This window comes from Trichosurus vulpecula, chromosome 9 (assembly GCF_011100635.1).
Source record: "Trichosurus vulpecula isolate mTriVul1 chromosome 9, mTriVul1.pri, whole genome shotgun sequence".
NCBI classification, from domain to species: Eukaryota; Metazoa; Chordata; class Mammalia; order Diprotodontia; family Phalangeridae; genus Trichosurus; species Trichosurus vulpecula.
The window spans coordinates 170,191,877-170,336,055 of NC_050581.1; the positions used below are offsets into that span (position 1 = coordinate 170,191,877).

The 144,179-nt window shown below is 38.1% G+C and overlaps 1 protein-coding gene across 2 annotated transcripts; it reads left to right on the top strand.

Annotated features, from left to right (window-relative positions):
• The first annotated feature begins 34,414 nt into the window (after nucleotides 1–34,414).
• On the top strand, nucleotides 34,415–113,261 carry EIF4E3 (eukaryotic translation initiation factor 4E family member 3). 2 transcript variants are annotated; one of them, XM_036737428.1, is made up of 7 exons: nucleotides 34,415–34,781; nucleotides 59,780–59,852; nucleotides 68,727–68,821; nucleotides 70,601–70,661; nucleotides 77,036–77,102; nucleotides 81,197–81,352; nucleotides 86,061–87,693. In XM_036737428.1, the coding sequence occupies exons 1-7, from the start codon at nucleotides 34,597–34,599 to the stop codon at nucleotides 86,105–86,107; spliced, it is 684 nt and encodes a 227-aa protein (XP_036593323.1). In that variant the 5' UTR covers nucleotides 34,415–34,596; the 3' UTR covers nucleotides 86,108–87,693. The 2 variants fall into 2 exon arrangements, with proteins under 2 accessions (XP_036593323.1, XP_036593324.1); XM_036737429.1 differs by lacking the exon at nucleotides 86,061–87,693 and adding an exon at nucleotides 113,063–113,261 and having other exon boundaries at nucleotides 34,475–34,781.
• The last annotated feature ends 30,918 nt before the right edge of the window (nucleotides 113,262–144,179 follow it).

Here is a 144,179-nt window from a genome sequence, read left to right on the forward strand (position 1 = left end):
ATGAGTGAACTGGCTCTCGAACCCAAGTCTCTGGATTCCTCATCATATTCTCTCTCCTGTCCACTTATTCCTTTCATAAATAATAACTTTCATGCCACAGGGGTAGCTGAAACCAAGTTCACATATTATAGCAGCATGGTATAATAGAGTTCTAGACTATTACTCAGGAAGACCTTTGTTCACCTCTCCCCTCAGATGCTTCCTAATTGTATGAACCTGGGCAAGTTACTTTATCTCTTTCAGCTTCTATTTTCTCATCTGTAAAATGGAAATAATACTAGCACTTCCCTCATAGTGTTGTCATGAGGATCAGATGAAATGTTTGTGAAGCTTTTTCATATAACCTCTTAAATATGACTTCTAGGACTAATCATTAACACAGCTCCTTTCTCCAAAAGTAATAAAGTTGCTTAACTACTTTATCATTTCCCCCATGGTGACATAATACTTCCCTAGGGCTATACAGGAAGAGGCTGTTGTTGCCAGCCTCCATTAGCTGTGGGGTCCAAAGTGTGCACAAGAAAGAGTAATAAGAGAGAAGCATCTAGGACAGACCATGCATGAGTAGTGGCTAAACAAATCAGGGTTCAGGAATGGGTCATGAGGGTAGTCCCTGTGTCAGATATTACACCATTGAAAGGAAGAATGCCCAGTGACTACTCCTGGCCTTCTTGGAACAAATGACCACAAACAAGAGGATGAGCCCAAGCCCTTTCTTGCTTAAGACATATACCATGAGGAGGCCAATGCTGGGTCAAAGTGAAATTCCTAAAATGCCTAACGAGTAATTCCATAAAATGCTTTGTATTTAGATAGAAGAGGTTGTAACAGTAGTTAGCACCACCACTTATTTGGTATAAGTCTTAGTGTCAATGTGGGAGTCTTTTGTGATTTTAGCATTCCTTTTGTACATTGGAAATATGTAATTGTCTCATACTTGATTTACACTGTACACTGAGGACTTTTTGCTCCTATCCTTTTGGGGACACCAGACATGATCAAACTGTCAGTAAACATATATTAAGTGCCTACTATGTGCCAAGCACTATGCTGAGCACTGGGGGTACAAAAAGGGGCAAAAGACAGTCCCTTCCCTCAATTTACAATCTAATGGGGAAGACAACAGATATACAAATATATGCAATACAACCCGTATAGATGATTAATAGGAAATAATTAAGAGGGAAAGCAGTAGTATTAAGGGTGGTTAGGAAAGGCTTTCTGGAAAAAATGGGATTTTAATTGGGACTTAAAGAAAGTCAGGGAAGTCAGTAGGCAGAGTTAAGGATGAAGAGCATTCCAAGCAGAAGAGACAGCCAGAGTAATGCTGGGAGCTGAGAGATGGAGTATCTTGATTTTGGAATAGCCAGGAGGCCAGCAGCACTGGATCAAAGGGTAGATGAAGGGGAATAAGTTGTAAGAAGACTGGAAAGGTAGGAAGAAACTAGGTTATGGAGAGCTTTGAATGCCAAATATCATTTTGTATTTGATCCTGGAGGAACAGGGAACTGCTAGAGTTTGTTGAGTAGGGGAGCAACATGGTAGGACCTAATCATGAGCCAGAATCTTATTATAGTAAAATTTCCTTGGACTTAATGGGGAGTGGACTTAATGACCCAAAGAATGTGAGAAAAGAGAGAATAATCCCTCTCATTAGAGAACAGGTTCCCCTGGGTCTGAACCTGATCCAGAGCAAAGGCATGGGTCAAGAGCTGTGAAGAATGTCTGAGAGTGGGAGCAGGCACAGTGTTCGTTGTTAATGTTGTTTCTGTGCTTCTCTGGAACAGACTTGAGGCTTAAGGTGGTAATGAAAAGGAGGGGCACTCACTTCCATCTCTGGTCCCCACCATTGGAGTGTGAGCAGGTCAGAGATTTCTCAGCTACTCCATTTGCTCCTCTCACCAGATGTTTCCTATTCCTTCATCACGGCTCTCAATTCCTACAGTGAGATGCTTTTGTTGATGGGTGAAGAAGAGGGAACAGGGTGAATGAGGAAACACTGCCCAGCCTTATCTCAGACAGAAAATTGGCAATTTGACTTATATTAGTGTGAGATTAAAAAAATTCTAGCTTCCAGTTTAGTTCTGCCCTTTCAGAAGTTCATAAAAAATGACAGCCAAATTTGTAAGATGTTCTCTCATTTTTAGGCTGGAGCTTCCAACTAGGATAACTAAAAACCCTAGTATTTTAGAAAGAGAAATTAATTGGTTCTCTGTCTGTCTGCACACACACACACACACACACACACACACACACACACACACACACACACACACAAACATGCTTGTGTGTGTGCATGTGTGTGTGTGTGTTTATGCGACAATAACAGCACTGATTCTCTTCTGTGGGACTTAGATTCAGGAAATCCTGAGTTTAAACCCTGATTGAGACACTTCCTAACTGTGTGGTAAATTATTTAACCTCTTTCAGCCTCAGTTCACCTATTTTTAAAACAGGAATAATAGTACTTTTCAAGGTTATTGTGAGGATCAAATAAGACAACATATGTTAAGTGGCTTTGTAAAGTTTAAAGTTACATAAATCATCATCATCATCACAGTTTCTCTTGTAGTCTGATTGTCATTATTAGGCGTTTATATGTGAATCCAAAATGGTGAAGATCAATCTTACTTTTATCTAGAAAAAAATAAAAAGCTGGTTTGAGTGCTAATAAAAGCAGAAGATATAAGCATAGCTTTAAAGGACAGGGGAAAAAAACTTTGGAGTAAATGGTCTCAGGAAACAAGAAAGGGAAATGGGAAAAGCCATTTGCCCGTCTGGTACCAATTTTCCCAAATGGAAAATTAGCCCTTAGTGGCTTTTCATACAGCCTGGCTGATGAAAGTGGATCTGCCAGCACCCAGCTGTGTCAGCACCCAGAGTTCAGGCAACAACCCTCACAGGCAGCCAGGGCACTTCTGGGCTCATCTTCCCTACTCTCTAGTCTCCTCCAGTCTCCCCTCCACTTCTTAACTCTCTCTGAATGCAAACCACCACTGTTCCTTTGCTGCTGACTCCCCATCTTTTTCTACCACCAGACCATGAGACTTTCCTACTTTGGGGAAAAACCTATCAGTTTGAAAACCACATCTCCTAGAAAACCATTATACAGGTTCCAAAAACTTATTCCTGCCTATCAGGATCAATCTCAAAATCTAGATATTACTAGACCATAAGAAATTATGAACAGGAAGAATTCAGAGAAGCATGGAAAGATTTACATATATAGATACATAATGAAGTAAGCAGAAACAGAAAATATTCAAATACAAAATGTAAACAGAGTGAGCCAAAAAAAAAAGCCTAACAACCAATTGTTGCTGTAATCATAACAATCAACCCAGTTACTTTGTACATGCTTCTTTGAAAATTTTATTCATTATTCCTAGTTCTTCCTCTGCAGTAAATCAGAACAATCCTAGTACACCCTCTACTATGAAACAACCCTCTGGATAAATCTGTTAAAGTTGTAAAGTTTTCCTGATTTTACCTCTAAGGAATGTGGTAGGCAACTCAATCAACTGAGTCTTTCATGAGGTAATAATGGAAATGATAATGGAAAATCCTTGCTTGGTGGCAAGTTAGACTATGTAATTTTCCTATTTGTCCAGTGTCAAGATCAGAGGATCATGGGTCTGGAGCTGGAAGAGACTTCAGAGGTCAGTGAATCCAGCTCCTTCATTTTACAAGTAAGGAACTTGAGATACTTAAGTGAATTGCCCAAGGTCACCTTGTAAGGAAAGGTCAGACGCAAGATAATAATTTTTGAATTATTACCACAACTCATTTTGACTGGGCCTAGCCAATATGTGTATTCTTCAGGCTAATAGGTGGAAAATTTAGAGATTGTACCCATGACACATGTACCTGTTTTTTAAAAAGTTTAACTGATGACTAATATTATCATAAAAATTTTAGCCTATCAAAATGGAATTTAAAAACACTAATTACCCTTAAGAAGATAAATGGAAGCACAAAATAAACCAGTAAATTGAGAACAAAAAACAAAGTGACTGATTTGTCTATTATTAAAATGCTGAAGTCATGACATATGCTTATATATGTGAAGGATTAGGGTCTTCCCTTCCTCTTCCCCTTCCTCTTGGGCTGATACTTACTTTAAGGAAGGTTATAGACTCAGTTCCTACCTAGAGCGGAGTTAACTATTACTAAAGATGGTTGTCAGGCTTGAGTGATTTAAATAATCTCATCCAAAGGTTTAAACAGAAGAAGCTATGCACATTAGTTAAAAATGTTTTGTTTTCCTTTTTTCCCTAGTGGGAGAAGAAGGAAAGTGGTAAGGAAAGAAAATAAATGCTTGTTAATTGAAAAATTAATTAAAAAAAATAAAAGAAATCACTAAATAAATGTGAAAGAAAAAAAAAAGAAAAATGAGGAACATTTGTGATGTTTTACTGATTTTTAAACAAGTGCAGAAATAAGGAGGTAGTAGTCCCACTGTACTCTGTCCTAGTTAAACCACATATGGAGTGTTTAGTTCTAAAGATGATGCATAGATAGGTAGGTAGGTAGGTAGGTAGATAGGTAGATAGATAGATAGATAGAGATAGAGACAGAGATAGATAGAAAGATAAAGCTAAAGAGCATCCAAAGGAGGGTGACTGGGATGGTAAAGTCCAGGCCAAATGAGGATTATCTGAAGGACTTGGGCATGTTTAGCTTGGAAGAGAAAAGATCCAGGAGGCCCATTAGAGTTGTCATCCAATATTTGAAAAACTCTCTTGGAGAAAAACTCTCTTGGAGAAAAGGGACTACAGCTGTTCTGCTGGATTCCTCCAGAACTAGAAGCAATAGGGGTAAAAGTTAAAGAGGCACATTTAATCTTGGTATAACACAGTTCATAGAGATGTACCCCTTTATCTAGCCAGATATGAATCTGACCACAATTCACTTGCAGGTCTCCTCAGCCTGCCACTCATTCATTGCTATATATTTAATTTGATCATTGTGAGCTCTATAGCAACCTCAGCTTTAATGAAATAGTTTCTTTATAATTAATAAACTTTCCATCTCTTTCTTTTAGTTAATTAATTAGCTCAATCCCCCACCCTAGTTCATTAAATATTACTTATTTAATAACGAGATAAACCTCCATTCCCAATAGTAATTACTATTATTTCTTTGTAATTAAATAGGCATATTTCATTAACAAATGAAACCAATAGCAAAGACATATCTATTTGTAACATTTTGGCTATGAGTCATTCTGATCTTGAGTCACTTTAACTCCTTGATATGAGAGTAAATTGAAAACAAAAAACATGACTAATTTCCTTATTAATAAAATGCTGAAGTCATGATGTATGTGTTTATGTATGTTAGGTATTAGGGTCTTCCCTTTCTCTTCCCTTTTCTCTTGGGCTGATACTTACTTTACAGAAGGTCAAAGACACAGTTCCTACCTACAGTGGAGTTAATTATTATTATAGATGGTTGCTAGCCTTGAGTGATTTTCTTATCTAGAAACACAGTATCACTATATTCAGTTCCCTCCAGTGACTAAAATTTTTGTGCTTCTCCTCTGCATAGAGTTAACTTCATTCTCTTAGGAAACAAACTAGATTAATCTTTCCAAAGTGCACTGTATTTGCAAGTTCTCCAACTTTTCACACAATTATCTTCATAAAGTTTCTTTATAATAGTTATAATAGTTGTAATGAAGACAAAGTCTCTGTGTCTATCTCTGTGTCTGTCTGTCTCTCTCCCCTTGCTACAGATTTCTCTGATACTCTCAGAGATCACAAATAAAATGCTAAAGGAACTTGTCAGGGCAGAATGCAAGTAAATTATTGATGGTGAGCTCCTCTAGATGTTGTTTGTGGATGGCATTTTGTGACTGCTTCGAGCTCTGAAATATTGCAAAGCTTTTTAAATAAAATCCGTAACTCAGAGGAGTTTGACTTAGCTATCCACACTGAAAAAACAATTGGATGAAGAATGCCTGTTGTCAATGTCATATTGATATAGTTTTATATAGATAACCTATAAAGCTCTTCATTAGTATGTATGTAAAGGCCCCCTGGCAAAGCTTGTGTTGGCTACAAAGACTCTGGGATTTATGTTTCTTCCCAGCCTGGAAATACAGGAAGCAATTGGGAAACAAGGCTGAATGGCAGAGATTTCCCCCCATTAGCAGGAGTCTTTAAGCATCTCTCTTGAGAAACAGGAGAGAAGACAAGGAGAGGAGAAGAGGGAGGTGGCAGTCTCTTCTCTCAACACATGGGGCAACACAGCCACCATAGGAGGACCAATAACTCCAGCATAACCCTGGGCAAGAGAGTCCTTTAAACTCCCTAGGCCTCAGGTCTTTATCTATAAAACAAAGGAGTTATACTAGATAACCTCCATGATCACTTCCACCTCCACATTTATGATCATATAACCCCAGGATAATTTTAAAAGACAATGTAATTGCACAATGGGAAGAATACAGCCTTGATTAAGCTGAGTGCAGCTTCTGTGCTCATGTTGGCCATACTGTTGGTCTGCTGACCAGAGGTCTGAAGGACTGTATTCTCTCCCTTTATACTAAGGACAACAGGAAGCTCTATGAAAGGCCCAATATTTAGTCCTCTGAGCCAATTAGAGCTTCAGGATGGTTTCAATACCTTTTATAGCAACAACAACAATAACAACAAACCTAGTCTAACCTGATGGGACAAGGCTTTGGGATTTTGCTCTTTCTTGAAATGGAGGAATCTACATAGGTTCCCCTCATCAGAAGCTACATAGGTTCATAGCTATAGAGCTGGAAGATACATCTAAGATAGGTCATTTAGTTCTGTCTCCTCATTTTACATTTATCTTATCTGGGTATTTTAAAACACGATGTCTTAAAAAATATATAAGGGGATATTGGATGAGGAAAAGAAATGGGGTCTTTGAAAATCTGAGAAACTATCATATAAATTACATGAGACACAAGGAAGGAGGAAGCTAATGGAGAGATAGTGGCAAGAAAGATCAAGCAAACCCAGCATCAGTGGAAGCCACATTATAATAGCCAGAGAATGAACCCAGAGTGCACTAAGAGTCAAGGTAATTGATATGCAAGAGCAGTAGGATGGTTACCAAGACAACAGAGCTGGGTCTCAGAAGAGCATGTGCAAGGTGATGCAAATGACAGTCAACTACAACTGGAGGGAGGATAGAAAGATATTTGAGTAGTAATAGGAAAAAGGAGTGATACCTGGGAATATCATAGACATGAGAAGATTTGGGGATGTGACTTAATGAATAGAATGTCAGTGTACCAAAGTGTACCAGAACTATGCATACCCAGCAGGCTTATTCCCCATGTTTTAGTTGGACCTATTTAGGTTTCATTAAACATATAAAGATTTTTTTTTCTAATTTACTCCAGGATCTCAAAAGACCATTGATGGGGGGCCAGGCGTGGGGGGGGGGGAGTAGGGCAAGGAGGAGGCCGAGAGAGATTGGAAACAACAGTAGTATTAATAGCTAATATTTATCACTGCTGTATTTTAAGATTTGTGAAACATTTTACATACTCAGTTTCTATGGTTAACCCAAAGTTCCAGTTTTTTATAATATGTTATCTGAAAAAAAGTTACTCTTGCCTCAAAAAGCCAGACCTAAGACTTGTGAGATCCCTATACATTTGAAGCCACAAAATAATCAGATTTTAGTAGTTTAGAGCAGGATAAAACCTTAGAAACCATCTAGTCCAATCCCATCACTTTATAGAACAGGAACTAATCTCTCCTAAAGAGATTAAGTAAACTAAGTCTTCCCATCTCTGATGCACAAGTGATTAATGCCCTTATTTATATGTCATCTGTTTAATGGATCGAATTACTTTAAAGTTGAAGTAAACATTGTAAATTAAAGCAATTGGTCAATTCAGTTAGCTCAGGTGTTCATCTTATTTGGCTGGGCAATTTCAGTAAAAGTGGTGGATTGATAACCAGGATTTTATCAAAAACAGAGAATGGAAAAGTTAATTATGATGCACTTTGGTAAGGTTATTAAATGAGACTACTGGCACTTTTTTGCACTTTATATTATCTTGATAATCTAAGCAAAACCCCACCAATACCACTACGTAAATTAAAACTAGTCTTCCAAGTAAAGTCCAAAGATTAGCTAACAAATCATTTGTAGACCCATCAGGTCTTTCATTTAGATTTGCCATCTATTCATTCAATAAACATTTATTAAACACCTATTAGGCCCTGAGAATACAAATATTAAACTGTTCTTGCCTTCATGGAGTTATAGATTTATTGAGGAAGATACATGTGGGTACTGGCCTAAAGCAGTGAATTGAACAAGCTCAATTTACTTTTTGAATGGTAACAGTAATCAGTGAAGATGAGGGAGAAATTACTGTGGTAGATAATGTACTACGCTACTTTGGAACACAGAAGAGTGATCCAAGGCTTTATTTGGGGGAGGAAATTGATATTTCATCTGACATTGCATTGCAGTTCTGTGAATTAACATATAGCCAACAATGGCGGCAGTATTTACTACTAAGTGGTACAACCAGAAAGTTCTCAAGTAGTCCAAGGACTGGATCTTTCTATAAGACATTTTTTCATATCAATGATTATAAATAATCCTCTCTGTAGTTTGAAAAGTTCTGTATTACATCATATTATATTATATTATATTATATTATATTATATTATATTATATTATATTATATTATATTATCTGATTTCCTTCTGTCTCTGTAGTATGTGTCAATAGATTACATAATATTCATTTTGATTCTGCTGTCTTTTCATTTGCACATCAGTTCTATCTCAAGTAATTTTAATTCTGTTTCCCCCCCAGAGGGCATTAAAATCCTAAGTGAAAATAAAGGAAACAATTGTTTCTAATGCAAATTCAAAATAAGTGTAATGGATTTCAACTATGACAATTGCTCCCCCATTTAGAAAATGAACACCTAGTTAGATAAAGAACATCACTACTCCTATCATTGGAATGCATCCTGTTACCATGGCAACTCATGTTCCCAGCTTGCCTAGTATAAAAAGTGTTGGAAATCTCTTTTTTTTAATATAAGATTTGCTCAAAAATCATACTCTCAACATTCCAATTTGAGGATCTTAATTTCTTCTTTAATTATGGGCTTCTTTTTTAAAAGCTAGCAGCTAAAGAGGTTATTTAGGATAAATTCACTATTGAAATAAAATGATTGGAAATCACAGGCAGAATGCAAATGAGCATGGGAAATAAAAATATTTTGTTGGAAGCAATCATTTTCTGATGTCTTCCGGTTGAATTAAATCACTGGAGATGATGTAACTACTTATCAAGATATTATTTGATTTGACATAGAATGATCCAGTTATTTATTTCCATCTGGACATTATAATCACTAGGCTCATGTTCCTTCATTGTTAATTTAGAAGTGGCTAATGTTCCCTCTTAATGCTCTTTTCAGTTTCTGTTAAGGAGTAGAGTTTTATTATGGATTTTGTTTTTTGAAATGAGAGCTGTGGAATTATTTGGGTCATTAAAATGTTTTTTTTTTCATGGAATATGATGGGAACAGCACCGTATCTTTATTGATAAGCTTCTGTTTTGCTTTTGTGAAATGTTTTATTCCATTAGGGTATGAAAACATGAATCAAGAAATTTTAGAAATAGCAATGGGAAGGAATCCTCAGAAAGATTGAACTGTCCCTCTTCTAGTAGAATTATAGGTACCTTTCATTTTGTTAGTGGAACCTTTTATTCCTATACCATCTGATAACCACAGTCCAATCTATCTCTGTTCCCTGAACTTACCACAAAATTTGTGCTCTTCGGCTTCAAGAACAAAGAAGTGAGGTGGAAGAAATGAAATCATTCATGATTGTTTTTAAAACTATTTTTATTTATTTCATTAAATATTTCCCAATTACATGTAAATATTGTGTAACAATTATTTTTTAAATTTTTGAGTTCCAAATTCTCCCCCTCACTCTCACCCCTCCCCACTCCTTGAGAAGGCAAGCAATTTGATTTTGATTATATGAGTAAGTTCATGCAAAACATATTTCTATATTAGCCACATTGCAAAAGAAAACAAACAAAAATGATTTAAAATAAAGGTTTTTTTTTATAAAATGTATGCTTCAATCTGCAATCAGAGTTCATCATTTCTCTCTCTAGAGGTTGGTATCATTTTTCATCATGTGTCCTTTCATCATGGGTGAAATTGTCTTGGATCACTATCTTGATCAGAGTAACTAAATCTTTAACAATTGATCATCCTTATTATTATTATTATTATTATTGCTTATCCTTATTATTATTGCTGTTATGGTATACAATGTTCTCCTGTTCTGCTCACTGCTCTTTGCATAAGTTCACATAAGTCTTCCCATTTTTTCCTGAAACTATCTTGCTTGTCATATCTTATAGCACAATAGCATCCAATCACAATCATATAACACAACTTGTTTAGCCATTTCCTAATTGATAAACATCCCTTTAATTTCAAATTCTTTGCCACCGCAAAAAGAGCTGCTATAAATATCTTTGTACAAATAGGTACTTTTTCCTTTTTCCTTGATCTTTTTAGGATACAGACCTAAGCTACCTGTCACCCAATTCTTACCTGTAGCTCTAAGTAGTTGTAGCATGCTTAGTGGCCACACTCTGGTAAACTGTTTTGACAGTTTGTTCCAACAGCCATGAAGGCAGCTGAAACAGGAGCCATGGAACACTGAGTTTTGTTAGACATCAAAGACACCAAGGCCATTCACTGTATTCTGGGCTATCATCAGTCATCTTGACTTTTGTCCTTACACTGGACTTTGATGACTCGAGAAGAGAGAGTGAGACTGACAACTCTGTGCACCTCTGCCTCAAATAAATCCAATTCACTGGTAAATCAGGACATCACCCTTGATGTCACTGGTCCTCTTCAAAAACGAAGGATGAACAACAGACAGTGGCATTGCTGAGTCAAAGGGTATGCACAATTTTATAGCCCTTTGGGCATTCTTCCACAACCTCTTCAGCATTTGTCATTTTCCTTTTCCATCATGTTAGCCAATCTGAAAGTTTGAGGTGATATCTCAGAGTTATTTTAATTTTCAAATAAGTAGTGATTTAGAGCATTTTTATGTGACTATTGATAGCTTTGATTTCTTCTAAAAATTGCCTATGCATGTCCTTTGACCATTTATCAACAGGGGAATGGCTCTTATTTTTATAAACTTGGCTCAGTTACCTATATATTTGAGAAATGAGGCCTTTATCAGAGGAAATTCTTGCAAATTTTTTCCCAGTTTCCTACTTTTCTTCTAATTTTAGCTGCACTAGTTTTGATGTGCAAGTCTTTTAATTTCATATAATCAAAATTATCTCTAATTTCCCATAATCTCCTCCACCTCTTACTTAGTCATAAATTCTTCCCTTATTTATACATCTGACAGGTACATTTTCCATGCTTCTCTAATTTATTTATGACATCATCCTTTCCGTCTAAATGTTTTATCAATTTTGACCTTATCTTGGTATATCGTATGAGATGCTGGTCTCTGCCTAGCTTCTGCCAAACTGCTTTCCAGTTTTCCCAGAAATTTTAAAATTTTATTTAAATTTTATTTTTTCACTTAATAGTATTTTATTTTTCCAATTACATAGTTTTTAATATTCATTTTGTAAGATTTTGAGTTCCTATGCCCAAAGGGCTATAAAAATACGCATACCCTTTGACCCAGCAATACCACTTCTAGGGTTGTATCCCAAAGAGATCACACAAGTGGAAAAGGACCCATATGTACAAAAATATTTATAGTGGCTCTTTATGTAGTAGCTAAGAATTGGACATCAAAGGGATGCCCATCAATTGGGGAATGGCTGAACAAGTTGTGGTATATGAAGGTAATGGAATACTATTGTGCTATGAGAAATGGGGATGATACAGACTTCATAACAACCTGAAAAAACCTACACAACATAATGCTGAGTGAGAGGAGCAGAACTAGGAGAACATTATACACAACCACAGACATATGGATTCTGTGATGACTAACCCTGATAGACTTTGCTCTTCTTAGCAACACAAGGTGCAAGGACAACTCCAAAGGACTCACGATGGAGAATGTTATCTACATCCAGAGAAAGAACTATGTAGTCTGAATACAGATTAAGGCACACTTTATGCTCACCTTTTTCCCCTTTCTTTCTCTTTTGTTTTTGTTTTTGGGAGTTTTTTGGTTCTGTTTCTTCTTTCTCATGATTCATTCCATTGGTCATATTTCTACTTCAAAACTTGACTAGTGTGTAAATAAGTTCAATGGGAAGTTATACATAGAAGGTATATCGGATTCAATGACGTCTTGGGGGGGTGTGGGAGAAGAAAATATGGAACTCAAAATTATGTAGAACTAAGTGTTGTAAACTAAAAATTAAAAAAAAAGCTCAAAATAAGATTTTGAGTTCCAAATTTTTCTCCTTCCCTCCATTTCTTCCCCTCTCCCCAAGAGAGCAAGCAATCTGATATAGGTTACACACTACAATGATATTAAACATATTTCCACATTAGTCATGTTGTGAAAGAAGAATCAAAAGAAAAGGGAAAAACCACAAGAAAGAAAAACCAAAAAAAATTAAAAATAGTATGCTTCGATCTGCATTCAGACTCCATGGTTCTTTCTCTGGATGTGGAAAGCATTTTCCATCATGAGTCTTTTTGAATTGTCTTGGATCATTGTATTGCTGAGAAGAGCTAATTAGGTTTATTACAGCTGATCATTGCATGATTGTCTTGGATCATTGTTTTACAATACCCCTACTAGATCTTATGTCTCAGAGATTAAAAAAAAAGGAAAAAGATCTATATGTACAAAAATATTTGTGGCAGCTCTTTTTATGTGGCAAAGAATTGGAAATTGAAGAGATGCCCATCAATTAGGGAATGGATGTGTATATGATTGTGATATACTATTGCGGTATAAGAAATAATGAATAAGATGCTTTCAGAAAAACCTGGAAAGACTTACTTGAACTGATGCAAAGTGAAGTGAGCAGAACATGACAACATTATACACAATAACACCGACATTGTGTGATAATCAACTGTGAATGACTTAGCTATTCTTAGCAATACAATGATCCAAAACAATTTTGATGGGCTCATGATGGAAAATGTTTGCCACCTCCAGAGAAACAACTGATGGAGTCTGAATACAGATCAAAATTTACTTTTTAAAACTTTATTTTGCTTTTCTTTTGGTCTATGCTTTCCCCCTGTTTCTACAATCTGGCTAGCAGCTGTTGTGGGGGTGAAATACCAACACAAGCCCAACAACAAGCATGCTACCAGTACACTGCAAAAGCCCAGGTTCTTTTGATCTGCTTTACTAAGGAAAGCAATGTTAAAGGGACAAATACCATTCACTTAGTGCGGGGGAAAAAGCCAGTACCCTGAACTTCAGAGCAAAATACAAACAAATTACGAACATCGACAGACAGACCAAATACAATTCATAGTTACCAACATCTAAGTTCAGCCTGGGAGCTCATAACAAGGGCTGGCCCAGAGTCACGCATGCCACCACGGCTGTGGGTGAGTCACACACGCGACTCACCCACGTGACCTGAAATCGTCTCAAAGAGGCAACTTAAACCCATGTGGTCTAAAAGCCTCTGATGTCCCAAACATGCCACTCAAACCTATGTAATCTAGGCCCTCCCCTGAGGCAAGGAGGTCACCAAGGACTCCCAATCTAATGAAGGAAACAAAGGCCAAATTCTTCAAGGGCACTTGGTCCAACTGAGTGCTAAGAGCCCATTTTGATTGCCAACACATCCCCCTACAATATAACTAATATCAAAATAGGTTTTGCATCAGTTCACATATATAATCTATATCAAATTGGTTGCCTTCAAAATGAGTAGGGAGAGGAAAGTGGAAAGAGAGAATGTCAAACTCAATGTTTAAAAAAAATGACCAAATTGTTTTTATATATTATTGGAAAACTAAAATATTTGGGGGAAAAAAAGGTTACATTGATTGCTCTTTGGTTTTTTTTTTTAATAGGAATGGGTGATGGATTTTGTCAATGGCTTTTTCTGCATTTATTGACATAATCATATGATTTTTGTTGTTATTGTTAATGATATGATCCATTATGCTGATATTTTCCCAGTATTGAACCAGCCATGAACTCCTGGTATAAATGCCACCTGGTCATATTGTATGATTTTTGTGACATATTACTATAATCTCCTTGCTAATGTTTCATTTAGAATTTTTTGCATTAATATTCATTAATGAAATTGGTCTATAGTTTTCTTTCTCTGATATTTCTCTCCCTGGTTTGGGTATCAAAACCATATTTAAGTCATAAAAGGAATTTGGTAGGACTCCTTCTTTACCCATTTTTTTCCAAATAGCTTATATGGTATTGGGATTAATTGTTCCTTGACTATTTGGTAGAATTCACTGGTAAGTTCTTCTGGTCCTGGGGATTTTTCCTTAGGGAGGTCTTTTATAGCTTGTTCAATTTCTTTTTCTAAAATAGAGTTATTCAAGTATTCTCTTTTCTCTTTAGTTTTTATTTTTGTAATATTCATCTATTTCACTTAAATTATCAGTTTTACTGGCATGTAATTGGACAAAATAAATACTAATAATTGCTCTAATTTAATCTTCATCAGTGGTGCATTCACCCTCCTTTTTGAAACTAGTAATTTGGTTTTCTTTCCTTTTTTCAATTAAATTAACCAACATGTTATTTTACTGGGTTTTTCATAAAACCAGCTCCTACTTTTCTTTAATAATTCAATAATTTTCTTACTGTCAACTTTATTAATCTCTCCTTTGATTTTCAGGATTTCCATTTTGGTATTTAATTGGGGATTTTAAATTTTTTTCCAGTATTTTAGTGGCATGTCCAATTCATTCATCTGCTCTTTCTCTTTTTAACTGAGGTACACATTTAGAAATATAGTTTCCTTTAAGTAGTGTTTTGGATGCATCCCACAAATTTTGGAATATTGTCTCATTATTGTCATTCTCTTCAATGAAATTATTAATTGTTCCTATAATTTGTCCTTTGACCCACTCATTCTTTAGAATTAGATTAGTTTCCAATTACCTTTTACTTCTATACTTCCAAGACCTTTATTGAATGTAATTTTTTTTGTATTGTGTTTTGAAAAGGGTGCATTTAATATTTGTGCTTATCTGCATTTGATTGTGAGGTTTTTATGCCCTAATACATGCTCAAATTTTGTAAAGGTAGCAAGTCCAGCTGAGAAAAAGGTATATTCCTTTCTGTTCCCATTCACTGTTCTCCAGATGCCTATCATATCTAACTTTTCTAAGATTCTATTTGTCTCCTTGACTTCTTTCTTCTTTATTTTATGGCAAGATTTTATCCAGAGGGGAAAGTTGAAGTCCCTGTCTAATATAGATTTCCTATGTCCTCCTATATATCATTTAATTTTTGCTTTAAGAATTTGGATGCTATGCCATTTGGTGCGTATATGTTTTAATGCTGATATTATTTCATTGTGTGTGGTGCCTTTTAGCAAGGTGTAATTTCCCTGCTTAACCCTTTTAATTAGATCTACTTCTGCTTTTGCTTTGTCTGAGATCATGATTGCTGTCTCTGCCTTTTTTAAATCAGCAGAAGCATAAGAGAGTCTCTTCCAGACCCTTATTTTAACTCTTTTTGTGTCTTTCTGTTTCAAGTGTCTTTCTTGTAAACATATTGTTGGATTCTGGTTTCTAATCCATTCTGCTATCCACTTCAATTTTATGGGTATGTTCATCCCATTCAAATTCACAGTTATAATTACTATGGATTTCTCTCCATCCTATTTTCTTCTGTTTATCCTTCTTTCTGACTTTTTATCCTGTCCCTCCTCTAAAGTCTGTTTTGCTTCTGACCATTGCCTTCTTTCATCTATCTCCTTTTTATTGTGCTCCCTTCTTCTTATCTCCTTTCCCTACTTCCATTTTAGATAAGATAGATTAATAATGTCAATTAAATAAATATATAGATACAGATATAGATGTTTTTCCTTATTGAACCAATTTAAGTGTGAGGTTCAAGATTTTCCCACATACACACACACTATTTTCTCCTCCACTATAAAAATTTTTCTTTTGTGTGTTTCTCCCTTGCCCCTTCTCCCATGGCATCCTTCTTTTCCACTTATCTATTTTTTCACATCATCGCTACCTAATCTATTCACTCCTACATGCTCTTTCTATGTAGAATGCTTCTAACTGCCCTAATAATGATAAAGCTTTTAGAAGACACATTGTCCCATATAGAAAGGTACACAGTTTAACCATACTGAGTCCCCTTTGATTTCTCTTTCCTGTTCACTTTTTTATGCTTCTCTTGAGTCTTGTATTTGAAAGTCAACTTTTCCATTTAGTTTTAATCTTTTCATTAGGAATGCTTGAAAATCCTCTATATCATTAAATATCCATTTTTCCCTTGAAGGTTTGTACTCAGTTTTGCTGGCTAGGTTATTCTTGATTGTAATCCCAGCTCTTTCACCTTCCAGAATATCATATTTCAATCCCTCTGTTCCCTTAATGTGTTAGCTATGGAGGCAGAGCCAAGATGGTGGCCAGAAAGCAGGGACTCACTTAAGCTCTCCCCCAAATCCCTCCAAACACCTGTAATAAATGGCTCTGAACAAATTCTAGAGCTGGAAGTGTTTTGCATAATGATACATGTGTGGCTTATGTTGAATTGCTTGCCTTCTCAGGTAGGGTGGGTGGGAAGGGAAGAGGGGAGAGAATTTGGAACTCAAAGTTTTAAAACCAGACGCTCAAAAAAAAAAAAGATGTTTTTGCCTGCAACTGGAAAATAAGATATACAGACAATGGGGCATAGAAATCTATCTTGTCCTACAGGAAAGTAAGAGGAAAGGGGATGTGGTAGGGGGAGTGAGGTGACAGAAAGGAGGGCTGAATGAGGAACAGGGCAATCAGAATATATGCCATCTTGGATTGGGGGGGAGGGTAGAAATGGGGAGAAAATTTGTAACTCAAAATCTTATGGCAATCAATGTTGAAAACTAAAATATTAAATAATAAAATATGAAAAATTAATTTGTTAGCTGCTAAATCTTGTGTGAGCCTGATGATGGCTCCAAGGTATTTGAATGATTTCTTTTTTGCTCCTTGAAGTATTTTCTCTTTGACCTGAGTGCTCTGGCATTTGGCTATAATATTCTTTAGAGTTCTCATTTTGGATCTCTTTCAGGTGGTGATCAGTGGATTCTTTCATTTCCTATTTTAAATTCTGGCTCTAGGTTTTGGGCAGTTTTCTTTGACAATTTCTTTTTTTTGTAGGAAACATTTTTCTCCCTCCCCCCCCCATAGTATTTTTTTCCAATTACATGTAAAGATAGTTTACAACATTTGCTTTTATAAGATTTTGAGTTCCAAATTTTTTTATCCCTCCCTCCCCACCCCTTACCCTCAGATGGCAAGCAATCTGATATAGGTTTATAAATGTATTAATGTAAAATATTAAACATATTTTGTAGAAAACTTTTTCAAGCAAGTCTATTGTTTTAAATTCTTGCTACATTTCAAACCCACCTCCCTTCTCTAGTTATATGTGTCCTTGATAATGCCTTTATTATCACTTCTGTAGACAAGTCATCCTTGGTAATATGTCATGATCTACTTATGCTTACCATTTATCTTTTCAACCATTGAGACAAAACACAGTTTGGATTTCCTATGAGAACGTGGAGCTTTTCCACATTGTTCTAAGCTTTACGTCTTCCTTGGACTCCTTGATATTACATCAATTCTATTCACTCCACAGTCTCTAGGATTTCTCCCATTTGTGCATCTATGGGTTTATAAACATCCCACCTCTCTCCTCAGAGCACAAAGACTGATGTGGAGAGTAAGGATCTTCATGACATTCTGTGGACTGGCTTTTGTCTATCTCTCCAAGGTTTCTAGGCAGCTATTTAATTTTTCTTTTCTACATTGCCATCAGCAGAATGTCAATGGTGGTCACTCTTACACTATTCTTGCCTGTTTGGTATCTCATTCACATCTCTTCTCCTTAGTGCTATATTGAGACTCTGGATTTACTCTCCCAGCCTATGCATGCACTAGTATGATAGGTCTCCAAAATACAGCTGACCACATCTCCCCCTCTGGGTTCTAATGACCCTGAGGAGCCCTGGAGTTTTTCTAATGTTATAGGATCTGGTCTCCATTCTCAATGTCAATCAACAATTATTATGGCCCAATATCATTTACTAACCCAAGTAAGAATCTCCCTAGCATGATTCATCCAGTTAATATCTCCTCAATTTCATCCATAAGCAATTAACTTCAATCAACCTTTACAAAAGAATATTTACTAAGATACTCTTCACTCTGAGTTTACACTCTTTCTTGTTTCTCCTCTTACCTGTCTGACTGGTCCTTCCAAGTCTCTTTTGCTGGATCTTCATCCAAGTCACAACTCCAAGGGCTCTATCTGGTGCCCTCTTCTCTTTCCCCTCTATAGTACTTCACCTGGTAATCTCATCAGCTTCCATGGATCCAATTATCATCTCTATGCCTATGATTCTCAAATCTCCTTATTCAACCCTAACCTCTCTGCTGGATTCCAGTCTCTAATTGCTTATTGTACATCTCAATCTCCTATGGACATGTTAAATTCACCACATCCCAAACTGAACTCATTATTCATTACATCCCCATCTCACCCCTCTTCCTAACATACCTATTACTGTAGAAGGTACCACCATCTTCCCAGGCTCACAGGCTCACAGCTTAGGCACCATCCTTGACTCCTCACTCTCTTACTGCACATATCCAATCTATTGCCAAAGCCGGTCCATGTTTGCTTTCACAATATCTCTCATATATGCCCCTCTCTTGTCTTTGACACTGCCATCACCCTGGTGCAGGCCCTCATCACTTCACACCTGGACTGTTGCAAGAGCTTGCTGGTTAGTCTTCTTACTACAAGTCTCTTCCTACATCCAGTCCATTCTCTACTCAGCTGACAAAGTATCTTTTTACTCAGTAAACTCCAGTGGCTCCCTATCACCTCTAGGATCAAATATAAAATCCTGTTTGGTATTCAGGGTGCTTTGTAACCTGGCTACCTCCTACCTTTCCAGTTTTCTTATATCCTATTTCTTCATTTTTCTTGGAGGGAGGAAGGCAGGGCAATTGGGGTTAAATGACTTGCACAAGGTCACACAGCTAGTAAGTATGTCAAGTGTCTGAGGCCAAATTTGAACTGGGGTCCTCCTGACACCAGGGCTGGAGCTCTACTCACTGCACCACCCAGCTGCCCCTTATATCCTCCTCCTTGCCTCCTTCACATATACTTTGATCTAGTAACACTGGATTCCTTGTGGTTACTTAAACAAGAAACTCCATCTTCCTACTCTGGGCATTTTGTGTGGTGTGTGTGTGTGTGTGTGTATAAATTATTTTTTTTGTTAATTTTTTATTTATTTTTAGTTTTCAGCATTGATTTTCACAAGAGTTTGAATTACAAATTTTGTCCCCATTTCTACCCGCCCCCCTACTCCAAGATGGTGTATGTTCTGATTGCCCCATTCCCCTGTCATCCCTCCCTTCTGTCAGCCCACTCCCCGCCCCATCCCCTTTTCCCTTACTTTCTTGTAGGGCAAGATAGATTTCTATGCTCCATTGCCTGTATATCTTATTTCCTAGTTGCACGCGAAAACTTTTTTTTGAACATCTGCTTTTAAAACTTTGAGTTCCAAATTCTCTCCCCTCTTCCCTCCCCACCCACCCTCCCTAAGAAGGCAAGTAATTCAACAAAGGCCACATGTGTATTTTATGTAAAACCTTTCCACAATACTCACGTTGCGAAAGACTATATCTTTTATTACAAATAATTTTTATTGCATCGTGATCTGAAAAGTATGCTCTGACTACTTCTGCCTTTCTGCACTGGATTGTGAGGGTTTTATGCCCTAGTACATGATCAATTTTTGAGTATGTGCCATGTACCACTGAGAAAAAAAGTATATTCCTTTTTATTCCCATTCACTTTTCTCCAGAGGTCTATCATATCTGCCTTTTCTAAAATTCTGTTAACCTCCTTAACATCTTTTTTATTTATTTTGAGGTTAGATTTATCAAGTTCAGAGAGGGGGAGGTTGAGGTCTCCCATTATTATAGTTTTGCTATCTATTTCTTCCTGTAGCTCCTTTAACCTCTCCTCTAAGAATCTGCATGCCATACCACTTGGTGCATACATGTTAAACAATGATATTGCTTCATTGTTTATGGTGCCTTTTAGCAGGATGTAGTGTCCCTTCCTTAACTCTTTTAATTAAATCTATCTTTACTTTTGCTTTGTCTGAGATTAGGATTGCTACACCTGCTTTTTTAACTTAAGCTGAAGCACAATATAGTTTACTTCAGCCTTTTACCTTTACCCTGTGTGTATCCCCCTGTTTCAAATGTGTTTCTTGTAAACAGCATATTGTAGGATTATGGTTTTTAATCCATTCTGCTATCTGCTTCTGTTTTATGGGAGAGTTCATCCCATTCACATTCACAGTTATGATTTCTACCAGTGTCTTTTTCTCCATCCTATTTCCCCCCATTTATGCTTTTATTTCTCCCTTTCTCCTTCCACTCTTCAACAAAGTTTTGTGTTGACCGCCACCTTCCTCAGTTTACCCTCCCTTTTGATTCACCTCCCTTATCTTACCTTTTTCCTCTTGCTACTTCTTCCCTCCCTTCTGACCACCCCCCTCCCTTTTTTCCCCCTTTCCCTTCCTACTGTCTGTAGGACAAGTTAGATTTCTATACTTATCAGGGTGTGTTACTCCCTTCTTGAACCAGATCTGATGACAGTAAAACTCAAACACTGCTCTTCTCCCTCCCTTCCTTCCCTCTACTATAATGTGTTTTTGTGCCTCTTCATTTGATGTAATTTACCCTTTTCTACTACCTCCTTACCTCTTCTCCCATAACCTTCACATTACATCTCTTAATCATGATTTTTATCCTTATATCAGTTATTTTATACAGACATTCACAGTCTATGTGTATCCCTTTCAATTGCCATAATACCTGTACTATTCTCAAGATTGACATATATATATATATAAAACATACATAGATGATATAATCCTATATAAAGGTGTCACTAATTTGCCCTTATTGATTAATAAGGTTTGTGGGGGTTTTTTCCTCCCTGTTTACCTTTTTATGTCTCTCTTGAGTTTTGTATTTGAAGATCAAATTTTCCATTGAGTTCTGGCCTTTTCATCAGGAAGGTCTGGAATTCCCTTATTTCGTTGAATGTCCACCTCCTTGCCTGAAAAATTATGCTTAATTTTGCTGGGTAGTTGATCCTTGGTTGTAGTCCCTGCTCCTTTGCCCTTCAGAACATCATATTCCAATTTCTCCTGTCATTTAATGTAGAAGCTGAGAGATCCTGTGTGATCCTGACTGTAGTTCCACGATATTTGAATTGTTTCTTTTTGCTGCTTGCAGTATTTTCTCCTTGACTTTGTAATTCTGAAATTGGCTATAATATTTCTTGGCATTTTCAATTTGGGATCTCTTTCAGGGGGTGATCAGTGGATTCTTTCAATGACTATTTTACCTCTGGTTCTAGGACCTCTGGGCAGTTATCTTTGATAATTTCTTTGAAGATACTGTCAAGGCTCTTTTTTTCATCATGGATTTCTGGTAGACCAATAATTCTTAAATTGTCTCTCCTGGATCTATTTTCCAGGTCTGTTGTTTTTCCAATCAGATATTTCATGTTTTTTTCTCTATTTTTTCATTCTTTACATTTTGTTTGACTACTTCTTGCTGCCTCATAGAGTCATTAGCTTCCACTTGCTCAATTCTAATTTTTAATGAGTTGCTGTCTTCATTTTGCTTTTCAGTCTCCTTTTCCAGTTGGTTGATTTTACCTCTCAGGGTGTCATTTTCTCTATTTAGATTCTGAATCTCCATAGCCATTTCACCCATTTTATCTTTTAAGGACCTGATTTCATCAGTGCTTTTTTTTCCATTTTTTCTTTTACCTCCCTAATTTGGTTTTTAAAATCCTCCTTAGCTCTTCCAGTAATGCTTTTTTGGACTTGAGACTAGTTCACATTCCCTTTTGAGGTATCAGATGTTGGTATAGTGTCATTGCTAACCTCTTCCAAATTGGTATTTTGATCATGCCTGTCTCCATTTAAAGAATCAATGATCCTCAGTTTTGTTTGTGTGTGTGTGTGTGTGTGTGTGTGTGTGTGTTCTTCTTCATGTTGGTTAGCCTTTTCCTGGCTTTACAGTGAATATCTGCTTTGGGGGCCCAGGGCTCTCGATCCCAGGTTTCTTATTCTGGGGATTGTGAGTCTAGTTACTGGCTTTGTGAAAACCTTCAGTTTCCTGAGGTGTGGGGGAGGGGTCTGGCTGCCTGAAGTCTCCTCTTCCCCTGGGGTTGCTCTCCAGCACTGTTGCTCTTCAGCAATGGTCTCAGCTGTTTGTTGTTTGTGCTGGTGTCTGGCACTTTCCCTGGGGGTGCAAGGGTATATCCGGTGCCTGGTGTTGACCCCTGCTGGCTCTGCCCCTCTGGGACTCAAGAACTCCCACTGCTCAGCCACCGAAGCCCCACTTCTGTCTTCTCTATTCCAGCATTTTTTTTCTGAGGAATTCTCTGGGTTGGGGTGGGGGGGGGCAGGGATTAGAGCCATTATGTCTCCCGGAAGTTCAAGAAGATGTTTTTCATACCTTTGGGCTGCAAACCCCACGAGTTGATGTCTCACGGCTGGTGGTGCTGTGCTGCTGCTTCTCCTCACTTCCACAGACTGCTGTCAGATCTAAATAAATGGAAAATATCAGTTGCTCATGGTTAGGCTGAGCTAATATAATAAAAATGACAATTTTATGTAAATTAATCTATCTATTCAGTGCCATACCAATTGAACTACCAAAAAATTATTTTACAGAGCTGGATAAAATAATAACAAAATTCATCTGGAAGAACAAGAGGTCTAGAATATCTAGGGTGTTAATGAAAAGAAATTCTAGGGAAGGTGGCCTAGCCAAACCAGATATTAAACTGTACTATAAAGCAGCAGTCATCAAAACCACTTGGTACTGGCTAAGAAACAGAGTCGAGGATCAGGGGAATAGGATAGGTATACAAGATGGAGAAGTCAGCGACTATAGCAATCTACTCTTTGATAAACCCAAAGAATCTAGCTTCTGGGCTAAGAATTCACTATTTCTCAAAAACTGCTGGGAAAATTAGAAAATGGTAGGGCAGAAACTGGGTATAGACCAATATCTTACACCATATACCAAAATAAAGTCAAAATGGGTTCACGACTTAGGAATAAAGGCTGATACTATAAGCAATTAGGGAGAGCAAGGAATAATTTACCTATCAGATTTATGGAAAAGAAAAGAATTCATGACACAACAAGAGATAGAGAGCATTACAAAATGCGCAGTGGACAACTTTGATTATGTTAAATTGAAATATTTTTGTATAAAAAAAAGCCAATACAACAAAGATTAGGAGGGAAGCAGAAAACTGGGAGAAAATCTTTACAACCAGTGTCTCTGATAAAGGCATCATCTCTAAAAAATACAGGGAACTAAGCCAACTATATAGGAATACAAGTCATTCCCCAATTGAGAAATAGTCAAAGGATATGGGTTCTGCAGTTCTAGAATTTGTTCAGAGCCATTTTTTATGGGTGTTTGGCGGGTCCTGGGGGAGAGCCCTAGGCACTTCCCTGCTTTCCAGCCGCCATCTTCTTCTTTAATAATTTCTTGAAATATAGTGTCTATTTTTTTATCATTGATTTCCGGTAGTCCAATAATTCTTAAATTATCTCTCCTTGATATATTTTCCAGATCATTTATTTAAAGCTGGGCTTTGTTCCTGTCATGCAAGGAGAGGGAGGGGCTCTGTCTCAAGCTTCAGGCTTTTTCATACTGCTGTTTTCAGAGGTAGTTCTGAGGGTTTGGAAGTTTTCAGTGCTCCCAAGATGGTATGATCTAGGGGAGGTGTGGTCACAACTCTCTTTGTCTGCATTCTGGTCCTTACCCAGGAAATGTCCCTGTTCCCTTGGGATTCCAATCCATACTGCTTCTCAGGGCATCTCCTCCCTTGGGACCAGAAAAGATACTATTCCTTTATCGATTGGGATTGGAAGTGATACTGGCCATCAGGGGGTCCACTCCCTCTTGATCTAAAGTGCTCCTTTTTGCCTTTGAACTGTGACCCAAAAGTGAATATATACAATGGAGTTGCCAAACAGTGTCTTGTCCTGCATCCAGTGCTAGCATGTAATTTCTGACCAGTTGTCAGGTCCCCTTAACATTTCTGACTTGGGAGCCCCCCAAGCTCTTGCTGCTTCTTTCTCCAAAACCTAGTCCCACCATTAGTCCTTTATTCACGTGGACTCTGTGCCACCTTCCTCCCTCATGTCACAAATCTTTCTTTCTGACCTCCTATGTTATCTTTTGCTGGAAGACTGTCTCACTCTGACCTTTTGTTGGCTCTGCCACTGCAGAATTCAGTTTGAGGTATTATTTTAAAGTTGTTTTGAAGGGAATGTTGGGAGTGCTTCTCTACTCCACCATCTTGACTCTGCCCTTAGACATGTCCATAGTTCTGAATATCCCATTGAACCATCAGGTCAGCTAACCAGAATAATCTTGTTACCTGCTGTGTTGCTGAAACTCTACTTTTACCACCTGTACCATTACTCCTTGTAACTACCAGAACTGCAGAACACATGTTCAATCCTGGAACACTCGGCCTGAGGCTAATCCTGGTTTGGGGACTCAGTGAGTAAAAAATTATGAAGCTCCCTATATTTAGATAGCCTCCTATATCTAGAAGGCCATCCAGTCATGGAGCAGAGCTGTCTTGCCACCTGCCCCTCTACTGTGGGTATACCCTCTCTCTCTCCCTTCTACTTCTTTCTTATGCCACAGTAATTAAATCAATACTGCTTTTCTTCTAGTAAGAACATGCCAGGCAACTGCACTAGGAATCAATTCACCATTCCTGTAATTTTCCCTGACCAGAATGCACTTTGTCCACTACTACTCTATCTATATTGTTGCTCCTTATATCATTGAACCATAAGAAATAATAAAGTGGACAGCTTCAGGGAAAACTTAGAAAAGCAATATAAATTGATGCAAATCTAGAATAATTATTTACATAATAATAACAATATAAAGGAAAAAGACTGAAAGACTTTGAAAAAGTCTTTTCTTTTTAAGAACTTTGATCAGTGCAGTGACAAACACAAACCCTAAAGAAGACTAAAGATGAAGCAAGCTATCCACTTCCTGAAAGAGAAGTAATAGACTAAAAATACAGAGTGAGACAAACATTTTTGGACATGGCCAATAGGGGGAATTTGCTTTGCTTTAACTATGCACATTTATTTCAAAGTTTTTCTTTCTTATTTTTTTTTTGGTTGTTGTTCAATTGGAGTGAAGGAAGAGCAAACAAATGCTTAATTGAAAAATAATAAAATTAAATTTTAAAAAGAATGTAAACTCCTTGAAGGCACTTTTTGTATTTGTATACCCAGAAGGGAGGAACATCTGACATATAGGGAAAGCTTAATAAATGCTTTTTCATTCAAATAGTTATGGGTTGATGCACTGAATTTTATTCATTGAAAAGTACTATTGTCAAGATTATTATTAGCATTAATAAATACTTATAGCTTAAAATATTTTAATATGAAATTATTTACAATGTTAAGTTCTATCCATAACCATCATTATTGAACAAATTTCACTAATAAGCTTTAAGCATAAATGTACTTCCAAGAAGTGGAGGGGTGGTGAGGGAAGGGGGAGAAAGACCATTGTTTACCTTTTAATAGACTCCAAGAATCCTTTTTAGTGGTATAGCATCTTGAGTTAAAGTCACGTAAGCATATGCATGTAACAAATGAAACAAAAATAGGAACAGAAAAAATATTATTTGTGTCACTATATTGGGAAGAACACAATTCCTAACAGGGTAAAAGAAACAAATTACGTAACTGATCACACACACACACACACACACACACACACAGGCTTCCTTCCTCTTTCTCTTCCTCCCCCTTCCCTCCCTTCCTTCTTCCCTCCTTCCTTTCCTTCCTTCCTTCTTTCCTTCCTCCCTTCTTCTCTTTTCTCCTATTTAGCACTATGTACTAGGTACTTTACTTAATATTAGGAATACAAAGGTCAAAAGTGAAACAGTGCATGACCTCAAGGAGCTTACTTTCTAATAGGAGAAGTAGCAGATATATACACAATATAGAGTAGATGGAAAGTAACTTAAGAAGAGAAGGCACTAGCACAGTCCCCCAGAGTAGGTTACAAGTCCTCCTTCCCTTCCTATGTGACCCTCCTCCATATCTTCCTGTAAATCCTCTACAGGGGTTCGAACCAACTGCTTGGATTCCTCCAGACCCCTTGGCTTTGAATGAATATGAACATAGTATGTAAGTCGTCCATCTCTCACTATGACTAGCCAGCCTCCCTTTCTGGTCTTAGATCTCCTTGCTATCTCTGTCCACTCCCCAAAGCCATCAAGGCCTTGCTTTTTTTTATTCATAATTTTGGAAATGGGGCAGAAGAAACATGATGAAACAGAGAGAGAGGATTAGGTTCAATCATGCTCTGCCATGTTCTATTTGTGTGATCTTGGATAGATCAATTAACCTAAGCCTTGATTCTTAATCTTTAAAATTTGGGCGTTAGATCCAATGATATTTCACGTCCCTTCAAGCTTTAAATATAGCACCACAAAAACTGACCTTTGGAGATAAAGAAGCTGGAAGGTTTAGCTTGGACATCTACATCATGGCATTTGCCTCCTTCTAAGATTTCCATAAAGGCTTTAGGTCTGCCATCTAGTGGCCACTGATTTACTAATGTGAGTTTCTAAAATTAGTAAGCAAAACTAGAATTCTCAAGATATTAAAAATAACACTCTACATTAATAACAATGCATGATGTAACAGGAAATACTTGAAGCCTTTACTAAATAGATAGAATCTAACAATATAAAATGCATTTAAGTATGGTTTTCTTTTACTATTTTTCATCACAGGTCACACTGTTGGAACCTCCACTCAACATTTCAAACTTATTTTCAGTTAAAAAAAAATCAACCTTTTCCCAACACTTGCCTAAGAGAATTTTAACAGAGACAGAGAAAGGAGACTCTTGAGGGCTGGACAAATAGAGTGAGTAGAGTACAGCGAGAGAGTAGAGTGAGACATTAGGGAATAGTTGTGTGGGAATGGATGGAGAAGGGGACGAAGGGCATCCTTGTTTTCAGATGATGTTAGTTCTACTCATGTGCCTTTGGTGTTGTTACTGTAGAGATATGGGAAAAAGTATTAGGTAGTTAAATATTTATTCTAATTAAATGCGTGTAATAAAGACTGGCACATGTTCAAAGTACATCAGCATGCTTGGCGGATGCAGAACTGCCGTGTGGAAGAGACTAGGAAGCCTGCTTCCAGGGGAATTGTGATGGTATATAATGGAAAGGCCTTGAAAAAACTTAAGCATGCATAAACATTCTGTAACCTGTTCCAGTCTGCTAACCACATGGTTAGGAGAAGCCTTTTTCAATTGGCTATATAGTTATAACTGGAACATCTTCAAAATGGTCTGAGTCAGCCACAGACCTATTTGGCCATTTTCTCTTTAGCAGAGTACTTGGTAGATATTTTGGATTCCATTGATAGTATTTGGTAAGATACAATATAATAATGGGAGAGACTTTGGACTATCCTGCCAAATCTACCACACAATCCTATGAGTCCAGACCTGGGTTCTTTTCTTGCTTTGGATTTTGATATTTCCTTTTAGGTGAAGGGAGAACAAAATCCCAGTGTCCCAGCACCCAGAGTTTTGCAGACAGTTCACCACTAGTACCCAGGTGGGCACCAAAGAAAGGTCCTTTGTCATAGCCTTCTGGACCCAACCCAGTGGCAGCTGGAATGAGGATTCATTCAGGAGTAATGTCATTTCTAGATATTAACTTATTGAAACTAATCCTATGGAGGAATTGAGCTCAGTTTGAATCCACTCTCCCTAGAGACCAAGATGGGACATGAGAATATGTGTCTCTAAGTTGCTGGGGAAAATGTTTGTAGCCTGTTCTTGCTTATCTTTTTGAAGCAAATATCTCTTTGTAAAAGCTAATTGATGTTAAATGGCTACATGAAACTAGGGTGTCATAGGGACTTAACAGTGGCAACTTGAACAAATGGTAATAGAGAAGAGACATCCAGAAATCCTTCAGGGTATCCATGGCCCACTGAGAAAGGGATATTACAGGCCTTGCTCTGGGAGACTGAGGCCAGATCATACTTTCTACATATTAAAACCTCAGGTCTTTCTTTGTTTTCTTATACCTCCTATGTTCAAGGCACCATGCTAGACTTTGAGAAAACAAAACCAAAACAGTCATTGTGTCCAGGGATTATATGGGGAGCTACGATGGGAGATGGGGGTTAAGTGGGTTGTTACGTTCTCTTTCCACCAGCTACAAACAGTTATGGTGTAGCTAAAATATTTTGTTTCATAATGCTGGACTCAGTCCAGTTCTGCCAAAGGAACAAACAATGGTTCTGACAAACATTGATTAAGGTTGGTAATTTTTACAGTCAAGTCAAGTCAAATCAAGTCAACAAGGATTTATTAGGCACCTAATGTGTAGCTAAGCTCCTGAGGATACAAAGAAAGCAAACAACTATCCCCGTTTTCAAGGAGCTCATAGTATATGAGCTTTGTATAGGGACATCATGGGTATTTCAGCAGGGGAGTGACTAAATAGGAATATATATGAAATATACTGCTACTGACAGACTGTCATCTTAAACAATTCAATTCAGTTAGATAAATCCTGATTAAACACCTACAATGTATTAGGTGCTACTGATACAAAGACAAAACCAAAAAAATATTGTCTGTCCCCAGGGAGCAAACATTTCATTGGGGAAACATAACAGGTAAACAGTCATGTCAATACAAGTTAATTTAAAAATCAAGAGAGCATGAATAGCTAGAGACAATCAAGAAGAGACTTCCTAGATGGTGCAGCTCAAGCTGAATTTTGAAGGAAGCTAAGGATTCCTAGGGACAAAGGGAATGAGGAGGGGAAAATTCCTAAGAATTACAGCAATCCAAAAGTGAAATAGGCTGCTTTGAAACATTTCGGGTCCCAGGGCAGGTAGGTGGTACAGTGGATAGAGCACTGGCCCTGGAGTCAGAAGGACCTGAGTTCAAATCTGGCCTTAGCCACTTGACACTTAATAGTTGCGTGACCTTGAGCAAGTCACTTAACCCCAATTGCCTTGCTAATAATAATAATTATGGTTTCCCTCTCATAGCAGGCCCAGAAGCTTCTTCAGAGGCTATTACACATATTATAGATATATTATAGTGGAAATCAATTCTCAACACAGATTGGACTAGATGGGTGACAGAGTCCCTTCCAGCTTCCAAAGATTCTGAATATATTCCAGGCATGGGAGATAAACTGGACAATGTCATAGAGGTGGGAACATCATGTTGGATTCATAGGGATAATAAGTATGTGAAAAGTTGTAATGTAAGATAAATACTATGGGTACCATGTTACAAACACCAGACTAAAAAGTATGAACCTTACGAGGTAGCCAACGGGGAGCTGTCGAAGGGTTTTAAGCAGAACAGTGACATGACAATATTCATTCTTAAGGAAGATGTCTGGCAATGGGCTAAGAAGTGGATTGGAAAGGAGGCAGAGTAGATGGGGTAGAAAAGTTAAGATGTTGCAATAATCAGAAATCAGGAAGAGAATGAGAAATCAGTTAAGGGGTTGGTTGGAAGATAAGTAAAGGACTTTGCTCAGAAGCCAAAGGAGAGGCGAGTATGCATAAAAAGGAAGTGGTCAACAGTTTCATCCTCTCAAACAACCTATGGCTCCCCCTCTTCCCCACCTTCTCAGCTGACAACTTTGCTTCATATTTCACTGACATAACTGAGGCCATTCACCCAGAGGACCCATTTCTCCCTTCATCTCATATCACTCAGACACCTTCTGTTACTACCTTCTCCTTCACCCCTGTCTCATGTGAAGGGATGGCCCTTCTCCTTGCCAAGCCAAACCCCTCTACATGGACAAATCATCCCATTCCATCTCATCTTCTTCAGCAGATTGCCCCCTTTGTCATCTCTACTATCTCACTTACCTTCAGTCTCTTCCTATCTATGGCAGCTTTCTAAAGCATACAAATACAACAATGTCTCATCCATCCTCAGAAAGCCCTTACTCAATTAGCTATCATCCCATCTATCCTCCCATTTTTAGCTAAATTCCTTAATGTGCCATGTACAATTGGTGCCTCTACTTCCTTTCCTCTCATTCTCTTCTTAACTCTCTGTAGTCTGGCTTCCAATCTCATCATTCAACCCAAACTGCTCTCTCCAAAATTACCAATGATCTCTTACGTGACCAACCTAAAGGCTTTTCTTCATTCCTTATCCTTCTTGGCCCTTCTGTAGCCTTTGACATTGTCAGTTACCCTGTTCTCTTTCACAGTTTCTTCCTGGTTCCCCTCCTACCTATCTGATCACTTCCTTCAGTATCCTCTCCTAGATTTTCATCCAGGTAATGCCCACTAACTGTGACCTGTTCCCTCTTTTCTCCTTCTATACTTGGCAATTTCATTAGCTATCCAATTTGTCCCTAATTGATTCACATTGACTCCATGGATTCAATTGTCATCTCTATGTTGATTAGTCTCAAATCTATTTTATTGAGCTCTAATCTCTCTCATGACCACCAGCTTCACATCTCCAACTGACTATTAGACATTTCAAATTGAATGTCCCATAGTCATCTTAAACTCAACATGTTCAAAATGGAACTCATTCATTATCTTTTGCCCCAAACCCTCCCCTCTTTGTACCTTCCCTATCATCATTAAGGGTTCCGTCATCCTCCCAGTCACTGAGGTTTATAACCCAAGTATCATCCTCAATTCCTCACTCTCTCTTACACCCCATGTCCAGTCTGTTGCCAAATTCTGTCTATTTAACCTTCCTAAAACATCTTATAAATGTTCCAGTCTAACTTCTGACGCTGCTACCACCCTAACATGAGTCCTTATTGCTTCACACCCAGATTACTGAAATAGCCTTCTAGTGGTTTCCTTGTCTCAAGTCTCTCCACATTCCAGTCTATACTCCACTTAGCTGTCCTCTATCTTCCTAGAGTACAGGTATAATGATATTCCCTCAACCCATTCAATAAATTCCAGTGGCTCCTTGTCACTTCCTTTCCCCACCTCCCTCTCTTTCTCTTCCTCTCTCTTTCTCAATATGTGTGTGTATCCACACCTTGTTTGTACCTAGTTGTTGGCATGTTATCTCTCCCACTACAATATGATGTCCTTGAGAGCAAGGACTATGTTATGCCTTTCTTTGTACCTTTAGCACTTAGCACAATGCTTGGCTCAGAGTATATGCTTAATAAATGTTTATTGATCATGTCAAGTAAGGTAGAGAGTTCAAGGAGGATGAAGACTGGAGAAAAACCACTGGAATTGGGCAATTAGGAGTTTACTGGTGAACTCTTGATCTCTATGTGACTAGAGCCAACCAGCCCCATAGAGCCCCAAAAGCACATGCTCTGAAACATGTAATATAACCAAACAGTGGACCTTCTACTGAGGGAATTCCTGGGCAGTGCCAGCCTCAGGATTGCTTCTCTAGCATCCCCAAATTTGAGCATTCCAGGACCCAATCTTCTAGACAGAGATTATGAATATGTGTGGATGCTTTTCCGATCAACTGGAAAAAGAAAGTCTCTGGTCTCTGGCTTGTGCTCAGAAAGGGGGAAAAGGCAAAGTGGGGTAGAGGGAAGGGTCCGGTCAAGGAAGAAGCTTCCCCCTCACAGACTAGCTCTAGCACAAAGAAGGGGTATAGCCAACAGCAGCCTGAGCCATCTGAAGAAACCGCTATGGATTCCATTGAGTCCAAATAGGTGAAATGGGTATGTCTACATCTTTTAAAAGGGAGATGCTCTCAAATGCTTAAAGGCTCACCTACTTGTAAACTAATCAAGCTGATCCAAGAAATCTTCTGATTGATACTCAGTTTCATTAATAAAGGTGATGATGGGACATAAAGGTGCCATTTTTCACAGCTTACAAATTATAGCCACTATATAACTCCTGAATAACAAAGCTGATTCGTTACTTAGGTCTAACATCTAGAACAGTGGGGAGAAGTGTGGTTAAGTGAAGTGGGTACTGAATCTATAATCAGGGGATCTGGTTTCAAATCCTAATGCTGCTGCTTACTAGCTGTGTAATGTTTCAGTACATCATTCAACCTATCTTTGTTTTCTTATCTATACAAAATGAAGAGGTTGGAGTAGATGTCTTCTAAGGTCCCTTCCAACGCTAAATATATGAGCCCATGATCCTAACATGCAGGTCTCAAACTGCTGAAAAGAGGGGCTTTGACACTGACAAAACACCACTCTTTGACATTTTGCCATTAAGCACTTTCTCAATCAATGGATATTAACAGTAAAGCTGTTATTATGTGGGTATCTTTGGGATGTTTTGATGTTAAAAGTGTCCTTGCACTTGAAGAAACTAGGAACTGTTGGTCCAGATACTAAACTAGAACATTTATTTACCTGTCTCATCTAAATCACTGGCATCTGCCCATTCACGTACCTTCTTCTCTTCCCTTCTCTTCCCCCAGTCTCCTGTCCCCTGCCCCCTCCCACCCTGACAGCCTGGATTCTTTCTTAGGAAAAAAAAAAGTGAGTGATGCTTAGAGAAGGCATCACTATCATGCTTCCCTTGCCCTTTGCACAAAGACTCAGAGGAAAGTACTAAGTCTTCAGAACTCAAAAATGTAAACATCTGTCCAGTTTGACAGTTTTCCAAAAGGAATCAGAGCATAAGCTAGCTCCTGTGTAATATAAGTGTCAAACGATTAAACTGAAGACATTGAAGACATTTCCTTCTTGGAAGCAGCAGGAGCAGCAGCAAAAGTCAGCTTGCAACAGTGTTGGAAAGACTTCCTAAGGTTTCCTGGCATTCACAACCATTTCTGGCACTAAATCCAACTTGAGCTATCAGAAGCATATGGGAGTTGGAAGATTATGGTGGTGGTGAAATGTAAGACCATTTTCTAAAGCTCAAGACCTAAGAAAAGGAATAGACTACATCCCTGTTCTCTTGGGCTATAGAGACTTATAAGTGTCATCACTCTGACACTGCCGCCTCTAAGCAAAGGGCTTAAAGAGGTAGGAGGGGGAGAGGGGAGTTAATGGGGAAGCCACGGGATGAAGTGGATTGGAGGGCCTATCTCTGGGCCTGAATTCCTTACCTGTAAAACGAAGTGTTTGGACTAGATATCTCCTCAGGTTCCCTCCTGCTCTAAATCTATGATTCTAAACTCAGAACCCCGATGAGAGGCTATTTTAAGAGTTTTTGAACCCATATTAGCAGCAAGCATTGTTATTTTGTCAGCATATATGGATACTGAATATAACTGATATCGAGTGGGTGGCTGCAAAATCTTTTGATATTCAAAAAAGTATTCTCTTACTTAAGATACCAAATTAGAACATTACTGAGTTACAATCTTGTCACTGTTCAAAACCAGCTATGTCAAAGTATTGGACAGTTTGGTCTTTGTTTGCAGCCTCCCCTAACATTGCTAACATTTCGTTAGCTGCAAAGTTACCTGATTTAACAGTGGGCTGTAAGAACAGGGAAAGAAGAAAACACGAGTGTTTGGAAAGCTAGATGTTCAGAGGCAACCAGACAACGTCATTCTACTTCAGCGTGTTCTCTGCGAGATGGGAGTGGGACACCCCATTTGGAGGTGCTGGGTGTACTGCTCAATGGTCAGATGTTATGGGGATAATCACATGTAGTTTGCAATGGAGCAGAGCCGGCACCAAGTGTGGGCTTCCCCTCCCGCTAAAACAGGGAGTTCCCCAGACTTGCTGTCCCTCTTGGCAGAGCTCTTTGGTCAGCTGTGTGTACACAGAAGCCTGCTTCTACACATTTGCTATCCCGCTGCCTCTGTCCAGCGGCCGAACTGCGCACCTGTGTGCCCTGGGACGGTGGGAGCGCTCAGCGCATCTTGCGCTCGGGCCTGCCTATCTGCGCGCCCCGTTCCCAGTCTGGCTCTCGCTGACCGTGCGCGCGCCAATCCCCTTCCTCCGTACCCCCTCCCCGCCGCTCTTTGTGCCCGCCTCGGCCCTGGGCCAGCTCAAGGCGCTAGCTGCGGCCAGAGTTGGGCCGGCCTTGACCTCTGAGCCGGCGAGCAGCCGGGGGCGGCGCTGACACCACCGCAGGCCGGGCCCCGGGGCCCCCTGTGTGGGGCGGGGCCGAGGGCGCCCACGGGCAGGAGAGGGCGGGGAGGAGACAGAGGGCGGGCGCGAGCGGGCGGGGGGTGACTCAGCCTCCGCAGCCGCGGCCTCCCCTGCTGCTGCTTGCTGCTGCTGTCTCCGCCGCTGCCGGCTCCTCCGCCCTCTCCGGCTTTCTTGGTGCTCGCCTCGGCTCGCTCCGCTGGCCGGGCGAGGGGAGAAAATGGCGCTACCCCCGGCCGCCGAGGCTGCGGCACTGAGCCCTCCGGAGCCCCCAGCCGCGGGCGCCCGCGAGCCGCCCAGGCCGCCGGACGCCGAGGAGCCGCTGGCCATGCAACGCCTGGCGGAGTTGAGGCCGGAGCCCGGCGGGGTACCCCTGCACTCCCCCTGGACCTTCTGGCTCGACAGGTGAGGCCAGGCCTGGGGCCGGAGGCCGGGCCGGGCGCGCTGCACAGCCCCGGGGCCTGGGGTCAGTTCCCGCCGGCCCCTAGCGGCCCAAGCGGGGTGGGGGTAGGGGGAGCTTGAGCCGCCGGCCCCGCCCTCGACGGGGCGGCCCAGCCCATCACAGCCCGGCCCACCGTGGCCGGGAGCTGCTGCTGCCCGGGCCGGCTTTGTCTTCCTAGCTGGTTGGTCCGCCCCTCTCCCCTCCCGAGCTTGCTCTGTGATCTCTTCTTTCAGCCCAGACTCTCCTTCACCACCCGCCTGGACTCTCTACCCCAAACTCCATCTCCCCTCCAAGTCTCTGCACGCTACCTGCTCCTCCTCTGCCGGGCCGCTAGCCCGCGGGTCCAAGTCTCACACCCCAGCCTCGCCTCCCTTCGGGTCCCCGGCCTCTGTCTTTCTTTCCTTTCCTGCTCTGGGCCCGGAGTCATCCCCTCCCCAGCTCGTGACCCAGTCACCCTGGCTCTCTGCAGCCCCCAGATTGACTAGATTTCTTCCACTCGCTCCCAGTCCTCTTTTCTCCCTAAAACTAACCCTACACCCAGAACTTCTTCCATCCCAAGCCCACCTTCTTCTATACGGTGCTCCTTATACTTGCTGTTTTAAAAAGGTAAGGCTTCTGAGCTCAAGCAGCGGCATACTACCGGGGAGCAGCCTCCTAGCCTAACAAAACAGAGCCTTGAATGACTGACTCACCTCTCCAACCCCATCCCTCTGCCCTCCTGTGCCCGATTCTGTCCTAGCAAAGCCCGGTAGTAACTTGAAACCTTTGGAAACTTATGTGGGCGCAAGTTGGTCTGCTCAATTACTACATAGGCCTTGGCTGGCTGGGTAGGGGTGGGTGGGAGGATTAGAGAGCTCAATTAGTAAAAGTTTCTACAGTCTCGGGTCCCTTTAAATAGCAGCAAATGCAAAGAGCACCAGACCAAAATTGAGGTAACTGACACCAGTTAAGTTATGGCTGCTTCATCTTTGGCATATGTAAAATCAATCCTACCTACCATCCAGGAAGACTGTGAGGAAAAAAGTAGGATAGTAGATGCAAAAGCTCTTGGACAAGTTAAAAGCATTATGCAAACAGAAGATGACCTTTTATTACCTTTGCAGCAGGGTTGGTGTGTCAGGTCTTGAGTGTGTAAAGCATGTTTCATCCCAGGGCCCTTCAGTAACTTGGTACTCACAAACATTATAGAAGAGTAAAATGATGTCCTCCCTAAAGGCTATTCAAAACACATTTATGGAAATTTAGTTTAGAGAATCTATTATGACTAATGACTAGGAGAAAATCTTATGTGAAAGTGCTTTTGTAAAACTCTCTTAGGGTAGGCAAGTCTTTAATTTCAAAGGCATTATCTAAAATACTTTCTTGAGAATCAACAAAGGTTATTACCTTCCACACTGGAAGGGATGAACTGTCCTCACTGAATTAATATTCTGTTATAGTTTCTTCAGAATGGATACTTAGTCCCACATGCCATTCTCTTTTCCAGAGTCATAGGTTAATGGGGGGTAGGGGGTGGAAATGGACCCATTCTCCTGTTTTCCAAAGCATTTCAATTTCATTGCTTTTGTATAAGATACAGAATCCTAATAGGACATTTAGCTGTCATTACAGCCCTTACTTAAGCTAATTTTCCCAAAAGTTAATTGATTGAGATCATTGTTTTCAAAAGTGTAGACACAAATTGAAACAAAAGCAATCATAACTCTTTATTAACTATCTACCTCTTCTTGTTGGGTTTCTTTTTTTAAATATAACCTAGTATTTAAGGGAGGCAAGTGTTATAGTCAGTTCTGAAATTTTTTGGAATTTTGTTGCCTAAAAGAATACTCATGCTGATTTGTGGTTATGGGTATGGAGAAAGTTCCCCCACACACACACCAAAGCTCAATTATTAAAAACTTATTTTGGAATAATAGATTTAAGCTGGAAGATGCCTTGTCTGGGATAACCTCTTCCTTTTACATGAGCAAATTGAGTCCCTGAGAGGTAAAGCCAGCATTTTTTGCACTGTACCATCATTGTTGTTATTTGTCCTTCATTCTCAAAGAGGACCAGTGGCATCAGGAGGATGATATCTTCACTTGCAAGGGAGGCAAGGCAATGCAAAGTCATCAGCCTCACTCTCTCCTCCAGGGTCATCTCAGTCCAGTGGCAAAACATAGGTCAGGATGACTGGACATCATCTCAGATGCAATGGGAGATCTTGGGCTTTTTTTAAGATAAGGTCTTTACCAGGTTTCAGTTGGTCTGAGCCAACACCCATTCAATGATTTAAGTCTTGATAAGAAATGGGGTAAAAAGATGGCCTAGTTTGCCTACTCAAAAAATAAAATAAAATAAAACCCTCAAGGTTTCTGGCCAGAACAGAAACAATTGCAATTTATACTCCATCCAAGCCATCAAAATCCAAACCCTGACCAAGTGAGGCTTTGGCTGGGAAGCTTATCTACTTGACCAGGCCTTAACTGTACCATAGGGCCTCAAGAAATAACAATAATTTTCTTTGATTTCTACAGGTAGGTAGAAGACAGACAAAAATGATGTGCTGTTTCAGTGTTTTCTAATGTTTTCTTGAAACAATATACATGGCATATTTTATGATAAGCAGAAAAGGAAAAGCTCAATAAATAATATCCTTCCACTTAAGAGTTTGGGATTTTTTTCATTTTAGTAACTCAATAATTAATTTGAATATATTTTCTGCACAGTGCAGAAATCATTAATATTGATGGTTACATTCATTTATTAAACATAATTAGTTCAAACATGCCAAATAGTAGCAATATATTTTGCTCAGATTGATTTTTAAAATGGCTTTTATTGAACAGTTCCTCCCACCCCACCAACCTAGCATCAGTAATAATTGTATACACAGTTCCCAATTTATGAACAAGTTGAGTTTCAAGAGTTTGTTTGGAGTTCAGAACATATCTTCTCAAAGAGACAATTTTACAGTGCTAATCTGAGTTCTGTGGTCTTGAATTAGAGTTCAGATATAGTGGAAAGAATGATACATTTGTAGTCAAGAAGACCTCAGTTCAGATCTCAGGTACTGAGTTCTCTCATCTGTCAAATTAGAGGCTGAGATTGGATGACTTTGATGGTCAAATTCAGTACCATAACTGTGAGAGTGTCTTCCCCCTTTTCTAGGTCATAGGCAAAATTTTCCAATGGTCAGAATTGTCTTTGGTATCCTCCACACTTTTTCTGGGCTCCTGTCCCCTGCTCACATGCTTCTCTAAGTTTCCTAGTGAGGTACACATCCTGGTAAAGTTCTCCTCCCTCTCCTTCCTTGCAATCCAAATTTGCGTTCCTTCAATGTGTATTTCAGTAGCAAAATGATTAATGTATGAATGATTCAAAGTGCCTCATCACTTAGGGAAGAGTCCATATTTTTCAAAAGAGCAGATGCTTCTTAACCCATATAAATCTCTACTTGATAGAATTTTAGGCAGAGAGAAAAGGAAAGGGAACAAACATATTAAGTGCCTACTATGTGCCAGATATTGTGCTAAGCAATCTCACAACTGATTTTGAGTCTTGGCTAAATTGATCTTTACAGCAATCATAAGTGGGGGCAGTAGGGGGTGGACCTGGGAGTAAAGCAGGGATTTGTTTGGGCAGGAGGCAGGCCGTTTCTAATCTACTTCTGCTGGTCCCAGTTTCTTTCCTTTCATATCTTTGAACCCCCCCAGATTTGGCTAAATGCCAAGTATTTGTACTCTGTCCCTTGAGAATGAAACAGGGATCTGGAGATGGAGATGAGGGTGAACAGTAACAGGTTGATCTATGTCTATTTGTGAGGGTAGCTTATAAGTCGAGACAATTTTAAATTGTAAAAAGAGTCTAATAGATTATGAATGTATGTTGTATTATTTTTTAAAAATGATAATCCTTTGTTGATTCTCCATAGGTACAATATTTCTAAATTTATATTTATGTACTCCCTTTTTTATTTATAAATTTTCATGTTATAATTTAGGATTATTGAAACATATCATCATCATCATCATCTTAATAGCTAGCAGTGATAAAACACTTTCTTGTTGTCTCAGCCCTTTACAAAGATCCTCACAACAACCCTGGGATATAGTCACAATTATTATCCCCATTTTACAGATGAGAAAACTGAGGCAGATATAGGTTAAGTGACTTGCCTAGGGTCACACATCTAAGTGTCTGAGGCTGGATTTGAACTCACATATTTGCTCCAGGTCCAGCACTCCATCTACTGTGTCATCTAGTATTTACATGTTATATCTACCCACTTTTACATAAAAGGAAACTGAGTCTAAGAGAGGAAGGAAAGAAACAAGCATTTATTATAAAGAAGTTAAATTGATTCTGTATCATTTTGTTGATTCTATTTGTAATTGATCCTATTTGGCATTACTGCCCATTTTGTATGATTGCTCAAGCCACATTTCTTTGTCTCTCTGCCTATGAGCTAAGTTTAGCAGTCCAGTTCTACTGTTAATCACCATTCTATTCTTGCCTCAAGGAAATCTGCTATCCTTGAGGGATGCAGGTAGACAGCAGGGAGTCTAGTCTAGTATCTTTATATCACCAAGCTGTCCTTCAGGGATGTCTGGTTTGTTATTGAAAGAAGTCTGGTCTACTTTCTCTAATTTTGCAAGTGGATTCAAACAATGAACATTTCTTAGTTGCAGGAGTGAAGGAGAGAGTAACTGTTAGCACTTCCTTTCCAAATTCAATCAGTCGTGTTGTCCTCCCTCCTCCCCATAGTGCTGCCAGCCCTGTAATCAATTACATTATTTTTCTCACTTACTCAGTTCTGTTCTTTATTCTGTGTTTATAAAAAGGAGCTGTGCCTCCTTCTCTGGATCACTGGCCTAATGAGATTGCCATTTGACCCACTTTATTAACAGGTTTGTACTCTACTAATAAACTGAAAAAGCTTGGGATTCTGTGCCTCTGTTTCCCATTATTGAATTCTATTGAGATAATTAAGCACTTATTTTTTGCCAGGCACTAAGCGCTTTACAAATATAATCTCATTTGATTCTCACAACAGCCTCGGGAGGTAGATACTATTATTATTCTTGTTTTCTGCTTGAGGAGACTGAGATGAAGAGTGACTTGGCCAATGTCAGATAGCCAGTAGGTATCTGAGGCAGAATTCAAATTCAGGTCTTGACTCTAAGTCCAGCACTTTACCCATTCACTGTACCACCTAACTAAGAACTAACTCTGGGACCAAGAGACCTGAATTCAAATTCTGTACCTCACACATTTACCTTGACAATCTTTGACAAGTTACTTAACCTCTCTGAGTCTCAACTTTCTCAACTACAAAATGAGGGGGTTGGACTACGTGGTCTCTAAAGTCTAGAACAATGATCCTGTGAAAGAAAGAAAATTACTAAATGATTTGCTGATGTTTTTTAAAATAGATTTTTTTCCTTATAAACAGCACTCTACAAATACTCAAAACGCACTTCAGTGCTTCATGAACCTATGATTTCTGCTACTCTGGGTTCTCTCCACCAATGAAGCTCCCAGCCTTTCTTGGATTTCAGTGGATAAAGTTGTTGTGATTTAAAAATTGAGCACCATGCATGCAAGATGGTGGGGAACCCCTTTGAATTTAACTAGATTGGCTACCCAAAGCCCAGGCAGTTCTCTGTTGGCAGGTAGGCCCTATCCTAGTATATTCTCTGCTGAAGAGTGGAGGTTCAAACAGCACAAATAAAAGCATGATGTGAAGGCAGTTTCCAAGTAAAACCATAGAATCAAAAGTATTTACATTTTGATTTTAAAATAATAATACAGCTGATCATACATATATATATATATATACATATATATGCACACACACACACACACACACACACACACACATATATATATATATGTGTGTGTGTGTGTGTGTGTGTATTTTAAATGACAAAAAACAAGCATGTGTAAAAAAAGCCAACAAAAGAATGGTTATAGCTATTATTTCACTTATATTGTTAACCTATCTCCTACAGCAGATGGTCCTAATAATAATCCCTCTCTTCTAACTTGCAGTCTTTCCCTGTCTAGTGGCTCTTTTCCTGCTGCCTACGGACATGCCCAAGGGTTTCATTACTACAAAATACCATCTTCACCTAAACCTACCAATCCCTTCAAGCTATCATCCTATATCCTTCGTCCCTGTCATAGCCAAACCTTTAGAAAAAGCTTCCTTCACCTATTGCTTCAATCTCCTCTTTTCTCATTTACTTCTCAGCCCTTTGCAAACTTGCTTCCAACCTCATTGCCACACTGAAGCTCTAAAATTACCAAGGATCTCTTAACTGCCTTCTTCAATAGCCTTTTCTCAGCTCTCCTCTTTCTTGGCCCCTCTGCATAATTTGATGCTGTTGATCGCCTCCTCCGGGATAGTCTTGCACTCATCTCAACAGCAACAACAATAATAAAAACTAAGGAGCACCTGCTTCCCCACAATCCCACCAGTGTTACATTTTATCATTGTAGGATAGGCAAGGGTGAAAAGAGGAAGTTTAGTAGATTCAGAATATTAAAACAGTAACTATGTAGTCTACACTATATCAATATTTGCCATAATTTCTTTGAGAGAGTTTGAGTGAGTAAGGAAGAAAAGTAGTGGTAAGAACAAAGCAAAATAAAATCAGCATTGTTATCATTTACAAGTTAATATGGAAGCAGCATAGTGCAGTAGAAAGAGCACTGAATGTTCAAGAGTCAGAGGACGTGAGTTCAAATCTTACTGCTCATACTTCCTATCTGTATAACCTTGGGAGACTCAGTTAATCTCTCTGAACCTCAGTTTCCTCATCTGTACAATGAGAAGTTTGAACCAAATGGCCTCCGAGATTGCCTCGAGCTCTAGCTCTGTATATTGTTCCTTCACGGAGATTTTACTCCATTGCCTAATTATAGTTTGAAAATAAATCAGTCTGGTTTTATGAGACTACTCCAGTAGTGTGCAAGTTCAGTTAGGACCCAACCAAGATGGAGGGTTTAGAATGTGTCTTTGACAATAGACTATTATTTGAAAACCAGTCTAGCTAAATTTGTGGAGGCTCATCACCAAGTTGAGTTGGGTTGAGTTCCAAATGAGATTTTTTTTTTTTACCTCAGCCAGTCATGAAATCATCAAAAACGTGAAAGAGGTTCAATGTACATCAATTAAGGAAGACACTACACTGATTAAGTTATCAGTCTAGGCCATGGGTTCTTTGGTGTTTCAAAGCCAAATTCATGTTATTTTCTTCCAGGAAGCCTTTCTTGATTCACCTTTTTGTTGATGTTTCTCCCCTTTAGAAGTTATTCACATAAGAATGTCCTTTTCTTAAATACTTTTACACTGTTTTAATTTATGCTTATTTGTGTGTCATTGTTTACTGGATTATAAGTTCAGTGAGGGGGAAGGATCACGATCTTATCTAATTGTTATATCTTTAGTACCTAGCACAGTATTTTCCATTTGGGGGCTAATAATAGGAAATGTATATATACTCTAAGGTTTGTAAAGCACTTCTCAGGATAAATATTACCACATTTTAGAGAAGTAATTGTTGCTTCCATAGATGGTGATGATACACAGCACTTATTTAGGGTTTGTAAAGTGCTTCATAAATATCCTCTTATCATATCCTCACAACAGCCATGAGAGGTAGGTACTTTAATTACTTCCCATCCCCATTTTACAGCTGGGAAAACCAAAGTACAATGAGGTTAAGTGACTTGTCCTGGGTCACACAGTTAGCAAGTATGTGAGACAGGTTTCAAACTCAGGTCTTCTTGACTCCAAGCCCAGCTCTTCCTCCACCGTGCCATCTAATTGCCATTAAATGTTTGTCCAGTCAGAGTACAGTAGGTGAGATATCCGTACCAGACCATTATTAGGACTCAAGGAACCAAATGGTGGTGGTCTTATTTTATTATAAGTGTGGCTGGTAAGACTGGTACTAGGCCCAGCAGCCATCATTCTTTCATTTAATATGCTTTTTAAAAAAGGAGATAGAATTGTATAGTAGGCAGTCAGAAAACCAATAAGCATTTATTAAGTGTGTGCTAGGTGCCAAACACTGTGTTAAGTGCTGGTGATACTCCCAAGAAAGTCACTGCTCTCATCTCACTGTGTTGGAGGAGACTGCCTGCCAATACTCATGTACAAACAAGCTATATGTGGGAGCAATTGGAGATAATCAGCTGAGGGAAGATGCTGGCATTCAGGGAAATCAGGGAGGGCAGCTTGGAGTAAGTGGGAGGTTAGCTGCCATGGGATTTTTTCATCTTTTTATTCTTCATTTTTCAGGTGAGAAAACTACAGAGTTAAAAATCCCTCTTTCTTTAAAATCTCATGAATTTTCAGTATCATACCCTATTATTCTAATGCAATTGCTCTCTGAAGTTATTACCAATCTCTTTATTGCTGTATCCTTTGGTCTTTTTCTTAGGAGGCAGCTAGATGGCTCTGTAGAAAGAACACTGGACCTGGAATAAGGAAGACCTGAGTTCAAATCCAGCCTCAGTCATTTGTGGTGACCCTGGGCAGATCACTTCTGTTTGTAAACCAAACTACTGGGGAAGGGAATGGCAAACCACTCCAGTATCTTTGCCAACAAAACCCCCATGGACACTATGGTCCATGGACTCATGAAGACATGACTGAATGAGAACAAGATGGTCTTTTCTTAATCTTTATTCTTCTTGACTCTACTACAACTTTTGACTACTCTCTTCTTTCTCTTCCCTTTGTTTTCATAACACTACTCTCTGATCCTCATTTTCCTTGGCTGGCTCATCATCTATGTCCCCTACTCTAACTGCTGTTGTTCTACTATATGCCCAGGCTTTGTTCTGGGCTCACCTCGTTCTTCAGACCTTCTATCTTGGCAATTTCTTAAGGTCCCATGGACTAAATTGTCACCTTTTTGTAGAATAACTCAAACCTTCATATCTAACTTTATTCTTTCTTGTGAAATATGGTATAATATTAGCCTTTGAGTACTGGGTTTTCCACTTGGATGACACTTGGGCAACTCATACTCAGAATGTCCAAAATTCCTTTTCTTCTATTTTAAACCTGTCCATCCTCCAACACCCCCTCAACCCTCCCTTATCTCATAACATAAACAAAAGAAGGAACTTGAAAGGTCATCCAAGCATAACATCTTAGATTTAGAGCTGGAAGGGTCTTTAGAGGTTATAGAGACTCACCCTCTCATTTTACAGATGAGAAACTGAGTCACAAAGCAGTTGAGGGACTTTCCTGGGATCCTAGGATAAATGTCTGAGGCAGGATTAGAACCCATATCTTCCTTACTGAGTATGGTGCTCTGTCTTTGTTTCTGTTGAGGCTAGCACCATCTTTATAATCACTTAGGGTCACAATTTCAGCATTATAATCTCTCTCTCTCTCTCTCTCTCTCATTCTGTCTCGCTTTCGATCTCTCGCGCGCTCTCTCTCTCCCTCCTCATATCTAATCAGTTGCATTCAACCTCCACCACATCTCATGTATTCACTTCCTTCTCTTTTCTGAATAACTGCAACAGTTTTTCTGTTGAATTCACTTCTTCCAAATTCTCCCTTCTCTAACATACATATAGCTCCTAAAACAATCTACTTCAAGCTCAGGTCTGACTATATCACTCCTGTACTCAATAAACTCCCTTTTGCTTCCAGGAAAAAAATACAAACTTCTGAGCTTAGCATTTAAAGCCCTGTCAGTCTGGATCCAGCTTGTCTTTACTAATTTATTTCATTTTAGTCTTACTGATTTATTTCATTTTACTACCACTCACTCATTCTATATTTTCTTCAAACTGGCCTTCTTGCAGTTTCTCCAACTCAACATCCTATCTCTCAACTCTGTACCTTTGCAAAGCTATTCCTCATGCTTGGAATGCCTTCCCTCTTCACTTTTGCCACTTAAAATCCTTAGCTACCTTCCAGAATCAATCCAGGTTCTGTCTCCTATGCAAAGCTTTTCCAGATCTCCCCAATTGATATTGTTTTCTCCCTCCTCAAATTATATACTATTTATCTCTTTAAATGTTATATTCAAGAGAGATAGTTCAGGACATGAGAAGCTTGGGTACAAGCCCTACCCCGGTACATACTGGGTAAGTCATTTAGCTTCTCAGTGTCCCAGGCAATGCCTAAGTCTGTAAAGTCACAGAACAGTTGCAGACATATATTGGTAGAGGGTATTTCTTCACTGGGAATTCCTTATGCCAATGAAATCACAGAAGTCTACTAGGTAGTAGGAGGGCACAAATACAAGAAAGGACCATTTTTATTGTTCTTTTTATTCCTAGTACCAATTAAAACAACTGGCATGGAGTAGGTACTTAATAAATACTTGTCCAATTACCTAGTGACCATTTATTTAGTTCAATACCTTTATTTTCCAGACTCAAAAACTTGGGCCTACAATTGGTGAGAGGCAGAGTTAGGAGCAAACTCATGTCTCTTACTCACTCATTGTGTCTTCTAGCCATGATGTGACTTAATTCTTTCCACTTATTCATATGAGTAAAGAGAGGGGAGAAGAACAACAAAGAGCAACAAACAGAAATGATGAGAGAAATGGACAAAATAATACGAGAGGGAGATGTAGAAAACTGAGAAAGGGAAGGAAGGGGGTCCAGGGACAAGAAAGGTAGTAGAGGAAGAGGGGATTTCCTTGTGTTTTCTATGAGCTTAATTCTGTATCTGCCTGACTTGACAGAGTGTCTTCTCTAGTATATAAGGGGACAAACATTGGCAAGCACAATGAAAGTCACCTAACTTGGTACATTCAACAGGCCAAATGCCTAGCAAAAAGATAGAGACAACTGGGCTATGATGGGAGTCAGTCACTCAACAAGCCTAAGTATGCTGGATTTGGATTTCAGAAGACCTGGGTTCAAGTAATGCCTGTCTCTTAGACTGTATAACCTTGGACAGGTCATTTACCTTCTTTCTGCCTCAATTTTCCCAGCTGTTGATAACCGCTTGTATTACCTTACTTACTAGGTTATTGTGAAAATAAAGTGTGATACTATGTCAATCATCAATAAACCTTTATTAAGTACCTCTTTTGTGTCAAGCACTATGCTAAGCACTGGAAATATGAAATGAGGTTGTATGTAAAAATGCATACATTTTTACTATAACAAGCATTGTAGTGGGAGTAAAAGCATAATGAGTTAAAGCTGTTGGGTTGTTTTTTGTATCTTTTTCATTTAAAACTAATATGCTCTGCTTTCTTTTCTATCTTTTGGGCAAAGTGTACTCTATCATCATTCATTCATTCTGTCAGTACTGAGTTTAGGCAGTTCTCTGTGTTGGATGCTAGGAATGATACAAAGATAAATGTAAAGTGTTTACCCTGCAGGAAATTGCCATCTATTGCATGTGACAAGGGCAGTTAGGTGGTGCTGTGGATAGAGCCCTGGGCCTGGAGTCAGGAAAACCTGTGTTCAAATCTGGCCATTGATACACAAAGCTAGTGCTGTATGACCATGGACAAGTTATTTAGCCTCTGTTTGCTTCAGTTCCTCACCTGTAAGATAATCGCACCTACCTTCCAGAGTTGTGAGAATCAAATGAGATAATAGTTGGAAAATGCTTAGCACTGTGCCGTACCTGGCACAGAGTAAGAGCTAGAAAAATGTTAGTTATTGTTATTAATATTACTATTGCTAATCATCATCATCATTTGAAATAACATGGAAATTGAAATATGATAAATACATAAGCAGGGCAGAGTGTTATGGGATAGATGAAGCAGGGGGATATTTCTGTCTTGGGAAGGCTTCCCAGGGGAGGCAGCATTAAGCAATACTCAATCTTTAATGTCACTAAACAGATGTGCTTGAGAGCTGGTCATTTGAGGAGTAGCAAATAACCAAGTTTTTCTTTGCATCCTATGTGTAATTTTTAATATTTCTTGCAGATGTAAATTAATTCCATGAGATTGAAGGAATCATTGAGTATCCAGTACTTAGCACAGTGCCTGGTGCATAGTAGGTGCTTAATAAATGTTTGTTAACTGGCTGCTTTCAGGACCCAAAATCTCCCAGAATTTTCATAACTCAGAAAAAAAGTCAAGAAATTGATGGTTTGACTAAAGGTACAGTTAGTCTAAAGTAACGAACAAATCCTTTTCTGTGATCTTCATATGGGAATTCTCCTTCCCAGTTAGTCCTCTCCAGTAAACACGTTGATATAAAAAAAAGATGAGGCCACTGTTTCCAAGAGTGAAAAATGTTCTGATCTAAGAACTGTACTTTTCCTTTAAGAAAAGAGAACATTGAATGATGAGACTATTTATAACTTTTTGTCAGCAAATTTCTAAGAGTGAGTTGGTGGAAAAACGTTTCCTTTAACAATTGAAACTGTTTATCATTTTTAATTGTTCCTGGCCATTGTGACTAGTGAAGTTTCACTGTTTAAGGACTCCCCCACTTTCTTTTATGACCTTGTTATGTAACTCTTCTTGGGTAAACCTCTCTATACATGAAGATTAGCAACTTCTCTTTAACTTAGCCTTGAAGTTCCCTGGAGGCACTGAGAGGTTCAAGAAGTTGCCTATCGTCATACAGCTAGAAAAGGGTCCTTGTGACTTAATGAATGACCAGTCATTTAAATGCTATTAGAAAATGCCCTTTCCTCTAACTTTAATGAAATTCATTGGTTTTTTTTTCTCTTTTTAAAATTTCATTAAATATTTCCCAATTTCATGTAAAAGAATTTTTAACAATCATTTTTTAAAATTTTGAGTTCCAAATTTTCACCTTTCCTCCTTCAAGACACTTTAGCATTAATCGGATTTTTAAGCCTATGAAATGAACAGTAATCGCCTCAGCTTTGTTAGTCAGAATAAGGTTATATTTTAACTGAATGTCCATAGAGAACTGGCCTCTGAATCAGGTTCAGATCCCACCCCTGATACATCCGTATATACATACATACACATATGTGTGTATACATATGTGTATACACACACACACACGCACGCACGCACACACATACACTGACTGTGTGACTCTGGTATGTCACTGATCTTCTCATTTATGCATTCCCTTGATGTTTATTCCACATAGTATGCACTTAATAAATGCTTTTTATTCATCTATTTCAATCCTATTTTCTTTAGTAGCCATTTAAGACTTTAAACTGTTTTAATAGTTTAGCCAGTCAGGTAGTATAGTAGTTATAGTGCTGTACTTGGAGTCAACAAGATCTGAGTTCAAATCCTGTCTCTTCCTTGCTATGTGACCCTGCCCAAGTTGCTTAACTTCTGTGTGCTTCAGTTACCTCATCTATAAATTGGGGTATAATAGCATCAGTGTTGTTGTAAGGATCAATTGAGATAATATGAGAAGCATGTTGCAAATCTCAAAGTGCTATATAAATGCTAGCTATTATTAAGACTTTCTCAGTTGAGGCAAACTTTAAGCTGTGACTTTGAATTATGTTGTATTTGTGCTAATTATAATTTAGTTAGACATTCTGAAAAATTATTTTCTTGTTAAATACTAATTTTACATTATGCAGGGCTGCATTGATAAATCCCATTGCTTAAAAAAAAGGGAGGGAGTCCTCTTTGAAGATACCTCTATTAATAGATTAAATTGCTTTACACGAAGATCTTAAAATTTGATTTGAGTTGATTATATCTGGTCCAAATGCTGCAATGTATAATGCATAGCCATTGATCCTGGTATCATTTAAAAGATCAATAGCCAGGTATAAATGTAGGTATCAATTCACTGTCAACAATTGTAAAACTTGTCATAAGTCCATTCTCACCCATACCTGGTGCTGTTCAGGAATCCATGTGCCAGGTGACCCTCAGATTATTGGAAATACTCTCCAAGTACATTTCCCAAATGTTTGATGTCTGACCAGCTTATTAGACAGTCCTGTGTCAGAATAGGACAACTCCCTACCTGGTTCTACTGTGCAACCCCTTCTTTTGGAATTGGAAACCAAGCCACCTTAGAAAATATGAAACGCTGACAATATATGGGAAACACAAGTACAGCAGAAAAGTCATTATTAGATTTTTAGAATTCTTTCAACACTGGAGTTTGAACAAATGGTCCAAGGACAGTGTTTGTTTACCTAAAACACTGCTTGTATGAGGTACAGCAAGACAAAAGGGAAAGGACAATGGATCATCCTGAGTCTGCCACTGTATAACCAGAGGCAAGGCACTTCACCTCCCTAGGCTTCAATTTTCTTTTCTGTAAGACAGTGAGATTGGACCAGATGGTGCCTGGCATCCTGTCCAGTTCTATATCTATTATCCAAATAGGTATTTTTAAATTCTGCAAATATTTGTTAAGTGCCTACTATGACCAAGGCAGGTTTGTTGGCATAATCTTAATGTGGCATTTGGTTAAAATAACATACTGTGGTTTGAAGTTAATGCAATATCACAGTTTCTTCTGTTGATTGACTTTTGAGTTTAAAAATTAGTAGTCTGTTGGTCAGATTGAGGGGGGAGAGAGAAAGAGAGAGAGAGAGAGAGATCGAGAGAGAGAGATCAAAAAGGTCCACCGGCCCACTAATTCTGTCAGTTCTTTAAGGTATTATACTTGTAAACTTAAGTAGTGATTGAAGCAAGTAGCCATAGATTTAACCATTTTGGCATTCTTTTAATTGATGGTTTGAGTTGGATTTGGTGAGAACCCTAGTGTTTGTTTCCTGAACGCATTTGGGGGGAAGGGTTCTGCAATGCCTAGCAAATAAAAGACTGAATAATCCTCTATAGAGGAAAAAAAACCCTTTTGATTGTAAATAAAAAGGAGGCAGAAAGAAGCCTATTATTAAAAAATGTTTCTCAACTTTTAAATAATTTAAGTGATAGAGAGGAACTCCTACTAAAATAAAATAATAATGTTTCATTGAGGCTTGGGATAATTTAGTAACCATAAGTCCACTCAATCCATTTTGATCAGTGCATTTAATCATCACACAGGGCACTTTTATTAGCAACACATTGATTGAATGTGGTATCATTTCCATCCCACTGTTAAAAGTAGTTATTATTATAGGCATAATATTTGACAAGAAAATGTAATAACAATAGTAATTACACACACACACACACACACACACACACACACACACACACACACACAAGCTAGGCAAATTTTAAGTAACTAGAAAATAGACCCAGAATTTCAACAGTTCATTACTTTTAACTTATCTCTGTTGGCAGTAGATATTTGCTGCAGAAATCACCCACTTTTCTGATTTCTTATTGGCATCCAAAAGGAATTGTATCAAGTTATGATGATCCTTTCAATTTAAGCATTTATAGCTCTAGAAATGGCTTCTCTCTTAACCTGTCCCCCAGCTTTTGTCTTCATACATTCCTAGTAGCTAGCATAATGACTTGCACAGAGTGGATGCTTAGTAAATATTTATTAGAATGATCTATAACATGTACAAATACCTAATAAAGAGCATTCCTTTTTATGTATTCTCATAGAATGCACGCTAAAATTATAAAATCCATTTCATAGAAGATATGTGTGTATGTGTGTGTACACACATAATTTTTGTGGACACAATTTTAATGTACACACACATAATTTTTTGGTACTAGATATCTGATTTCATTGCTATAGAGAGCTCCCTCTACCAACACAGATCAGAATATGCTATGAAATTTACACTCTTAGGGAGTGGAAGGGGAGTGAAGGTGGGGGACACTCAAAAATTAAAGACTTGCCTAGTGTCAGAGTCAGTATGTGTCAGAGAATTTTGATACCAAGTGTTCCTGAGTCTGAAGTCAACTCTCTCTTCTACCTATTGATCTAGATATAGACATATTCAGTCAATCAAATGTCTTATAATGCTATCATGCATTCTGTAAATGAATATATGATATAAGTATCAAATAGATGGTAAACAAGCATCAAATAGAATTGTATTTCCAAAGGACAGTGCCTGACACATGTGTATGCCATGTAAATGCTAGCTATTGTTATTAAGTATGCTCTTGGTTAAATATTTGCACATACTGTAGACCATTTCAAATTTTAAAAAAATATTAACCATCTAGTATGTGTGAGGTTCTAGAGACATATGAAGACAAAAATGAGAAAAGGAAATTATCTTCTATCGGGGAAAATAACAGGCAAGCCAATTGATCAATTAGAAGATAATTTGAAGAGGAAGAGAGCACTAGCTTAAAAAAAAGTCCCCATTGCCCCTCTGTGGCCCTTAGTGGAAACCTAAGGAAAGTTCAGGATCATACAAGTAGTGTTAAAAGGGACCCTGAGGACTATTCAGTCTAACCTCCTCATTGTATAGATGAGTTTCAGAGAAGATCTGTGACTTACACAAAGGTTACACAGGTAACAAGTACCTGAACTGACATTCAGACCCAGGTTCTTTGATTCAGATCCAGTGCTTTATAAACTGCCTGGTGCTGCCTTCTGCAAAGGTGTGGAGAGAATGCTTTTTAGACATGGGAAGGGAAGAGGCTGGGCAAAGACAGAGAGGTGTAAAACATTCTGCTGAGATTGCAGATATGGCTAGTAGGCCATTTTGATTGGAATTTAGTGTAAATTAAGGGGAGACACTTGAAGTAAGTTTGGAAGGATAGGCTAGAGAGAGTTGGATTTGGAAGGGCTTTAAATGCCAGGCAGGGGATTTTGTGCTTTATCTGGGAGGTGATAGATATCCACTGGAGATGTTTTGATCAGTGCAGTGACATGGTAAGACTTATGAGTTAGGAATATTGAAGTACATATTGCAGAAAAGGGATTGGAAATAGCAACATTGAAAAAATAGAAACTATTTGAAGGAGTTCTGACCAAGCTAGGTGCCTGACCAGAGGCAGGCTGCCCATACCTATCCCAGAAAAAAACCTAAACAAAGATTGAATGATGATTGAGAAATCCCATGAGGATCTATAGTAAGTGACTTTATGCAACTCAGAACTATACAATCAGCCAGAAGACTGGGCAGTAGCGTAGGGGACCCTCTAAAGCCACCACCAGCACAGTCAAACAAGAGTCAGGGTTCCCGGCATGACCAGAGATGGACCATTAACCTGTATCAAACTTGGAAAGACTCCCATGGGAAAACTCCACAATGATCAGAAACCACAATGTCAACTTTAAGCACAAATGGGAGTGAGAGCTGCAGCAACCAGTCAGGACACAGTAGGACAGAGATTGGGGCATCCCAGACCCTAGGGCTCCAAATTCCTTTGCACTCCATCCTAAAATACTGTAGAGGGCCCTGAAGATCCAATGTTCTGAACCCTGTAGATCCAGGATTGAGTTGGTGAGAGGCATGGCTTAAACCTAGCTTTGCATAGTCACACCCCAGAAGATAGGTGGCAATTGATGCAGTGACCCAGGTGGAGACTTGGTTGTAGGGCCAACCATCCCATCTAGTAGCAGAGTGGGGGTGGGGGGAATAGGCAAATGCATATTGGCCCTGTCACAATACTTCAATTCAAGAACTAAGGCTATAGAAATGAGTAAATAGAAGCATGCACTGACCACTCTGAAGAATCGTTATTAATTCAGAAATACACCAAATTCCAACCTAAAAAGAGAAAGTGATTCCATAACCAGAATAATCAGATACTCGAAGGAAAAAGTGAATTTTGAATATTTTAAAAAAATAAAGGAAGAGATAAAAAATGAAATAAAATTTCTGGAGGGAAGAGTTGGAAGGAGAATAAATAGCTTTAGAACAAAGCAGAATGCATTACACAAATAATGGACTCTCTAAAATAAGAATAGACTAAACAAATCAATTATTCCATAAGACAATTCTAAGGATGATTAGAACAAAATGAAAAGATAGAAGAAAAAAAGAGAAAAAAATGTAAAGTATCTGCAAGCAAAAACAACCGTTCTGGAACACAGGTCAGGGAGCAGTAATTTAAGCATCATTAAGTTCCCTGAAAACAAATAAAAAAAAAGCTCAGACACTACATCTCAAGAAATCATAAATTAAAACTGATTCTATTAGAACCATAAAAGTGAAAATACAATCCACTGATCACTTCCTGAAGGAAACCCCAAAATGAAAAGTCCTAGAGATATCATATCACAAATCTAGAATTTTCACATCAAGGAAGAAAATACTGTAATCAGCCAGAAAGAAAGATTTCAAGTACTAATGAACCACAGAGAGAATCATAAAAAATCTGGCCACTTCTACTCCAAATAAGGAGATCTTAAAGTATAATATTCCAAAAGGCAAAATATGCAGACTAAAAACTCAGAATAATTTAAACTACAAAGAATGTAATAGAAGACTTTAAAGCATTCTGGATGAAATGACCAGAGCTTAGTAGAGACTGAAATTTCTCTTGACAAGAGTCAAGAGAAACCTAGAAAGATAAATTTATTTGGACAATTGGATTGGACTGTTTCATGATAAAGAACTAATAGGGAGAAAACATACAATTGGCCTGTTAGAACATTAATGTCTTTAAAGGATTTTGAGGGACTTAATTAGAAAAACGGTGGGGTAATAGTGAAATGAGTCTGTTCTGAGAGTTTGAAGAGAGGAGAAAAGAAATACACTATTCTAGAAAAGGGGAAGAAGGGAGTGGAACCTACTGCATTGGAGTGCACAGGAAAAGTATATAAACACAGAGGAAAGGACCGAGGGATTGGGCATCATGTGAACCTTATCTGAAATGAACAAAGCATGGTTGAACATATAGCCAAACTGAATAGGAAAGTAAATGGGGATAGGGAAGAAATAACCAAACACAAAACAATCTTGCTGGTACTGAAGGAGGATGAAGATTAAAATGGGAGAAAAACAAAGCAAAGACTTGGAAACTAATTGGGTATCAATTGGAGAATGTCTGAACAAATTTAGCTATATGAATTTAGTGGTCTATTGTTTTGCCATTAGAAATGACAGAAGAAATCATTTCAGAAAACTCTGTGAAGTATGAACTAAAAAAAAAGGAAAGTAATCCAAACCAGAATAATTTATATATAAAACAATAGTATTTTAAAGAAAAACAACAATGAAAGATTTTAGAACTCTAATCAAAACAATGACCAATTATGACTCCAGAGGACCTAAAATGAAGCTGGTTAGTCATCTGCCCACAGAGGCAATTCATTCAAAGTGCACACAGAGACATACACTTTTGGACATGTCTGTTGTTTAAATTTGTTTTGCTTTGACTCTGCTTATTTGTTAAGAGTTTTTTTTTCTCTTTTGAATTAGGAGGGCTGGACTAAGGGAGATGAAGTATCAACAGTAATGTAAAAAAAAATGTTGGCCACTGAAACATTTAAAAATTCATAGAATAGAAGGAAGCTCAGAAGGAAGCACAAATAAGACAGTTTTGAGTGAGATGCTGAATTTAGATATTTTAAAAAATGATGTCCAATAGATATTCATGGTTTTATATATAATCCTCTTTATGTTCTACTGTTTATATGGAAAAGTTCTTTTTAAATACATACACAAAAATACTACTTTGGTAGTCTAGGCAAGAGATGAGAAGGGCCCCAACTAGGATGAGAGTTGTATTGTTAATGAGAGAAGAGGAGAGCTATCATGTTCCCCATGTATGGAATGCTCTTCCTTCTCATATGCTTCTTGTAGTCTCTTTCTTTAAGGCTCAGCTACAGTGCCACTGCCTTCCTGATTTCTCCAGTTACTTGTATCTCACCTCAATAACTTTTCAGTTATTTTTCTATGTTAATGTCTTATTAATTTAAAATTACTAAACATAATTGTTAATATATAACTATTACGTATTATTCATCTATACTCCAATTACTTATCTGTAAGCAGTATTTTAGGAATGTAGATCTAGAGTTAGAACAGACCTCAGGGACCAGTTTATAACCCCCTTCATTTTACAGATAAAGAAACTGAGGCTCAGAGGAGCTAAATTACTCATTGTGGCCCAAGTTAGTAAGTATCCAGAGGCAGTGTTCTTTCCACATTCTCTTTATTAGAATGGCTTCAAGTTCCTTGAGGTTACAGACTGTATCTTATTTTCTATTTATATCCCCTATGCTTAGCACATAGTAGGCACTCAATAAACGTGCGCTATTTGGAGATTTTCTGAAAAGAAATATCAATGGGCGGAGCCAAGATGACGGCTGGAAAGCAGGGATTAGCGTGAGCTCCCCACCGAGTCCCTCCAAGAACCTATAAAAAATGGCTCTGAACCAATTCTAGAACTGCAGAATCCACAAAACAGCAGAGGGAAGCAGGGCTCCAGCCCAGGACAGCCTGGATGGTCTCTGGGTGAGATCTATCCCACACGGTGCTGGGAGCTGGGAGCTGGGAGCTGGGAGTGGAGCAGAGCAGAGCCCAGCCTGAGCAGCTGGGACCAACCAAAGCAGGAGCTGGGTGGAGTGAGCCCTAGCGCCTTGAATCAGTGAGCTTCGGTAGTTACCAGACTTCTCAACCCACAAACACCAAAGACAGCAGAAGGTTACTGGGAAAAGCTGCAGGAGTGGAAGGAGTTCGAGGTTCAGCCACCGCCCCCCGGGGCAGTGGAGATGGGGCAGCTACAGCTGCAGTTGCTTCCAGCCCCAGGCCCACCTGGTGGGAGGAATTAAGTGGCGGATCAGAGCAGGAGTGCACAGCCTGCTGAAGATCTAAGCCCAGTCCAGGTTGGGGGTTCTTCGGGAAGGAGGAGTGGTGGTGTGGCAGAGCTGGTACATCCCCCCCAAACGTGGAACATAGAACTCTTTAGTCTACAAGCAGGCATACCCCACTGAAAAACTCAAGGGTCAAGTTAGTTTGTTGGGAATATGGCCAGGCAGCGAAAATGCACCCAGATTCAGTCTCAGACTTTGGATTCTTTCTTTAGTGACAAAGAAGACCAAAACATACAGCCTAAAGAAGTCAACAAAGTGCAAGAGCCTACACCAAAAGCCTCCAAGAAAAACATGAACTGGTCCCAGGCCATGGAAGAGCTCAAAAAGGATTTGGAAAAGCAAGTTAGAGAAGTAGAGGAAAAGTTGGGAAGAGAAATGAGAAGGATGAGAGAAAACCATGAAAAACAAGTCAATGACTGGCTAAAGGAGACCCCCCAAAATACTGAAAAATATACTGAAGAAAACAACACCTTAAAAAATAGACTAACTCAAATGGCAAAAGAGCTCCAAAAAGCCAATGAGGAGAAGAATGCCTTGAAAGGCAGAATTAGCCAAATGGAAAAGGAGGTCCAACAGACCACTGAAGAAAATACTACCTTAAAAATTAGATTGGAGCAAGTGGAAGCTAGTGACTTTATGAGAAATCAAGATATTATAAAATAGAACGAAAGGAATGAAAAAATGGAAGACAATGTGAAATATCTCATTGGAAAAACCACTGAGCTGGAAAATAGATCCAGGAGAGATAATTTAAAAATTATTGGACTACCTGAAAACCACGATCAAAAAAAGAGCCTAGATATCATCTTTCAAGAAATTATCAAGGAGAACTGCCCTGATATTCTAGAGCCACAGGGCAAAATAGAAATTGAAAGAATCCATCGATCGCCTCCTGAAATAGATCCCAAAAAGAAATCTCCTAGGAATATTGTCACCAAATTCCAGAGCTCCCAGATCAAGGAGAAAATACTACAAGCAGTCAGAAAGAAACAATTTGAGTATTGTGGAAACACAAGCAGAATAATCCAAGATCTGGCAGCTCCTACATTAAGAGATCGAAGGGCTTGAAATACGATATTCTGGAGGTCCATGGAGCTAGGATTAAAACATAGAATTACCTACCCAGCAAAACTGAGTATCATGCTCCAAGGCAAAATATGGACTTTCAATAAAATAGAGGACTTTCAAGCTTTCTCAGTGAAAAGACCAGAGCTGAATAGAAAATTTGACTTTCAAACACAAGAATCAAGAGAAGCATGAAAAGGTAAACAAGAAAGAGAAATCATACGGGACTTACTAAAGTTGAACTGTTTTGTTTACATTCCTACATAGAAAGATGATGTGTATGATTCATGAGACCTCAATATCATAGTAGCTGAAAGGAATATGCATATATATGTTTATGGATATATATATATACACACATACATGCATGGGTGTATATATATATATATATATACATATATATATATATATATATACACAGAGAGAGAGAGAGAGAGAGAGAGAGAGAGAGAGAGAGAGAGAATGGACAAAGTTGAGTTGAAGATGAAGAGAAGATATATAAAAGAAATAAAATCAAATTAAGGGATGAGAGAGGAATATATTTGCGAGAGGGAGATAGGGAGAGATAGAATGGAGTGGATTATCTCACGTAAAGGTGGCAAGAGGAAGCAGTTCTGTGGGAGGAGGGGAGAGGGCAGGTGAGGGGGGAATGAGTGAATCTTGCTTTCATCAAATTTGGCCTGAGGAGGGAATACCATACATACTCAGTTGGGTATCTTACCCCACAGGAAAGAAGAGGGAAGAAGATAAAAAAGGGGGGATGATGGAGGGGAGGGCAGATGGGGATGGAGGTAATCAAAAACAAACACTTTGGAAAGGGGACAGGGTCAAGGGAGAAAATTCAATAAAGGAGGATGGGTTGGGAAGGAGCAAAATATAGTTAGTCTTTCACAATGTGAGTTTTGTGGAAGGGTTATACATAATGATACACATGTGGCCTATGTTGAATTGCTTGACTTCTTAGGGAGGGTGGGTGGGAAGGGAAGAGGGGACAGAATTTGGAACTCAAAGTTTTAAAAAGAGATGTTCAAAAACAACAACAAAAAAAAGTTTTTGTGTGCAACTAGAAAATAAGATACACAGGGAATGGAGTGTAGAAATTTATCTTGCCCTGCAAGAAAGGAAGGGAAAAGGGGATGGGAGGGGAGTGGGGTGACAGAAGGAAGGGCTGAATGGGGAACAGGGCAACCAGAATATACGTCATCTTGGAGTGGGGGGGAGGGTAGAAATGGGGAGAAAATTTGTAATTCAAACTCTTGTGAAAATCAATGCTGAAAACTAAATATGTTAAACAAATAAATTTAAAATAAAAAGAAAAGAAATATCAATAAGACTTGGCAACTGTCTAGGTATGGATGGTAAGGGAAAAAAGGGAAGAGTCAAGAATGAGCCTGAAGTTTGATCCTTAGATGACTGAAAGGGTGTTCGTGCTTTCACCAACTGTTTAAGTGCCTACTATTTTCAGGGTGCTTCATTGGATTCAGTTGGGAGGGTTTTTACAGGTAATCCAGTGAACAAAGCTTATTGTTAGCAGAGTGACCATCCCAGTCACTTGGGATAGTCCAGGTAATTGATCTGCTTGTCACTCTTTAGTTTTCTTAGAAAAACTTCCCAAAACCCTCTTTCCACTATATGTAATCCTTATAGATTGGAGTTTTGTTAAATTACCAGTGTGAGGTGGCAGAATTATGAATGTATTTATTCTCATCTTCACCCTAATCTCTATCATTTTAGGTGTTCAGTGTTCTTAAAGCAAGCTCTGCCATAATATGGCACTAGACAAACTGCCACAATTTGAGAACCTTAATCCCCAAATATTCCTGAGGCCTGTTTTCCAGATGCCACTTTGCTCTACCTGGTCTTCTACTATTCTCACCCATCTCCAAACAAGAATGAGATCATGCAGCTTTCTAGCCCTCACTGTATTGTCCCAAAGATGAGATGCTGTAGTCTGTTGCCATCTAGTGGAAAATAAAGTGAACTAATGATGAACATTCTGACTTAGCTGATTGTAAAAAAAAAAAAAAAAAAAAAAGTAAGGTATACTTAGTTTCTCATCACCAGGAGCAGCGCATTCTAACTTAAAATATGAAATTATTTTAAAGACCTTTTGAAAATCTAGCTAAATTAAGGTTTAATCTTAATTTTAAACCTTATTCTTCAAGTAGAGAAATAGGTGATACTGTGTAAAGAGTGCTGGCACGGGATTCAGAGGACCTGAGTTCAAATCCTGGGTCCTGCTACCTATTTTTACCTGTGCGGCCTTGGGCAAGTTGCTTAACCTCCCTGGGCCTCAGTTTCCCTATCTGCAAAGTAGAAAATCTAGATGACCTCTAAGGTCCCTTCCAGTCCTAAATCTATGGTTATAGATAAAAGGTAGCCAGGTAAAAGTATGTATTTACCTTAGGGGAAAAAAAAAAACAGTAGCTAGAATCCTAGAAAGATAGAGCTTAAAGAGATCCAAGAGACCATTTGTTTCTTACCCATTTACTCTTTATATAGTGTTCTGAAGTTTGCAAAATGCCTTACAAATATTGCTTCATTTTCTCTTCATAAAAACCCTGTGAGGTGACATTATCATTTTTTGACTGAGGAAACTAAGTCAGAGAGAGGTTAGATGACTTGCCCAGGGTCACAGAGCTAGTAAGTATCTGAGGCAGGATTTATATTTAGGTCTTCCATCCTCTAGGTCTAGGACCTCACGATGCCACCTGGCTGCCTCAGACACAGTAGCAGAGCTGAGACTCATACCGAGGTCCCCTACCTCCTCCACCTTCAGCTCTCCTTCCACTCCATGGTTTCTGTTTCTATTTCTGCTACATTATAGTCATCAGAGCGGTAACCTTTCGTGTTTCTCATCTTCATCTGTAAACTGGCATAACTAGTTTATGAAGTGTAAGGTCCAATGGCAAAAGGCTATTTATAGCTTATTTATTTTACTTTATTCATCTACTTTAGACTGTAAAACTTTCCTACCTCATTTTTAGTTATTGTTAAGCTTCCAAGGAGTTTTTGGCTGTGTTTATACTTTAAAGAAATAAACATGTTACTTTAAAAAGCAAGAATAATATTTCAGCACCTTTTAAAATAAACAGCAACCCAGCAATTCCAACTCTTTAGATCAAGCTTTAGTTCAACCTTTTAAGGCTTTTAAAAAAAAGTTTTAAGCTCTATTTTATTTATGACTTGTGGGTACTTTTATACTTTAAAATGTTATAGCTTTTAATTATAATTTAATTATAATTGATAAAGTGTTTTTATTAACTTTCATTCTTTTCATTGGGGGTGGTATTTTACTTAGGTCACTCCCTGGTACCACAGCAGCTGAATGTGCATCAAACTTGAAGAAAATCTACACAGTGCAAACAGTGCAGGTAAGAAAAATAAAAGGCCAAGTAATTGTTCAATGTTAATTCAGTATATATTTACAAGGAGTAACTTTTTCTCTGAAGTCTTATAAATGAGTACAAAAGAAATGCCATACTAGGTCAGACTAGTGCAGATCTAGAACTAGAGGTAAGTGTCTGTGCAATGAGAGACACCTTTAGAACATCTTCATGTATTAAGTGCCTACTTTCTGCCAGGCCTTCTGCTAGGCACTGGGACTACAAACACAAAAAAAAGAAATTGTTCCTGTTACCAATGAACTTACCTTCTCTCTGGATAACATGTTCATAACTAAACATATGCAAAATCATGTGCAAAATCAATATAATTTTAATTTAAATGGATAGGCACTAGTAGCTAGAGAGATCATGGATGGCCTCATGGTATTGTAGGTATTTGGCGCTACATTGGAGACTAGAAACTTCTAGAGGAAGTTACATACAGTGGTCCAATTTTGAAACTCAATTTCCTTTACCTAGTTCTGGTGGTTGATTGTTTAATCTAGGATTGTTTATCTTGCGTTGTCATTAAAGTATATTTTATGGAAAGGATGCCCCCTAGGACAGAAGTAACGAATGAGCTACAAACTTAGCTAACTTCACTATATTGCTCTCATCCATGAACTTATAATACTAAGTCATTTGAGACTAAAGGAATTGAGGGAGGAAAAAAAACTTTTATTAAGTGCTTACTATGTGCCAAGCACTGGAGCATAAAGATGTTTTAAAAAGAGATAGTCCTTCCAAAGACAACATGAGGGGAGGGGAGGGAGAGGGGCAGTTTTTTTTCCTGGGGAGGGTAATATATGCCTATTTGGCAGGCAGAGGGTGAGATACCTGCTACCCATTTGATTGGGCAGGTTGTAAAGCTAAAATATGATCTGGTGTCTAGCACCAGCCCATAGATATAGTAGACTAAGTGGGTTAATTTCTACATACTCAGTCTCCAGTCCACTGGGGTGAGCACTGGGGCAGAAGCTCCAAATATGAGTGGATTAATTGCCCCACACATTTGGGAGGGAGTGGGGGTTGAATTCAGGAAGACAGAGGCAAAGAGGTTCAGGTCTCAGATTGGGTATAGAGGGTGCTAGTCTAGGGAGAAGAAGCAGATTAGCAGTACAGGCAGATATGGCCTACATGGGTGCCTGAATGGGATATGAGCCTGAAGCCCGCATTTAGGCCCAGCCAGGAGATATAGCAGGCCCAGGAGATATAGCAGGCTAGTGGGAAGGGAATAGTCATTTGTATAGAGCCTACTATGTGCCAGGCACTGTGCTAAGAGCTTTAACAACTATTATCTCATTTAATCCTCACAACCCTGAGGAGTGAATGCTGCTATTATCCCAACATTTTACAGTTGAGGAAACTGAGGCAATAAGCTGTTAAGTGACTTGCCCAGGGTCACATAGCTAGTAAGTGTCTGAGGTTGGATTCAAACTCAGGTCCTCCTTACTCCAGACTTAGTGCTCTATCCAGCTGCTTCCTAAGATATTTTGCACAGACTCAGTCATAGATCATCTGGTTTGAGCTCTAGGATAAGATCCTAGGATTTAGAGCTGGAAAGGGCCTTAGTGGTTTGGTCCAACCCTCACATTTTACCAATGAAGAGTCTGAGGCCCAGAAAGATGTTGTAACTTCTCCAGTGTCATAGTTACTGGCCGGTAGCAGAGCTGCTATGAAAAGCCAACTCCTGCTTCCAAATCCATCCCTTTCTACCTCTACCCTCCTTTTCTGAATCCTATTTCTTTCCTGTCCTATGTTAATGCTTTGTAAGGGGTAACGGAGGTGGGGAGGGCCTCTGAATCTGGGATTTCATCCTTCTAGAATATTCCTAGTGAGGAAACCCCCTCTATCATGGCAGATTGGCCACTTTTGTAAAATTGAGAGTTTTCTGGAGGCATTGAGAAGGTCTGTGGTGCACAGTATCATTTAGTCAGGCTGTATCAAAGGCAGGCCTTCCTGACTCTTAGGTCAATACTCTTATCTATCCATTATGCATGGTGCTTCTGTACTAGCTGTTACGGTAACAAATTATTTGGGTAATATGACTAGCCATTGGGCGGAGAACAGGATGGACTTCCAGAGTCTGGGGATGCTGCTGTATATGAGACCAGTGCGTAAACTGTTAAAATGGCAGGGTGGTGGATTCTGAGGTATGGATGTCCTCTTTCCCTTACTGTTACCAGTAGAGACTACGAGTGTTGCCCTACCATGTCCTACCCCAGGGAAGTGGAGAGGCAGGACTGGGGACTGAGTGGAGGAAGGAAGAGTGGTCCCAGATGTCTATCTGCTTAATGAGAAATAGGAGGAGAAAGGAAAGAAATGGCAGCTACGGTGGCATGTGTTAGAAACTGCTTACACAAGAGTTGAGAAACATTGTTAGACAGTGAAGCCAAATATTGCTACAGTATTTGCTAATTGCCAAATGAGTGATCTGGGCACTAAGTGCTAGAAAAAGCGAAACATGAGCTGGACCATTCCAGATGTTGAGAACCATAGGGAGGGTATGTCAGGAAAGGAAAAGACATAAGCAAATCATGTCTTTCCAGTTCTGTGCTTGTGTATTGTCAAGGAGGAAGCCTGGAATGTCAGAATTACAGATGCCTAGCCTTAGTTAGGACAGTTTGGGCAAGTGTAAAGATCTATATGAGCTGAGTAGACATTGTGAAGATCTTATGTCCCATTTCATGGAAACTTTGTTAATTCCTGAGTTACATTTAGTCATTTTTCTAAGTTACTGTTCTTTCCCTGTGCTGTAAATTTTGTGTGGGTGGAAAGCTATTAGGTCATATGAAGCTTTCTTTTTCTCGAAAGGTACTTGTAGGTGACTATTTTTCTGGTTGTGATTTGACAATCTATGCTAAGCTGTTTTGTCATCCAGACATGCTTATTTTACTGTGAAATATTTCATTTCATTCTACCATGACAAAAAATCAGAGACCATTACTTTTTCTTTATAATGTAAAGAGCAGAATTCTGAATAGTGAACTCTGCTATCTTCCAGAATAAGGAAAATGGATATTTCTTAGGCTTTTCCCCCCTATTGCCTTATTCTTTTACTATCGATAAAAAACACATTTATTAAGCATTTACTAGGTGCCAGGCACTGTGGATAAAAAAAGGAAGGCAAAAACACAGAGTTCCTACCCTTCAGGAGCTTACATACTAATGAAGCAAGCAACATGCAAATAAAGAGGCACATACAAGATACATTTGGAATAGAAGGAAGGTAAGGTCACAGCAGAAGCATCAAGGGGCAATGGGAACTGTGAAGGCTAAAGGTGGGGTGAGGGACAGCAAGTACAAAGGCATGGCCATGAGAGGTGTATGACAAGAAAACCACTGCCACTTTTGCTGTCTGTAGAGTACATGGAACAGAGTAAAGTATAAGAAGACCAGAAAGATAGGAAGGGGCACAGTTGTGAAGAGCCTTAAATTCCTAACAGGTGACTTTATAGTTGATGCTGGAGGTAATAGGCAACCACTAGAGCTTATTGGGTAAAAGGGTGGCAGTGTTAAGAAATTATAGGCTACTTTGGGAAGAATGGATTGAAGTAGAGAGACTTAGGCAGGAGGGCTATTATAACAATCTAAGCTTGAGTTGATGAGTGCCCAAACTAAGGAGGTTGGTTATGTGATTGGAGAAAGGGGAACAAATATGGAGGGTGTTGAGAAGATAGAAATTACAGCAGCTGATTGGCTGTCTGAGGTAGGAGTGAAGAGGCTGAGTTTGCAGATTTGTGTGACTTGCAAACTGGTGATGCTATCAGCTGTAATGCAGAAGTTCAGAAGAGGGAAAGGTTTGGGAGCAAACAATTCTGTTTTAAGCATGTAGAGATGCCTATGAGACATCTAATTCAAGATGTCCAAATGGCAGTTGGAGATGCAGTATTGTGAGAGTAGGACAGAATATATAGATTTTTGAATCATTTTTATAAAGATGATAGTTGAATCCATTAGTGCTGATATAATTGATCATCAAGGAAGATGGTATATAGTCGATTCTGCTATAACGTGTTTCCAAAATGTGCATTTCTTTCATCATAACTGAGCATTTTTGAACATAATACAAATTTCAATTTTGCTTCTATGGTCTTTATTCTGGAGACCTGGTGTTGTGGCCTGCTCGACTAGTTCACTCAGCTGGGATGCAAGCTGAAAAGCATTCTGAGGCTGGCAATATGACCACTATTTATTGCAGTATTTATGAATTTTGAAAATTATGTATAAAACTGTTATTTTTTATTAGATTCCTATCTTTTTATGTGTTACTGATGAAGTTTTTGAGTTTTGTGCTCCTAATGCTATTTTCTCCATAAGCCCTCTGGTTTTTATTGTGTGGTTTTGCATAGTACAGTGCTTTTGGGGAATGTATATGCTATGTTATAACAGAACCAACTTTACAGAACAAAGAGAATTTGGTCCATGGTGTACCTTAGGGATAAATCTGCAGTTAAAAGTCATAAAAATGGATGAAAATCCATCAAAAGAGACTTAGGAATGGTCAGATAGGTAGGAAGAGAACCAAAACAGTAGTATCATGAAAATCCAGAAATGAGAGAGATCTAGAAGGAGAAGGTAATTAGTTGTGTTAGGTGCTACAGAGAGGTCAGTTTCAATTGAAAGGTGAAGTTGGAGCTACGTTGCAAAGAGTTAAGAAGAGAGGAAGTGGAGACACTGAATATTTACAAGTTTTTCAAGGAGTTTGGCAGAAAAGAAAGGAGGAAATATAGGACTACTGATATCAAGGATGGTAGGATCAGGTTTTTATTGTTGTTGTTTTGTTTTGTTTTTGTTTTTGTAGTATGGGGAAAACATGAATAACTTTGTAGCTGACCAGTTGAAGTGATTGGCAAAGCATATGATTAAGAAGAATTCAAGACAATTTGGAGCTTTCACTATGTCTAGAACACTGAAACATAATGCAAATCATTTTGATGATATGAAAGTCTTCAAGAAAATCTGAATCATGCAAAATTAAATATATAATCTAAACCAAGTTTGGGCCTTTTTCATTTTAGGAGAATGTTGCTTAGCTTCTGGCTGCATTTACCTTTACTTCCCCTCTTGTTAAGCTTGTCTTTGAGAATATAGGAAGTTTATAGTCATGGAAAAAAAAACAGTAGATTTCAGGTCAAATCAGTTCCAAGTCTTGGCTTTGCCTCAGTTTCCTTGGCCATGCTCTGTCAATTTATAATATTATTGTGGCTATAAGAATTCTAGCCCAACCTGTAACTGACCAAGAATCTCATCTACAGTAATATTCCTGGTGAGTGGTCATCAAGCTTTGTTTGAAGACCTCAAGTGGAAGGGAATCCACTGCCTCCTAAGACTACTCATTCTAATTTTTGGCTAGCGTTTGTGAAGGCTTTTCTTACATCAAACTTATCTGTTTCTCTACAATTTCTGGAGTCAATAAGAAGAACCTCATTCTTCCTTCTATATGATAGCCCTTTAAATACTTAAATAGTTACCATATCTCCCTTTGGGTCAACCCTCTCTCATTCCTCTAGCATATCTTCATGTTAGCATGAGCTATATTCCTCTTTACCATTATGGTTATTTACTCCTGGATGTATTCCTGCTTGCCAGTGACCTTACTAAAATGTGGCTCCCAGAATTTACAGTCAACTAGCAAACATTTATTATACTTACTATGCCAACATTGTGCTATGCACCGAGCACACAAAATACTGCAGATATAAATGGACCAAGGCAGAGTACAGAGGCACAAGTACTACCTTGTTCTGGATATCATTCTTCTTGGTGCAGCTTAAAATGATAGAGTTTTCTTTTTGGTGTGTGTGCATGTGCACATGCTGTGGACTTTTATTGAGTGAAAATGCTTTTCTATTCATATTGAGATTGTTCACAAAACTCCCAGATTATTTAAATAGGAATGGTTATCTGTACTGGTAGTTGATTTTTTGAACCCCAATATAGCACTTTACATTTATCATTACATTTGATTTTACTAGATTAAGTCTTATTAGGTGTTGGTCTATAAACATCTTTTGGGGATCTGGACTGCTGTCCAAGGCATTAGCTCTTTCAACAACCTGGCCTTTGTAAATTTTATAATTATGCTATCTCTACCTTCATGTAATTCACTGGGAAAATATAGAAAAGAAAATGAGATATTGAATTTAACCACCTTGTAAATTGGAAAGTGCTTATGAAATGTCAGCTATGATTATTATTTTTTAACATTAGTAATAATAAGAAAATCCCTCAATGTGCATTGACATAAAACAGATAATAAGCCATAAGTGTAAACAAAGATACTGAATTAATTTTTTATTTTGGAAGTCAAATAGAATTATTTTAGATGTAAAAACTCTTTGAAAATCATTTTCAAGGATGTATTTATGGATTTTTGTTTTCTGAATCCTAGGTAGAAACTTTAATGTTGTAGAAAATGTGAACTATGTCTCATTAAGTTTCCAACCTTACAGTGCCTTGAGTGTGGCACTAAAATAGATTGCCAAAGAATTATGTAATATTGTTTCCTTCAGCTTTTCACTGTTTTTCAGGCTTATCAAAAATTCTAAATATTAGAGGGAGTTTATAATATATGTGGAGGAAGCTCCATTTAAGAAAGCATCTTAATAATCTTTAGTCCCCTTCAAGGCTCAGTTCAAAGTATACTTTCAAGAGTCTTTCCATCATTTTCTCCAGTTTTTAATGTCTCTTCTTCTTCCATTTCTTTGCATTTATTTTGTACATATCTTGTATTTACTTATCTGTGAACATATTTTATTCACCCCCTGAATAATGTAAACTCTTTGAGGGCAGGGATCTTCATTTCCATTTAGTTTTTGTATCACCAGTGCCTACCTAGCACATAGTAGGCACTTAATAAATGCTTATTGATTAATTGATTTATTGCAACTGTACTTTTAAATGGAGGTGTTTTTAAGTGGATTAGGTATTTTTTTCCAACACCTTTGTGCCCACACCCAAGTATTTAAATAGGTAAAATATGTTAAGTAAGAGTTAAGCCTTTAGCTCACTCTGGGCTCTAATCTCCACCTGTCACATCTGCCAAGAATAAAGAATTGGATCACTTTTTATTTGTAAGAAAAATTATGGCTAATGAGAGAAATTAAGTTGGAGGTGGTTCTGTTTCTTCAGAACCTAAAATTCATTTTATTTTATTTTTTCTAGATGTATGAAGATTCAGGTTCTAAAGCACTTATGCCATAGGAGTCTGTATAAATTATTTTGGCCGGCTTAATTTTTTTTTTCTGTTTCCCATTTTGCTGTGTGTGTAGAGGTAACATTCTTCATTTATATTCATCTTGCTCCTAAAATGTGTTGTGTTATTGAGCAAAGAGATTTAACCAAATATCAGTATATGGTCTAGTTTGGAAATAAGGTGGCAAAGAGACAAAATAATGATGCTTTGTACTTTTTAGTATGGTCTCTACTCTTTATTTTTATTGTAGTTGTCTGTATTCATGTATTATTATTAGCTAGCATTGACAACCAGAGTTCTAGGAATCAGAAAGAACTGAGTTAAAATTCTTCTGACATGTGACCATGAGTCAATCATTTAACTTCTCTGAACCTCAGTTTCCTCATTGGTAAAATGTAGATGATAATACACCTTGTACCTCATAGGATTATTGTGAGACTCAAAAGAGATAACGTGTATGTAAATTGGTTTGGAATCCTTAAAGTGCTATGTAAATGTTTGTGGTTTTTGTCACTCTCATAAGCATCCTACATAACACCCAGAAAATTGTCCATGGTAGATACTCAGTGAATATTTGTTGTAAACAGAGGGTACCTTAAGGGATTTTTCTGGCTTTAGGGAGCGCACCTGGCTGAGATGCTTACTAAGTGACTGCTCTTTGGCCGTAAAGCCTGAAATGTGGCCTGCTCAATAGGTGTAAGGGAAAGTAGAAACACTTTTTTTTTTTTAGCATAGTGATTGTTTTCACATGCCCCTATAAAGTAGAATTGTGTTTTGATGCAGTTGACCATCAGAAAGTTCATGTTCAAGTCACAGTTGCATCACTCAGTCCATGATCTTAAACACATCGCTTTAAACCAAGGGATTCTTAACCTGGAGTCAGGGAACTTTTTTTTAATAGTTTGATAACTATATTTGAGTATAATTGGTTTCTACTTGGTGTAGTAGTACACACTTGTAATCCCTTCCTAATGGGGAAGCCTTGAATGGTGGATCACTTGAGTTCTGGACTTCTCAGCTGCAGTTGGCTAAGCTGACTGACTAGATGCTTCCACTAGATCTGGCACTAATATGGTGAGCCTCCAAGACTGGGATGCCACTAGACTACCTACAAAAGGATGAAATGGCCCAGGCAGCAATTCAGATCTTCTGTACTAATCAGCAGTATACTCAGACCCAAGAGTGGCCACTAAACTTCCAGCCTGCATGAGAGAAGGAGATCCAGTCTCAAAACAACAACAATAATATTCTCTCTCTCTCTCTCTCTCTCTCTCTCTCTCTCTCTCTCTCTCTCTTCCTGGGACTCCCTTGTACTAGGGTAGAAAATTGAAACATAATTTTTAAGAAAATAATTAGAAATCATCTATGATATGAGAAAAATCATTAGATACATTCATGTTACATAAGAATATTTGCTCAGTAACCATAGAACTCTGAAGCATAGAACTTGGCATGATTTTAGAAAGTAAAATTCTCTTATCATTATAAATGTTAATGTTCCTAGTAGAAAGTTGAAAGTGATAATGAGAAAAAGTCTATTTTTAATAGCTATAACTTAATGAGAATCATATTTTACTGCATGTGTTAATTTTTATGATTTAGTAACATATAAGTTAAATGACAAAGATCTGAATTAAACTAAAATATGTTGTTTTCTTTCCAAGATATTCTGGAGTGTGTACAATAATATTCCTCCTGTGACTAACCTGCCTCTAAGATGTAGTTATCATTTAATGAGGGGAGAGAGACGACCACTCTGGTAAGTAACTCTCATGTAATTTCAGGTTAAAAGTGGGAGGGAAACCATAGTGGAACAAATAGATTTGTACTAACTTGGAATATAACCATGACTCTCTGCCACTTCAGTCTGAAAATAATTCTTTTTATGAGTTGGGAGTGAAAGAAAAACATGCCCACCTAGGTCATCTAAGGCCTTCAGACAATATGGTAGTTTTCAGCCTTTTCTCCTCAGTGTTTTGCTTCATTGTCATCAAAAACAAATGTTTGTATTATTAAGCTCTTACATTTTAGAGTCTTATAGTTCTTAACCTGGGGTGTGTGAACTTGTTATTTTAACATTCATAGCTATATTTTAATATAATTAGTTTCCTTTATAATCTTATTATTTTGTACATTTAAAAATATTATTCTGAGAATGGGAGCATAGGCCTCACCAGACTGCCAATTGTCCACAACAGAGAAAAGGCTTTCAAGAAGACTTATTTTTGACAGTTTGGGTTAAACATGGTCCCTGAACTAAAGGAACTTATGGTCTCATGGTGAGACAAGGTAGAATATGTGTTTTAAATAAAAAATAAACCTCAGATGAACTTATAAAATAATGTAAATATCTGTGGAATTAATAATATTATCTGAGAGAAGGAACAATTAGGAATCATAGATTTAGATCTGTGGGACCTCAGAGATCATCAAGTGTCCTCTCCCACCCCACCCCCCCTGCCATTTTAGAAATAAGAAAACTGGGACCTAGAAAGGTTGCCCAAGATCACACAGATAAGTGTCACCATCAGGCCTCAACCATAGATACTTAGACTCCAAAACTGACAGTTTCCAATGCGCCTACCCTCTTCTTTTTATCTATTACCAGACTCTCACACAGCCCAGTATTTTTTCTATCCATTGCCCACCTTTAGGATCATTTACCCAAACCTTCTGTCGGTTTCATTGTTCTAAATGATAGCAGGATTTTTCTCACTCTCAATTCAGGAAGTATTTATTAAGCACCTACTATATATTCCGAGCACTGTGCTAGAAGTTGGGAATCCAAAGGCAGAAAGTGAGAGTCTGTCATCCTTCCTCTTTTCTCTTCCTTCTATCCATTCCAAGGGCCATTAATGTATTTTTGTGCCTATGAATCCCTTTGCAGAATGTTTTTAAGTGCATAAAATAAAATGCATAGTATTACAACAGAAAACAATTTTACTTAAATTCAGTTGTCAAACTATTAAAAGAAAGCTTCATAGATCTGAGGTTGAGAACCCCTGAACTATTCCCATTAATTTCTCTTGCCCATGGAGAAAGTGAAATATAGATTTTAAGGGAAGAGTCTTTTATTTTGTTTTCTTTTCCAAGGCCATTAAAGTCCATTGTTGTGTTTATTTTGGTCTTTGTCCTGTCCTCTCCACTAAAGTCATACTTAATAACTACCTTATTAAGTTGAACATAGTCTTTTAAAATACAAATTTAAATAAAATAAATTTAGTGGAGTCTTTTAGAAAACAACATATATGACAAATTTGTGGTTTCATATGCTGTCTTTTTTGTGGTTTATTGAACATTGGAGTGTCTGTTTGATGACTGTAAAGTTCAAAATAAAAAAAGAAAATTTTAAAAAAGTCTTCCTTGGATGTTTTCTTTTGGTAGGGAGGGCTGTGATGGGCACGAGTGGAGGCAATGGAGAGAAATCACAGATAGTTTGATGTAATGAAGCATGTGCTCATGTGCATACACACATACATACCTTAGACATACAATTACATGCATGTACTTTTTCATCCTTTTTTTGTCTTCAACTTAGGGAAGAAGAAAGCAATGCAAAGGGTGGTGTGTGGAAAATGAAAGTCCCCAAGGAAAGCACGGTATGTCTGTACCAGAGCCTTTCTGGAACTGACTCAGCAGGGCCTTTGTTTATTGTGTTAGCAGATAGATTTGTGCGTTCCAGAGTAGCGTAGCATGGTTGACTTTGAGTAGAACATAATGATAAAAAACCCTGAGTTATTCTCTTAGTCCTTTCTCTGCCCTACTTTCCCACCTTGGGAAATCATTTCTCTTCCTCTATAAAGTAGCAGTAGCAATGCTGATTTATGAAACAGCTTGCAAAACTCAAGGCTAGGCAGGCTGACATAAAAGGGAATTATTGCTAAGAAAATTATTTTTCTCACTTTTCTCAAGTTCCCATATTTTATTCAACTGGCGATATTAAGATGGTTTTACTTCTGGGTTGGCCAAGATTATACTAAATTCCATCCTGACTATCACTGGACCCTAAAGACCCTAACCAGTTGCTTTTTAAAATGGAGGATTGCTCCAAAGATTTATAATAACTCCAAATAACACTTTGGAATACCTCCAAAGAACACTTCTTTTACATAGTGATTACATTTTCACATGTCCCTGTAAAGCAGAATTGTGTTTTGATTCAGTTGAACATCAGAAAGTTAATGTTCAGGTCTCAGCTCCATCATTCAGTCCGTGACCTTTTTAGACAGGTCACTTTAAGCCAAGGGATTCTTAACCTTGGGTCAGTGAACTTTTTTTAATAGTTTGATAACTGTATTTCAGTATAATTGTTTTCTACTTGGTTGGTGTTTTAACAATCGAGATAGCAGCTCCTGTGGGGGCGTAAGATCCCCCCAACAGCCAGCACCCAGGGGGCTGCCAGCAGGCAGGAGGCTGCCGGGAAAGCACAGGTTCTTTTTATCTGCTTAAATGAGGAAAGCACGGTAAAAGGGTTGACCAGCTTACTTTAATCCAGCATTCAGTTAGCATACAGACAACGTTCATTTAGTTCAGGGGAAAATGCCAGCATTCAGTTAGCATTCAGTTAGTTCAGGGGAGCATATAGACAAGCATCAAGAACCAGACCAAATACAGATTCATTCACTTACTTCAGGGGAAAAAGTCAGCACCCTGAGGTTCAGAACATTCATTTAGTTCGGGGGAAAATAACCAGCACCCTGAACCTCAAAACCAAAATACAAACAAATTACAAATATCAACAGACCCAATACAATTCATAGTTACCAACATCTGGGCTCAGCCTGAGGGCAAGGGCTGGCCCAGAGTCACGCTCGCCACTGCTCCTGAGCCAACCGGAAAAGGAAAGAGGGATCTTCAAGCTGTTTTCTCCCCTCTTACAGAGTTTTTGACATCATCAAGCGCCACCTGAATGACCAGGGCCGATTGGTTCTTGAGTTGGCCCCTCCCCCTAGCGTAGACTAGGTTAACACCCAATAGGGCATGGCTCTGGAGTTAACACCTCCCCTCAGCCAGCCCCATGACTCATCACACAGGAAGTTCTCTGCTTCCTGGCATGGTCTCTGGGCTTCCTGTCCCGGAAGAGGAGCAGCAGACCCAGCAAGGCCCAATGAGGTAAACTGAGCCACCCAAAGAAAACAAAGGCCACTCTGGTCACAGTTGGTTGTACATGCCTGTAATTGCTTCCTAATGGGGAAGTCTCAGATGGTGGATCACTTGAGTTCAGGACTTCTCAGCTGCAGTACGCCAAGCTGACTAGGTATCTGCACTAAGTCTGGCACTAATATGGTGAGCCTCCAAGACTGAGGAGCTTCTAGGCTGCCTACAGAGGGGTGAACTGGCCTCACCTAACGATGCTGATAGGACATAAGCCATGAAATATTGCTATTTAGGGGTTCCAGGGTGCTGCTGGGTATTGCTGCTTATGGCCAGGACCTTCCCTGTGTCAAATGAAGTAGAGGTGACCCCTAAGAGATGTGGAGTTGTCTGCTGTGATGGGAGCATTCGAAAGCACAGCCATAGGTGTCTACAATAGACTCCTTGAGAGTTAAAAAGAAGCATGTCCACATGGGCCTGTATTCATTATACTGGATGAAAATGAACATTAAAATGTTACCTTGAGACTTAAGCAAACCAAAAACAGCCCTTGATAAGGGATAAAAGAAATAAAACTACACAGTCTCACCTTTCCATTGTTTCTTTCATGTATGTATGCTCAAAAGAACTGAAAAACCTCCAGGGACCCATATGTCTGAGATGTATAGAACCAGATTTATTTGTTAAAGGTGCAAACTATTAGTCAAGATGCATTCTTCCAAGTTTTGACTGTTACTTGGCATATGTATTAAAAAGAAAAAAATGTTAGGGAAGCAAATAACAAACTACATAAGGCTTAGTAAGCAAAGAGAGAAGGGGGAGTGCGGAGAAGGGAAGGAGGGAGAGAGAGAATGGGGAGATGGAGAAATATTTATTTTTCGAGTTTCATTTTTTATTTGCTCAAACTTATTAGTAATTGAGTTTTAAAAGCAACTCTGATGTCAACCTCATTTGAAAGGAATTTCCGATTCATTCCTTATCTTTATCCTGAAATGCTAAAAAAAAATGTCAAAAGATCATATACAAAACCCTAAGTCCATTGTTTATGATTTTTTTTTAAAATGCATGCATTGACTTTAACGGTATTAACAAACATCCTGTTTGCTGCTGCTTCCCCTTTTGGCTTTTTACTTCTGTGGATTCTTTGGATTGTGTTAATGTTGTTTGTGTTGTTGTTGCTACTGTATCCCTTGCTGTTCTGATTTAGCTTTCTTCACCCTGCATCCCTTGTATATCTTCCCATATTTCCTTGTAGTCTTTATATTTGCAGTTACCTATGGTATAATAGTATTCAGTTAGGGTCATAGTTCATTTTTTCTGCCATTGCCCAATCATCATACACTCAGATTATTCACATTTATTTTTTGCTATTATATACAAAGCTGCTATGATTTTTTTGGGGGGGTGTGGTCTGGATGGCTTTCCCTCTCTCCCCTCCCAAACCCCCCCCTCATTTAATAACATTCTTGGAGTATGCATAATGACTTTTGCATACTAGATTTTGAGTTCGAAGACAACTCAGTCATCATGTTCATTTCTTTCACCCAGTTGACAGGTAGTTGAGCCCATATTTGAACTTGGTCCTCTGACTTCAGATCCACATTTATTCTTATGACCACTTACTGGCAGAATCACCATGTTCCTTCTTTTTAGAGGGCCTAGTTGGCAACAGTCACCAACGGTAATGATTTTTGTTTAATAATTATACCAATGCCTTTTCTCCAAGTAGCCAACACCTTCCACAATTCTTAATTAACAAATAGTAGCATTGCACTAAATTTCCCTTGAAGGCAAGTACAGCAAAAACTATGAAATCAAACAGATAATTAATTTTCACTGATCTTAACTTCTCCCTTCCTAATCAACAGTGCTGTATAGAGTCACTATGAAGAGACAAATTAGAAAAAGAGCAAAAGATCTTTCAAAGAAAAAAATCCTGGTAGTAAGTAAAGGAAAAAGAGAGTGGGAGAGAGCAAGGTGAAAAAAGTACATAAGGTACAGTGAGAACCTGGGGGGAACTTGAGGAGTGACATCATTCAGCAGGGATTCAGATTTGTCTGCACTTACTAGACAGATGCCAAGGCCTCAGTCTCTTCTGCCACAAGGGGCTCAATTATGATGCTACAAACACCCACGTGTCAGGAAACATAGCGAAGGGGCCTTTCTGTCTGGTGATATTTTACAAAATGGATTCCAGTTTTAAATTTGAAAGGGTACTGCCTATCAGCTCCTCAAGTGGCATGAAATCCTCTGTTTGGCATTTAAAGCCCTTTACAACCTGGCCCAATTCCACCTTTCCAGTCTTCTTAAACCTCATTCTCCTCTATGTATTCTGATGCAGCTTTCCTTGGTCTTTTGGTATTCTCCATACAAGATACTCCATTTCCAGACTCCATGCATTTGCATTGGCTGTCTCCCACGCCTAGAATATTCTCCCTCTTCGCCTCCGGCTCTTAGTTTCCCTGTCTTTTTTAAAGCCTCTTACACCATCTTCTGTAGAAGGCCTTTCTTATTTTTTCTTTTCCCTCTCCCCTGGCCCTGAGCTGATACCTTTCCTTTGAAATTACTTTCCATTTACATTGTATACATCTTATAGTTATGGTTATTTGCATGTTGACACCACCACCACCACCACCACCACCATTAGAATGTGAGCTCGAAAATAGGGACCATGATTTTTTTTTTCCTTTCTTTGTATTCTCAGTATTTAGCACACTGCCTGGAACATAGTTAAGTACTTAGTAAATGCTTTATAACTGGCTGTCTGAATGACTGAGTCTTCATTACTAAGAATTAAGCCCAACAGATTAGCTTTTCAAATCAACACAAAAAGTTTACCAGCTCACAGAGAAATTTCAGCTTCCCCCCCAACAATAGCTTATTTACTTCTGTGACATTTCACGACTGTGACAGCCTTGACAGAGATAAATAATTAAATAAAATAATTCTCTCTGTTCTTTTGGGGTCTTTTGTGGAGTATAAATATATCTAACATTTTAAAAAAATTGTCAGTGCAAGAAAATCCTTGCAGTTTTACAGACCTAAAATGTGCAAGCTAATTTCTTTCACAGCCATGTTTTGATACTTTTGAAATTAACCCAGCACTGAAATTATTTACATACATGGAAGATGTATGTTTGGGGGTTCTTTTATTTAAGAAAGAGCAGAAAAACTTCTAACACATATACATATGAAGAGGTTATTGGTACAAATGATGATTGTAGGGAACTATAGGTTTCTAGGGGTGCTCGAGACCCCAAAATACCAACATGCCGGGTCCTGCCGAAAGATTTCGACTCAAGCCTTCTCAGCCAAGGGAAAAGACAAAGTTTATTAGGGATTCACCATAATGGGCTGTCTTAAGAAATCCCACCCTTTGTGACGCCTATTTCCACAAGCGGGCCAGATTCAACCTACTGAGCAAGATTGAACCTGAGCCCCTTCATGGAGGCAAGATGGAGATTATATACATAAAGATTGTAGGAGGGATTGAGGGGTGGTCTGGGGTGGCTAGAGGAGGGGTTCAGGGAGGGTCTTGAGAAGGAGTCTGAGGAGGACCAGGTGAGGTCAGAATCCAGGAACCAAGAGAATGGGATTAAGTGTTGGAAGTAGCTGAAAGCATGCATATGTGTAGTATCAAGGGTGGGAAGTAGCTGGACAATAAAGGGCAAGGCTAGGTAGAGATTTGGGCCTAATGATAATGTGAGGCTTGTGGCCTTAGGGGAAGGCCAGATCTAGTTGGAAGATTCAAGGACAGTTCAAGGGGGCTCCCAGAGTCTGTATTCCAGATTCAAGGGGGTTTCCCAGAGACTGTGCCCTCATCACATATATGTACATGTATGTGTGTGTGTATATATGTACACACACACACATATATATTTATAAATCTATACAATTCTGGCTAATGAAAAGGGAAATTTAATCTCTCCTCATATGAATATCACTGAATTTAAAAGTTTTTTTTTTTAGTTATTCTGAACATTACCAGTGCTTTTACTAGAAATGTGTTTTCTTTTGCCTTCAAATCTCCTTGCCTCAGTTTACCACAGCTCATTATTATTTTTCCTGCTATAAAATTGCCTGTGTTATATAATAACCTCCTCCAGGCAGCTCCATACAGCTGCCAAAGTAATCTCTCTAGTGCACAGATCTAATCACATGATTCCTCTGCTCAAAAACATTCAGTATTGTTTTTCCCATTGCCTACTGAACAAAATAAAAACTCTTTAGCTTGGCATTCAAAGCTTCCACAACCTTTGTCTCCCACTACTCCTTCTTGAACTTAAATCAAAATGTCAATCAAAAAACATATATAAAACACCTACTATGTACCAGGTACTGTGCTAGTCAATGGGTTTATAAAGTCAAAAATGAAATAGCCTCTGCTTCGGATAGCTTAACATACTCATTTTTATCAGATCTTTTCTTGCTCTCTCCCACCTTTATGTCTTTGCACATGTCGTCTATAATTTCTGGAATTAACCCTTCCCTACATCTCTGCCTGTTGAAATACTGCCCTTTTTTGAAGAGTCGGCTCAGATACCATCCTGTTCAACTCTTCCTGCACATTTAAACCCAAACTTACCTTGTAGTTGTGTCTCCCTCTTACTGTGTCATCCCAATTGTTGGCTCCCAAGGGTAGGAAGAGTATCTTACTTCATCTCTCTAACCCTAGTGCCCTTGCCCAGCATTGGAAGGGACTTACTACACATTTGTTGAGTTGTTAAATTATTAGAGGTTTTTGCCCATCTGATTTGGCGATGTCTGAATTTTCCAAGTGAGCTTGAAAAACTAATGTTTCCTTATAGAAGAGCAACTTGATTGGGATCCTGAAATTCACTCTCTGAAAATGTGTGTATGTATTTCTCTTTCATGTTAGCCCACAGTTTGGAAAGAGTTGTTGTTAGCAACTATCGGGGAACAGTTTACAGATTGTTCTACAGCAGGTAAAAACAAAAAATCATGGCTCAAACTGCATGTGTATGTACCTAGTGCTTGGCTTTTGTGTTTGTTCCTTGGCAGAAGTTATATTTTTTTGTGGTTTTTTAATATGATATTGTTTAGAAGCTGTTTATTTTGTTACTATATAGTTGGCTTAGATTTTTTTTTGCATGTAACCAGCGGTTTTATTGTACTATATTTTTTTTTTTTTTAGTCTTCTGAAAGGTCAGAAGTACGAGAGAATTTTTTTTTAGTCTTTTAACTCTTATGCGTCCAAATTCTAGAGCTCCCCATAGAAATTCTATTGCTTTCCATGGGCTGTCTGCCTGCCTCAGCAGTTGAACAGATAAGTAAGATTTTAATCAAATTAGTGGTTAGCTATCCAAGTTTTCCATAAAATGTAATGAATATCTTTCATACTGCCTAATTAGGAAATAACAAGAAACTTAAGCAATAAACATATATGAAAAAATTGTCAAATTTCAAACTATAAAAAACCTGATAGGTAAAACATATATATACATATATATGTGTGTTTGTGTGTGTATGCCTGTATATATGTATATGTGTGTGTGTGTATATAATCAGTGTCTGTCATAGAATATAAAACATAGCACTTGATGATTTACTTCATTTTATTTATTTCCTTTGGTTTTTTTTTTAATTAGCCATGGTGATTTGTCTACAATCAATAGGAAACAGAAAGAAAAGTTAAAATCCACTGAGCTATTAACCTGAACAAAATTGTTTTCATTTTCCTTGTCTCAATTTTTTTTCAACAGGAAAGTGAAAAATAAGAGCCAGTGGTATCTCCTAAAGTGTTTGGGAAGGTGGGCCCATTCTGTTAGGTCTCTCACATTCTTTGCCTTCTTGTATTATCCTGGAGAAGCAGTACAAAGCTCTCATTTCCAAGACCCAACTGAGGCTTCAGAGTGAGCAGGGGTTACCCTCAACTTCTTTCTCTGTGCTGCTCTGCACATATTCCCTCTGGCCCAACCTTTATTTTTCCATAGGTGATGATAAGCTCAGGGATTTCTGAACCTTGCTAGCCCATTTTTTAATGTTAAATGGATTTCCCAAAGTCCTGGAGAATGACTGATCATTATTCAATTAAACACACAAAAAAGGAGAGCATTTAAGTTCATTTTGGTTAATCCTTGGGTGTCTCATTCAGACAGATTTTGGGTAAGTGTAAATCAACAACTGTTTTCCCCTATTTGACCTTTAAATAAAGCACAATTCTCTTGAAAATTTATTTTAAAAGAGCTTGTGGGTTTTACAGAGCATTACCTCAATAAGGGGGTTAGAAACCACCCATGTTCAAGCTGTTTGTAGCTACAACCAAATAAATGATTAAGGTCTTTTAATTTTATTGGTACTCTTACCACTTACACTTCTACTTAGCTACTTTAGAGATGAGTTGGTTAAAATGAAATGGCTTAACACTAAAGAGTCTTTCTACATTAGCAGGAAATAGTAACTTGGCTAAATGTTGCTAAAAATATGACTCATGCGTAATTACAATCATGAATCCCTTTGAGAGGCAGTTTTCTGTATGAATTATTTCTGTTCCAGGTACTAGGAAAGATGAACTAAGTAAAAATAGCTGACCAGCTTGAGTAAATAATATCTATGGTTACATAACTGTCTCTGGAAATAACACTCGTTTTATTAGGGTCATGTTCATGCTGGCTAATTTCATGTATGAATATAATGTAGGTTTGCTGGATAGCCAGAAGTGCCCTTCCATATAATTTGCTTTCTACTTAATGTATAATTTTTGGTGCCAACATCTTAAATTCATGAAAGTGATGTGCTGGGCAAGTAACACACACACACACACACACACACTCACTCTCTTTCTCTCTCTCCCTCTCTCCTTCTCTCCTTCTCCCTCCCTTCCTCCCCTTACACACACACACACACACACACACACACATATATGTGTGTGTATTCTCCAGACAATTAAATTTAACTGCAAAGTGAAAAGCTCTTTGTTTCTGTTTTTAGTAAAATCAGTACAGTTTACATAAACAATTTCATCTATTGTGAAGAAATGTATTATAAAATTACCCAAAAAGAGCATTGTTCTCCTCCTAAGGTGATAGTTGATTTATAATTACTACAAGATTAAAAAAAAAATCCTTCTCTAAATAAAAGTTGTTCGAATAGCAGAATCTCAGAGTTGGAAGTACCTTAGAATCTATTTAATTGAGGCTAAGGGTTCTTCACCTTTTTTGTATCACCTTTGACATTCTTGTGAAGGGTATGGACCCCTTCATTGTTTTGGCATAAAATAAGATATGTAGGATTACAGAGTATGCCAATTATATATATAGGGTGTGTGTATGTGCATGTGTGTGTGTGTGTGTGTGTGTAATCCAGTACCCTGAAATCTATTCATGGATTCCACATTAAGAACCCCTGATCTAATCCAACCTGTATTCTACAAAATTCTCAACACATATCATAAAATAGTAAATCTGGAAGGGACCTTAGAGATAGAGTCCAGCCGCCTCATTTTCATTTCCACCTGGGGAAATGAAGTGCTTTTGCCACTTGATACATTTCCTGGAATATTAGTAAATACTTTTTCCTCCATCCTTCCCAAGGTCATATAGCTAGTAGCCTGGGGTAAAACTAGAAGCTAGGTTTTCTAGCCATAAGTTCAGCTTTCTTCCTGCTATACCAATTCTGCTTGCATCCACAAATGAAGCACGTTTTGTTAGGCTCAAAATATTTTTAAAGTAAAGCAACATAGTGAATTTTTAAAAGAAAATTTAAGAACAAGACTCATCATGATTTAAATTGTGTCTGATTATACAAATGAATTTAACTTCCAAAAGAAAGTAGGATAAACTTACTAAAATTTGACATTTGCAAAACAAATCAGACAAGATAATGTATGACTTCATTTTCTAAATTTGTTGATGCTTGTGTATTTCACTTTACTAACTGGAATGTCAAGTTTTGTGATGCTGTTTATAGCATACCCTATTTGTCTTACTGGAATGAAAGTATGAAACCAGAAATATTATTTGAGACCACCACCATTGCATGGGAATAGATACCCTCAAACATTCATTTGAGCTCTAATATTTTTTGTTTGAATCTACAAAAATGGAACAAGTGAATATTATAATAATTACAATAACACCTTATCCAGTGGTTATTGAATTAGCCCCTTCAACTATCAATAACACTGTCAAGGACTGAAAAGCAAGCAAAAAATGTCCCAACAGGTCATGGGATCATAAATCTAGATCAGGAAGGAACCTGAAATGTCATCTAGTCAATTCCTGAACCCTCATTTTTCCAGGAGATTAAGTGACTGCTGAGGTCACCCAGTAAGCATAAGGAATTTGGATTTGAACCCAAATCCCCTTGTGTTAACACTAACAATGTATTTACCCTTCTTATAGACACTATTCTAACAAGTTTGATTATCTGTTTTCCCAACCCACAACAGAAAAGAAATCCCAAGTTCAACATGGCTATGTAGATAGAAGCTGTGACAAACAAGCACAATGACATCATCAAGCAGGGACAGTTGATAGCCTGACAGTAAAGAAGCTGACAGGAAAAATTTAAAAGTTTGCACCCGGACTCAGAACTTGAGGAGAAATAACATATAGTGAAACAGATGTATACACATCTCTGTAGTTCATGAGAGTTTCATTATAGCAACTGCTGTGCATAAGGATGATCTGTAGTCATGAAGAAGTGATTAATTTCATTATATTCTGTTTACAGTGTCAGAGGAGTGTGTGATAAATATGAGAAATATTTCCAGCAAAAACGAATTTAATAATATTTTTAAAGCTTTGATGCTTAAAACAATACATTTCAGTTATTTACTTAAAACAATATGTTTCAGTTATTTGGAGCCCCAGAGTCCGTCACAGTGCTGCTGCTATAAAATCACTTGTTTGCTAGCTTTTTACTGATTGCAAACTTAAAATATAATTAATCCTTAGAGCATATTCCTTTTTAGTTCCATCCATAATTTATAGGCAGAATGTTATATTCTGAAGCTCATTGTAGATTGACTCAAAAGATTAACTCATTTCCCCCTTGATCCTATCTATCCTCCATGCAGATGATGATGTAATAGGGGTTAGTGTGAGTGTCCGTGATCGGGAAGATGTTGTTCAAGTCTGGAACGTGAATGCCTCTTTAGCAAGTGAAGCAACAGTCTTAGAAAAGATCTACGAACTCTTGCCACACATATCTTTCAAAGCAGTATTTTATAAACGTAAGTACTTTGGTTCCAATTATCCCCTTCTAGGTCAATCTATAGTTTACTTTTAAAAATAGAAAATATACTGTTAAGTGGGAAAAATAGAATCACTTGAAATTCCTATGTGTTTAAAAAAGCCTGCATAATTCAGACCAGATTTTATTCCCTCCTAAATGTGTGGGTCAGAAACAAAGGTACATAAAATATTTGTTATCTTAAAAAATTAAGCCTAATCTTATATATGTCATACTCAGGAACGATTGCATTATATGTAAGACAGAAATTTTAAAGTCTATTATAGGAGCAGATGAGGGTAGAGCTTTAGTCATCTTCCCATAAACAAGAATTTATAATATGTAACATCTGTATTATAAGGTGAGGCTAGTTCTAGATTTAAAGATGGTTGTATATTATACTGAAATGCTAATCATTCCTCATTATCCATGATTATAAGTATACAAACTGAAAATATAGTTAGTCACTTGCAGTGGTAAAATGTTAGCAACTAAAGTATAACACATGCATTGATTGACCCAGAATTTCCATTTTAATTTGTATCCATTGCTTATGTGTAGTTTTAAAGTTATCTCTCTTATGAAGGAAACAGCTTTGTACATCCTGTTAAACAAGTGTCTACAAATGCTGGGTTATGGTTTTAATGATAAACTGCAGACTAGAACTGCCCCTTATTTATCCAATGAGCATTCCATAAGTGCCTAGTATGTATAAGGCACAAACCATTTTAAGTTTTTTGAAATATTTCAAATGTTTCAAACACACAAACTTTCATAACAAATATGTCCTTTCTCTTACTCTTCTCCCAGTTCCATTGCCAAAAGGTGGGAGGGGCTTAAAGATGGGAAGGGATCATTTATTGTTTCAAGAGTGTCCGACTGTGATTGAAAATATCGAATAGAGCCTTCTGTGCAAATAAGAAGCATGGCAGTCAAACTATTCAGGTTCTAAAGAGTAATATTACCTCATAGCTACAGTTAAATACAATGTGCTGAATTTCTTCATTTTAAATGAAGATGAGAAACAAAAAGGAGGGGGAGAAATAGCCATACAAATAGTATTCCATAGACTTGGGGTGCAGGAATGGTAACTGTGTACATGCCCATTTTGTACTTTGGATGCTATAAAACTACATTCTCAAAAAAGGAGAAATAATTGAAAGATTACTTTTTTAAATGTTATTGCCAATATGGATTTTTTTTAAATCATGACAAACTACTATAACAACACTCTTGAGATCAGAGTTGTTTTGTTTTTCTTGATAGAATGGGATAGACTGTTCCTTACCATCCATTTAGATATTGTTACCTTGATTGAACCTTACGATATGAAGAGACTGGTAGTGTGGTACAGAGAGGTAAAGAGAGTTAAAGTGGTAAAGAGTCCTGGCCTGGGAGTCAGGAAACTTCAGTATTAGTCCAGGCTCTGCTGTGTACTGTGGACAAGTCATTTAACTTCCTTGGAATTTAGTTTCCTATAGAAAGAAAATGTTGCATTAAATGACCCCTAAGGTTCTTTTCAATATTAAAATTCTATGATTCTGTGATTTGGAGTATTCTTGTCAATCTGAGTTGATCTAGAATAAAAGAAATTTAATTTGTTCATATTCATTAAATAATTGGATCACAAACTGGTCAGACTGGTTTTGGGTCCACATTAGTGATCTAATAAGACTGACCATGTGGCGGTGTGATTTGCTGCTTAGCAACTAATTGTTGTGCTTGCTGAAGAAAAAACAGAACTGAGTTTATTTTTAGTTAATTTAGTCAAGCTGAATAGCCAAACTGAGTGCAGATGCCACTAGAAATCATGACTAATGACAGGTGTCATTCCTGAGTGGGAAAAATCATATTTTAATGGCATATATTAAAATTAAAATATTTCAAATTATCCAGATTTTAATTTAGATAAAATTATTATTGTCCTAATGCTGATTAAAACTTCATCAATCCTTCTAACTCTCTCCAAAACAGTCAGTCTTTGCTCAACGGGATTATATTCTGAGTACTGTATAATTATTTTGGAAACCTAAGAAGTTGCCAGAAATTTTGTTCACTGAGTGATTTGACATTGACAAATACCTTCAGGGTGAACTGAGTAGAGGTGACTGACTTCAAGAATGTAGTTTGTGATGATAATACCTTTTCTTCTTGGTTCAAGAATTCAAGAACTGACAAATTCTGGGTGGCATTTTAAAAATCGCACACACAGAAGTGATCTAAATAATCAAGTCAGCCAGTCAGTCAGAATGGATTATATGTATGTGTGTGTATGTATGTATGTATGTATGTATATGGCAAGATTTCACTGTTAACTTGGGCAATATGCTACTTTTGTTTCCAGGTCTAAATCTGTATTTAAACCATGGAATTCATGTTAGGCAGAAATGATAGATTGTACTGAACTCTTTTGTAGAGTGGAATGAGAAATCTCTTTATGAAAAGTAGGAGGAACATTTTTATGCCACCTTCCCATGCAATTTTAAATGTCAATCAACAAGCATTTATTAGGCACCTATTACATGACAGATTCTATACTAGGCATACTATCTGTATTGTCCGTGTATAATTTTCACTTAGAATATTTTTTATCACAGTACAGATCTCAACTTTAAATTATTTCATTAGAAGCCCTGACAAGTCTAAAGAAAAGCAGAAGGAAGGAAGGAAGGAAAAAAGATAATGAAGGAAGGGAAGGAAAGAAGGAGGGAGGGAGGGAAAAAAAGAGGAAGGAAGAAAAATGGTTAAAGAAAAATGGACAAAGCTGTGAGAACTGCTCAGTTTTTAAGTACCATATTCACAAAGAATGATAAGTATGAATAGTTAAGAGAAACCTGGAAATATTTGCAGGAAATGATACAGAACGAAAGGAACAATACCAACAATGAAGACAACACTAAAATCTATGTGGAGAAGCAACAAAACTTTAGTCAATTACAGATGTCACTATTTGTGCCATATAATCAAAGTTAAAGAGCATATCCCTCTTTGTAGTTAATTGAAAAAAATGATTTAGGGGAGTGTACTTTACAAAGTAGAATATTTTTTGTTGCAGTGTAATTGCTGGGTCAAAACAAAATGTTTCGGTAAAATGACCAAAAAAAAAAAAGTAGGGAATTTAAAAGGTACATAGACATGACAATTGAAATATTCAAAGTTGGAGTTCTATTTTTGGAGTTTGTGAGGCTTAAAGCCACCCATAGGAGGATACAGATCTTCGAACAATTCACCCTTTTCCACATTAGGTTTTTTATAATGGTTGAACTGTGGTTAAGATTAAAATAAATTTCCAGGGAAAAAGAAGTCAAAATAGTAAAGAGACATGAGAAGATGTAATGTATATCATATGTAATTTGGGAAGGGAAGGGTCAGACTCACCATTTTGCCATTTTGCCTTGGCTGTAGTGTAAAGGGTATGGGCTGATTAGATGTGGTAGTTTTACTTTTAAATGGCCAGTTGGCTGCTCACCAGTCCTAGCTTCATTCAGTTCTCATCTCAAAGCCAACCTTTCTTTAGGAGGTTTTTGCCTATCTCTATCTCTGCTAGTGCTTTCCCTCTGAGATTACCTCCAGTTTCCGCATCCTTATGTTCATTGTTATTTGTTTGTGTTCTTTCTCTTTAGATTGTAAACTCCTTGAGGGCAAGGACTGTTTCTGCATTTCTTTGTATTCCCAGTGTTTTGCACAGGGCCTGGAACATTGCAAGCACTTAATAGAGTTCATTCAAAACTCTAGTCACCAGGGGCCCCAAAGTGTGAGAACCAAAGTGGTTATGAAATGTCATTACCCTACTTGAGTAAAAGATAACAAAAAATCTAGTTGTCTGATGTTGCCATTTGACTTTGGGTTTAGAAGCTGCCCTCTAGGACATACATTTTCTAACCAGGAATTCAGCCCAGGAGGAAATGTTGTAAACCCTACTTCTATGTTTTTTCACTTAAAAATGTGAATTTTCACATTATAGGACACAATTGTAGTCGTCCCCATATCCAACACTGGGACTAATAAGTAGAAGGAAGTCTAAAGATTATCAGTATCAATAGATGTTTTTTGTCTCTATAGAGAATGAAGTAGAAGAAAACTTCAATGAGAAAATGTGTTAACATGGCCATTGTCACTATCTCATGTTGCTTTTTAGGGTTTTTTTGTTTTTGTTTTAAAACAGAGATGTCCAAAATGCGGGGCCCACAGTGTGATTTATGCGGCCTACCTACAACCATAGAAATTTACACAAATGTTTTAGTAAACGAAGCTGAGCTACCACAGAACTCTCACTAAAATGGCAAATCAAAATATATTGTCTGTTGTTTCAATAAAAACTTGAGGTTGGACAGCCCTGTTTTAAAACAAGACTGTAGGGTACATTGTCTTAGCTGGGTAATTTTTCTGATATCTTCCATGTGACACATTTTAATTTGTCAGTCTCACTTGGAGCAACATATTTTCTTCATAATTCTGTCCAGTCTTAGTTTCTTGGACACAGCAAAAAGGATCAGACAGCATCACTAGTGTTTCCTTATGCTTTGTTTTTTTTTTATTTTAATTACATATCCCAGGAAACAAGTACGTTAGTGAACAGTTACTGGGGAAATGGTATTTGAATTTTCACTGACATTTAGAAAATAAAATAAGATGCTTAGAAGAGAGTTGCCCCATTCTTTGTTTAAAATTTTCTTTTCCTTTCTTCTTCTTTGTTCCTGCCCTTTTAGCCCATGAAGAGCATCATGCTTTTGAAGGTGGACGTGGAAAACATTAATTGCACTCTGTACAGAATTCTTTGTCCTTTGCTGATTGGTTTTGGACATGAGCTAACCAGGAGGGAAAGTGGAGAGAAGACTTGCTGAAGCAAGATGTTGGCCATTTTAGATGTGGTTTTCATCCTCTCCGATTGGGCAATTAGTACTCCAAGTTGCAGGTGGCAGAGGACTTGTGTTGACTTCTAACATGATATTACTTGCTTTGGGCCTTTTAGATTCTTTCTCTGTTCTTTTCATTCTGGTTGGTTTTTCCTCCATCCTCTTATTTTCTCTTCAGTCTAATTATTGTTTTACATAGACCTGTCTCCTTGAGGTACAAGGTTCTGGTTTCTCTTGAAAGGGCAAATAGGTACAGCCCTGAGAATGCTGCTCTTGCCGATCATGTTGTCCATAGAGGAGACTGGCTTGGGGAACCAAGCATTTTAATTATTTGTTGTGAAACATTCCTATTAATAAAGCTTTTGCTCATTGTCTTTGTTTCAGGAGAAAGGGAAGCTGTACTACACCTTCTAACATACAAAGTGGTCTGATTTTGCACTGATGAATACATACATAGGTTGGGTTGAGGGTTTGGGGTTGGGGTTTTTTTTTGTTTGTTTTTACACAAAAGGTAGGATCAAGAATTGATTTTTGACAAATACCATGAGCACATTTTCATATTGATCCATTCTGGAAATATCTTTAACCAGGACTTTACTTTGTTTTTTTGAAAGCATTACTTAAGAGTGGAAGAGAAAGCTTCCACTTCGTAGGAAACCTGATGCTTCTTATTTAAAAGGGAGGTGATAACATAATTGCTTAGAATTAAGTTTGCTGCCTTCTGATTTTGGGGTGTATGTACCTACTTAAGGTTTTTCAAATCAATCCTAACGCATTTTGCTAAATGGATTCTCATTTCTAGCTTGTGTTCTGTGTATTTTCACATTATTGACAGTACTCTAAGGGAGGTAATTTTTTTCCTCCCTTTTTCATTTAGGAGCAGGAAGTTAATTCTCATTTGCAGTGTGAATGTGAATATTTGCGAAGTTGAACTCAGAGTGCATTTTGTCCATATTAATTATTGGAATTGTTGATATATTTTATTATACTACCAAAGAACTATTGATTTTAGTTGTTTTTTTAAATTTTTTAAATAAGAAACTGCAGAGTGAAGCAAATGTACATCCCCTCTCCCCCACTGAATGAGATTAGGGTTTTCACTTGGGAGTTGTTCATATTGCACTGATATCCATATCTTTATTGTAGGAAGTCTCTGCCTACACCTACCTGGAAAAAGCACAAGACTTTTTGGTGTGCTTTTTTTTAAAGTTGTTTCTTTTTGTTGCTTTATTTCAGGACTGTTAGCAAGTAACATAAGGTTATAAATCTTGTGATAGGGCAATGCGTTCAGTTTAGTTTTGCCCAATATTTCTAACTCCTCTTTGCAAAGTTGAATAGCAAAGATATGACTTAAGATAGTCATCAGAAATATATGTTTATAAATAAATGAAATTTCCATTTAACATTTTTAGAATTCCTGCTGTATTTATAAATAATAAATTGTGCAGTTCATTTACATTATCAATAAAAAACTTTCTAAAATTGAGTTGCTTCATTGATTTCAATTTGAAATAAAGTGTTACTAGATCCATTTTTCTGAAGACAAAGATAACAAATTCACTAACATTCAACTTGTTTCTTAATTTTTCATCAAGCAATTATAAGTGATTCTTTTTTCCAAAAGAGCAAGAAATTTATCTTTAGCATAATTTCTTCAGTAATAAACTGAATCTGAAGTATTTTTATTTTTAAAAATATGTATCTGTATTAAATGTTACATGTAGGTTTTCTAAGTAAAAATAATAATATTAGACTTAGTTTAATTTTTGCTAATTTCTATCATTTAAGTTAAAAAACATGACTTTGGCAAATTGAATGGCTTTTTGGCCAAATGAACTTTAGCAATTGTTTTAGCACCTTTCAAAATTACTGGCTGTTGAAAAGACTTTAATTTACATAATGTTAAGAACCTATCATCTTAATTACCTTAGAAGAGGATTTTGTTAAATCTTACTTTGGAAATTGTTTTAATTGAATATTTAGTTCATAATATCCTTTGAATGAACTAAGCTGATTTAATCAGTTTTAAAACCTCTTATTAACTTCCTAAATTAAAGGAGGGAATGATATGTAGAGATGCAAGGAAGCATTTTGTGTGGTTTGTGCCTTTCTTTTCAGCCTATTTTACTAATCTTCCCCCAAGTTGAAGTGGTGACTTTCATTAGAATTCTGATATTTGTAGCCAAGTCATTGAAGGTGCCAAATCCATAACCCCTCAGGCACTAAAATTCACTTCCTCTGAATGGCTTTGCAAGTGAGCATAAGCTGTCTTGGACTTTCTGTGTGCTCAAGAGTTGCATTTCTTTTCAGAGAACAAGGCTGTATGACTGAAACCACGATTTGTTTACTGCTCACAATTTTCCCTAGGTACTCTTGCACCAGTAATCTTTTATTGAACTAAAGAAGCACAATATATAGTTGAACTGTTAGACATTGGCAGAACACCAAAATAATGTCATAGAAATAGACATGACATTGGAGTTGGCAGACATTGGTTTGGATCCCACTTCACTTATTAGCTATATAACTATGGGTGGGTCACTTGGGTTTGTTGTTGTTCTGTCACGTCCAACTCTTTGTGACCCCATTTGGGGTTTTCTTGGCAAAGATACTGGAGTGGTTTGCCATTTCTTTCTCCAGCTCATTTTACAGATGAGGAAACTGAGGCAAATAAGGTTAAATGACTTGCCCAGGGCCACACAACTAATAAGTGTCAGTGATGGGATTTGAATTCAGGTCTTCCTGACTCCAAGCCCAATACTCTATCCATTGTGCCACCTTGCTGCCCCACTTGGGTCACTCACCTGTAAAACGTAAGCAATGTTTGTGCTATACACCTCACAAAATTATTGTGAGAAAAATGTTTTTTTAAACCTTAAAATGCAATATATATGTCACTTACTGTTGCTATTTTGAGATGTTTCTCCTACAAGTAGGATTGGGACAGCTTTTAAAGTTAGACGGTAAATTGGATTAATCAAACTTTTCCCTTCAGTTTTGCTTCTTGTCAATATAGTACATTGACTGAATAAACCTAGAATGTGTTGGGAGCCTGATTGGTAGACCAGTGGTGTCTAACTCAAATATAAATGGATCCTTGAAGGCCAATATTGACTTAGAAAGCCACAAGTTAACATTATGTTGTATTTTTATTTGTTTTGTCATACATTTCCCAATTACATTTTAATCTTATTCTGGTAGCTCTAGGGAGTTTTGCAAGTTTGATGCTCCTACTGTAGGCTGTTAGAATCAGAGGACCTGGATTCAAATCCTGACTCTGTTATTTTATTCTTGTCAACTGAACAAGCATTTATCAAGGGCCTATCCAGTGCCTGGCTCTGTGCTTAGAGCAGGAGGTACAAAGACAAATATCCAAAATCGCTACCCTCAGGGAGCTCACTCAGGACTGATATTAACCTTTCTGACTCTGTTTCCTTATTTGTAAAATTAAGTAGTTGAACTAGGTGAACCAGGTGCCTTCTGGAGAGTAGGGCAGCAGGGGGAATTAGTCCATCAGTTGGTGGTAAGGGGCAAAGAGCTACTCCAAGCAGTCAATCTCTGGCTCATGAAGTGGAATGAAATGATTCATTCAATTTTAGGTATGATTTGACCAAAATAATCAGACATTCTGTTTTTATTCTAATTATTCCAGATGCCTTGGTGACAGCCAAATTATTTGGTCATTGGACATACTGTTTTCTGTGATTTTTTAATGGAATATTATATTCAATTGCAAATCTGTTAAGCAGTTGAATATTACAAAGTAGCAAAAATTGGGATTCCCCTTAGGGGAATTTTGTAAACTGGAATTGGGATGAGGCTAAACATGGAAAGAAACAGTGAAAACTGATCCTGGAATTAACTGGGTATGTGAAAAACTACACAGAATTGTTAGGGAAAAAAAGTTCTTTGCATATATTAACAGGCTATTTTAAGATGAGCCTGGCAATTCAAGTATTCTCAGCCCTATTTTACAGATGGAGACACTGAGGTTCTGAAAGGTTTTTACTTGACTTTGAATGCAAAGCCAGTAAATGTCTGAGGCTAGATTTGAACCTGTCTCATGACTTCCAAACACAGTGACTAGTTTACATCTCTAGTCACTAGCTATATCTCAATAATCAACAAGAATTATTCCTGCAGTCACACCATCCTGTGCCTCTCTCATAATTAATCATAGGATCATTGCTGTAGAGCTAGAAAGGACCTCTATGCCCAACTAGTTCAATGTATTCATTTTACAGATAAGGAAACTAAGACTCAGAGAAAGAATTTACCAAGAATCATATAAGTGATAAGTGTCAGAGGTGAGACTTGAAACTTCAAATCTTCCTTATTCTAAGTCCATCATTCTTGGCATTTCACTGATAGAGGGAATTCCTAGGAATGCAGTGTCCCCTTTAAAAAATGCAGATAAGCAACTTCCCTGTAACACATGTACCTAAAAAATGGTCTGGAGCAATGAGAGGGAGACTTAGTCAGTGTCTCACAGCCAGGAGAGAAATTGGACCCAAGTCCTTGTGATTAAGATCAAACCTCTACTCACTATGCCATAGTATCTCCCTCCTCTTTGGTTTTATAGGAATCTAGTCTCTGGCCTGATATGGAAGATTTTTAGTTAATTATTGAAATCTTCCTAGAAAAAAAGATATTTTCATGTATAACAAACCTAAAGGTTCATTGTGAAAAAAAAAACATTTAATTATCGACATTGTTTCCTAAGGAATATTCTGAAAGGAACTTGGATGGAGACGTAATTTTACCAACATTTTAGAGGATATGAGGCCAATCAAAAGCTGTTCTGACATTTGCAGCTTTTAGAAGTGCAATTTAATCTCCCTGGGGTTCAGTTTCTTTTTTTCTGTAAAATGAGAGGGTTAGACTGGTTGTCCTCCCTTGTTTTCCATGGTCAGGTCAACCTAATGGAATTGGGACAAAAAATTCCTTGGAGACACATCCAAAATTAAAGTGTTTATTCACCTAAAGTCTAAACTAAGTTACTTTGTACATTAAGGTATATTTTGTTATTTTTACACTTTTCCGTAAGTTTGAAATGACCTCCTTTGCCTTCTTAGCCTTTTGAATTCTTAATCATCCTTTAAAACCTAACCCAAAAGACAAGTTTTTCCATAAAGCTTTTTTAATTTCCTTGCAACTCCATCATGCACTTACGTTGCATTGTTGTGTCTTAAAGTTCTCTATTTTGTCTAGCAGACCTTAAGTTCCATGTGGGTACAGACTATGTAACTATATATACTATACATATGTAGTATGTGTATGTATGTATACACACATATATGTTATGTGTGTGCATTTATTGCTTTGGGGGTCCTAAAGCAATTAGGATATCTAAACACTATGTCAATGCTCTGCACAGAGTAAACACAATAAAGTGTTTGTTGAATGAGTGAATGGGAAGAATATTCGGATGTTAGAAGAACAAAGAGAAATAAAACTACAATCTTTTATCTTACAACTATTTCTAGTATTTCCATTTTGCCTATAGTTGTGAGTTGTTTCAGAGAAACTCCTCAATCCACATCAGATTACTTAGTTCAAATATATATAGCCAATGATGTGAGTATTGAGGAAACCTGCCATTACTTAGATGTGCACAGATAATACTCTTTAATAATAACTTTATATCTGGGGTCACAATAAAATAATGTAAGAAATTTCTGCAGCTCCACAATGTAAAGTCATTTATATCTTTACCACGGAGTAGTAGCTCCTATTTTCTATATATTAGTATTTTTAGAGGAGAAAATTAACGTTCAGAAAAAGTTACTCCATATGTGCAGTAACTACTTTTCTATAATGTCTTATGGCATCTGGGGTTCAGCATCATTGAACAAGATTAAATGAATGTCATGGAGCTATAAAAGTGCATGTAAAATAATGCAGAACTGTTGAAATGACTATCAAAGTTGCCTATGGATGAATTTTTACTAAAATTAATTGTCACTTTTAATAATAGTACAGTAAAGTCATTACTAAATCAAAAGGATTATTAATAGAGAAACTTATCATCTAAGAATGAGCAAGACTGTGTGAATGATCAGCAAATGTCAGAAAGTCAATTTTTAATAAGATTTTTATTCATTATTGGCATAGAAATTTATAGCTATATTTCATATATTTCTTAAATTTGCCATTAGGTTACTCTATGAAACCCAACTGTCAAACTCTTAACAATTAAACTTGATGATTTTTCTTGTAATTTTGGTTTGCATACATGCATATTTTGGATTCTACAGTTAGGAAATGTATGTAGATATATGGATGAAGCCAAATATGAGCTTGGGGAAGAATTTTCTATATTAAATGATCAATATGCAGATATAAGTTTCATTATCATTTTATTTGATTTCTATATTGGAAAGTAATTTAGAAGGAATGAACATGAACCAACTTTAATTTTAGCTATTCAAAACCTTTAAACACATAAATTTTTTTTTTAACATTCATAATCAATTTAATGGACCTTGGATAGCTTAATAACTATGTCATAGAATTCCTGTTCCAGAAACAATAATGCATCCTTTCTTTTTTTAAAAAAACTAAGCAAGCAGAAATTGCCTGTCCCCTGATATTTTGGCAACACTAAGAAATGACTTCAAGGTTAACTAAGAAAAATATTGTTTTCCCTCTTTTATCAACATCATTTCAAACTTTCCTATATTGATTATTTTGCATTTCATTGTAATAATTAAAATATTATTGAAAGGAATTTCAGGACTTAAATTGGCATGCTGACTTTTGATGGGAACATCTTGGACCATTTGTCCCAAATTTAAAATCTTATCAGTTGTATTCAAAATTATTCATTCTTTAGAACTGTCTGTCTTACTTGTGTAAGTTGAACCAGGTTTATTTGCCTTATGTTTTGGATCTGCTTTCCCCTACCCCCCTTTTATACCATCTGTGCCCCATGCAGTTGGGGTTCTTTCACATCTGGCTACAAGCTGGGGTAATGCCCTTCCTTTTGATCTTGCTTCAACTAGTGATTTGCTCAATATTTTTAAGGTCAGACTTAAAACTTTTCTGTTCCAGTTATTTTTGATTTTATATTGTGTGTTTTGTTTGATGTTCAGATACATGTGAAAAGCGGGGGGTTTGATGTTTGCAATTTTTTGCTCCAGCATTTTTACAGCAATAAGGTAAGACTAGACTTTGTTTTTCTAATATAAACAATCTAATGTCAGTGTATGTGCTTGCTACAGACTTGAGTTCTTACTGCAAAAGTGATGGAGATTTTGTTCCATCCTTGGGCACAACACTCCAATGAGCTAACTCTTCTGAAGTCAACCCATTAAATAGTTCATGACTATATACACGGTACTGAACTTGTTCTGCCTCATTCTACAACTTTTCCATTTGAATGCGTATATTTTTTTTGTTTTTGGCAAGGCAATTGGGGTTAAGTGACTTGCCCAAGATCACACAGTTAGTATATGTGTCAAGTGTCTGAGGCCAGCTTTGAACTCAGGTCCTCTTGACTCCAGGGCCGGTGCTGTACTCACTGCACCACCTAGCTGCCCCTTGAATGCATATTTAATGGCCTTTGTTATTCAATAAAGAAAAATAACCCAAAGTGACATTTATGTAGTGCCTTAAAGTTTACAAAGTGCTTTACATCCATTAGCTCATTTGAGCCTCCCAACAGTCCTGGGAAGTAGGCATGAGTGAACCTAGAAAATGGAAGTTCTTGACCCTTGCCAGGTCTTCCATCCCCTCCCACCCTTAGACAGTACATGTTCATCTCTTGACCCAACAATACTCTTCTCTTCCCTGGCATTTAAACATAAATAGTTTTATTATATTGTTTGTTCCTCATTTGGTACCAGTGCGGGTATTTGGGCATTCATCCTCGGAGTAACCAACTCGCTTTTTGAATGTCATCACCCTCTACTTGTCTGTATTGTTTGCTGTTGATTTTAGTTTTCTTCTTTTCACCTGGCAGTCAAGTCGTTTCAGTTTAGACTGCCGTCTTCTCTCACCTCTGAAACAATCTCCCATTTTCTTTGGCTTTGTAGATGAAATAAGTGCTTTGGGGCTGTTTCTGTCATATTTATTCTTGTTTGGGTTTTTTTCTTTATACAGCCACATTTCATTTTGATCCTCCATTGGTTGCTCATCAATGCCTTTTGTTAGAAATGAGATATTATTTATATGAGAGGGCTAATCAATGTATTCAATTTGTTAAAAATTTTCAAAATGTAGAGTAAAATATAAAAAACACAAGAAGTCATTAAAATGCTAGCATCATTTCTTAGTTTTATAGTTTTTATTTCTGTGCTCAAATGATATTGTACTCCTGGCCATTAGGTACTCTATTTTACTCTTTTAGCACATGCCTTTGAAAGTGGTCCAATATTTGTCTCTCCGACAAGGTTGCAAGTTCTTTGCAGGCTGGAACTTTGCCTCTTTTTCCGTATCACTAACATTTAGCACTTTAAGTTCATAGGAGTGCGATAGGAGGCTAGCACATGTACAGACCCATCAATTTGCTAAGATTGCATTCTTTCTGTGGATGGTGCCATCTTAGTAAACTGGAGCCTGAACATGCACCAGAGTCCCTGTATGACTTCACAGAGCTAGTGACAGAAGGGACTCCAGAAGTCAGCTAACTTAACTTCTGAACATAACAGATGAAGAAACTGAGGCCTGGTGAGGTTAAGTGACTTGCCAAAAGTCACACAGGTAGTATCCTAGGTAAGATCTGAATACAGGCGAGTCAGTGCTCTGACCCTTGTACCACACTGCTGGTCAAAGCTTTTTACACATATCCTCTCATCCGAGCCTCCCAACAAAACTGTAAGGCTGGTCTGAGTATTGTAATCCCCATCTTACAGATGAACAGAAAAAGATATGCTCGTGGTCCAAGAGCTAGTTAAATGTTAGGATCAAGATTCAAACCTGGGACTTCCAGACTCCAATTGTTCTGTTCCCTTCACCAGCACACCATTCCTCATGTAATTCCCTGCTTAATAAGTGCTAGTTAATAACCTTTAAAACTGCTTTCAAGTTTTGGACGTAGTGGCTGTTAAATCATTCAGGCCCTCATCCCTTACCAAGTAGATTATTGCAACAGTACCTAAATTCTTCTCCCTGCCTCAATTCTCTCCCCACTCCAGTCCATCCTACACACTGCTGTCAAAGTGATTTTCCTTAAGTTCCAAATTGGCCATGTTTTCCCCCTGCTCAATCAACTCTAGGATGAACTAAAACTCCCCTATTTCGCTTTTAAAGCCCTTCCAAGCCTGGCCCTCAATCTATCTTTCTATCTTCATTGAATATTATTCCTCTTCCCATTCTGCAATTCAGCCAAACTGGCCTCTCCATTTCTCACAAATGACCCTCCATCTCTCACCTCTTTGCACCAGCCATACCCCGTTGTCTGCAGTGCATTCCAGGTCGTCTTCAACTTCTAGAATCCCTCTCTTCCTTCCAGACACAGCTCAAACAATATCTTCTACACGAAGCTTTTCCTGGTCCCCACACCTGCCAGTGCCCTCTTCTCCTATGCCATCTTCTACTTAACTATCTTGTATTTATTTGTATTTATACTTCTTTATGGTTATCCTCTATATACTTGCGTCCCTCATTCAAATTTTTGTTTCTGTAGGGATTGTTTCATTTGTAGTATTTTTATCCCTAGTGACTAGTATAGTGTCTGGCACATAGTAGATGTTTAATAAATTGTTGATTGATTTTTGAGTATTTTAGAAAGATGAGTATTTTTAAGGGGGAAAAAGCATTTACAATACAGCAAGTTAATTACATATACATTGAAGTGTGCATACACACATACACATACATATATGTGTGTATGGATTTTCTATAGCTGTCCAGATTTAGATTTGTGCTGACTAGCTGATTTTATGCCAGTAAAAATAAGTTTAAATCACAAGCATGTTAAAATAGTAATCATAAATCATAAGCCTTTAGAATAATAAGTATATTGGAATCTGGCAACATTTATACAGATGGTTTGGCCAAATGCATGTTGCTCCCACCCATAAAGTTGTGGACAATTCTTCACATGTTTCATTTGCATCTCAAAAGCTGATCATTTCCCCCTTCTCTCTCCCCCCACATAAATAGACTGTTGAGAAAATAAGACACTAGAGAAAAGTTTCATTCTTTGGGCAGTAAAACATGAAAATGGCATGCTTCACTTTTGCCAACAAGGTTTGTGTCATGGAAAGGATGATAGATTTACAGTTGGAGTTCTTGGTTTTGAGTCCATCCCCTCCCTGTATGAGCCTGGGCAAATCACTGCTTACCTCTGCCCTCTATTTCCTCATCTGTAAAACCAAGGATGACCTATGAGGTCCTTTCCACCTCCATATCTAAGATCTAAGGATTTTGAACAATGGAAAAGTTCAAATGGCTTATTGGTTTAAAACTTTATAAAAAACACAATGATATTTCTATTCCCTGAAAACTTAAAATCTTGAGAAGTTTTAAGGCTGTGGAGGATGAGTTTATAGTATTTTCAACATAATTTGATAAAGAATTTTGGAGTTGGAACATTAGAGATCATCTAGTCAAACCCCATTATTATATTCAAGAAGACACCTAGAAACACGTGAAGTCAAATGATTTGTCCAAAGTCATATAACTCGTTATTGGCAGAAATCAGATCTACAACTATGGCCTGCAACGTTCTTTCCAGCATGTTACAATGTGTTTGAGGTGAGATACTTGTTCCAGGGGCAGTCCATCAATGCCAGAATTACCAAGAGTTAGTCACAAATGATGAGGACAAGAATCACCGAGGGCAGGCTGGCACGGATGGGATGTATTTTGCATTATTAAAAAGAATATCACAATAATGAGATTGCAAATTTTTGAGTATCTTTCATGCACACACTTAGATGTTTGGTAAAGTCTATACCATATCAAAAGCCACTTTTACCTGCCATCCACCCTATGAAAATGTTTATTTTCTTTGTAACTCTTCCAGCACCCAGAATTGTGATAGGCACACCATTCATTCATTCATCTGTTCATTTGCTCAAAAAAATATTCAAGTGCTTTCTAAGAGGAAGGCACTATGCTTACATGCAGTAGGGGCTTCAAAGATGAATGAAGCCTAATTGCTGCTGCTTTTCAAGATGCTTACATTCTGATAGAAGAGGTGAGAGAAATACATTAAGGACTATGATACAAAGCAATAGGATAAATGCAATAGGATATCTTCTATAAGTGTTCAGAAGAGGGAGAAATTGCTTCTAGCAAGGAGTGAGATTAGGAAATCAACATTGTCAATGCTATATAGATGTTAAGTGTCTACAGTGTGCCAGGTTCTGTTCTAGGTGCTGAGAATACAGAGAATGAAACAAGGCTTGCCCTCAAGGAGCTTGCATACTATAAGTGGAGATAATATGTACATATACAAGAATGTAAAGAATATGCACAAAACAATTACAAAGTAATTTTAAGCAGAATGACATTATTAGTTAGATGGGGGTAGGAGTAGGAATCAGGAAGGTCTTTATGTAGAAGGTGATGCATAATCTGAAGCCTTCATGGGGGAAATGACAAAATCTGGACCTTGAAGGATAGAGTTGGACATTGCCAGGTAGAAGAAATGGGTAGGAAGGGTATTCCTGGTAGAAACAACAGCACAAGCAAAAGCCTGGTTAGGGACAGGTAATGAGGATAAATTTGGTTTGGCTGAAGCACAGTTTGAGATAATATTGGAAGTGGAGGTTGGAGCCACGTTGTAGAAGTCATTGAATACCATCCTGAGGAATTTGGACCTCACTGCCTAAGCAATGAGTAGTAACCGAAGGACCACAAGCAAGCATTTTGAGAGTCATGCTTCTTTCCCATTACTGTGTATAGATCAATACTGCCAATTTTATGAAGTTCATGAATTTTTCAAATATATATGTGTGTATACATACATACATACACACCTTTACATACATACATTTTTGAAATGGCTATTATCATTCTGAATCTTTATCTATAAAAACTCCACGTGAATCTACATCATGAAAACTCTTAAATCAGACTCAACAAATATTAAGTAGCACTGGGAATACAAAAAAAAAAAATGAAACAGCCCCATACCCATGCATAAGCAAAAAGAAAAATATCTATGGAATACTATGTACACATCTTTCTTTCCTTCTCAAGATAGATATGATTATTGAACAAACATATTTGTTAATTTGATATAGATTTTCAAACATCTCCATAAACCAAACCTTCCTATATTGCCTGGGAGTTCATTGTATTTTTATGTTTACACGAGGATAAGGGGATAGCTTCCATACTTCAAGATCATTAATTTCATTGGTTAGGGTCCACCGTCCTCCTGATTCAGATCATGATCTCTATGCTTTACTGAATTATATATGTGACTTGCTCGGGCTGAAAAGAGACATCAATCGGTGAGAATTTATTAAATGCCTACTATGTGCCAGGCACTGTTCTAGGTAGGCACTGCATTTATGAAAACAAAAAAGAGAGAAAGAAACAGTCCCTGCATTTTAGGACTTAATATTCTTTCAGAGGAAACATTTTATGCATCACATGGTGGTCCATATTTTCTCATGTTGAAACTCTCTGCTCAACTAAGACATATAGTCTATCACTAGTCCATACTGAAAAGCCATCTTGGTTAGACCTGCTAGTGCTGGTGTTCTTTGGCTTAACAGGGTTATCTCTACACTGATATGAGGCATTGGAGAAGGGACTTTAATATAGATACTCTTCATTCAGCCAGCCAGCCATCTATCCATCCATCCATCCATCCATTCATTCATTCATTCATTCATTAAATGAGGTAATATTTGGAAGGCACCCAGCACAGTACCTAGCACTTAGTAGGTGTCCTTCCCCTACCCCCTTTATTCAGCAAACATTTATTAACTACCTCCTACAAACAAGGGATACCACTGGACTAGGCGGTTCAGATATACAGAAAAGCAAAACAGACCTTGCCCTCAAAGAATTTCCATTCTCTCAGAGCAAACAACAATGCACGAGTAAATAGAATACATACACAGATATATGTGTGTGTGTGTGTGTATCTGTATATAAAGCTTTAGGGAAATATCCCAAGGAATAACTGTCATAAAAGCTCTCTGTACCAACACATTAGATGCATGGATAGTTTAATTCTTACACTGTCAAATTTGTAAAAGTTGTTTATATATATATATTAAGTTCTTTATAAAAATTGTATAACAGAGGAAAATATGACACTAAGTATAGGATGTATAGTATGGGGGGGCAATACTATCCATTTTAAGCAATTTAATAAGCAAACTAAGGGTGTGTTTTCATGTCCAATGCACCACAAATGTGCATCTGTGATGTGACCCATCTGGAGACCCTTTCCAGATTATTCATTCCAGAAACACATGATGACATTAAGTTCAGTCCTCTCTGCTCTTCCACTCACTTCGTGGTCTTTTAAGACCTGAATAAGGTCAAATAATTCTGCCCCCATACTTCTTTTAGTGACTATTTTCTGAGTCTTACCTAATGCCTCAGACTTCTGATAACTTTGTAAAAAATCATTGGGCAGAAAAAAATCCAGCCCTAGATCACTGGGCTGAAAAGGGCAAAATTGTTTTAAATGAAAGGAGGCAGCTTTTTAAGGAGAGAGTTTGTTAAATTGCCAGCCCCTCCTGTTTCACCTGTTGACCCTGACCTCTTCTTTCAGTTCAAGTTCATACAGATTCTTCAAAGAGTGGCACAGAGGAGATCACACATTTTCCTCGATGACAAATTAATCAAACTTGATTTCTTAGTCTAGATAGATACAAAAGAACTACAACTCCCCGAGGGCTAAAAGTCAATACTGCTCTTCTGGCTCTGATTAGTGTAACAAAGGAATATCTGAGAGCCATCTTCCTCCTCTTTCTGCTGGGGGATCAAGCAGAAAGAGGGCTGGGGTTAGAAAGGAGAAAGGGCTTATTAAAACACATTTCAGCTGTAACCAAGTGAATGGGAAGATATCCTGACAAAGTCAATTACTTTTCTGTAGATGCTCACCTTTTCTCAAGTGTAAAATTTCCTCTGAGGAGATGTTGAGGAAGTAGTTTATTATGAAACTGAACTGTTTATTGATCTTCCCTTTTATGTTACTTCTGTGAGGATGATTTTAAAACTAAGTAGACTTGGGGTATCTGGAAAAAGTTAGGGATATCTCAAGTTTGGATAAGCAGGCCTGCTTTATTGCGACTAGTTTTGTTTTTTTTTAAATAAAGGAATAGAAAGTCCCTTAGACCAGAAAATTTGCATTCCTTTTAAGACAAGCCAGTACAAGGTGAAGCAACATGTAATAGAGTAAAATTGCTGTCTGTCGACTCTAGCAAATAAGTTGTGTATGATAAGATATATGCAATACTCTATGGGGGTGTGAAGTATTACAGTACAAGACCCTTTGCACAATTTTGTACATCTTTGTTTTCCTTCTTTTTTTGCATAAGAGCTTGCTCCATTCTTGTGATCTTTACATGGGTCTATATTTGGAACACTTTCGGTGGCCCAGATGAAGTGAGGTATGATGCTATTGGAACAAGGCTACATATTTCAGTGAAAGGTTTTTAAACAGCAAAGTGCTCCTCATTTTATATGGTAATATTTTATCAAGGTACCTCACATTATTTCCCTACAAATATTTAATTAAAGCTGAATCTGAAAGCTAAACTTGCTGGGTTCATATTTTTGTAAGTTTGGAGCATCTATTTCTAACTTCACCTCCGTGCCACCAGTGAATGCTTAAAAAACCACACATATTTCAAAGAGCACAGGTTAAATTTAATAACAGAATCTTGATAAATATTTGCAAAAGAGAAATTAGAGATATTTTCTCCAGGCAAGCAGTTTGGTAGTACAATACCTGGGTTCATCTCTCATGGACACTTGGTTTTGAAGTTCTTTCTTCCAACTACCTTTCTCAACCAGTCAAGCAGGTTTCAAAATATTTGTGGCATGCCAGACCCCTTAAAAACTTAAAGTTGTGTGTTTAGCAATGAGTAAGAAAAGCTATGCTTTGTACCTCTCTCCATCTGGCACAAGCCTAGGTTTCTAGCCTTTATCTCCCACGATCAAATATTCCATGGAACTCCATTAGAGCTGTGCTTTAAGTGATGGGGATGAAGAGAAGAAAAGGGAGATAAGGTTATGGTGGAGTGTGGTTTTAAGTATTAATGTAGTGACATTGGTCTGGCCAGAGAAATGTCAATTTTACCATACTGAAATCCAGTCGAATCTAATAAGAATTTATTACGCTCCAATTATGTGTGAGACACTACGTTAGGTACCAAGGATCAAAGACTGAAACCATATAGTGCCTGCCCTCAAGCAATTTACATTCTTCTTGGGAGTGGAAAGGAAACACAACAGATACACAGATACAGATGTAACATTTGAGTTTACTTCCTCTTTTCTCCAACAACTGAGGTTCAATTGCCAATATTTTGAATAGTTGATTTTTTGAAGGTCATCCTCACTTCTGCTTGAGTAAACTTTAAAATACAGAAGAACCATTGCAGTGTAATGATTAGATAAAGTACTGGACTTGGAATCAGAAGACCTAGATTCAAATCCACTTTTCCCCTGGATTTGCCCTAGCCCAAATACCCTGGGCAGCCCTGCCCAGGGGCCTACACCATGGCCCTGATGGCACAAGAAGTTTTCACTTCCACATTGGGCATGGGCCCTGAGCTCCAGTGTAGACTGTGAGGAACACAATGAGAAACATGGGGAAAGAGGGTGGCAGTAGTGGGGAAAGGTAATTTCAACTTGATGCTCATTTTTGTGATCCTCTCCTGTAAACAATGCCTCTGTTTCTTACTCAAAAATAACAAACAAAAACACTCTAAACAGACATTTTGCTATTCCCTATAAAACCAAGCTCTTTCCTACCTTCCTGCATAAATATTCATTCAATGGAATGACAGCTAACATTTTATAGCACTTTATGGCTTACAAAGTGCTTTACACATTTGAATCTCACACTATCCCTATAACCACTTTGGGAGGTAGATACTGGAGGTATGAGATTATCACATTTTAGAGGGGAAAATGGGCTCAGAAAGAATAAGCAATTTGTTAATGGTCACACAGCTAGTTAATGTTAGACTCAGGTTTTGAACCCAGTTCACAACTGACTCCCAGTCACTCCATTGTACCATAATAACATTCAGCACTTCTCTGAAGGAACATTGACTGAGCTATGCCTTCTGTAAGATTCTTCCCTTATGTTCATCCATTCTTTAAGAATGTGCTCAAATGCTGCCTCCTTTTAAGCCTTCTCTTGATACTCTTGGTGAGACTAGTGATTATTCTCTCCCTCCTATTTTGCCATATTATTTTGCTTATTTCTTATATGACTTTTTCCTACTCTCTTCATCCTTCTGTATTAGAAGTATTTGTGTACCTGTCTTTATCTCCTCTTTGGGGAAAAGCAAATTTTAAAATGTTCAGAGGAAAGATTGGCAGGATCTGTAGTAATGCTAAGCATTTGATGTGACTCCATTTTGTAACCTTGACATAAACAATTCCATTTTGTAATTGGAGTCCAATTTTGTAACCGGAGTACAGTACTGAGACCAGTAGCTTGAAAGCCCGAAACACATTTCATTCCAGTAGGCTGAACCTTTGGAACACTATGGGCATCAAATGAGCTGATAGCAAGGGCATTGTGATGGTGCTAAAACAAAAGGCAGAGGAAGCATGCCACCTCCTACATGAGAACCACCACCAATAAGAATGCTTAGGCTACACTCAGGAGCATGTGGCATATCATCTGCATGAACAAATGCCACAGAAAAATCTCCTTATGGCTGCCCCCTGATGAACCAATGCCATCCTCTGGAGCCAGAATCCAGTTGCGGTAAATTGAACCCACCTACCCAAGACTACTTACGTGCTTTCCCTACCAATTGCAAACCACATCCCAGTGATCTGACTTCAATTGCTGGGAAGATATTAAAATATTAGATTAATTCATCAGTCTAGAAAAGAAAACTATTAATTAAAAGAACTTGTATGGCTTCATCATGAGCAAGTCATTCCCAACTAGACCCACTTCTTTTTTTTATTGCTGAACTAAAAGACAAGGAGAATGCTATGGATATATTTTGTCTAAATTTTAGTGAAGCTTTTGACAGTGTCTCATACTATTCTTGTGGGGAAGGTGGAGAGATGTTGAATAGAAAATAAAATCAGACGGATTCAGAGCTGTTTGGGTAGTTGGACACCAAGAATAGTTGTTAATGGCTTCATATCAACATGACTGGAGGTTTCTAGGGATCTCTGCCTGGCCCTGTGCTATTTAACATTATTATCAATGATAAATAAAATATAGATTATAAGCTCATCAAAATTGCAAATAACACAAAGCTAGAAGTGGTACCTAATATACCAGATGATTTTCAGGGTCCAAATTGAACTTGATGGACCATAGCTTGGGGCTTAATCTAATAGAAAGAAATTCAAAGGAATAAATGTAAAATCTTGTACAAAAAATTAAATTCATAAGTATAATAACATGAAAGAGGGCGTAGATAACAGTTTTTCTTCTGAAAAAGATATGGGACTTTTAGTGGACTGCAAACTCAACATGATGTCATTGAAAGCCCCAAAAGCTGACGCAGGCTTGGCTTCATTAAAAGGAGCAGAGTTTTCAGGAACAGGGAGGTAATAGTCCCACTGTATTCTGCCCTCATCGGGCCAGAGAATTTTGTCCAGTTTGGGGGACCTCTGTTTATGAAGGCCATTGATAAGCCGGAAAGTGTCCACAGAAGGGCAACCAGAGTGGTGCAAAGCCTTCATTTCATGGCCTATGAGAATCGGTTGATAGAACTGGGTATATTTGTTCTGGCCAAAAGAAGACTCAATTTGCACATAATAATGATCTGCAAGTGTTTGAAAGGCTGATACATAAGTTTGTTCAATTTGGTCACAGTAGTTAGAACCAGGAGCAATGGGTGGATATTACCAAGAGCAAAATTAGGTTCACTGTGAATAAAATTTCCTAACAATTAGGACTGTCTAAAAGTGGAAGAGGCTGCTGAAAGAGGTGGGGTGTTCCTTCACATTTAAGATCTTCAAGCCTGCTCTCCAATCAGATGTCAGGTATGGTGTTGTGGGGATTCCTTTATGTATGGGTTTGACTAGATACCCAAATCTAAAATTCTGTGGTCCTCTATATTCTCTAATAAATGATAAATTCCTTTATCAGAGTAGGGACAGTATTCTTATTCATCTCTATAGCCCTGACAAAACTGAAAACAGTCCTGACATGTAGTAGGCAACCAAGAAATGTATTTTAAAATAAATGACTGTCAACATAGAAAGTATTTACCCAATCATATACCCAGGATTCCAAAGTGCAGCTTCTCTAAATTGAAAGGGGAAAGGTGGATTTTGCCTATTCTCCCAAGATCCTAATAGTATCTTCATTTTTTTTCTATTGCAATTAATGGTAGTCCAGATCAGAAATCTGAGCTGAACTTACCAATCAAGTCCTTTGGGACAGGTTGTCTCTCTTTGTGTTGAGTGGACAGGCACTTGGACTTTCAAAAATGGGCATCACCATATTTCTTGATATGGTTAGAGTTTTTGCCTGATCAGGCATCTTCCCTTCTGAGTTTATTCTTGCTCTCCTTTAAAGCTGTGGTCCAGTCACTATGGCTTCATATACCTGCCCTCAGATTATTTGGTCAGTAGTTTTCAAATTAGATCCTAAATTGAGTCAGCAAGTTTTTATCTCCTTATAAATGTTTCCTAATGGGCTAAACAATGTCTGAGGCACCCCAGAGCAGAGAAAGAAGCAGAGAGGAAAGAGAATACAAGACAAGATAAAGAGGAGGTTGGGAGAAGAGGTCCATATAATGGGAGTGATTGCCAGTATTGGAATCTAAAGCAGCAGTGAGTACTAAGAAACTGCTGAATGTCACCTATGATATCTTGCTATCCTAGATATTCCTTAAAATATGTAGTCACTGCATTCCAATCAGTCAAAAGATCAAATAGTGTCTACTGTGCGCCAGGCACTGTGCTAAGTGTGAGGAATTAAAGAAAAGGCAAAATATACCTCCTGCGCTCGAGGAGTCTGCAATCTAATGGAGGAGACAATATGGAAATAACTATATACAAAGCAAATTATGTACAGGATTAAATATGTGTCTCTTTTCACACATGTAATTTCTGTCCCTATACCATGCCAGGAAATATGGAACAAATGAGAAAATAGTTCTTCTACAGTACATTCTGGTCAGATCACATACAGATTTTCCCGTTCAGTTGTGAGTACCACATTTTGGAATTGAAATTGGCAAGCTGGAGCATGTCCAGAAGCAGGTGATCAGGATCATTAGAAGACTGGTTGAAGGGATGGGGAACACATAAACTGGAGAACTGGAGAATAGAAGGCTTACATGGAAATAAATAACAACTATCTTCAAGTATCTGGAAGAGAAATTAGACTTCTAATTAGACTTTTGCCCACAGGGCAAAACTGGAAATAGTGGGTGTAATGTGCCTAAAAGCCAATTTAAGTTCTATGTAAGGAAAAGCTTCCTAATTATAAGAACCTTCTGAAAGTAGAATGAACAGGCTGCCATGAAAGGTATTGGGTTCCCTCTATGGGTAGTTTTCAAGCATGTGGTCATCTCGTCCTGATCTATATATTGCCACTGGACTCAGAAGGCTCTGGAGGAAAAAGTGAGGGTGGGGACTTTGCACAGCCCTCCCTAACTTAAATCCAATTCACTTGGAAGTCATGGTATCACCTTCCTATTGTCATGGTCTTCTTAGAGAATGAAGGACAAGCAACAACAACAAGTCTTCAAAGAAAGGTCGCTTGCTGATATTATAGAGGAAATTCTGGATCAGCAATGAATTGGACTAGATGGATCATATGGTTATAGACTTAGAGCTGGGGCCACCATTAGGCAGGATTTGTGGGTCCACAGAGGCCATCTAGTGCAACACTTTCATCTTATAAAGAGGTTAAGCAGCTAGTCCAAGGTCACACAAGTTCTAAACAATAGAAAAAAGGACTCAAACCCAGGTCCCCCGGCTCTAACTCCAGTATTCTTTTCACTGAACCCCTTGAGCCCTCTTCCAACTCTGAGATTCTATGTCTCCTACAAGGTTATGTATGACAAACAACTCAAAAGGATCCCTAAACATGAGACCAGTTATTCAACAAGCATTTATTAAGCATTTAACATGTGCCAGAAACTGTGCTGAGTAACTGATGTCAAAGAGCAAATCCTGGAACTGCTGATAGTGCAGTATCCCGATCATTCTCATTGGTCAGATACGAATTCTTGAATTCAAAGAATTCAGATCGGTGAAAGAACGGCAAAGAAGAGTGATAATTCTGGAGAGTTTGGTCCCAGTACCTGAAGAGAGAGAGCTCAAGCTCCTTAAGATTCTGCCTTTTCTCAAGAAGCAGTAGAAAGGATAAAGACTGAATAACTCTTGGATTCATGGCTAAGTTGCAAATGATCAGGAGGCCCTCCCCCCTGAAGATCTTTAAGTCATGGCAGAGATGGCTGTCCAGGCCCCCATGCCCAAGAATCCAAGAGCAGCAGTACTCACTTGCCCATCAGCCCTGCCCCAACCACCATCATCCAAGGGAGCAACCCAAGGAGAATTTTGATCAAGTACCTTTACATGGACACCAGCTTTATCTCTCCTTTACACTCTAGCCAAACTGGATTACTTGCCTTCTAGATAACATTATCTTAACATCTGCTCTGTGGCTACATGAGGCCTTTCAAACCGTCCTACATTTGAACCTGCCTATACATGTTTTCTCCCACTTTTAGAAGGTGAGCTCTTTGAGATCAGGGGCTGTCTTGCTTTTCTAATTTTATTCCTAGCATTCAGCACAGTGCTTGGCGTGTAGTAACCTTAATAAATGCAATGGACGAAATTGTTAGCCTTGAAACGAGGGAGCCCTGAATTCAAAGACTCTAGCTGTGTGACCCTATTCAAGTCATTTAACCTCATTGTGCCTTAGTTGCCTGATCTATAAGTGGAAATGATAACAGCATCTGCCTCACATGTTTTTGTGAGGTTCAAATCAGACAACACATACGAGGTGCTTTGCAATCCTTAAAATGATGTATATAAGTTCTACCCTTTCATTCTCATCACAAAGCTTAAAAAATCTTCTTTTGAACAATTCATTCAGAAGATATCCTCAAATAACTTCCAATTAATATTTGTTAAATCTTCACAGTGAATAAGAATAGGTTTCCTGACTTTGAAAAAAACCAAACAAAATGGAGTTGAAGTTAGTAACTTTAGATCCTGCACTTTTTCCTGTCCTCAAGAATAGTTTATGTCTTGTATGTTTGTCATGAGGGAGCTTAAACAAAATTTTATTACCAGATTATAGTCATCAGGAGAATAATTGTGCACAGTTAACAGTTTTCCACAAGAGAAGTTTTATTAGAGTTTGAATATTTATCATAATCAGTGGGTTTTTTAAATGGCCATTAATTATCAGCACTTTGCCCTTCTTTGTTTAGCTAAACATTGAGGTGTTTCTCTTATCCATGGAACCCACTCAAAAAAATGGCCACCATGAAATTCCTACTAGGACCTCATCAGGAATATTAGAACCCCAAACTGTTCTTTATTAACAGTGTTCTCAAGCTAGGAGGTAAGAAGAAAACAAGCTAATTCCCTGTCTGTGAAAAAGCATAACTGAGTTCTTTTAATTCAGAGATGATGTCCCAGTGTAGAAGGGGGAAGAGTATCCTATGATTCATCAGTGTGTTTGGCACTTCCAGTAAAGAAATTTCCTCCACCAATGCATATTTCTCTGCCTCTTTAGAGTCTTAACAAGCTGCCAGGGGCACTGAGAGATTCAGTCATTAGTCCAGGGTCACACAGCCAGGATATGTCAGAGGCAAGATTTGAACCCAGGTCTTCTTGACCCAACACAGGTTCTCAATTCAGTGCAATACTCATACTCTCTAGTATAGTCTTTCTCAAGCCAAGTAGAGGTCCTGCAAAAATAATTCTGCAGGTGAGTCTGTGAACCTGTCTCCTTCCATTTAACAGCCTTCCTTGGCCACCTGAAGTTATTAACTCAAACATTTAGTAAGGACCTATGCATTAAACACCATGCTAAGCACTGACAATATAAAGACAAAAATGAAACAGCCCCTACCCTTAGTTTGGAAGGAAAGGGAATAAGAACACTTATTAAGAACCTACTATGTGGCAGCACTTACATATTATCTCACTTGATCTTCACAACAACTCTGTGATGTAGATGCCATTATTAACCTCATTTAATAGTCAAAGAAACTGAGGCAGACAGAAGTGGCTTGTCCATGGTCACACAACTAGTAAGTGTCTGAGTACAGATTTGAACTCAGATCTTTGTGATTCCAGGTGCAGCACTTTATCTACTGTACCACCTACCTGCCTCATTATTGACTTATTAAGTCTAGAAGCAGTTGTTTTCCTCTATATGTCAATAGTTCGTTTCAACAAACACTTATTAAATGCCTCCCTACTATATGCAAGGTGAGAAGCATAATGGCATGGTGGATAGAGGGCCCATCTCAGAATCAGGAACACTTAGGATCAAGTTCTGCCCCTGATACATATTGCATAAGTGGCCCTGCCAAGTCCCTTAAATTCTCAGAGCCCTCAGACAATTGTCTAAGACTATAAGTCATGGATGAATTGCTGATATACATTATTATATGTTCCTTGCCCTTAAGGAGCTTACAGTCCACTAGGGAATGTATGGCATGTAGCCAGAATCAGTATAATCCAAGGTAGAATGTTATAGAGACAAAGGAGAGACACAAATGCTCTAGAAAAAAATTGGAGACAGAAGAGGACAATTTCTTCTGGTAGAACCAGAGAAGGATTCATGGAAAAAGTCTCACCTAAGATGTACCATAAAGCAGGAGAAGGATTTTAATAGCAGGAATTAAGGACACAATAATTCCAGTCATAGGGAAGGTGGCATGGTCTTAAATGTCAGGTTAGTCAATTTATAGTTCGTCCTCTTGTCAATAGGGAGCCACTAAAGTTCTTTGAGCAAGGCTCTCCTGTTCATTAGGAAGATCACATTGGCAGTGCTTTCATAGATAGATGGACAAGAGAGGAGAAATTGAAGGTATGGATAATCAGGTAGGAGATGATCACAACCATCTTGCTGATAGAGGATTAGAGTCTGAATTAAGATGCTGCCATCATGAGTAGAGAGGAAGGGCAGATGTGAGAGAGACTGTGGAGGGAGAGTTAGCAGGACTTAATAATATAGGAAGAGTTGAAAATGACTACAATGTTTCAAGCATGGATGACACTGGGTGGGTGGCAGTGTCATCAACAGAAATATGCAAAGATGGAGGAAGAGGTAGATTTAAGGGCAATATTGAGTTTGGTTTTAGATGAACAGTGGAGTGAAGCTAGGATCAAAGGTCCAAGTTGAGGAATTAGACTTGGCAAATCATGGGGCTACTTCATTCCCTGACACTGAAACAAAGGAGAAGAAGATGGGTGAAGACTTGAGTTTTGAGATACAGAGGAGAGATGAGGGAAATCACAACACATGGTCTCATTTTTCTTAGTAAAACAGAAGGCAAGATCATCCATTGAGAGACAGAAGGACATGGGTGTATTGAGGGGCTTGATAAGAGAGAAGGTTTGGACCAACTGCTGTGGGAAGTATGAAAGGACCAATTAGATAAATGAAAGAATTGCCATGGAGTGATGCAGACCTCACTGAGGTTAGAAAATATGAGTTTATGACAGAGCTAGTCAACAGGGTTTTATTTCTTCCTCTAGCAACATTCAGGTGCTTTGGAATAGGAGTGGAGTAGGCTAATGGGTAGAGAGGGAGTGGTCTCAGGGTTGAGGATTAGTAGGTCATTCACACTTTGTTGAATTAGTTGAGTACAGGGGAATAAGGCTAGAACAGAGAATATGGATTTTGAATAAGAGAGATCAAGATCAAGTGAAGACGAGAAGTTCAGAGAAATGCTTAGGCAGTGGGAAAGATGGAAGTATCAGGACAATGCTACTAGAAAGAAAAATTTCAGCATTGATAGATTTAACTTTTTTCTAGTAGAGCAATTTTGGCTGATGGTGAAGGCTAAGATGTTAACTACTATTCCCCCTGTCAGTGGCAGAATTAGAGTGGAGAGAGTCAATAAAAATCCAAGAAACCCACAAGGCCAAACAGTCAAAACCAAGATGAAGCTTAATGTTATGCCCTACCTGCTGTGAGGTTTTACAAGATAGTAAGGAGGAATAGATTTTCTTGGAATGAAGACAAACCCATTTGAAAATGTTGCATATTTGCCTCCTTGGGAGAGGGCTTTAGGATTAGGTCTTTTCAATCGAATGTATGTTATCCAGTTGACACTTAATTTTCCTTAAAAGAATGTTCTCTACCTATGTAAATCTCATCATACCAATTATATGACCTTCTAGAAGATACCTAGATGAAAGAGGTGCTAATTGTTTGTATGTATCTGACTGTATGTCTTAGAGTTCTCAAGTTAAATACAAAAGACTTTTGGATTATTTGGTCTTTTAAGTAATGTACTATTTCTTCCATTAGTGTGGATAATTGTAAGAGATTTATAATTTGCATAGTGAACAAATGAACTTTTTTTCAAAGATTAGAGTTTAAATTCCTCAGAGATGCCTCTCAACATTCCCCTCTGCAGTAAGCCAAAATGAAGGAAGTAGACTTTGAATAAGAATTTTTGAGCCAGACTTAGACTTCATTTAGTCCAGTACCCTCATTCTAAGAAGTTATACAGAGACCAATCATCTCTCAACTACTTAATGACAAAACCAGAACTAGAATGTAGGTCTCCCAACTACAAGCCCAATGCTTTTTCACTGCATTGCCATCAGTTCAGGATTGTTTAAATAATATATTCCCTGAACTCATCCTGTCTTTACAGAGTAGATATTATTTGTCACATGTTTTAAATCACTTCAATTAAATTGTAAGCATGAAATTTAAGGATTTAGAAAAATAGTAAATCCATGCCAATAACTTACCATTATAAGTACAAAATAAAGTGATGTCACTATAAAGTACAACTATATTTAGGAAGAACCTCTTGAAATAGATCAACAGACTGGCCTTCTGAGTCAGGGCAAGCAGTCTGGGAGGCAATTCTACAGAAGATGACTTTACGTGGCTAGACCCAATGAATCGTCATTAAATTAATGAGTCACTCATTAATAGTTTGATGTCAACTTGGATGAGGTTTGTAGTGAACAAAGCTCTGTGCTTGGCCCTGTGCTATTTACCATCTTTAATGATGACTTTCTTAAAGGCATAGATGGCAATCTCATCAAGTTTGCAGATGACGCAAAGCTAAGAGGAACAATGAACATAATTGATGATAAAGTCAGGATCTAAGGAGAACTTGAGAGTCTACAATATTACAAGTCAATGCTACAAATAAAGTAAGGTCAAATTGAAAAGGAATAATTATTAAATCTCATACTTGGGTTCAAACAATCAACTTTATAAGTAAAGATAAAGAAGGCATGGTTGGACAATTGCAACTATACAAAAGTAGAATGGGTCATCCTAGGTAATGATGGAGTCCCACCTCACTGGAAGTCTAGGCAAAGATTAGATGAGCAGTTGTTGGACACATTGTAGGTAGGATACTTTTAGGAATATAGCTTGGACTATATGGCTATAGAGGTCCTTCCACTGAAGCTCAGTGATGCTGTGAACATTGGACAGTTTTGCCTATGGCTAATTAGGACCAATGGGGTCACATTGAAAACATCATCCCTATGACAACTTTACAGATGTCCATTTCACAGACCTGACTAGTGACATGTTACAAAGGAAAACTGTTGATTGCAGATGAAAACTCTTGCTCTTAAGGGAAAAAGAGCAAAAAAAGTATAGCTTTATCTGCATATATTCCATTCTCTGTGTAAGGGGAAGGAACAGATCAAAACTGGAATTCCCTATACTATTGATGAGGGTCAGCCACATCTTCACATGAGATGGATAACATTATTAGTGATTTACAGCACAGATTATGTCATTGCCTTTTAATCTGAGCATATTTTCAGATATACAGATACACAGAAAATGAACCTATCCAAGAAGACCCTTCTTTAAGACAAAACTAATTTTAAAAAAGCAATACGAAGAGTTGTTCATTTGTATTTTAGGACTCTGTATCAAAATATCTAAAGTGAAATTTCCCTCATGCCAAATCTAACTAGGTTATGATTCTTTGAAAGGCATGAGAACCAACATTTGCAAATTATTTTTAAGTAATTCAAAATTTGTAACAGAATTTTTCAGTTATTAAAGAAATTGTGAGATTTATTCATTCATTCATCCATTTATTTATTTAGTAAAAAATTTTGCTTAGGAAAAAAGCAAATGGTGACACATTAGAAAAAGACCATTAGAATGGCTCCTCTGTGTGGACAAGCACTCTACTCTATACTGCCTGGGCACCCAAGGATCTCATATTTCAAATCAGCTTAAACTGATTTTATAGATGCAGTGAGATGTAGTGGATAAAATGCTAGGCTTAGAATCATGAAGATTTGCATTCAAATATGTCTCTGACTTTTTCTAGCTATGTGACCTTTCACAAGTAATTTGACCTCTCTGTGCCTTGGGCAGCTCCTCAGCTCTTATCTGCTAAGTCATAGTAGGATTTTGCTGTGGTAGGAAGTTGCTATGCTGACATCTTTTGGGTGTTCAGATTTATTTTAGTTTTGCAAAAGTTTCATTAATATTATTAAATAGTCCTAAAAATTCATGTGATTTTAGTTTTTCTTACTACCAAACTCCCTTCCATGATACTAATGTGCTTTTTTTTTAGAACATTTTCCATATGGAGTGAAATGGAGGGAGGCATAGAGACATCTGCAACATCTCCAGTCTTTGAAGTGTCCACAGGAAATTCAGCAAAAAGGAAATCAGCAGTTACAGACAAAATTCACCTACGGGGCTTTAAATATTTTTTCTTAAATATTAAAGCAGCTGGTGGTGAAACCAAACCCAAAAGTGCTGAATTCATCAGAAATGGAAACATTTTAATTTTTCTCACCTCAAAAGAGAAGCCATTTTTTTCATTCAAATGAAGGAAATCTAAATCCCATTGATAATATATTTTAAAAGTTCAGATATGTATTTTTACCTGAACATTTGTAATATAATCATCATCGAATCTTACACAATCATCAGAGAGATTCAACTTATTTATTTAAAGCTAATAGCATTTCTCACTTTCAGTCTACTGCTTAGAAGCCAGCAAAAAGGAGATTAATTTTCTATTTTGTATGCCAGGCATGGAAAGAGACAGATCTGTTTGGCATATTCCCAAATTCTTCAAGGTAATGTTCTTATCAAAACCAACCTGGAGTTGTAGCAATCAATCACTTTGTTAACTGCAAGATCCCTGGAAAACCCCCTCCCCCCATCTCTACCCCCCAAATCTGCCTTCCACATATATGCGAAGCAATGCTCCTTTCAAAAGAACACATTGTGATTCAAATCTGCCTTTGCCTCCAAGACAGTTTAGGCAATGGTCCAACATACTGTACATAGTGTGACCATATGCAGATAAATTTGCTCTGGGTAGAAGGAAGGATTATTTGTCCCTCTGTCACCTGACCTTATATTGACTTCAAGTAGACTTTTTGGAATCACCCCCTCTACTCCTGTGAAGTGCCAACATTCCTCATGATAAGATGGAAGTTCTATAAAATGAGCCTGCTTAAGGAGGTGGTTCAGTGGACAGAGCTCTTGGCCTGGAGTCAGGAAGACCTGAGTTTAAATTTGGCCTCTGACACTTACTAGCTGTGGAGCCCAAACCACTGACATCTATTTGGCTCAGTTTCCTCATTTGTAAAATAGGCTTAATGATAGCACCTACCTCCCAGGATTGTTATGAGTATCAAATGAAACAATAATTTTAAAGTGCTTAGCTTAGTGCCTGACACACAGTAAGCACTATTTAAATGGTAGCTTTTATTGTTAAGTGTCAGACTTTAGAACCTCACCCAAGTCCCACAGTTGATCAGCTATCATCCATTCATTCATTCATTAGGATGTGGTCTTCTCCTTAACTATGCCCAGATTCTTTGAATCCTCGATTCTAAGCCCCTACTAATATGATTGCAAATATCAGACCAAGATGGACACATGGATTCAAAGCAAAATCCTTTAATTATACCAGAGTGGCAAGTTAAATAATGAGGAATTATTTGCCATCACATATGGAATAAAGGTTATGCTCTCCCATTGATTCCCACATCATTGGGAGTGAGGAGAGGAATGGAATGCTCTTCAGGATAGCTCATGCTCTGAGGGTTGTTTCTCAGCTGGAACACCTCTCAAGATGTCAACTCAGTCTCCCAGCAACCCTCTGGGTTGCACTGTAGTTCCAGTTTACATCTGAAGCTGCCTCTTACTGCATCTCTCTAGAGCATCTGTTGTCATTTGCCACTGCTGCCATTGCTGAGCTTCTAGGCTTCTTCTAGAAAGAAACTGGTGCATACATAGCTAGTTCTATGGTTGCCCCAGGCAACTGTCAGGTTCTAAATTGCAAAGCAATTGCTGACCTCCATTGGTGGAGGGCATTTGCTTACTGGGTGTTCTTTATACCAGTGACATCACAAGTCAGATCAAATGAGTAAGAATAAGTACTTACTATTTTTAAAAACATTACAGTAGCCACTGTGGAAAAAAATCACATATTAATACTATACTTTGTGTCTTAGGTATAAGTATTACCAGAAAAAATTTTATTTGACATTAATAACCATGCCATTTCTTGCTTAGAGAGATGCCAAAATAGCATGATTCCTCATGCTGTCCGTCATGTCTCTCTACTTCAACATGACTGCAGGTACCATTTATAGGACTCCTGAACATGGAAAATCACATATTGAAATATGGTTTGGAATTAACACTCCAGAATTGTTGCTACACAGTTCCTTCCTGGATCTCTCTTCTTAAGTGTTCTGTAGGAGTAAATAAAAGGACCTCCTCCTTTCTATCCAGATCTTAATTTTTTCTCTAGGGAGAAAGGTGGGTCACAAAGCTAATCTTATCAGGGTATAATGAAGACAAAACTGGCTCTTAGATGGATCAATAGCCCAACTACTTCACAGAGAAGGGAAGGTAATGAATTAAACTAGACAAGGGGTACTCTTTCTAAAAAATATTGGTTTCTACCCATAATCCATTCATTATCTTTAATTTCTAATACATGAGCAGTGTAGCCTTTTCATTCATATCCCTCTTTAATATGTTCTATGTCATTTTTTCATCCTGCTAATTTGGCTCTCTTTACCTACATTGGATTCTTGTAATAATCCTGTGACAGAGTAACGAAGTACATAAGAACAAATCAATTATTCATTGTAATTCTATTTAACAGATGAGGAAAATGAAGTTCTGAGAAGTTCTGGGGTTAGTCCCTAATTTCTGAAGGCAGGATTCAAACCCAGCTCTTTCTGACTGCAGATCTTCTGATCCTCTTTTGATAATGCTTCACGGCACTTTGGAGAACACGTTGGACATGAATACCTATAATTACCATGAACAAAGTGTTTTCGTGGTAAGTATCATAAAGGAGATTTAAAAGACAAAATGTGGAGCAGTTTTGAGAAAGGAGAAATTACTTCTAGTTAGGAGGATCAAGGAAGGCTTTCTGAGGAAGTGGCATTTGAACTGAACCTTGAAGAATGGGGAAGATTTTGACAGGTTGGTTAGAGAAGAGGTAGCAGTGATGGAAGGCCAATTCAAGCAGAGAGTCAGACAAGAAGAAGGGCCCAGAGGAGGGAATGGTTAATAGGTGTTCAGGGAAAGGTGAATGTCCCAGTTTGGCTGGGACATAGGAAAATAGAAGGAGAGTGGTGTGAGATGGGATTGAAAAAGCAGATTGGATTCTGATCACAACCTTTAAAGTCCATCCAAGGATTAGACTGGAATTTATCCAGAAGTAATAAAGAAACTACTAAAGACTTTTGACCAGGATGGCAGTGTATTTATGGGATTACTCTAGTAACAATGTAAAGTATGCAATGAAATACCTTTGGGGTAGAGAGGAGGAGTTAGGGTAGGAAGCCATTAGGGTTGGGGTAGTGGTAGTGGTAGTTAATGAGTTGGATTTAGGAAACGTGTGCTCCAACGCAATCTTAAGGCATCTTCAGTGGTTGAGTTCAGATGGCTTGGGGGCATTTTGAAAACCACTTTTGAAAAAGGGCATTAGTACAAGATTTTTATAAAAATTAGCATATTTGTCATCATTTATTGATTATCTATTGTACATAAGTGTGACAAAAGCAATGTATTAACCCCTGCCCTCATGCAAGTTAGGCTAATTCTTCTTTTAAAAAAAGTATTGACACTATCCTCAAGACTCAATTGGTTCAAGGGACTGAAGATACAGGCTGTTGCTAGCACATACTGATTGCCCAAGTAAACAACTATGAGGGGTTCCAGGAATGTTCTGATGCTTGGCTCATAGACCACAATGGGAAACTCACAGGCAGTGGAGCTTTTTGCTCGAAAGCGACTTGGAGTGTCCAAAATGTGTATCTTTTTCAAGTATTGTGCTATGGCTAAGTAAACTTCCTTTCATTCATTGTTGAATAATAGGTAAGTCATATTTTATTCCAATCTCAAGCATAAACTATTAGGGATTAGCTCAGTCAGGCGCAGCCCAGAACAACAAAGGACTAGATCAAAGCTACAAGATATAAGGATCAGATGAGATATTTTTAAAGCACTTAGTACAATGCCTGGCACACAGTAGGCACTTAAATGTTTATTCTTTTCCCTTTTCCCTACTGTTGAAAATGCTGGGAAGGATTGAAAGATAACTCAGAAGCTTAGTTCTTGCCCTCTGGGAGTTTACACTGATAGATGATAAGAACTTTGGGAACCATATTCTTAAAAACTGAAGATTGAGCCCAGACATGGAGGCTCTGGGAGCTTATTTAGTGCCCAGTTCTGTTGCTGTCCTGTTACTGAACAGACCTCACTGTCTTCCTTCTCTCTCTTCTGGGAAATTAGAGCATAACTGCCACCCACCTTCTTCACAGGAATGCTATGAAGATTAATTGGATAATTCGGGTATGCCTCTTTGAGCTCCTTGAAAGAAAAGTGCCCTCTAAGAACAAAGTAAAATAACAATAATAATTATTCCATTTAAATGTATTTATGTCAATCTATGTAATGCAATTATGAGGGAACTAGCTCCTACTTGTGGAAAAGTCCCAAGCTGATGAAATTTCCATATCTGCCCATTTATCCCAAAGTGTTCAGAGTAACTTGTTGACTGAGGATATTGTGGTATCAGAACTAAATTATTTGGGGGAAGGGGAGTGGAAACTCCACAGACAGCCCTGAACAGTTCTCGGTACAAAAATAACCTTTTCATCCTGTCTCAAGACTGCAGAGACAGCACCTGTCTAGGTTACACTGGTTAACATGAAGCACTCACATTGCTATTAGCTAAAATTGGATTTACTTGCAATCTGCACAAGGGAACTTACATTTTGGGTTCCGAGGTCTTTCCTATAATTAATTACTGTCCATTTACCATTGGAAAAGGATTCTTACTGCCTCAGCAAGATGCCTGGAGAAGTCTCTTACATCTGCTTCCAGAGCAGCAGGGAGCTGCCCAGCACCCTTAGAATAGGACTTTAATACCCCATTTGAAACCCACCAAGTGGCGTTTACTCAGCTCTAGAACAAATCCTCCCCTACTCACATCTGGTCTAGTCAATATTGCTTTTCTATCTTCATAGGGCTCGCTGGGCAAAATGCTCCTTTTTTTTAAACAATTGAATTTTCTTTGATCTTCAAGAGAGCTTTACTGGTTAAACACCTGGCCTAATGCTAAGCTTCCATAGCTATTCTACAGACCTGAACAGTTTTTCCTTCCTTTTTTTTAAACTTTTCTTTTCATATGCAGATGGCTAGCATGCCGTATTCAACTGTACTCACATCCTGCAATCACTAGAGAACAGATTGCTTTCAGCTGATTGAGATGAGGTGACCCATAGGAGTAAGTGAGGCCGACCTTTGTCAAAATGAGGATGGGGCAAAGATCTTATCCTTCCTATGTGCTCCTTTCTTCCCTCTTTGGTTCTGGCTCCTTCTGTGGAGAGGCAATCAGGTATACAGTGTCCTTGGCCTTCCCTTCACAGCCTAAATCTGCCTAAATCCAAGTGGCCAGTCCTGCTCTGCTCAAGCAGGCCTCATCTATGGATCATGCCTTATTCTGTCCTCTATGAAAACCTTTTTTTTAAATAACTGAACAACAAAGTCATATTACTATTAATACAGACATGTCCATTAATGTATCTACAATTATGACACATTTAGATGTGAATATGGCAAGGTTTAGAAATGTCAGATTATAAAAATGTCAATATGTTATTGTTATGGTTATTATAAGTATTGGTAGTAGTTGTAATGATAATCATTTATTTGCATAGTTTTTACAATAATTCTCTCAGTAGATCTTTGCTACAAACAACAAGCTTACTTAAAGCTCAAAAAATTTAATGGTTATATACTTCATTCTCATAGAAAATGATCAGCTATCGGAGGTGTTACCCTAACTCACACTAAGCTGAAAATAAATGATGATGTCTTAAAAGGAAATTCTTTCCAATATTATCTAAACTCCAGTGGCTCCAATTGCCTCCAGGAACACGTAGAAAGTGTGATATTTGGTCCCCTTCCTACCTTCTTAGTCTTATTACACCTCATGTACTCTTTGATCTAGTGACACTGGCCTTCTGGCTGTTCCACAGAACAAAACACTCCACCCCTTGGCTCTGGGCATTCTCTCTGGCTAACCCAATGCCCATAATGCTCTTCCTCCTCCACTCCAAATACTGACCTCCCTGGCTTCCTTTAAGTCCTAAATAAAATTCCACCTTCTACAGGAAGCCTTCCCTAATCCCTCTTAATTCCAGCTCTTTTTCCTCTTTTAATTATTTCCTATTTATCCTGTATATAGTTTGCTTTGTATATTTCTGTTTGCGTGTTGTCTCCTCCATTAGACTGTAAGTTTCTTGAGGGTAGCAACTGTCTTTTGTCTCTTTTATTTATTTTTTTATTTTAATTTATTTATTTAACATATTTAGTTTTCAGCATTAACTTTCACAAGAGTTTGAATTACAAATTTTCTCCCCATTTCTACCCTCCCCCCACTCCAAGATGGCATATATTCTGGTTGCCCTGTTCCCCAGTCAGCCCTCCCTTCTGACACCCCACTCCCCTCCCATCCCCTTTTCCCTTCCTTTCTTGTAGGGCAAGATAAACTTCTACGCCCCATTGCCTGTGTATCTTCTTTTCTAGTTGCATGTAAAAACTTTTTTTTTTTGTTTTCGAACATCTGTTTTTAAAACTTTGAGTTCCAAATTCTGTCCCCTCTTCCCTTCCCACCCACCCTCCCTAAGAAGCCAAGCAATTCAACATAGGCCACATGTGTATCATTATGTATAACCCTTCCACAATACTCATGTTGTGAAAGACTCACTATATTTTGCTCCTTCCCAACCCATCCTCCTTTATTGAATTTTCTCCCATGACCCTGTCCCCTTCTGAAAGTGTTTGTTTTTTCATTACCTCCACCCCCATCTGCCCTCCCCTCCATCATCCCCTCCTTTTTTTTATCTTTTTCCCTCTACTTTCCTGTGGGGTAAGATACTCAATTGAATATGTATGGTATTCCCTCCTCAGGCCAAATCTGATGAGAGCAAGGTTCACTCATTCCCCCCTCACCTGCCCTCTCCCCTCCTCCCAGGGAACTGCTTCCTCTTGCCACCTTTATGCGAGATAATCCACTCCATTCTATCTCTCGCTATCTCCCTCTCTCAATATATTCCTCTCTCATCCCTTAATTTGATTTTATTTCTTTTAGATATCTTCCCTTCATCTTCAACTCACCCTTTGTCCACTCACTCTCTCTCTCTCTCTCTGTATATATATATATATATATATATATATATATATACATATATATATGTATATATATACACATACATATATGCATACATACACATTCACATATATATATATATGTATATATACATAAACATATACATATATATGCATATTCCCTTCAGCTACCCTAATACTGAGGTCTCATGAATCATACACCTCATCTTTCCATGTAGGAATGTAAACAAAACAGTTCAACTTTAGTAAGTCCCTTGCAATTTCTTTTTCTTGTTCTTTTTCTTGATTACCTTTTCATGCTTCTCTTGATTCTTGTGTTTGAAAGTCAAATTTTCTTTTCAGCTCTGGTCTTTTCACTGAGAAACCTTGAAAGTCCTCTATTTTATTGAAAATCCATATTTTACCTTGGAGCATGATACTCAGTTTTGCTGGGTAGGTGATTCTTGGTTTTAATCCTAGCTCCATTGACCTCCGGAATATTGTATTCCAAGCCCTTCGATCTCTTAATGTAGAAGCTGCCGGATCTTGGGTTATTCTAATTATGTTTCCACAATACTCAAATTGTTTCTTTCTGGCTGCTTGTAGTATTTTCTCCTTGATCTGGGAGCTCTGGAATTTGGTGACAATATTCCTAGGGGATTTCTTTTTGGGATCTGTTTGAGGAGGCAATCAGTGGATTCTTTCAATTTCTATTTTGCCCTGTGGCTCTAGAATATCAGGCAGTTCTCCTTGATAATTTCTTGAAAGATGATATCTAGGCTCTTTTTTTGATCATGTCTTTCAGGTAGTCCAATAATTTTTAAATTATCTCTCCTGGATCTATTTTCCAGGTCAATGGTTTTTCCAATGAGATATTTCACAGTCTTCCATTTTTTCATTCCTTTGGTTCTGTATTTGTAATATCTTGATTTCTCATAAAGTCACTAGCTTCCACTTGCTCCAATCTAATTTTTAAGGTAGTATTTTCTTCAGTGGTCTTTTGGACCTCCTTTTCCATTTGGCTAATTCTGCCTTTCAAGGCATTCTTCTCCTCATTGGCTTTTTGGAGCTCTTTTGCCATTTGAGTTAGTCTATTTTTTAAGGTGTTGTTTTCTTCAGTGTATTTTTCAGTATTTTTTCAAGTCTCCTTTAGCAAGTCATTGACTTGTTTTTCATGGTTTTCTCACATCCTTCTCATTTCTCTTCCCAATTTTTCCTCTACTTCTCTAACTTGCTTTTCCAAATCCTTTTGGAGCTCTTCCATGGCCTGGGACCAGTTCATGTTTTTCTTGGAGGCTTCTGTTGTAGGCTCTTTGACTGTGTTAACTTCTTCTGTCTGTATGTTTTGGTCTTCTTTGTCACCAAAGAAAGAATCCAAAGTCTGAGACTAAATCTGGGTACATTTTCGCTGCCTGGCCATATTCCCAACCAACTAATTTGACTCTTGAGTTTTTCAGCAGGGTATGACTGCTTGTAGACTAAAGAGTTCTATGTTCCTCGTTTGGGGGGAATGTGCCAGCTCTGCCACACCAGCACTCCTCCTTCCCCAAGAACCCCCAACCTGGACTGGGCTTAGATCTTCAGCAGGCTGTGCACTCCTGCTCTGATCCACCACTTAATTCCTCCCACCAGGTGGGCCTGGGGCCGGAAGCAACTGCAGCTGTAGCTGCCCCACCTCCGCTGCCCCAGGGGCGGTGACCAAACCTCGAACTCCTTCCACTCCCACAGCTTTTCCCACTAACCTTCTCCGCAGTCTTTGGTGCTTGTGGGTTGAGAAGCCTGGTAACTGCTGCAGCTCACTGATTCAGGGTGCTAGGGGCCTGGCTCCTGGTCTGGTTGGTCCGTGCTGCTCACACTGGGCTCTGCTCCGCTCTGCTCCCAGCTCCCAACTCCCAGCTCCCAGCTCCGTGTGGGATAGACCTCACCCAGAGACCATCCAGGCTGTCCTGGGCTGGAGCCCTGCTTCCCTCTGCTGTTTTGTGGGTTTTGCAGTTCTAGAGTTGGTTCAGAGTCATTTTTTATAGGTTTTTGGAGGGACTCGGCGGGGAGCTCACGCTAATCCCTGCTTTCCAGCTGCTATCTTGGCTGTGCCCCCGCTTTTATTTTTTATCCCCAGCACTTAGCACAGTACAGAAATGTTTATTTATTATTATTAAATGATTATCTAAGTTTTAGCAGGGGCAAGAACTTGATCCAAAAGACAATTTCTAATGGTAGAATTTCAAGCATCATTCAGATGTTAGAGTCAAGTAGTCAATCGTCACTCAGGCAACCGGCATTTTATTAAGCACTTTTATGTGCCTGGCACTGTGATAAGTATTGGGAATACAAAAAGGCAAAAAAGCCCAGTCTCTGCTCTTGAGGAACTCACGGTCTGATAGGGAAGACAAGATGCAAAAGGTGGACAAAAAAGATACATAGGGATTAAATTGGGAAATGTCACAGGATGAGGTGCTAATATTAAAACAGCATGAGAAAGGTTTATTGAAGAAAGTAAAACTTTAGCTGAGACTTGGACACCCAGGGAAGCAAGGAGGTGGAGATGAGATGAGATGAGAGAGCATTCAACGCATGGGGACAGCCAATGAAAATGCTCAAGGTCAGGAGGAGAGTGCTGTGTGTGAAATAGTAGGGAGGTCATTTTCACGGGAATCTCAGAATAACTGGAAAGGTAGGAAGGGGCCAGGTTTACAATTGACTTTAAAAGCCAAACACATGCTTTTATATTTGAACCTGAAGGTAACGTAGAACCACTGGAGTTTGTTGACTCGATTTGCATCATGGAAAGACCTGTGTTTCAGGAAGATCAGTATAACAACTGAGTGGAGAATAGATTGGAGTTGGGGGAGACTAGAGGGAGGCAGGCTACTGCAGTATGAAGTCCTAAGTTCCTGGACCAGCGGGTAGCAGTTTCAGAAGACAGAAGGAGGCATATAAAAGAGATGTTAACAAAGGTAGAAAGGACAGGATTTTGCATTGGATTGGTTCTTCCATGCTTACTTTGTATCAGACATCGTGCTAATTGCTGGGTATACAAAACCAAAAGTGAAACAACTCACGTTCTTGGGGCTTACTTTCTCTCATGCAAGACAGCACACATGCAAATAATATATATGCATATATTATGTGGGTGTATACATAGATACACACACACACACACATACATATATGTATAAGTATATTTAAAAACAGATACAAAATTATTTGGAAGGAAAAGGGGACTTTCTTACACCTCTCAGATTACTTGCTCAAAGGACCAACCCTATCTGGGCATATTTTGTTGCTATAATTATTAGTTTTACCATGAAACTATTTCAATTGTTCCTAAACAGTAATACCTGTGTTCTTTCCCTAATACCCTATTAAGATATGGATTCAGTGGTAAGAGAGTTGGATTTGGAATCAGAGGAACTGGGATTGATGCCCTAACTCCTGGTGTGACCCTGAGCAAGTAATTTAACTTCTCCCAGCCTCAGTTTCCTCATCTGTAAAATGAGGGGATTTGACTCAGGATAAATACTTTTATCTCCAACTTTAAATCTAGGCTCCTGACATGGTCCTAAGTGCTCTCCTGATCTAACTTATCAAGTTGAGGCAGCCCAACTTGAGTCCTCAGGGGGTTTGCCCACAGAGATAGCTTCTTGACAGGCACCATCAAACTTCAAAGGCTTTGACAATGGTTCTAGCAATGACTCATACACCTATCTGGTCCCTTCAAACAAAGTGTGGACAGTGTTTATCCTCAGAAGGTTGGCCATTGAGGGGTGACTTTTTTCAGCCATAGTCACACTTCACAGCCTGGCGGTAGGGTATTGTGGTCTACATTGCTTAGAGGGGGACAAGCATATACTGTAGAAAAACTACACACACACACACATACATACATACATACACATACACACATATTCTTTAAATACTGAAGCTAGCCCTCTATTAATGATGGTGCTATTCAGGGAAACCAGGATTTTGTAAAAAGAGTAGAAATCCTTAAGACACAGGGATGTCACCCAGGTCATTGGAAAAGAGGTGTCACGGCATAACAATAATAATAGTTAGCATTTATAGAGTTCTTTAAGGTTTGCCAAGCCTTTTGTATGTATTTTCTCATTTGATCCTTATAACTGTGAGAGGTGAGTGATTTTTATCATTCCCATTTTATAAATAACAAAAACTGAGACCCAGAGAGAGGCTAAATGATTTGTTCAGGGTCACACAGCTAGTGATTGTCTGAGATAAGATTCAAATTTAGGTCTTTCTGACTTCCTGACCTAGCACTTAATAATAGAATAGTAAGAAAAATGTCAAATGTGATGTTAACCTAAAATTCTGGATGATTAGGAACAAAATGACCTCCTCATCTCTCTTTCCACATCTAGTCTCTAAATATTTCAGTCCATACTTCACACTATCTCTTGTATAATCTTCTGAAAGTCCTGTGTCAGACATATCACTCTTCTTGCTTATACAAGAAAGGAATAAGTATTTGGAATTCCATCTCCCGTCATCATATATTTGCATTCTCTGTCCCTCATACCAGGAATTCAGTCCCTCCTGCCTTTGTTGTTGTTCAGTAGTGTCTGACTCTTCATGACCCCATGAATCATAGCCCTTCTATATTCCACTATCTCCCAAAGTCTGTCCAAGCTCATGCTCATTGATTCGATGACATTATCTATACATCTCATCCTCTACCACCCCCTTCTCCTATTGCCTTCAATCTTTCCCAACATCAGGGTGTTTTCCAAGAAGTCTTCTTCCCCTGCTTCCCTTTCAATCTCAATTTCATTGTTTCCTGATATGTGAAGCCTTTCCTGATTGCCCTGACTGCTAGCCCTTCCTCCAACCCCAATTCCCTTATTTCCTTCTATTTTTACAGATGTACATCTATCTATGCGTATCTGTGCATCTATGTATCTATGTGTCTATGTATCTATCTATGTATCTATCTATATGTCTATCTATATCTATGTATCTATATCTATCTATCTATCTATCTACGAGTATCTATCTAGAGTCTCCGTTGGCTATATTCTAAACCCTTAAAGGAAGGAGCTGTTTGAATTTTAACTATGTAACCCCAGAGCCTCCATAGTGCCTAGCACATTGTAGATACTTAATAAATTGTTTGCTCATCAAAAAAGAGAAAAAAGGGAGGAATAATGAGCATTATGCTACAGCGGAAAGAACGCATCAGAAGACTTGGGTTCAAATTCCAACATTGCTATTTGCTACCAGAGTGACCTTGGTCAAATCATTTGACCTTTCTCTGTGCCTCAGTTTCTTTGTAAAATGAGCGAGGTGGCCTTGGTAACATGTAAGGTCCTATATTGCTCCAAATCTATTATCCTATGAAGATCTAGAGGGAGAGAACCAATATTTGGTGATGGGGGAAGAAGATAGGTTCTAGGCTCCAAATACTAATGAAGAAATGATGTTTTTTATACCTTCAGCTTCCTCAGTTTGGCTAAGGGAGGTGGACTATCTGGGCAGAGGGACCATAGACTTTTCCCCCCTTTGCTCCCTTACTCCCTTTAAACACCATAGCGTTTAAAAAGGCCAACTATCGTTTATCTTCAGAGAGAACTGTGTAGACCTAATACATTATCCATTTTCTCCTCAAAAGACTCCACAACCACAGGGCCAGAATTTCTTCCTCATTCTCTGCTACTGCCTGAAATTCCATTAGGGTTAAAAGAGCCTTCATCCAACCATTTAAAAATGGATACCTGACCTCAGCAACACTTTAGTATAAAATAGTCCCACAGGAAGTGTAACTTGATCTCAGCAGATCCTTCCTTATTCAGTAACCGAGATCTTGGCATAAGAGCAGAAGAGACTAGGCACCTGAATATCAGGAAAGGGGAGCATGGCATCCCAAGGTGAGAAAAATGGGACAAGAAAGGGGGCTGGGAGCACTTTGGAGACTTCACAATTCAGCATGGGCTTTCTCCATTTGCTTTCACATAGGAAGTTGCATTTTTGTTTTGTAGCTGCTCATATTTCTGGTTTTTTTTTTAACTAGACCTCTCATGTTATTAGCTCTTGGAGCTCCAGATAAGGAACTCCTCTTACTAAAGTAGATTGATACTTGCTATGCAGCCTTTAGTCTTAGAAAGTTCCATGGGGCATTTGGGAGATTAAGTGACTTGTCCATGTCAGCAAGCCACTAGGTTTCAGGGATGGCACTTGTACCCAGGTCTTCCATTTTGATGCTATCTCCCTATGCACTGCACCTTACTGTCTCTCATGAATTTCTGTCATACAGCTGCAAAATGCAAGGAGGTGGGCAACTATGCATAAAAATCTTCTTCCTGTTTTTGTTCGTTTGTTTTTTTTAATTAATAGTTGACCTCCATTGAGTTTTGTTTCCAAAGGGTAAGTCACTTCATTGTAGTGAATGCTACCTGAAAATTAAATGTTGAACCTGGGCATCATTGCTATCTCTGTTATTTTCCACATATACATTGTCTTGCTAAGTTAGAAAAAGTCATTTTACTGATAGGTATACCTGTACACTAAGTAGGTTCTAGTTATTAAATGTTCTATATTCTTTTTATTTTCTCAGAAAATATAGTAAAAGACATAGATACTGCCCTCTATTAAGTCTGATTATTCAGAGACAAGAAAAGCATTGTGCTAATTTGTGATCAGCAGAGATTAGATGTGTCCTTGTCAAATCTGATTCCTCAAGTGTAGGTCAGTCTCTCTACTCCATTCAGCTTGAGAAAAGCGATTTCCATGTAATAACTCTGATTACATTACGGAAGAATTCCCAACCAGTGACTATGGCCATGCTTGTCTCTTAATGAGCCCATAAATTTGACATTTCCTGATAAATGTGGACATCTCAAATCTATTTGATGCAAAGAACTATTGACAAGTCATCATTTTTGAAAAGGGACTTGATATTTCTTAGATTGTTTCAATTTCTATATTTCCTTTTCCTCAATTAACAGCCTAAGTTTCCATGGCTCTTATTTTCTGCATACTTCAAGCAATTGATTAATCAGTCAACCAGCATTTATTAAACACTTATCTGTGCCAGACACTGTGCTAAGCTCTGCCAATACAAAGAGAGACAAAAACACCTTCTCTGCCTTCAAGGAGATCTCATTCTAATAGGTGAAATAATGAGCAAGCTATGTGCATACATCATCTATACAATGGAGATGGAAGGCAATCCCAGAGGGAAGACACAAGCAGTGGGGAGTAGGAAACCTGAAAAGGCCTTTTGCAGAAACTCTGATTTGAGCTGAGTTTGGAAGGAAGCCAGGGAAGCCAGTAGGCAGAGGTGAGGAGAGAGCATTCTTGACATGGCAGACAGCCAGTGAAAAGGCACAGATTAGGAAACATAAAGGAACAGCAAGAAGACCACTGTTGTTATATCATAGAGCTCATGCAAAGGAAGAAGGTGTAGGCAGACTGGAAAGGTAGGAAGGAGACAAGCTACAAAGGGCTTTAAAAGCTGAAGGATTTGGGAGACCCAGAAAAATGGTGTATAATTTTAGACTTCTCCCCCTGGGTAGGGTCATAACAAGCCAAAGAGAATAAGACCTTTTGGAGGCAGAACCCAAAATTGACCCCAGTTCATGTGAATCAGGAGCCAGGACATTGTGGATAACGAATTCCACAGAACCAAGTGAGGCCCTTATTCAGTTAGAGCTTTTAAGTCTCACAGTCGAATAAGGGAGTTTTCCAGCTACAGGTTGGGGAAGCAAAGAAGTGCAGGATGTTTATGTCCTGGAGAGGAATGGGCACAGAATCAAGACAGCCTTTCCTTGGCAGCATGGGACTGTTCTTTCCAGCCTAAGGATCCCTGCCAGACTGACTCAAGGAGAGAAAACATAACAAGTGCTGATGTGCCCCTGTTTTACATAGAACATAATAAAAGTTTTCAGGATGATTTATTTTCCTAAACAAGAAAATACAATGGACTCTATCCATTATTCAACATGCTAATGATAACCTTTACTCTCTTGTCAAGGATGATCTAAGGTAGTGCTCTATTGAAGAACAAAGAAGAATTGGGGGAGGGGAGAATCACCCCACCAGGCTCTTGGCCTTGACAGTGGAATAGAAGTAGGGGAACAATAGGATTTTAAATGAAGAGAAAAGAAAGATGCTTCTGCATTTGAACAGTTGTGATGCATGATAAATAGCCAACATGGCAGGCTAGTTTCTTTTTTAGTCTTAGATGATTGACTGGAAAACTATCCCTAGAAAAAATGAGCATTGATAACTCAATACGCTTTACTTGCTTTATTTCTTCTACATCACATTTTTGCACCCACATGAGCAGAATGCTCTGCCATTGTATTATTTGCTGGTCTGTCTTTCTGTGTATATGTTGCCTACTAAGTGGATGGCTCAAGAGGCAGCCTTAAAGTTGAGAGAGGGTCAGCCTTGAAGGCAGAAAGGATTGCTTAAGTCTTACCTCTCTAGTTTTACCTCTTTAGTCTTAACTGCTATAAGTAAGTCTTACCTTTGATTGAAACTGGCTTTGTGACCATAGGAAAGCCACAAGCTCAGCATCTCCTAGTAAACCCTAAGACTAAGTTCAGAATGTAGTTAGACATTTACAGAGTTGCCCACACCAGTGAAATCATAGCCACCACTCCTCTCTCCCTCTTCCCACAAAAAGTGAATGGTTTAACTTAAATGTTCTCTGGTCCCTAAGAAACTTAAGGAAATTGTCCCATTCAGAAAAAAAAAAAAAAACAGTCACCCAGGAAAGAAAAAGTTTAGGTTTGGTTTTAATTTTGACTCAGGTTGATGTGGTACAGAAATAGTCATCTCCAAATTAATGAATAACTTCTTTCTGGTTAAAATGTAGGTAATGGGAGATAATCAGCTCTTAACAAAGTTTGCTTCATAGCGAAATTGTCCAGTTTTTTTCTGATGACATTTGGGATTTTCAAATGAGTTTGAGTATGAGTCATTTCAAGGCTCATAAGCCATATAACTTTAAAATTACTGTTAGAGCCAAGGTATTGATTAGGCCAAAAGTATGACTTTCATCTTTCAACTTTCATATCATTGAAAATTTTTCTTGGCAGGCAATTGAAAAACTGATGGCTTCAGAAAGAAAAGTGAACCAATAAAACTGCACTTCATGTTTGAAAATATATTCTCTTTTAATGTCTTCTACTGACTTTTATTTGGAAAAAAATTAAAAGCTTACCTTTAATTTAACAACCGCCCCCCCCATTAAAGACTTTGCTGTTATTATAGTCATGAATAATGAGTCAAATGACTCATTTAAATGAATGTGAATTTCTATGTTTATTTTTTAATTTGTTTTGGACATTATTTCATTATTTAAGGGAGACTGTGGTGCAATGTAAAGAGAGTAGAACTTGGAATCAAAGAATTGAACATTGAATCATGCCTCTGTCAGTTCTTGCCTGTATGACTTTCGGTAAGTCATTTCACCAGTCAGGAAGAAAGATTAACTTCTTCATCTTTAAAAGGAAGAGGATTGGAATAGATGACCTTAAAAGTCTTCCACCTTTCAATCTATAAACCTTTGGTCCTATTCTAGACAAACCATAACATTTAAACAAAAAAGCATCCTTTTACATTTAAATTCTATTGTTAATATCAGTTTTATTGATGCCTTCCAGTATAACCATCTTGAACCCAGAGATGCCTTGATTTAAAATATGCCTCTTCTACTATCTAGCTACATGAAATTGCTTAGCTTTTCTAAGTCTCATTTTCCTAATTATAAAAGGGGAATAATATCTATGTAAGGGTTGGGGGGGGGGATTTCCATACCTCCCAACTCAATTAATCCATAAAAGGCCATTATTCTTTTTAAAGGTATAAATAAGATTGATTCTTTTATGAGGTCAGAGGTTCTTCATTTGGCTTTCAGTTGGGGAAAATCAGGATTGCCTAACCAAGTAAGACACACTTCTAGGGGCTTTAAATGACTAGAGGAATTTCAGCATAGGACCAGTCTAATGGCAAAATAATTAAGTGATGGAAGACTGTAGACTTGAGAATAACTTGAGCCTGTTCCAGAAGGCCACAAGAGGGTATGGGGGAAGTGAGCCTAGAGGGAATGTTATACTCACTCCCCCTACTAATCATGTTATTATTTAGATTGGCCCAATAACAAAAAATTTATTTGGAGTATACACCAAGATAAATATAGGAATGGATAAAGAAAGAAAGTCACCAAAGAGAAGAAATAACTTCAAGGAATATGACCAGAAAAGAAACTCAGATACTGACCTGAGAAAGGACTTCAATAATCTGGAATCGTGAGTTTACTCAACTACATGTGTTCTCTACATGTGTGTTTCACTATCATCATACTCTAGGCTTGAAGTCATTCTTCCCCTGTACTCTGTGTGTATTTGTGGGAGTATACACACTAGATTTTGGGGGACATTTTGTATCAGGTATTCTTCCTCTACCATCTGAGTAAATATCATTGCTACAACCTAATTGAGGCTGCTGGTTGATAATAAATGGGAAGCTCACTGGTGGGGGCTCATGAGAAAGAGTGTATTAGACACTTAGACCCTCAAGGTTACTGCTAGATTCCTGAAAAAAGTAGTTACCCTCCGTATGGTGATCTAGTCCTCCAATGTGAAGGGAGCTGAGGATGTAACTTTAAATAGGATGCCATAGTCTTTATCTCAAAAGGTTGGAATGAAGCTCAAATGAGATGACATTCATAAAGTGTTTTGCAAACCTCAGAGAGTTATATTCACAGCAACTTCTCTTATTATTGTTATAAAGATGTATTCAATTTTTTTAAAATTTGATTTGTTGTCCCTGACTTGAAATTACCATGTTAAAGATTTTTCCCAGTAATTCTGAGATTTTCCATAACTATAGCTATTTCAAGCTTGCTCTCAGAAGATGGAACTCCACAGAAGGCTGTCCACGTGATTTTTAGTCCAAATCTATAAATAATTGGTGTATCCATTTTAGCCCGAAAGACTCCCATCTGGTTCTTCTTTCCCACAAGAGACTAGGCTGAAAGCCTGGAAGGTTAGTAATACTGAGATGCTTGAAAATCACGTATGTAATCATTGTGAATTCAACATGTGCTTCTTGCACCCAATTTGCTAAGGACTATGTGACCCAGGCCTCCCCAAGGTGATTTCCTTCTTTGGAAAAAGCAAGAAGAGGGCTTAGAGGAAGGCATCTCTTCTCTGCATCCAGGTGTTGTGCCCCACTGAGTCATTCCTAGTCTTTCAGCTAGTGAACGATAAGTCCTAATCTAGGATGCTTGATAGGAAAGGTTAAGCTCAGAAATAACTAGCCCCTTCCTTGCTCTAATTGTTGAATTTTTATAACCCATTATTTGTAAGAAGCAGCAAGAACACAGCTTGGTTTGGAGATCCCAGATGGAATTTGCAGGATGGCTATTAGGAAAATCATCTTTTTTTGACTGGTAAACTGAGAAATTTTAATTTGGAAAGTCAATGAAAAGGCATAAGTTTGGGGGCCCCAAACCCCTCTCCTGATGTCATTTCTGCATCTGTAAAGAGTCACTTTCCAGTGTAGATCTGCACTTTAAGAATTCTTAATGGGTACAATTGGTTCAGACAGTCAGCCGAATGTGTTGGATTCCCTGATAATGTTCCTTTGATTAAAAAAGATGGGAAGAATGTTGGTACCAGACGGGTCCTTGCTGTTTTGGGAATGACAGTTGAAGAGAGAAGAGGAATATTTAGTCACTGAAGCAAGACTTGCCCCCAAGGAGAGAGGAAGAGGGGTCAGCAAAGGTAAGTGTACGAGAAGAAAGGGATTAACAAAAGGGACCTTTTAAAAAGAGAGAGAGAAATTAGAAGGAAAAACAAACAAATCAGCTTGGAATTCACTACCATCCTTTAAGACTGCTTAATTAGAAACTGTGATTTCTACAATTGTTGAAATTGGGGCAGTTAAAAAGAAAAGCATTTTGACTGTGTCAGGGAAGGAAGGAGCTGGGAGATGTTTGATATTCAAATGTCCTTTTAAAATTGCCTTTGTTCCAAAATTCTTGGTTTGGGGCTAGTTAAATTCATATTAATTTCAACTCCTTAATGAATTGCTGAAAGCTCAGTATTTTTTTTTTTTTGGTCTGTGTTACATGACAAATGAAAAAGGTGCCACCTCTGACCCATCTCCTCGGGTTTTATCATTTTGTAGGACATAAAATAGAATAATAAATAATAAGCAAATGGGGGACTTTGGGCTAGAAGACTGAGAAAATAACAACTCTATGTTTGATTGTAGATGTGAAAAAGTAGATTTTTCTTATGAGGTATTCAGTCACTTCACAGTTGAAAGACTATAGAGAGGACAGAGGACTGATCAATCAATCAATAAATAAACATTTATTAAGCACCATTGGTGGAGAAAGATAGTAGTGATAGTATGATAGTAATTCAAAGTTGAATCTAAGCACCAGTTAACCCACACCCTGGTTGTATTGAAAACACCAACTATTATACTTAGAGGCACAACCTGAAGATAATTCTGAGCTCTCACTTTCTTCAACCCAACCGAGGTTGCAACCAAGACTTCTGCTTCTGCTACCTCCATTGCTGAGTATGACTGACAAGCTAGGTAGTGACACCAGGGAGTTTATACTAAGGGCCTATGGTCAAGGCAGCCCCAGAAAAGACCTCAAGTTTACATAGGGAAAACAACACACACACACACACACACACACACCACAGAGGAAAGACAGAAGAAACAGAGACTGAAGTCTGAAAACTGGCAGGCATCTGTCTGTAAGGAAACTCCCCCCTCAGGAATTTTTTACCGGAATTAAATTAGGGCTTGAAACATAATGCAAATGATCAGGCCTGAAAATGGATTTTTGTTTTGTTGCGTATTGCTGGTAAGGAAACAAAGAGTTTATGGGGCTGGCTCAGAGTAATATCAAAGCAGAATTCAGGTTTCAAGCTTCTTTTGATGATATTGGGACCATAGTCACCTAACCTAAAAAAGTCCTTCCCTTTTAGATTCTTCTGCCCAGATGTTGAATGGTATTAAAAATGCTGCCTCCTTAATGTGAATTACTACCATTGTCACTGGCCATCCTGATGGAAAACGGAATACTGTGAAATAATTTTTAAAATACATAATCTGTCACGTCTTAGGCATACGCAACTAATAGAACATTCCTTGAAGTTCCTGATCTTTTTTAGACTGCTTTAAAGCTGACTTTTCTCATCTGTAGACTACAGAAATTGACGCATTTATTTGATTTCATGCATTTAAAACCAAATTAGGTTACATGTATTTCTCCAAAAAAAAAAAAAAACCTAAAGAAACAACCCAGATCTTTTAAAAATTAAAAATGATGGTAATAAGACTACCATAAGATGGCACTGTAACATAAATTATGGAGAAAGTCATTATATGCTATAAGGACTGAAAGAATTAAAATTCTATCAGATTTACATGTGCACCAACATAAAGGAATGATTCTGACAGTTAAATAGGAAATGTGTTCAGAATGTGGTCCAAATTCCATTTAATCAGGGAGAAGATATTGGGCAATTGGGGCATGGAAAGGCCTTTTTATACCTCCAGTAGACAAATGGATTCAAATAAAATCCAAAAGGGAAAAACCAAAACCTTGTGATCCATATCCGAAGTACAGAATGTGAGGATGCTTACCACCTTAGTTTTGTGTTCAATGAATACGAGGAATGAGGACAAATGAAAATAATATTTAAACATTATTCCTGGCACCTTTATCTTCCTGTAAAGACAAAAGTCAGGCCATCTCAATAATATCACCAGGCCCACTGAGGCCATCGAGGGGCCTTTATCCAGTTTTGTTTTCACAAAGCAAGAATAGCTCTCGACATCTCTCCTCAAATGGAAAATATCCTGGGATATTGAAGCTGCAGGTATCCTCTTTTTCTGTGCTCCATTGAGAAGGGCTCAGTCATCTCCTTGCCTGCCAACCTTGGCCTTATTAGTGGCGATCCCTTTAAGATCAAGAAAGCCTTTTAGAAGGGGAGATAAAAAGAGCATTGGAAATCCTTTGTAGGGGGCCTATAGCATCAGGGGCGGTCCAAACAGGATTGTACCTCAGAGTGTTCGTTAGCTTTAAGAAAAAGCCTTTTTAGTTTATTTTATTTTTAAGCAACACAGTTTCTTGGAGATCTTGAGCTACTGTGGTAGCCAGTGAGTGCTATCTGGGGCTTGGCTAGATACCAGGTAAATGCTTTTCTCTGCTTAGCAAGCATTGTCGAGGCAGGGGCTAGTCAAGTATATTGAAGCCCCTCAGTTTTCATCTGAGAAATGCAGGACTTAGCATGCCATTTAGTATATTGAGGAGACTGTATTCATAGGATGTTTTGAGGGGTAGAAAACCAAAAACTGGAATGGCATAGGAATGAGGAATGTACACCCTTTGGGGAGCTTCCTCCAGGTCAGCTTCAAGTTTTATTTCTCATAATCATTAGGGTAATAAATATAATAAAAGACACTTATTTATATAGGTCTTTGAGGTTTGCAAAGTGCTTTACGCACATTATTTCATTTGATGGTGTAGACAATAGACCAGCAGCACCTTATTACAAAGGTTTGGACATATTTGTCTTTAGACACCTGGTTAGGAACCCCCAAGTATAGACAATAGATCAGAACATCATCATGAGGAAGATAATATGTGTCCCAGCATAGAGTAACATAGATCTCCATCTGGAAGGGAGCTTGGGAGCTCATCTAGTCATTTGGCGGAAGAGGAAGCTAAAGCCCAGAGCAGTTGAAATTAAGCCCAAGATCACATAGGTGACCACAGACAGTGACAGGAAATGAGCAGCTTGTCCGTAGGCAGTAAGTGGCAGGACTGAGATTTGAACCCAGGCTTCTGATTCCAGATCAGTCACCCTTTTCATTACATAACACCAAACATACTTACCTCCTGAGGCAATAAAGGGATGTCTGAGTACCTCTTTTGGTAAGCTGATGGCCTCCTACCCATTACTTGGCAGGAAAGCAGTAGGTTCTCTTGGGTGAGTTACCTCTCGGTTCTTTAGGAGTAAAAGGCTGGTTTCCCTGGCATGCTCCATAGTCTCCCATCTTTCTGAGGCCAAAAGTCAGAATGGCCAATTGTACTTACCAAGTTGAGTTTAAGATGATCTGAGTCTATCCCCCTACCATCTTTCTTTTATAAAAGAAATGCTATACTATTAAGATGTCTTGTTTCCTAATGTGTTACTAACACTTAACATGGGTTTGTCTGGGGACAAAGCAAAGAGAGGACTGACCTAGTTCTGGTTAAACTTATATCTTCCCTTTTTTTCTGGTGCCAAATTTCTGCTGTAAAATAGCACATGTTCCTCTTGCAATTACATGCTTATTGTCTTCATGAGTGTTATTTTGAGAATGTGGTCTGATTCTTTTTTTTGAATTCCCTACAGATTATACAATTTTCTTTCTAATAGAGAAAGCTATGTCTTACAGATTGTTCCCACACATACTACATGTGAACATGCATTTATATACGTAGGTACACTGGAGAAAACTGTCACAGGGACTCTGTAATAAAAATCATGTCTGCAAAACACTTCACATATATTATCTCATTTAAGCATCACAATAACTGTGAGGGAGGGGCTATTATTTGTCCTCCTTTTACAGAAGGAAACTAAGCTTAAGAGAGATTAAGTGACTCATCCAGAATCTTTGAACCCAGGTTTTCCTGACTCCAAGTTCAGAACTCTGTTGACTCTACTAAGCTGTCTTCCATATGCATGTATGTGTACATATATGCATCCATATAAATACATACATATATTTATGTGGAATGAATAAAATTATATAGGCATTTCCAAGATATACTACAAATATAAAAATTTGAGAAATGTTACATATGTATATGTATAGATAAAACATACATGATCTTTATAGTATGACTTTATGCATATGGATTTTATTACATTTATATTCATGTCCACATATATGTAGATATGACTGATCTGTGATTTCATCAGCATAAGGAACTAACTCTCAGTGTGACATATCCTTCCACCAAGCACAAATTGGAACCTGCTTCTAACTTAGGACCTAAGTCTCAGGGAGTTGCCTGAAGCACATAGAGGTTAGGTCATTTGCCCAAAATCAAACAGATATTTAGCACCTGAAGCAGTATCTAAAGCTGAGTCTTAGTGGCTCCCAAGCCTAGTCCTTTATCCATCAGTGGAATGAATGTTGGCTCAGGTGGGATTCAAATGCCATCTCTGATGAGCACTCCCAATGTGATCTTGAGCAAGAAGTTTAACCTCCCCAAACCTCACTATTCTCATCCAGAAAATGTGAGATTTGGATTGTAGATTGTGGGTCCTTCCATAATTTGATATGATTCTTTGTTCTTATACCATATATATGTAGATATATATAGATTTATGTGTACACATATATACTTATATGTATGTGCATAATTCTTTCTCAGACTAGGGAAAAATGACACAAAAATGCTATAATTGGGAGAGAAAAATCCAAATCACAATAGAGTTTTCATTTGTCCTATTGTACCTAATGTAAAATCAAACTGCATTTCATTTAGCATGACCGATACCTTTCAGTTCTAGATTTATACTCCCAGTCCTAAAATTGATCTGGTAAAGGTGTCTAGGATGGACTGCATGAGGAGACTAGGAATGAGGAACTGGCTTGGGAGGTTATAATATCCTGACTACACAAGAGCTAATGAAGATCTGGATTAGGATACTCATAAAGTAAACAGAGATTATGGCTATGAGGGGATTGCAGGGGGTGGAGAATTGGCAGAATTTGGAGGTGATGAGAGAAAAATGGCTGTTTATTTTGCTGTGAAAAGGCTTCACTACCATTTGATACCATGACCAGATGCTGATATTAAAGTTTCTCACTCTCTTGAACCCATTAACTCTTTCTTTTACTGTTATTCTGCTGAAAGAGCCTTATATCCAACTGCATGCCTAGAGTAGCCATAGCAATACACAATGACTTCCATGATGGTTGGAAATTCCATCACTTCAGTCAGCCATTTATGACTTGGGAAAAACATTCTAGGGAGTTTCTTAAGGCACAGAGAGGTTAAGAGACTTACCCAGTGTTACTCAGCTGGTTAATTCCTAGACTTAAGCTTTGAGCTCATGCCTTAGTGAAGATGGGCTTAAAATCTACAATTAATTGTCCAGATTCTGGGAAGGCAGATGTTAAGAGAATGCTGATCCTTTCCATTCTCTAAGGCTCCAAGTAGGTATCTCCCCATTTTTGCACTTGGGACTGCATTGTTTGAGAACTGGAGCTAACCTTATCACACACTGACAAATCTCAGTACTTCTAGCTCACAGATAATATATTCCACACGTTGACATGCTAGAGGGTGGCTGTACATCTGGGATCTAGCAAATCCTAAATATTTGCTTGTAACTAAGATTATGAAAATCTAGTTGGAGAGGAGTATCTGTTCTAGGAAGCATTTACTAATTCAGTATCAGGAATTCACCTGTATTTCCTCTATGTTCCTGTGATTTTACATCTTTATACGTCCATGTTTTTGTCCTAAAACAACAACAACAACACCACCGAAGTAGTGTGGATATAGGGTGGCAATCCTTGAATGCCTGCTCATAGAAACCAGCATTTTCTATTTTCTATGCTGATTGATCATTGCTGTGACATGCCACATCTGGTCACGTCAGTCCCATTCTGTTTATGCAACATAGCAGTGTCAAACGGTACTGAATTTGGCAAAGCCATCAGCCAACAGGATCTAAAATCAAGAATATTATTTCTGAAAACCGCAGCAGAAATACTAGTGTATTTTAAAATTTGTTCAGACACATTTCAAAAGGAAGAGAGAGTTATTTGTTTTAAAGGCTTATAGTTCATTAAATTTCTATTCAATAAATGACTTTTTCATCAACATTAGACCAAAGTACCTAGAATTACTTTTCATTGCCACTAGGATAATTCAGAATCCTATGTGTCTACACACACACACACACACACACACACACACACACACACACACGCTCTCTCTCTCTCGCTCTCTCTCTCTCTCTCTTAATTTTTCTTCATATTCTAACTTCTTACTACACTAGTAGGACCTCTTATGGTGAATGAAAATAGAATTGGGAATGAAGTCTTTTCCTTTCATTTAATTTAAAGCATTTAAACATTAGGGCTATGAAGTTTAATGAAGAAGGATTTTAGTCACATTAAGTAGAAAAAAAACGCCTCAATATATCAAATGCATCGTTTTAAAGATCATTCACAACAACTAGGATTAGTTCAGGCTGTATCTTTATGATGGCAACTATAGACCATTTTTTAAAAAATAATTTATTTATTTAGTTTCACAAGGACAAAAAATGACATGCAACTTTTCAAACAATTGTTTTGGTATTGTGTAGACAAAAAAAAAACAAACAAAAAGTCAATCCTGTTGGTGAAGACAATTGTCTATAGTCAGCATAGTCTGATAAAATGATCCCAAATAGGTTGCTCAATCAGGTGGAAGTTAATCTCTGTATAGCCCCTATAATTCCTGTTGATCCTTATCGCAACTCCCATTCTCACTGAGGAGCCAAGTTCCCAGAGCCAGACTATATCTCACCTTTGGCATCCTAGGGGTAGTGCTGAGGGGATGGGGGATTCCTTCTTTAATGCTAGCAGATCAAGCTGTAATTATCATTGCCCCCAAATTAACAGCTAGTGATTAGTGCCTTAGTTTCATTCATTCAATTTAAAATATCAATTAGCTTCCCAAACCACCCCCCCCAATTGTCAAGCATGTATTTTTATCCCTAATCTATCCCCACCCACTGGGTAAACAAAGAAATGCCAGATTGTATCCTTGTATCATATAACACAATACAATACAATTTTTCAAGCCAAACAAATTGTCGTTTTGGAAATGTCCAAAAAATATATTTCTCATTTTGCCTTTAATCCATCATCTTTCTGTCATGAGGTAGGCTATATTCTTTATCATCAGGCCCCAGAAATCATGGATAATCATTGCATTGACTCATTCATTAGTTAGCTTGTATAAAAAGATATTTACTGCAAAGATAGAACAAAACTTACACATAATTTTCCCCTGACATCTTGGAGGATACTCTTCTTTATATTACTTTGGTCCCTTGGGAGAGTGGGCTCAAACTAAAAGTGGTTTCAAGATAGCATTTGCCTTACTAAGTTCTCTTCCTAATTTGCCATAGATCATTTTCAATAGAGATAGCTCCTAGACTATCCTCTTGATTGCCTTTTATCTATTCTAAGTCAAACAGATAGCCCTTCTGAGCAATGGCCTTTGCATTTACGTTAAAAAGAATTTGGGACAGCTTTCCCAACTGCGTCAAACCAGGAATTCAAAACTCATTTCCAAGTGCTCCTTTAAGGGAGCAGCTAGGTGGCGCAGTGAGTAGAGTACCAGCCCTGGAGTCAGGAGGACCTGAGTTCTAATCTGGCCTCAGACACTTGACACATATAGTAGCTGTGTGACCTTGGGCAAGTCACTTAACCCCAATTGCCCTTCCAAAAAAAACCAAAAACTGTAACCAAGTGCTCCTTTAAATGGAATTATCAAAATGTTAACTAGTGAGGTACCCCAAATTGTATACTTAGCACACTATTCTGTGAAAGATAGGCTGGTGTGTGAGTCTCAGCACTATCCCTGCTCCCACTTAAGGACTGGCTTAGAAGTGGAGGAAGCACCAATTCTCCCAGGCTCTCTCGATGCTGCTTTGGGAACCAGTAACATATGGAATGTTCCATGTTTGTTTCCTGAATATCTGATGTTAGCACTTCAGAGCATCACTGGTATACTCCTGGGAGGATTTTTGTTATGCAAAAGAAATAATTATTTTGGCAGCTTGGAGAAGATGTATTTATAACTTTCATCGTATTTAAAAGAGGAGAAGGGATATACCTTCCCTGTGCTCCCTCCTCCCCTTCATGATCTGAATAATGAAAGCTAATGGGTGGTATACATAAATAGGGAGATCTACAATGAAAATATTTCATTAACTCTTAGATTCCTGCACTTGCTGAGCATAGAATCATAAACTTGGAGCTAGATGAGATCTTTGAGGTCACTGAGTCTAAACCCTGCAGTTTACAGATGAAGAAACAGCGAACCCTGAATGTAAAATGACCTCCCCCAAATCAAACTGGTCATAAAGTGGCAGAGCCCCATTTCAAACCCAGTCCTTTGTTGCCAAGTGGCAATGCTTCCCCACTTTACTAGACTGCGTCATTAAACATAAAAACAATTGGCTTACCTGAATACATGCATGCCAATCAGAAAGACCTAAACATAAGCCTATCGTGACAGTGTCTAGGCAAGAATCACAGAGCAAACAACAGTAATAGCTGGTATTTATAAAGTGCTACAAGGTAAACCTTTAATGTATATTATCTCATTTGACACTCATAACAACTTTATGGCATAGGTACTACAGAACACACACACATATGTCAGTTTTTATAACAAGGGTCATTTCATCCCTTTATTATTGCCATTCTACTGTTAGGGAAACTAATGTTTAGAATGTTTAACTATAAGTTATAAGTGAGATTTGAACCCAAGACTTTATGACTCAAAGTTCAGTCAGCGTTCTCTCTATTAGACCACAGGGCCAAATAGAGAATTACAGCTGGAAAAAGGCAATAAACAAATAACATGCATTTATTAAGCACCTACTGTATGTAAGGTACTGCCTAGGAATACAAACACCAAAGTTTAATAGTCCCTGCCCTCAAGGAATATCCTTTCTATTTGGGAAATACAACATTTCTATTAGTTTTGACTCCTCAACTAGATTGTAAGCTCCTTTAGATTTGGGGCATTTTTTGAAGTATAGACTCTTTTCCTATCTATTTGATTTCTTTGGGATACAGAACTAATAGGGACATAGCTATGTCCTCAAATGAGGACATGCCTCATTTGATAACCTTCTGGGCATAATTCCAAAATGTTTTCCAGAATGGCTAGACCAATTCACAGTTCCATCAGCAGTACACTAGTGTACCTGTTTTCCCACAGCCCCTCTGACATTTGTCATTTCCCTCTTTTGTCATCATTTTCAGCCTGTTAGGTGTGAGGTAGTACCTGAAAGTTTAATTGGCATTTATCCAATTATTAATGATTTATGGCATTTTTATGTGATTTTAATAGTGGATTTCTTCCTTTGTAAATTGTCCATTCATACCTTTTGACTACTTATCTACTGGTAGATGGCTCTTAGTCTTATAAATTTGAATCTGTTCCATATATATTTTGAATATATACATATTGTATATAACATATATGCATACACATATGTGTGTATGTGTTCATATATCTACATATATATATATATATTTTGACAACTGAGTGACAGTTCTATATATATGTTCTATAGTCCCCTTTCTCCAGGGTCTAGGCCAGCTCTGAGCTATATAAATCAGTCAGAAAGTTTTGAAGTGCCTTGTACATGACAAGCTGTGTGTTAGGTGCTAGGGATAAAAATCCAAAGAATGAAAGGACCCCCTATTCTTTTTTTAATTTTTTTGGAGGGGGGAAGGCAGGGCATTTGGGGTTAAGTGACTTGCCCAAGGTCACACAGCTAGTAATTGTGTCAAGTGTTTGATGCCATATTTGAACTCAGGTACTCCTGACTCCAGGACGGGTGCTCTACTCACTGCGCCACCTAGCTGCCCTACCCCCCACTCTTAAAGAGCCTACATTTTAATGGGGTCAACATCATTATAGAGTACAGCATGTTCCAAAGCCACATAAGTGGAGGACACCTACTATATGTGCATTCCAAATTTACCCACCTTCTCATAAGGTCGTAGCCCTCGGGTTCTAAAAGGTGACCTATGTCATAATAAGTGACATAAAGTACTTTGAAGCTTATAAAGTATTTTATATATGTGCCTTGAGGTGTGAGGGAGGTACTTCAGGTATCATCATCCCCACTTTACAGATGAGAAAACTAAGGCCTAGAGATATCCTATGAATTGCCCAAGGTCCCAAAGACAACAAATATCAGAGGCCAGCCTCGAACACATCTTCCTGACTCCAAAGCCAATATTTAATTCGCTATGATGCCCTTCTTTCAGCTACTTGCTCAATAAATACATGGTGATTGGCTAGCTTGTTGATCACAGGGTCTGTAGTTACCTTCTAAAACCTTGTGGTTAGTGGGAAAATGCTGGGTCTTCTGTTTTTATTTACTTCCCTTCTGCTAACATCCTAAGGGGTATCCAACCAGATTTGTAACCCTCAGATTACAAAGAGGCCAAATGATCTTTGATTAATAGAACTGAACCGAACCTAAGAATTTAGAGAAGGAAGTTCAAAAGTAGTCTGAAAGTGGATTTTAAAAGTCAATTTTGTTATTTTAGAAAGAGTATCTTTGCTACAGTTAGTCATAGTTATTGTTCGGAGATATCTAATCCAGATTTCCAGAAGGTTCAATTTAAAATTCAGCAAGTATTTCTTTATTGAAGGGTACCTTATTGTAACAGATAGAAGACTGGCCTTGGAGTCAGGATGACATTGGCTCAAGTACCCCCTTTGTCATACTTACTGTGTGCCCTAAACAATTAAGTTAACCTCTCAGGGTACTAGACCCCTCTCTAAGACTATACCAAGGTGGGGAACCTGAAACCTCCTGAGGCCTCCTAGGTCTTTGTTTGAGGCCTTTTGACTGAGTCCAAGTTTTACAGAACAAATCTTTTTATTGAGGAGATTTGTTCTGCGAAGTTTGGATTCAGTCAAAGGGCTGCACCTGAGGACGTAGAGGGCCATATGTGGCCTTGAGGCCACAGGTTCCCCAATCCTGAACTAGAAACTACCAACAGTTGTAAACTGTATTGGTAGCTGGAGTTTCCTCACTGGCAACTCCTTATCTCTACAAAGAAATCACAGGTCTGGTTTAAAAAAAAACTATCCATTAAATTTTTAGTATATATAAAGCAATGTAACGATATTAGGACTAGTAAGATATAGTATCTACCTTCAGGTATCTTACAGTCTAATAAAAGAGACCAGATGTATACATACACAACTGTAATGGAAGGCAGACATAATCTGATATGCCATAAGAGACATTTCTCTCATATGGTCTAGGAGTTCAAATGAGGAAGACATCACATTTGATTGGGCAAATCAGAAAACACTTCAAGAAGAAGTAGGTTTTTAGAAATTTTTCAAGTAACTTTTTAATTGATCTGTCTCTCCCACTACCTAGCCAGGCATTAAGTGAATTAAAGCAAATAAATAAACTAACCTAAAAAACAAATGCCTCAACGTATATCCACATAGGTCAGAAAATACATCAGCCACATTGGAAAAATGTATGTCTCTTTGGACATTGTAAGTTGACCACCTCTCCGTCAGAAGATGAGTGGTATGTCTCATCTTTGTTCTTTAGGACTTGGTATTTTTCACTGAATTGATCAGAGCTCTAAAGTCTTTCAAAGATGCTTTTCCCCTATAATGTTATCATGGTATAAACTGTTCACATAATTCTGCTCACTTCACTGTACATCAGTTGGTATACATTTTCCCAGCTTCCTCTGAAATTGTCATTTCATCACCCCTTAAAGCACAATAATATCCCATTAAATTAATATACTATAATTTGTTTAGTCATTCTCAAATGAAAAGAACAGCTAGCAGCTGTTCATTTTTTGAAGTATAGACTCTTTTCCTATCTATTTGATCTCTTTGGGGTACAGTACTAGTAGGGACATAGCTAAGTCAAAGGATATGCCTCATTTGATAACCTTCTGGGCATAATTCCAAAATGTTTTCCAGAATGGCTAGACCAATTCACAGTTCCACCAGTAGTACACTAGTGTACCTATTTTCCCACAGCCCCTCCAACATTTGTTATTTCGCTCTTTTGTCATCATTTTCAGCCTGTTAGGTGTGAGGTAGTACCTGCAAGTTTAATTGGCATTTCTCTAATTATTAATGATTTATAGCATTTTTATGTGATTTTAATAGCTTGGATTTCTTCTTTTGTAAATTGTCCATTCATACCTTTTAACTACTTATCTACTACTAAGAT

Excerpts from the sequence above, each read along its gene's own strand:
- EIF4E3 (XM_036737428.1), top strand. The coding sequence starts at position 34,597 with ATGGCGCTACCCCCGGCCGCCGAGGCTGCGGCACTGAGCCCTCCGGAG. Across the intron at positions 34,782-59,779 it reads TGGACCTTCTGGCTCGACAG|GTCACTCCCTGGTACCACAG; the intron begins GTGAGGCCAGGC and ends TATTTTACTTAG. Across the intron at positions 77,103-81,196 it reads TACAGATTGTTCTACAGCAG|ATGATGATGTAATAGGGGTT; the intron begins GTAAAAACAAAA and ends TCCTCCATGCAG.